The following is a 144179-nucleotide window of genomic DNA, read 5'->3' as shown; positions in this document are numbered from 1 at the left end:
CCTGAGTCTCCTGCATTGCAGGCATATTTTTATCCATCTTAGCCACCAGATAAGCCCTCTCAGGCAGAGTCCTCTACACAAATGCAAGAAGGTGGAGAGCTCTAGGGGCTGGTCTCAGGCAACGCAAAGCTTCCTTTTGGCACTCATGTCTTCCTTTTCTGTAGACCTCCTCGCATTCCAAACTCCATCCCTTACATCACTATTAACAGACAGTGGTTAAGATGCTTTTCCTTGTGGCGCATTTGATTACTTGGCATTGTCTTGATGTGTCATTTTGTAGCTTGTGGGAACAGAGGCTCCACAACAGCTGTTTATAACTGAAAGTTTTATGGCTTGATTTTAGGCTAGTAAAATGAGTATGAAACTGCATAGCATTTTCTGGTGTTGTCCAGAATTCTCTATTAGATTATTTACACTAAGTCATCCAGACCCATGAATTTTCATCAAGCAACACTGGAAAACAAATGAGACACTTTTAATTCTCTGGGGTGGGGGTGAGGGGTAGAAATGAAGAACTACAGCTAAAATGGCCAACATTAAATAACAACTACTACAGAAACCAAACACAAAAACAAACCTCTTTGGGGACTTGGTCTAGACATCTAAACAACCATTTTAAAGTGGCTGCATGCAAACAACCCCTTCAAAATATCTCACTCTGAAACACACATTTAATGATTGTGACGTAATTCTGCCAATGTATTATTTAAACACTAAGAGGAGCACCTAAACACTACTATTTGTTTTAAATATATGACATTTCATTTGTGATTATTTCTTTTAAAATAATATTTTTAGCTATAAATAACTTTGGAAGTTCCGTTACCTCTCTGTGTCTCAATTTTCTTAGATCTAAATTAGGAACAATAATATCTACCTCATGGATTAAAAATTAGATGATTATATGTGTAAAAGTACCCTGTACCTTGCTTGGGGCCTGGCACAAAGCAGGCACTAAATGTTAGTACGTCTTTGAATATAGGAGGAGGGCATGGCAACTCACTCCAGTAGTCTTGCCTGGAGAATTCCTTGGACAGAGGAGCCTGGCTGGTGGCAGTCCATGGAGTCGCAACGAGTAAAACTCATTAAATGTTAGTATCTCTCTGAATATAAGTACTTATTAAATTGTACATTTAAGTCTATAATTGCCATAGAACTCAGAGACAGAGTTTCACGGTCACCAGGACCAGCATGGTCGCTGAGTACCCATGGTACTGAAAACAGGAGTCCTGGCTGTTTGACAAAATAGCGTAGAATGTCAAAGTCAGGATCTCAGTGCTGAGTATATGGCTATTCCCTGCACATTTTTTTCAACTTTTCTGAATATTTAAAAATTGTTATAATAAAATGTTTGGAGAGAGAAGGGAGGGACACTTAGGGAGTTTGAGATTGGCGTGTACACACTGCTATGTTTAAAATGGATAACCAACAAGGACCTAGTGGATAGCACAGGGAACTCTACTCAATGTCATGTGGCAGCCTGGATGGGAGGAGAGTTTGGGGGAGAACGGATACATGTATATGTATGGCTGAGTCCCCTTGCTGTCCACCTGAAACTATTAATGTCATAACATTGTTAATCAGCTATACTCCAATATAAAATAAAAAGCTTTAAAAAACGTTGGGAGAGAAAGTCAAAAATAAAATCTGGTGGCCTCTCTGAGTTATCACGCCATAAGCAGCTTCAGTGGAGTAAATAGAGATGCACTGTTCAGATCTATAAACCCATTAAATTGGCACCAGGGAGGTAGAAATGGAGCTCCCGGCTGCAATGAGGGAAGCAGAGGATGCAGTTCTTTCCTGAAGGGTGGACCCGACGTGGGAACTCCAGCCCCCAAAGGGTCTTGCTGCCGTAGCCAGGAAAGTCTGCATCGCTTAGAACATCTGCATAGGACTTCCCCTGCCAGACAAGCTGTGATCATTTCCAGTTCTGCTTCCAGCCTGCCTGGGGGAACAGCATTACCAACAAAGACTTTGCTTTCAAAATGGAAAATTGTAGTCCCAGGATCTCAACAGGGGCTTCTGGAGTTTGTGAAAGGCATCTCCCTTCTTGAGAACTGAATTAAATGGGAAAATTTCAGAACTGCTGTAAAAGTGAGTCTCAAATGTCCCGAAAATAGCTTATATGGGAGTACTAAGCATTGTGTGGGTGATTCATTGAAACTTTAATGCCTTGTTTTGGTTTGATGGATCACTCGGGACATAGGTTAGGAGAATGGTGCAGTATTTATGCCAAACACACAGTAGAGGATTACTATCATAGTAGCAGTTCATAATGAACAGAGTTAGGGTTCCCCTAAAATTTAGCCGAATGTATCATGTATAGTTTAACTCTGGACAAAGTATTTAAATATTTTAAACATTGGCCAATAAACATCTGTTGAGCACCTACGAGCTACTAAGAAGTACAGCAAACACTCCTTTTTCTATAATGCATGAATTGTATAATTTCAGGAAAATGAGATATTCAAAGCTTTGCAGACACCATCTCTCTAGCTGTACTTCTCTGCGAGAATCATTGTTTGGATGTCTTCATAGTCATCCAAGTATCATATAAGGGAAAAATTGAGATGCCATTCAGCTGGCCAGCAATTGTCATTATTATCCAGTTGTATTGTCTGAGCGATATAATTTTTAAAATTGTTTTTAAAGAGGAAATGCTCACAGACTGGAAGGATGTAAACTGAAAAGCAAAGTCTATCTCCATGCAACATCCCAATCTCACTTCCCAGAGGTTACCCTAATAACAGATTTTTGCATCCACCTCTAGAGAATTTTTACACATACACAAATATATATGTGACCCAAATGTTGGCTGTCTACCTTATCCTTATGACTGGACCCTCTTTTGGTCCCATGCCATGATTGAGACAAAACTCAGCCTCTGGTCAAGGGGTGTTTACAAGAAACCCAGTCATACCAAATATATTTGATGAATAAAGTATTATTAAAGGTTGATGGCGTTGGGGAGAAGGGTCACATTGCCGGAGGTTGGCATCTCTTTCTTAAACATAACTATGTTTAACATGCCTCTCCTTCATAGTCTTGCCAGCCCATCCTGGGCGTTCTCCTCTTTGGCCCCTGTTCACTGACAGACACACACGTGCACACACAGTCTCAGTGATTATAGTCATGCCTTTTTCCAAGGCCTCTGCATCCCCATCCCAACCCTTTCCTTCTCCCAATCACCCCAGCGAAGTTGTAAGGATGCACTACATTTTATTTAATCAGTCCCTTTCTGACGTACATTTAGGCTGCTTCTAGTTCTCTTTTGCTTTGTTAAACGATGTGATTATTAATATCCTGAAAGATAAATCTTTGGATGCTTGTTTGTTGTAAACTCTCAGAAGTGCAATGTCCGGTTCAAGAACATGTACCTTCACAATCTGGATATATTTTGACAAATTGGTCTTTAAAATATGACATGTACATACATTCCTATCGAATCTGGGAGCAACTACTTCTCATGCCTTGGCCAACACTAAACTTTATCATTTTTACTAATCTAATGGCAAAAAATAGTACCTGATTATCATTTTAATGTGTACTTCTATATTGATGAGTGGGGTTAAACATCTTTTCAAATACTTATATGACGTATTTTTGTGTTTTTTGTAGATTCCATAGGTATTGATACCAGCAAATCCATATCCTCTTGAAATGATCTTTTTCTTTTGCTTCCAGGACACTCCTACTTTTTGAATCCTCTGTTGTCTCTTTTCTGTTGTCTGCTTCTTTACCTCCATCTGGAATGTTGCTATCCTCCAGGGTTCCAGCCTCATCCTGCTTCCTTTTCATTGTACACGCTTCCCCCCCGTGATTTCATCTACTTATCCAATAATAGTTACTATTTATTGACCACTTATTATGTTCTAATCATGCTACTAGACATTCTAAATAAATGCTTGCTATAACTCTGTGAGGTTGGTATTATCATTCCCATGTTTACAAATGAGGAAACGAGGGTCCCAGATTAACTTGCTGAAGATCACATATACTACCAGTAGATAACAGAGTTGGGACCTGTTCTCCCTAGTGCACAAGCTCTTTTTAATACTCACGTGCTGTGTCCTCATTTACCAGCTATCGGGAGAGCATCCCAAATCTGTATTTCCACTCCGAGCCTCTTTCCTGGCCTGCAAACCCAATTCCTCAAGAAATCTCTACATGGACAACTGCAGAAATCTTAGATGCAACATGCTTCCCCATGAATTTCCCTTCCAGTGATCCCTTTCATGGTTTATGGGGCCTCCCAGTCTCCCAGCCTCAGCTAATCAATCAAGTCCCATACAAACAGCTCAGACATCTGAACTTTTCTCTCTTTGCCTCTGCTGCCCCTTAGCTCAGGGCCTTGCCATTTCTCTCCTGGAATGTCACATACTTCCTAAACTATTCTCCCTGCCAACAGGTTTTATCATTCTAGTTTATCCCCTACTCTGTTACCATAAGCAGCTTTTTCCAATAAGCACAATAACCCATAAATGATGATGTTCTCTTTTATAATATAGTAATACTTCCTCTGTTACTTAAAAAAATTTTTTTTAATTTGTTTATTTTTGGCTGTGTTGGGTCTTCATTGCTGTGTGTGGGGTACTCTCCAGTTATGGTACACCAGCTTCTCATCGTGGTGTCTTCTCTTATTGAGAAGCATGGGCTCTAGAGTGTGGTCTCGATAGTTGCAGAGTTAGTTGCCTTGCCGCATGTGGAATCTTCCTGAGCCAGGGATTAAACCCATGTTGCCTGCCTTGGCATGCAGATTTTTAACCACTGGACTACCAAGGAAGTCTGGCGATAATGTTTTTTATCTTATAAGACTCTTATAAAAAAGGAGTGAAGTAATCGACGTAAGATATGTAGCTTATGTTAATTCTGTGATAAATACTATCAGAACTTACTTTTTGGGAGCAAAAAGTAAATTCTGGTAATAGAAATCCGTTTGGCCTGCATAATAAGGCCTAAAGACCCAATGGGTTCCGAGGGCCTGACTTGCCACCCTTTCTTCTGGCCTCACACCTCTGCTCTAGTCAATGAAATTTCTCACTTTTCATGTTTCTGTGCTTTTGCATAGACTATTCCCTCTATTTGGAATTCTCTTCCCTGCACTTGCTCCACTAGTGATCTCCTTTGATTAAGATCAAGGTCAAATGGTACCTTATCCATGATGCCAGCCATGAATTCCTCTGGTCAGATTCCTGGGCCCCTTCTCTGCACCCCTTTATTTACTTACAGCTTTGCACTGCAAGTGCTAGCTTATCTGCCTATCTAGTATGACAAGGCTGAGATCAAGGGTTGTTTCTTATCCATCTTCATGTCCTCAGCCTGTGGGACGCAGGAAGTGCTTTCAAAATGTATGTGGAATAAGCATGTTCCCTTGCCTGGAAATTCCATGGACAGAGGAGCCTGGTGCGCTACAGTTCAGGAGATTGCAAAGAGTCGGACATGATTGAACACACACACACACACACACACACACGTGTTAAGAAGCTCCAGTCACATTCTTGTCTCCTGGAGTTACTGCCCAGCAGGCAGCAGGCCCAGGCCCAGCCTTTAAGTCCCTGCCCTGGGGGGGAAGCTAGATGAGTCACTTAAAACCTCTGAAACCTCATGTTTAGACCGGCAACCCACTCCAGTATTCTTGCTTGGAGAATCCCAAGGACGGAGGAGCCTGGTAGGCTACCAGTCCATGGGGTCGTAAAGAGTCGGACACGACTGAGCGACTTCACTTTCACTTTCAACCAACCTCAGCAGTCTCTTGGACCATTAAGAAGATCAAAGGTCATACATGAGGCAAGCTAGAATGTGGTCAAGATGCAAGATGTTAGGACTACCAGTCAAAGCCAGGGGAGGAATGAATGTTTTAGTAAATAGAATGATTCTGGAAAGAATGCAGGTGCTGGAGGCAGATAAATGCAAAGCCACTATGTTACCCTGTGCTCACACCTCAACCTTGAAATATCATCAGCTTAATACAATAAAGAACCCAGCACAAGTCCACCATGAGAATGGGCTCCTGGACCCAGGTGGACTGGTGGCATGCGGCAGGCTGGTGTTCCTGCAAAGCAGGCTCAGATGGGAAATTAACATGCAGGGGGCATGTTAGGGAGCACTCCTGGGATCAACACCTGTGAAAAAGAGCAGAAGAAAATAGGATTGTGCAGAGGGAGGAACTGAGCTGATGCATAGGCCCAGAGGTGACCTCAGCCAAACCCACAGAGTCTGCAGCTTGAGTAGGCTTTTAGACCTGTCCCGGGATTGGACCAAGAGGGCTGGATCCTTAGAACCTCCACATCCGTCCCAGGGTGGACCCCAGGCAAGGTGGCTCTCTGCAGCTGAGGTGATCCCCTCAGTGACTGAGCATGGAAGGCTGTCTGCAGGCAGCACTCCGGCCCCCGAGGTGATGAGCCTTTCCTAGAAGGGGATGCGAACAGTGCAACCATGTAGAGCATCTGCCTCACATGGTAGCTGCATCCTCAGAACACACACCGAGGTACCCAACTTGAATTCTCTTCTAGAGGCCGATCCTCAGCCCAAGATGTGAGCACAAATAGCTTATCTGGCCATAAAGAAGTGAGATGGGGAACGAAAGGAAATCCGTGTGAAGTGCTTTAAGGAATCGGATGCTGCTAGAAGATCATGGGAGATAGACTAGAACCCGCCCTGCGTCATCCCACTCCAGGGACAAAGAAGCAGCTGTATTTATCCTCCAAATCCTGTGTGTCATTAGGCAAAGCCACTCCTGGAGGCAGTCACTCCCTGGCAGTTCCCACGCACCTGGCTCACTTGAGCAGACTTGCAGGTGGCTGTGGGAAGAAGCAATGGCATGAATGGGAACGGTCAGCACCACGGAGGGGGAGGGGGCGGGTGTGGGTCCGAGCACTAACAGAACCTACCACACTACGGAGGAGAGAGCCTGGGCAGTCTCTTGGGGATATCATGCTGCTTCAGTCCAGAAGTGACATATTCACAAGCCCAAGGGCAGAGTAAGTGGCCTGGCACTCCTATGACGGGGCTGGGAGAAGGAGGCTGCCTTGCCTCCAGAGAGGGAGGAGAGGTGGGTGTTATTGAACCCTGATAATGTTTTGGTTCATGATTACTCAGTCATGTCCAACTCTTGAGGTCCTATGGACTGTTACCCTCCAGGTTCCTTTGTCCATGGGATTCTCCAGACTAGAATGCTAGAGTGGGTTGCCATGCCTTCCTCTAGGGGATCTTCCCAACGCAGGGATTGAACCTGAGTCTCTTGTGTCTCCTGCATTGGCAAGTGGATTCTTTGCCACTGCGCTACCTGGGAAGCACAAAAAAATGACATAGCCTGAGGACACAACATAAACTGATTAGAACCATTAATCCAAGATGCTTGCTTTCCTGCTAAGTCACTTCAGTCGTGTCTGACTCTTTGTGATCCTATGGACTGTAGCCCACCAGGCTCCTCCGTCCATGGAATTCTCCAGGCAGTAATATTGGAGTGAGTTGCCATTTCCTCCTCCAGGGGATCTTCCAGACCCTGAGATCGAATCCAAGTCTCTTGTGTCTCCTGCATTGGCAGGCAGGTTCTTTACCTCCAGTGCCAGCTGATGTTTAGAAGTTGCTTTATCTCTCCGACCCTCAGTTTTCTACAGTTTCTTTACCTCTAGTGCCATCTGATAACGTTTAGTAGTTGCTTTATCTTTCTGACCCTCGGTTTACTAAACTGTATTGAGGAGAAGAACACGTATGTCATAAAAATGTGATTAGATGGGACTAAGACACATAGAGAATGTACCGCAATGTAGCAGTACTGGTAATATTCTGGGTTCCCATCTTGAATCATGTGATACTTTCATTTTTATTCATTTTATTGTTATATGTAATAACACACATATATTATCTATACTTTTTATGTATCAAATGTAATGTTAAAATAATAAAGGACACTTGCTTGACTTTACATATTATTGAAATTCCTAGATGAATTTCAAACATGTAAGAGCTGACTCACTAGAAAAGACTCTGATGCTGGGAAAGATTGAGGGAAGGAGGAGAAGGGGGCAACAGAGGATGAGACGGTTGGATGGCATCACCAAGTCAATGGATATGGGTTTGAGCAAACTCTGAGAGATAGTGCAGGACAGGGAGGGAAACCTGGCCTGCTGCTGTCCATGGAGTCGCAAAGAGTTGGACATGACTGAGCGACAGAACAACAACAAAGTATTTGACTATATAAATGTTTTAAATATGCATATTTATATATATATTTCTAAATAGTCTATCACAGTTTCTAGTACATAGTGTGCACTCAGTTAATGGTAACTATTATTGCTTGGGAAGTCCTGATACTCAATTTCATTAATCACAGGTAAACAGTGGATCTGGAATGTGAGTTTCCCAGATAAATAATCAGCTCGAGGGTCTGCTTGGAGAGGAGAGCTGAACTAGGCCTGTTGACTCACCATGTAAACACAAGTCATGGTAATTTACTAACAGCAAGACCTATTTCCTGCTGAGAATTCCAGTCCAGTCTCCAGAACTAGACACAAGGAAAGAGGTCAAATATACTAGCATGTAACCTGTTTCCCTTTCCACTAACTTCTGAGCAATGAGACGCTTTGCTTGTTGCAATGTCATCAAAATGAGACATGGAGATTTTTCACCTGCCATAAGCTAGACAGAGCTTTAGAGATGCAAACCATAGCCATTCTCAGAGGAGAGCAGTGGAATAGAAGAGAGAAGTCACTTTCAGAGAACCATCCCCCCTGCCTTTCCCCTCCATACACATGCTAAGCACACAGAGCTTTTGCAATCTGCTACGAAAACAGAATTTTAAAATAGACCCTCGTCTGCTCTCTCAAATAAGAATTTAGAAGAAGATGGATTTTTGTAGGGCGAATTTGTTCTCCCAAATTAGTTTCATTCACATACACAGGCACACACACATACACACAATGAAACATATATTAATAGGCCAAATAATGCAATGAGCGAGTTCACGCTCAGCAACAGAGACATCCGATGATTATGTGAACAGGCTTGAAGCTGTATAAAAATAAAACCCACAGAAGCCAGCAGATGGCACTTAATCATAATTTTTCCTATGATTTCTATTAATTGTTAAATATTTTTTCATTCTGTCTTCCCAGTAAGATGAATGATATGCTAATATGGCATAGTAAGTAATGTTTTCCCTTTGAGATATTCAATAGGCTTGTTACATAAAATGCCCCCACCTAGCTAACTTGCCCGAGACCCATTTTCTTCATGCATATATTTATCACCTCACAGTATGCATATGCATGCCCATGCATCTGTGTGCTTCCAAGCATGCAGAGCATTTGATAAATGTCTGAGGTAAAACCTCACACCTTCAGTTATCTCCACAGGCAAATCCAAATCAAGGAATTGTTGCTCCTGAAACAGTCACAGAAAACCATCTAAACCACATTGTCTGCCAGAAATAGAAATGTAGAAATACCTCAGGGAGGCTGCTTGGCAATTTCCTTCAAGGCTTCTATTACAAGCATTAACAAGGTGACTGACCCTTTCTAGGCTGCTCTGCCTCACCTGCCAATTCCCTTATACCCACCTCCCACCCCCCTACCCCCCTGCTGTTTTCCCCTCCTCTATGACTCTTCCTTAGCCCCACACTCCATGAAGCCTCAGCCTTTTCTGCTGCCTACCGCCCCTTCTTTATTCTGATTCTCCTGTTTCCTTTGATCTCTCCTTTCCCCTCTTGAGTGCTGGCGTCTGTCTTTTAAGTCTTGAGCGGGGACAGATGCTGTACCAGTAAGGGTTCTTGGTTTCTGACACCAGAAATTGACTCTGTTAAGTAGAAAAAAAAATACTGGAAAGCCATCAAGTCGTTAGCGGAATCGACAGGAAGCCTGGAGAATCTAACTCAGCCAAAAGGCAAGAACCAAAAGAGACTGGCACCAGAGAGGACAGCCAAGGTCACACCACTGAAAACCACTCAGCTGGGACACAGCCATCATCACTGCGGCCATCAGCCGCTAAGAGCCACGGCTGCCACTGGACTCTACTGAAAAAGCGTGCTCTCCCTCCGAGGGCTTGATTCATTTCCTCCAGATTCCCAGTTCAGGCTGGAGGACCCAGTGCCAATGCTGGAAGGACAGCCCTCGTGAGCTGCTGCCGAAAGCAGAGCTGTAGTTCTGGCTCGGGCTGGAGTGAGGTGAGGGGCGTAGAGCCCAGGCGCTGGTAGCCTATCGAGAAAGCAGGCAAAAGCAGATCTCAAGAAATACTTGAGATTAGGAAATACCAGGTGTCATAGTCATCACTCATTTCAATTCCTCCCCATTCCTGGTTTGCGGATGGCAAGGTCTGTGCTTCCAAGCTGAGTGGGCATGAGGGAAAAGGAAAGCTATTGGGTTGTTAACGTATCAATTACACCAATTCTGGAAAAACAAAGTGAAATTCAGCAGATGCTATAGCCCTGCAGAGTCAACTAAGTTATTTCATAGATGTTTTGTCCCAGACAAATGGAGGAGTTATAGTTGCTACTCTGAGCACCCTTCGCTTCCAGGATCTGTTTAGCCAACTTCAGTTCCAGCTCCTAAGCTCTATTCCTCTGACCTCCCACATCTTAACCCTTAAGGGAAGGAGATGAACTCCTTTCTAGGGATGAAATTTGTAACATGATTCCTGGCTTGGTGCAAGGGGCCTCTTCTCTCATCCTGCCAGCTGGTCCCAATTATGAGCTGGTTTGGTAATTTGAGAGTTTGGAGGGTGTCTGTGCAGTAGGAGGAGGGTTTTCTTAAGCACTTAGCTTCCCTTAGGACCCTAAACCCCAACTAGAACTAATGGATCCTTTAATAGTCTGAATTATGAGGTGATTTTCACTGGTTTTCCAAAGAAGGGAAATAAAATATATGAATAAAATCACTTGGTGGTGTGCCTGATAACCACTGCCAACGCAGAGTGAAAAATTAAGGCAGCTGTCTATATCATTCGGGCAGAGCTCCAGCTTCGCCTACAGATCTTGGGTGATTGCCTCAATTTTCCTGTGTTTTAACTGAGTGGGCCTGTGTTGCCTCAAGTATCCTTTGTGATAGGTGACACCCAGGCAAGTCTTCGGGGGAACATCAGCCTAGTTTTAAAGGGCCACATACATATTTGACTTCAAGGTTACTTTTTTTGTGTGGTAAGGTTTATTGAGCATCTATTATACCAAGGCACTACAGATTCTGGGACATCAAAACTGGATAACGTTTACTATCAAAGAAGATGAATCTCAAAATAAATAAATAAATAAATAAAAATTTTTAAAAAAGAAGAAGATGAATCTCATCCAACCAGTGGCATTCCAAGGTGGTGGAGGGTAAGAGTCAGCCCTTGGCTGGGAGGAGCATTTTGTCAATGACGTTATTTAGAATTGCCATGGTGCATGGTGATAATACAAACCAGATGGCTTTTAGTTGGTTTTATTATTATTTTTAAACTCTCTACAGACTAATACATGCTTTATTTGCCTGCACCTGGACTGACTTTTCAGTTATTATGTCAATATTCATTCAGTCATATTTTCAGCCATAATTTTCCATTATGGCCCCTCACCATAATCTGTTTCCAGTCACTCCCCTAGTTTAGGCCATCATAGGCATTCTAACCAGGGGCAAGAGGAAAAGCTTACATTTGAAGACGTGAATGTGGGTGGGAAACAAGTGCCCATAACTATGTGGGCATGAGTTCCTTTGGCAGGTCAGTGGCAATCTTAGTTGCTTAAACTTCATCTTTGAGGGCCTAAGGCACATCTCTCACTCCTACTTCTTGAGTCACATTATCAGCATTTAAAAGGCCAGCTCTTTTTATTCTCACTAAGTTATTATTTCATGTCTTTGGGCCCAAGTGTCCTCACGTGTAGAGTATGGATGAGAGTAGTCCTCCCTGGAATTATTGTAAGGATTAAATGGGAGAACACATGTGAAATAAATGTTTAGCTATTGTTTTATCATTACTTTATTAAAAGATTACAATATGATGCTTAACTCCAAGGAACCATTTTTTAAAATCTTTTCATAAAATTTAGTTCAAGCTTGTGATTTAGAAAGGTCATAAGCAATAAGGAAAGAAGCAAAGCCCAGGAGTCAGGGAAATGTGTACACCCAGGTCAGCCATGAAGGTGCAGTTCTGAGGGAACCTTGCCTGGCACTGCTACCCACACTGATCCAGGAATGCCCAGGAGATGTGGGATGCACCTTGGGCCATCTCCTCATCAGACTGTTACCCCTATTCACCACCATCCATTGATGTTTCTTACCTAAATTATTAACACTGATGATTGCCAAATGGTGTATTTCTAATGTCACTATTGCTTCTACATTTATTGGTTGACTTTTTACTGTAAGAAATTTCTTCACATTTATTTGTTAATGTCCATGACTGTATCTGGGGATTCTCTGATGGCTCAGATGGTAAAGAGTGCTGGAGCCCTGGGTTTGATCCCTTGTTGGGAAGATCCCCTGGAGAAGGAAATGACAACCCACTCCAGTTTTCTTGCCTGGGAAAGCCCACGGACAGAAGAGCCTGGCGGGCTACACTCCATGGGGTCACAAATAGTCAGACATGATTGAGGGACTAACACACATACACATGACTGTATCTACAGACTCATAGCTTCTGCTTTATTCAGTGGGTTATCATATTCATTTTGACCCTCAAATTGTCCCAGATTTGACCAACAGAAGCCCCTTCAAGATTGTTTCTGTGTTGTTTCAACATGTGCTCATCATTCTTAGAGAAATTCCTTCCATTGTGGTACAAGATGTTCTGGGTCAATCTTGTTCTTTTCCAGCCCCAACTCTGAAATCAGCCATTTGTCCAAGGAAATCAAGGTTCCTGCAAGGAGTGGTGTTGAGTAGCACTGTTCTGAGCACTAAGTGTACTTGTTGCTTCTTGCAGTGTCAGTCATCCCAGGTTCTTTCACTGGTCAGAGCTAGAAAATAAATGTATGGACATGTATACACACATTTACATCTCTTTTCATTCAGCTCTCCATCTATGTATGTCCCTAAACCGTAGTATACACGGATAAGCTCCAGTTTCAATCCAACACTGTGAGGTTTATTTTTGTCTCTCCCTTGCCGTATTTGTGCCTTCCTTCTTCAACAGTGGTAAACTTGCTCCCACCATCCCAAATTATCCCTACGTAGTCAATGTCTTACCTCACCAGGTCATGCCCCCTAGCTCACTGCTTCTCCAGCTTGCATCCTCCAAATGGGCTACCTACCTCATTCAGACTAAGTGAAGAAAGGAAGCCAGCCAATAAATAATTCCCAAAGACAAGAAGAGAAAAAGAAGATAAGGAAATGGAATCGAAATGTAAAGCAAAAGAGTTGGGTTACCTTTTGATTTGCATTTTTAAAAGAGCACTCAGGCAGATTTGTCAAGAAAGAACTGAAGGGGAACAGAATGGATTGTCCTCTTCCTCCTCTTGGCATTCCTAGTAGCATGCTTTGAGAAAGGCATTAAATAAATGTTTTGAGAAGGAAGGAAGTGGTGCAGGGGAGAAGACAAAAAGACAGGGGAAGGGAGACCAGAGGCTTCCCGACAGGGAGACACCATAGATTAAACTTGTGCTTTGCTTTTCTGCAGCAGGAGTTGCTTCTCTCTATAGCCAAGGACCGAAAATTGCATTAAAGTGTGTCTTTATTCTCTGAAGAACCTCTAAGTAGCTTCCTGCAGTTGCTTACATAACGTAGGAGTGTTGGACCTATTGAATCATCCCGAAGCAGATACTCCTTGCTCAGTGACAAGTCACTCATCATCTTAGTTGCGTAAATGTAGGACAAATAGGCCCTTTGTCCTAGGAGAACTTTTGTGTGTGTGTTGGTCGCTCATTTGTGTCCGACTCTTTGCAACACAATAGACTGTAGCCCGCCAGGCTCTTCTGTCCATGGAATTCTCCAGGCAAGAGTTCTGGAGTGGGTTGTCATTTCTTTCTCCAGGGGAATCTTCCCAACCCAGGGATTGGACCTGGGTCTTCCTCATTGCAGCCAGATTCTTTACTATCTGAGCCACCAGGGAAACCCTTTGGGAAGAAGTTTTAGTAGGTTGATTTTTTTTCCCCTCCCCCTTCTTTCACTCCTTCCTGGTGAAAACCTTCCCCAATCTTTCATATGCAGATTTAGGCCTTCTGGAAGTAGACGACCTGTTTGCCTGAGAGTTCAATGCCTCCTGGGAGGGAAAGGATTAAAGTTCAAGTCCCTGCTCCCTGAGCCTCCCTGAGCTATCTCGTGGTGGCGTGACTCAGGGTCCAGGCAATAAAATTCCCAGGAGGCAGGAGAGCAGCTGGCATTCCTAGTCCTTGATAGAAAGTTTTACCAAGTGGTCAGATCCCCAGCAAGTCAGATGATCCACCAGGTGACAAAGGCTGGCACCAGCCCTAAACTCACTGTATCTGGCCAGCTTGACACCAGGGAAGTGGGTATGTGTGTGTGTGTGTGTGTACAAAAGAGTTGGCTGGCAAGAGCTATAAACCCGTGGAATTCTGGAAGTCACTCATAATGGCTTGCAAGAACTGATGGTAAATTTTTCAGAAATGGTGCAAGCCAGTTGTTAAATATAATCATTATTAAATATTAAATTATGTAAACTTTTAATTAAATAATTATATTAAAAACAAAGACAATAAACCCTTGAAACTCATCACCTACTAATTATTTTCTCACATTTTACTCTTGTCTATGTTCTGGAGGTTATTTACATCTATTGTTGCTGTATGGGGGACATTTTGTACATAATGGTGAGCCACTATGGATTACCAACTCAGCCTTCAGTGATGTCCACATTGCTAGCTTGAAATCAATCATGGTGAGAGTGCTTATACCTTAAAAATGGACAGACTCTTAATCAATGCTTCCTCCCAACCCGCACTCCCTGGGGGAGCCAGTTGTTATTCATTTAGCAATATATCCAGGACTAGAACCCTATAACCCTGAAACCAGCTAGGGTGTAAGGTCCTCATGACTGAGCACACTTAGCATACACTGGAGGATCTGGAGCAGCTCAGGTACTACCACTATTCTCCAGGCTTGACTGATTCTGGAATTGCTATCTGTGCTGAGTCACTTCAGTCGTGTCCAACTCTGTGCAACCCTATGAACTGTAGCCTGCCAGGCTCCTCTGTCCATGGGATTCTCCAGGCAAGAATACTGGAGTGGATTGCCATTCCTTTCTCCAGAGGATCTTCCTGACCCAGGGATCAAACTGGCGTGTCTTGTATCTAACCTGCATTGGCAGGCAAGTTTTTTACCATTAGCACCACCTGGGACCTGAAATTCTTACCTTCCTTTGGAGATACTCAACCACTGATCCAACTTTTCCTCTGCCAAGCTTCTAAGTCAGCTTGTGGCAATATCACTCCTTAGTCCAAATCTCTGCTGCTGCGTGTCCATGAGATGCCTACTATTCCTTGGGGAAGCAACAGAAGGAGGGAACACCAGGGTCTTCTGAACTGTCCTGGCAGTTTGGCCAAAAGAATCCATCACTGAGCATAGCTCTGGTTGAATGGGCTAGCCCTCAGAAAGATGCTTTTGCAAGACAAGGCAGGCCATCAGAGGACCTGAGGTTGGTACTAGAGGAAAGGACTTTAAGTGGTTTCCAGATTCTAAACAGGATCCATGTTGGCCAAGCTTTACTCAGCCACCAGCATCTCTCTGCCCAGAGAGCATACTGAGAGAGGCCCAGACTGGACTGGATAATTATTTACACTATTGAGATCCTTAGACATCAAATGGTGGCTACAGATTTAGAGGAGTAAGACTGCCTTCTCCTTTTGGGCTTCCTGCTGTTGCCAATACATAGAATGAAGTGCTCTGTCTGCTGACTGGGCACACAATTTGCATCTCAGACTAGGTAGTGAGACATCCCACTTCAACAGGAAGGAAAAAAGGAAGGAAGGGAGGGAGGAAGGTCACAAACTAGGAAATTAATAAACACAAAATATTCTCCCCAAGACAGCTCCTTCTATAGTATCCTCCATCTCAATTAATAGTGTCTTCATTTTCCAGTGGCTGAGAGCTTGGTATCATGCTTGATGCCTCTCTTTCTCTCCCAACCCAAATTCAGCCCATCATCACTGATAGTTTCAAAATAAGCCAGAATTCAACCTCTTCCTCGCCATTTGCTGTGGCCACCACCTAGATCCAAGATGCCATCATGTCTCTCCTGTAAGTTTGCGTACCCCCACCCTCTTCAACCTCATCACCAGCCATTTGCGCCTGCCCCAGCTACACCTGCACTGCTCTTAGTTCATGACTCAGAAATCATTTTCTCAGTGAACCTTTCTTAGCAACCCTAATCAAACTTTTCCCATCCTCCCACACTTCATACTCCCTTTTTCTATTATAATTTATTTTCTCTTACCAGATTCATTATTATTCACATATTTATCTTTTTCATTGCCTATCTCTCCCATTAGCATGTGGGTTCATAAGGGAACAGATTTTGGTTTTGTTCACCTCCAGATTCTAAAATAGCACCTGGCTCATAGTAAATAGATGCTCATTTTATTGATCTGTGATGCACCATAAACCATCCTAAAACGTAGTGACTTTAAACAACAGTTCATTAAAATCCCACTATCCCATGGGTTGACTGGGCTCAGCTGGGTGGTTCTTTAGTGGAAATCTTTCATGCTTACAGTCAAGTGGCATATGGGACTGGTGTCATCTCAAAGTCATGACTGACATGTAAGGCTGGCTACTGGCTTGGAGTTGAGCTAAGTCTGTGGTCCTGAGTGCCTGCATAAGACCTCTCCAAGTTCATTGTGGGTAGCATCTCTGAAGATTAGCTGCCACCGGATTCACTAAGTATTTGTGAGTGAAGGAAAGCAGGAAGGGACGGGAGGTTGTGGGAGGGAAGAAATTAGAAATATTAGAAAGAAGGAAAAAAGGAAGGAAAGGAGGGGGGAGGAAAGGAGGGAGAGAAGGGAAAATGGATCTCAACTTCCTTTACTTCATGATAGAATTAAAAAAACCTGTCCTTCTCCTGCCTGACTCCCCTTTCCCATCTCTCCCTCAAGTTGCATAATGACCTGGCTTGGAAGCAGAGACTCATCTAGCACTGCCTATCAGAACCAGAGTACTCTTGGCAGAATCTTTTACAATTTATACCCCAAGTTCAAATTTGAATCCAGGCATATTTCCAAGGGAAAAACAACACAGCACTTTATCTTGATGTAGCTCTTTCCCCTTAGTAATTTCAAAGAAGTTTTATAAACAAGCACTATCATTGTACAAGAGAGGAAATGGAAGGAAACTAGTAATATTTAGGTAACCAAGAGCAAAATCATTGAATCAATGCTATACTGAAGTGATTAAGTAATGATGTGCATCAGAGGCAAGCTGCAACAGCATCAAACTAATAAGATATCATTTGGAAGAAATCAAATATTAAAATTTCCAAATAAAAACTGAAGTCAATGAGGATATTAGGAGTTAAGTAAAAATAGATTTATACCAAATTAGATGGAACAAAATTTAAATAGTTGTTGGGATATTAAGAATGGATTTACTTTTTAAGCAGTTTGGAATAGGTGAGTCATTTTCCAGAGCCATGGATATTCTTTGCCAGTTGGGCAATTTTTCCTAAACCAACTTGGCAGACAATTATCTAAAAAGGGGGCTTTGCAGACAAACTCCTTGGCCAAAACTCAGAGAAGTAAATGAATTTAATTTCTGAAGCTTCAGTGTTTCAATACAGAGGGATAGGTACTCTTGTCCCCAACTATCCAAAAGTAGAGAATTCCTAGAAACCTTTCCTAAGTCAAGGTGATGTGAAGCAAAAAGCAATTACTTTACAACACATCTTGCTAATAGATGCACAAAATAAATCGAGATCCAGCACAGATGCTCACAGTTCACATCCATGGTGGTTTGATACTGAGTGTAGATCCCCTGGAAGGAGCTTGGCAGTGCCATTCTTATTCCTACAGGTGCACACTGCTTCTAAAACAGCTCACTGTAAAATAATTGTTCAGTAAAGCAAAACTTCTCTTCAGAGTTCTGTTGGTTAGGGAAAACAGGTATTAATGCAGGTCTTTCTTAAAAGTTAACTGTTGTGAAGCAAATTTTTGAGACCAAGGGATACCTGTATTCGTGTCTCCTAGAGATACTGATGATGATATAAATTGTAGTATAACAGAATGTGAACACCCTGAGCATGGAGCCTTCCTCTAACTTATGTATCATAGGGAAAGGTGGTATCATATTTACTTCAATTCATAGCTTCTCTGAATCTTGTCTTCAGCCTCTAAAATATGCTTGTTTTGGGGAAATTGGGATAACTCAAGAAAGTAATTTCTCATGTACTAGTTAGGTTTCAGAGAAGGAGGCTTTACCCTTCTCTCCTGATCCCAAACAAACAAAAAAACAGTGGCTTAAACAACATAGAAATTGATTTCTCTTTCATATAAAGCTGGATAAGTGGTTCATAGATTGTAAAGTGCTACACAGTAGCAGGAACTTGGGTTCTTTTTCCTTAATTTTCTGCCTGGCATAAACTCCAGTTCCCAAATGATCTCGTGATCCAAAATGGATGTGTTAGCCAGCCCTTCATCCCCATTCCAGCCAGGAGAAAGAAGGTAGAAAAAGACAAAGAGAAGAGATCATCTCTCCTGGCTAAATATTAAGGGTTCTAATGCTATAAAGTTGAAGAAGACTAATGTTTTGGGACAATTAAACAGTTTCTACCATAATTTACCCCTTTGACCTCCTAAAAGTAAACTTGTACCCTTCTTCCTCCTCATAGGATCCACTCTGTCCTCAAAAGAAGGTACACTCAAATTTTATCTTGAGATTGTCTCCAGCTCAGAATCAAGATTTTGGGGGATATGTAGTCTCCCTGTTTGAGTCCAGATGTGATGTTACAGGATCTTGCAAACCACAAACTAAAAGGCTACTTATCTGCCCCCGTCACATTATGTATACAGTATTGGAGTAAGAATAGGAAAACTGTAATTAAAACTGCCATTCAGAAAATGGGAAACCCTCAGAAGTCACAGACTAAAACACTGATCAAATCCTGCTGAGCAAAAATAGAGGAGACTGTCTTCTGAAACAGTAGAGGTCAGCCAGCTGTCCTCTGGGAGGTTCTTTTGTGTTCATTACCTTCCATGGCCATGGCTGGGGCAGCAAACAGCGAGTATGCCTTTTGAGGGCTGCTCAGCTTTCAGAGTCTACTCCCTGCTGACGCAGATTTGGAAACACAAGTTTTGCTGTAGGCATTGAACAGTCACAGGCTTTTGCAGGTTAGGCTCATGGTGACTTTGGCCGTGCAATTCCCTCAAAAACTCAATAGGCATCTCCTCCGCGTGCCTTCTATCCGCTCCACGCACAAGTGACAACCAAAGGTCTCGTCTAAAATTAGCCTTTAAACCTGAAGACTTAGATCTTTGAATTGTAGACCTTTGTCCTCTTTCCATCCCTCCCCTGGTTTAATGATACTTAGTTGAGGCTATCTGAAATAGTAAATTTTGGAAAGACAGCAGCACTTCTTTTTTTAACACAGCCAAACTATCACCTATTGTCTGGCAGACAGATGTTTTTTCTTTTTCTTCCTTTTGTTCCCTTTTCTCAGTTCCGTTTTGTTCAGTCGCTCGGTTGTGTCCAACTCTCTGGGACCCCATGGACTGCAGCACTCCAGGCCTCCCTGTCCATCACCAACTCCCAGAGTTTACTCAAACTCATGTCCATTGGGTTGGTGATGCCATCCAACCATCTCATCCTCTGTTGTCCCCTTCTCCTCCCGCCTTCAATCTTTCCCAGAGTCAGGGTCTTTTCAAATGAGTCAGCTCTCCTCATCAGGTGGCCAAAGTATTGGAGTTTCAGCTTCAGCATCAGTCCTTCCAATGAAGATTTAGGACTGATTCCCTTTAGGATGGACTGGTTGGATCTCCTTGCTGTCCACAGGACTCTCAAGAGTCTTTTCCAACACCACAGTTCAAAAGCATCAATTCTTCAGCACTCAGCTTCCTTTATAGTCCAACTCTCACATCCATATACGACTACTGGAAAGACCATAGCCTTGACTAGACAGATCTTTATTGGCAAAGTAATGTCTCTGCTTTTTAATATGCTGTCTAGGTTGGTCATAACTTATCTTCCAAGGAGTAAGCGTCTTTTAATTTCATGGCTTCAGTCACCATCTGCAGTGATTTTGGAGCCCCCCAAAATAGTCTTTCACTGTTCCCACTGTTTCTCCATCTATTTGCCATGAAGTGATGGGACTGGATGCCATGATCTTAGTTTTCTGACTGTTGAGCTTTAAGTCAAGTTTTTCACTTTCCTTTTTCACTTTCATAAAGAGGCTCTTTAGTTCTTCTCTGCTTTCTGGCATAAGGGTGGTGTCATCTGTATATCTGAGGTTATTGATATTTCTCCTGGCAATCTTGATTCCAGCTTGTGCTTCCTCCAGCCGAGCATTTCTCATGATGTACTCTGCGTATAAGTTAAATAAGCATGGTAACAATATAGAGCCTTGTCCTACTTTTTTTTCCTATTTGGAACCAGTCTATTTTTCTATGTCTAGTTCTAACTGTTGCTTCCTGACCTGCATACAGATTTCTCAAGAGGCAGGTCAGATGATCTGGTATTCCCGTCTCTTTCAGAATTTTTCAGTTTATTGTGATCCACACAGTCAAAGACTTTGGCATAATCAATAAAGCAGAGGTAGATGTTTTTCTGGAACTCTCTAGCTTTTTTGATGATCCAGCAGATGTTGGCAATTTGATCTCTGGTTCCTCTGCCTTTTCTAAATCCAGCTTGAACATCTGGAAGTTTCACAGTTCACATACTGTTGAAGCCTGGCTTGGAGAATTTTAAGCATTAGTTTACTAGCGTGTGAGACGAGTGCAATTGTGGGGTAGTTTGAGCATTCTTTGGCATCGTCTTTCTTTGGGATTGGAATGAAAACTGACCTTTTCCAGTCCCACGGCCACTGCTGAGTTTTCCAAATTTGCTGGCATATTGAATGCAACACTTTGACAGGATCATCTTTTAGGATAAATCTTTCTTAATATTTATTTGTTTATTTATTTGGCTGTGCCAGGTCTTAGTTGCAGCATGCTTCAGACCACCTGAGGCTGTCTTCATAAACAAAGCAGCCATTACCGAGAGTAGGTTGGGAAATGGCAAGCCACTCCAGCATTATTGCCTGGAAAATCCCATGGACAGAAGAGCCTGGCAGGCTAGAGTCCATGGGATCGTGAAAGAATGGGACACGACTTAGAGACTGAACAAGAACCACCGATAGGATAGGACCTTCTCCTATGAAGAGTGATGGAGCCTACCTGCAATCTACAAAGCAGAAAAATACACTTTGCTAGGTAGTCAAAACTCAGAGTTTTCATTGAATGGTTCCATGTGTGTGACAGTAGGATATCTATACTAGACAATGTTCATCCCTTAACTGAGAGACTGGACCAGATGTCCAATACCCTGATTCAACCCCACAGCCCCAGGGAGCTACCAAAAGCTTTGCACAAACCTGGGTTCAAATATCCCCTACTCCAATTACTTACTACCTATGTGACTTTAGGGAAATTACTTTACCTTACTGAATCTCAGTTTTCTTAACTATAGAATATAGATTAAAAAATAAAACTACTTGTACAGATATGATTATATATACACATATACATATATGTGCATACATACATGTATAATGGGCATAATAATTTTATAATGTACATATATTAACATATATATATATATACACACACACACACAAAATGTTTGGCATTTAGTATTTACTAAATGGCAGTGGTAAAGTATCCACCTGCCTTGCAGGAGATGAAAGAGAGGCAGGTTCAACCCCTGGGTCAGGGAGATACCCTGGAAAAGGAAATGGCAACCCACTCTAGTATTCTTGCTTGAATGCTAGAGTATTCTTGGTTGTACCTTTTTCTTTCATCTCTCTGAATATATCATTTCACTCCCTCTGGCCTGAGAAATTTCTGCTGAGGAGTAACTGACAGCCTTAAGGGAGTTTCCTTATACATGACTAGCTGCTTTTCCCTTGCTGCTTTTAAGGATTCTCTCTTTATCTTTCATTTTTGCTATTTTACTTACATTGTGTCTTGGGAAGACCTCTTTGGGTTCATCTTGCTTGTAATTGTGTACTTATTGGACCTGGATGTCTGTTTCCTTTCTCAGGTTAGGGAAGTTTTCACCTATTATTCCTTTAAATAAGTTCTCTTCCCCTTTCTCTCTCTCTTCTTCTAGGACACCTATAATGTGAATGTTAGTATGCTTGATGTTGTCCCACTAGTCTTTTAAATCATCCTCATTTTAAAAAAACTCTTTCTTTTTTTTTTTTCTGTTTAGCTTGGATAACTTCCATTAGTCTGTCTTCCAGATCAGCTTGTTGATCCTTTCCTGTGTTTCATCTAATCTACCATTGATTCCTGTTAGTGTATTTTTCATTTCATTTATTGTATTCTTCGGTGTGTTTGGGTCTTCTTTATGTTTTCTCTTTGTTAAGCTTCTCGCAGTGTTCATTCATTCTTCTCCCCAGTTCACTTATCATCCTTATGATCATTGCCTTGAACTCTTTATCAGGTAGATTGCTTATTTCTATTTTACTTAGTTCTGTTTCTGTAGGTTTATCTTATTCTTTCATTTGGAGCATACTCCCTCGTCACCTCACTTTGCCTAATACTCCATGTTTACTTGCTGTATAATGTAGGTTGGTTACATTTTCTGATCTTGCTGCTTCTGTGTGTATGTGTGCTCAGCTGTGGCTGACTCTTTGCCACCTGATGGACTGGGTCCCATGGACAGGCTCCTCTCTCCGTGGAATCTCCCAGGCAAGAATACTGGAGTGGGTTGCCAATTCCTACCCCAGAGGATCTTCCCAACCAGGGATCAAACCTGTATCTCTTGTATCTCCTGCATTGGCAGGTGGATCCTTTACCATTGAGCCCCCTGGGAAGCCCTGAATCTTAGGGAAGTGGCTTAAGGTAGATGTTCTGTGGAGTCTAGTAGCACACTCCCTTCTGGTCACCAGAACTATATGCTTTAGGGGTACCCCATACGTGGGGTGCATGTGCCCTGCTATGCTGGCACGACTGACTGCTGTGAGTGTGCTGGTGGGTGGGGCTGGCCCCTGGCACTGTCGGCTGCCAGGCTTTATGCAGTGCAGAGGCTGCGGGCCCACTGGTGGGCAAGACTGGGTCCTGGCACAGCTGACTGCATAGCCTGGGGTCCTGAAGCCAGTGCCTGTCTGAGTTTATCATTTTTTAATTACTTCCTGATTAATAAGGCAGTGTATGCTCAACAAAGTTTAGAAAATACAAAAAGTTAGAAAGGAGAAAATAAGTCAACTGATCGCTCTGTACTTGGGATAACACTGTTAGTATTCTATCATGATGATTTCATTTCAGTCTTCCTTTTTCTATCAGGCTATTATATTTTTAAGACTGTGGACCACAGGGTACCCTTTGATTCTACACAGAGGCAGTTTCCCACTCTGTGCTTTGAAAGGAAAGCCAGCATTCTCTGCCAGTGTAAAAATAACTCCCCCATTAGAAACAAAAGGACTTGATATGAAACGAGTTTCAAGGAAAGAGAGGATAATCCTTCCTAAATTACTCTAGATTTATTGCCACCTCAGAAAGAACCAAACCCAAGGAAGAGGAGGCACTGACACCATCTGGGGAAGTGGGTGAGTTTAGGGCCACTGGAAATTCTGGGCCAATTCACAATCTTGCTTCAGGCTAATTCTGCTGGGGAGTGTCCAGTGCTCATTCCAGTCAATAGGGTATTCTGGTCACCAAGAGGCTGTGAAATTTGGCAAAGAGCACGAAGCAAGAAATGCAGACGAAAACACTTAAAAACTGCAATTTGGCATGGAGCAGAAATAAAACCCCAAACTCTGGATTCACATATTCTAGCATACCCTGTCAAGCTGGAATAAAGATTAAAGATTTAAATTGGACAGCTACCAATCAGGACTTATTTCTTCCTCAGTGGACTGTGTAGATTGGCACTCAAGGAATATTTTTTATAATAATCAGTGATAATCTGATAACAGAATAACAGCCCAGTTTGTCGTTTTTAATTTCTATGCCTCCCCTTACCATCATCACTTCTTAGGCATTTTGTATTAGTCTTTAAAATGTAAATTTACCTACAGCTCTTCATTCTGCCTATTCTAATGCCTGTCAAATAGAGATGAAAGGAAACTGTACTGAGGCAAGTCTGAGATCTCTGTCTCAATCAGTAAAATCTTCTGTGGAACCTTGCACTACTTGAGCAAGACAGATCTGAGCTCTTGATATGGTTAGAAAATGTGACCTACTTTAAAACCCAGCAGTGTGTGTGTGATGAAATGAAAGTGAATTGTTTTGCTGAAATATGACACTAAAAATAGGGCACCGGATCCTTCCCCTGCTGGAAAAAAAAAAAAAAAAGGCATTTAAATGAGTGTGTGTCTGTATGTCTGGGAATATGTCTCCATGGCAACCATTGTCCCACCTCCCCTATCACCAGCATTACCCCACTCTACAGAAAGAGGTCATATGAATGCCTTTCCCAGCACCCCTCCCAATCCCTTACTCCATGAAATCTAATTAAAGAGTGAAATGAATTTTAGTGATGGTCCTAGAGGCTGGGAGAAGTCCAAGGCTGGGGGTGGTGGTGAGAGAGGATCATTGAAGGGGAGAGACAGGGAGACCTGCCCTTCCACACTGGAGCAGCAGCTCGCAACCCCGTTCTCATTTTTAAAAAGAGCCACAGCTCCCACGCTGAGGAGCTGTAAGGGAGTGATAAACCTGCCATGCAACGATGTTATTACTTTAATGGATACAGGACTGCTGGAGCACTTTATTTCCACCAGGGCTTTTTACTGTTGTCTCTTCTTCCCATTTCACAACATCCCGTTTTCCTCAAACACACCCCTCCCCTTGAGTAAGGAAACTTGTCCCCATTTCTAATCCCACTCTGGTGAAGGGGAAAGAAGGCATTACTTGAATAGTAGGTCTGTCTCTAGAACAAGGTCTGTAAGACAGTCACACTAGTGAACAGCCTGCCCTCCCCCAATCTCAAACACTCTTCTTTTGTGAAGATTAGAAGCCAGAAAAGAATCAGGGGGTGTGTGGAGAGGTAAGGATTGAGGAAGATGCTCTGGGGAGATTGAAGCTGATGTGTGCAAATGAACTTGAGGGTTTTTTTTAGCATCTGCTGGGGACCTCCCTCGTTCCTTTTCAGCAGCTGCCTCTCGTTCTTCCTCCTCTCCTCACCCTTCGTGTCCAGTCAGCAGCATGCTCAGTCACTCGCCACCCACACTGACCATCCCCGCCCTTGGTCTGTCTGGGCATCTGTTCCTCATTCCCGCATCCAGATGTTTTCTCCAGGTTGGATGCCAGTCCGGTTTCATGCTGCATGGGGTCCCAGCTGGAGCAGAACTGTCCTCCCCTGAGGATACTGTCAGGTCTGGGCTTGTCCTGCCTGGAAGAGCGAGGTGGCTGGCGAGAAGACAGGTGGGGCCTCCTGGGAACGAGGGGAGAGGCAGCCACACACAGGCTGTGGCTCATCACTGACTCAGCGGTGGAAGGAGGGGCAGGGCGAAGAGTAGTGATGTCATTCAGACCTGTCCCCGTCCCCGTGGGCCGGGGCTGAGCGGGCTGCACGCACATGAAAAGTGAAAGCCACACTCTCCCCAGGACAAGGTGGCGGCGCCCAGGGGGACTAGCAGGGGCAGCCAGCCTGTGACTCTGGGCATCCCCAGGAGATGGCCCCAGCTGTGGCATCTGTAGAGGCTGCCACCCTGACTGCCAGCCCTGCAGGTTCAGCAGCGGGTGCCTCTCTGTCCTTGGAAGGGATAACCAGCCTCTCCACGGCGGGCAGCAGGACTCAGCAAGAGTGGTAGCCGGGGGCAGTGGGGAGGCTTCCTCTTTGCCAGCCAACTGAGGCAGCAAGGACCCCCCTCTCTTTCTAAATACTCATGAATCATCCTGGAAAAAAGTCAGAGAAGACCTATGAGAATGGGTTGTGGTCAAGCCAGGGAAATTCCTCTGACTTAAGCCTTCTGCCCAGGCTGATGTTTCTTGCATCCACAGTATAATCACGAGAGCTAATATTTGCTGAGTGCTCACTCCGGGCCAGGAATTTTTCTAAGCACTCTACATACACCAACTCACAGCAACTTGTAATAGCCTATGAAACAGACACCATTCTTATCTCTATTTGACAGGGCGATAAGAATATGCTCAAGGTCATGTTTTGACAAAGTGGCAAAGTCGGATCTCAACCCAGACAGTTAGAAGCCCGAGCCCAAGAACTTCCCTGGTGGTCCAGTGGCTAAAACTTCATGCTCCCAATGCAGGGGGGCTGGGTTCAATCCCTGGTCCATAACTAAGACCCCTTATGCCTCAACTAAGACCTGGTGCAGCCAAATAAGTTGATTAAATAAACAAAAAGAATTAAAAAAAGAAGAAGAAGAAGTCAGAGCCCACACTCCAGCCTGTCACACTGGGGTCTGGACATTCACTGAATGATTCCAATCTCTTGTCTTCATCAGATTGTCTTCCTTTTTTTTCAAAGTACTTAGAAATTTTTTGGGCACCAATATCATTGTATAGATAACATCGTTAAAAGCATGTTTAAATGAGAAAAAAAAAGTCACCACACCCATGCAAACAATTTTATGCATGCATGTTTCTTCTGTTCATGCACTCACATATTTCATACAGTGAACACACAGTTCTGTATTCTGGATTTAAGTGTAACATTATAAAGATATTTTCATAGGTCATTTTCTTACTTATTTTCATTGCTGAATAGCATTCCCTCAAGTTTCTGCACCATAATTGACTTAGCCAGTTCCTTGTTTTGGGTATTTAGATTGTTTCCAGCTTGTCACCATTTCAAAAGAAAGAAACAAGGCAAAAAAGACAATCTTTGCTTCCATTTTTGTCCTTTTCTTGGATACTTCAACTATTCAGACAGTGGAGAGCTGCTTAATCTGTGCATTTGGAGCCATTTTGATACCCTTTGACCAGCCATCAAAGTTGACTCAAAGGTTAGAAGTGTGTGAGCTGGAAGGATTTCATGAGATTCTATTCTTTACTGAAGGACCTGGAAGGATTGAAAGAGCAAACGGAATTACACTCAAACTATTGGTGCCAATGTGCTAGAAACAGAGCAGAGAGAGCAGCCAATTTGCAGAAGTAACATTTTTAACTCAGTAACAGATGGCCCACTGGTCAGAGCTTAAAAGGCCAGGGCTCCTTAAGCCAGCAGGATGCAGGTGAATGACTCAAATGCTCCCCACAAGCAAAGGAACTGCCACCAGCCACTTACCACGGGCCACAATGACGTATGTGTATGCAAGAGACATGAATTATTTCTCCTCCCCCAATCTCTGCAATTTCATTTTTCCTAGCCTCAGAGACTTTCAAAACTCTGAATCACCATGGGCTACATTCCCAACCCCATCTGGGCTCAGCCCCTCTGGACTAAAACCTCAGAGTCTGGTGTATACTTAGACCAGATGGGATTCAGCTTAAACCCTGGCAAAAAAAATTATCCATCGCCTCACATCTCAACAGCTCTATCCTGTGCACTAAGTCAGTCTAGCCGAAGCTCCAATACTTTGGCCTCCTGAGGCAAAGAGCTGACTCACTGGAAAAGACCCTGATGCTGGGAAAGATTGAAAGGAGAAGGAGAGGGGAGCGACAGAGGACGAGATGGTTGGATGGCATCACCAACTTGATGGACATGAGTTTGAGCAAGCTCCAGGGGATGGTAAAGGACAGAGAAGCCTGGCATTCTGCAGTCCATGGGCCTCAAAGAGTTAGACATAACTTAGTCACTGAACAATGAACAACAACAGTCAGTCTGGAGAGGAAAGGGACCCCAAGAGCAAGGCAAGATTTGAAGAGGCATCTGTCTCAGGTGCCAGCCCTGCACGTGGGTGATGCTAAGACTGATACCTCCTAAAGCTCAGCACCCTGGGCACCTCACTTGCCTCCCCCTAGTCTGGTCCCAGAACCACAGCAAGGCTGTGGCTTATTCATTGCCACCCACCTTAAGCCCACCTCCCCAAGAGACCCTGAAAAACCAGTTAAACCTGGGTTCCCAACATCAGTCAGTAAAAATGAATAAACAAATAGCCACATCCTCCAAAAGGTAGCAGTAATGACAGAGGGTAGGCAGACAGGCTTTCCAAGACTGGTTGGAAAGCGTAAGCCCATGGGCTCCAACTAACCCCCAGCCTTGGGGTTATTGACAAGGGACTTTAGGACTGACTGGTGCTTGTGTTTTAAAGCCTGCTGAGAGAATTAACATTCGACAGCTGTGCGTATTCACACTGCTGAACTCATATTACACAATATTATCAGACATTCGCCTACGCAGAACAGCGGTATTGGCCCACCGGGTGATTCACAAGGTTCCAACACAAGCCGCCAGAGGAACGGAGCTATCAAGACTTTGGTGATGAGAGAAATTGTAGCACCTGGAAGCAACGGAAGACAGACTGGGTGTCTTTTCAGGCTGGATCAAGGAAAAAACCTTGACAGAATGAGACATGATGTTCCTTTATTTGATATGTTGCAGGTCTACAGATCTCCATGCAGTTTGTTCAGTGGCTGGAACAATGCAATAAGTATTCCAACCCTGAAGATCTGGGAAAGGAGAGAGATGGAGAAAGCCAGGAGGGAGCCAGGTGAGTTCACTCTTAAATAATAGATTCTCTTTGGTAACAAAACCACGGAAGGGGCTAGGGCCCGCCGAGGTCTAGAGATAATAAGCACCATCAACCTAGATTTCCTCCTATGCCACCTTGACCTTGTCTCTTCTAGGATCAAGACCCTTCAAAGCTTTCCCATTGTCTGAGCTAGTGGCCTCTAACATTAAGTGTGTGTGCTTATCTGTTGGGATACAGAAAAAAATTAATTAGAAAAAAATTTTAAATAATTAGGATTATCTTTAATAATTATCTGGCCTCTGCCTTAATTCTCTTCTTGGAAAGGTTGTATAATGTACACCATTTATTAGTATATCCATGATGCATATTCATTTCAACAAGGGGTGCTCAAAGAAAAATGTCATATTATTGGATTATATGACCAAAACTGTTTGGAAATGACTGGTCTAAGTAAGAAGATACTAGCCTAATGTTTAGGAGCCTCTGCAATTTACCTATCTGAGCTTCTGTTACACTATTTCACTTCTCTGATCACTCGCTACAATAAAACAGATTCAGCCATCCAGTGAGTCCTGGGGTGTGTATGTGTGTGTGTAGTTACAATTTCTTGCTATTTTATCTTGGCTAGAAATCAGCAACTGAGACAATGCTTACCTGGATACATTGAGCCTCCATCCACTGTACTACCAGCAATTCCAGTTTTTTCCAGGATACTCCTTCCCAAATAGGCTCTCGAAGGGTAACCACTATGTTCGTAATTAATGAAATACAACCTACTGGGGAGAGGTAGTGACTCAGGTATCATCAACTCTCAGGGACAAACACTACAACTACTGCCCACTGTCTGCCCCCACCTCTCCATAGCCGCCCCTCACTTGCAGCTTCCCCCACTGCTTGATAGACTGGAGACCTTCACATCACTGGGTATTTCTACCTGTGCACCTAGCTACATCAGTCTTGCTAATAAGACCTTGGCAACGTAAGGTAAAAATGATCCCAGGTGGTTCAGTATGGAGATTCAGAAAACACTCCCTCCCTCGGTGATTCACCCAGGCCAGGGTCTCCCAAAACAAAACTGATAGACCCGAGGTTGCTGCATGGATTTCTATAGTTTGTGCACTGCATCATGGGCCCAGCCAGGCAGTGGGTCAAGCCCTTCCATCTGTGGACCTTTTCCCAAGGTACCCCCAGGCAGACTGCATTTTCCAAACATTGGAGCCAAAATATCTCCTACCCCTTATGCTCTTCTGACAATGTGACATTGGTTCTCCTCACATCTGGTGGTGAGGTCAAAGTCCCCTGTACTTGGGAGGGTCTTTGGGACTGCTTTGATCTGTAGAGTAAGGCAGAAATGATGGTGGAGATCATTTTAAAAAACGTCATGCACTTTTACAAAAATCTGCCTAAGTGTGTCTTCATTATCTGTGGCACCTACTATAGCACGGGCCCGATGAACAGGGTAGCTATGAGCAAGCTGCCTAAGTTCTTGGAATCTTAATTTCCTCATCCATAGAATGGGCACAGTATTTTTTAAACTATTTATTTATTTATTTGCTCCTCTGGGTCTTCATTGCTTTGCACAGGCTTTCTTTAGCTGTGGTGAGTAGGGGCTATTGCCGTGTGCAGACTTCTCGTTGTGGTGGCTTCTCCTGTTGCAGAGCACAGGCTCTAGGCATGCAGGGTCAGTAGGTGTGGTGCACAGGCTTAGCTATCCCTTGGCATGCGGAAGCTCTCCAGACCAGGGATCAAACTTGGGTTCCCTGCATTGGCAGGTGAATTTTTATCCACTGTGCCACCAGGGAAATCCCCCGGGGGTAATGCCCATTTCTTAAGGATTAAAAAAGGCAACCTTCAAAAGTGCTTAGAGACATGTCTGGCATATAGTAAGCACTCATGGTTAGCAATTATTATTATCAACACCTGGCATTTGGTAGGTGGCCAATTAACATTTGTTTGCTGATAAGTCAAATTGTGCTGTGCACAGACTGAAAAGAAGATGAAGATCCAATTGGTATCTTCTATGATATCCAACTGGTAGCTCTTGCTGTCCTGGTTCCATTAATGTCTCCAGACTCTAGCCTTCTTTGCACTCGATGCCCTGTGGTTTCATCACAGCACATCCCCCATACTGTGTGCCCCTACCCCCCACCCCCTCGGTCTTCTCTGCGTTTTCCCTCAAATTTCATAGTACGTCTGGCATTTGCTTTTGCCGTTCTCTCTTCTTGAGTGATGTTGAAGGAAATGGCAACCCACTCCAGTATTCTTGCCTGGAGAGGCCTATGGATAGAGGAACCTGGTGGGCTGCTGTCCATAGGGTCGCACAGAGTCGGACACAACTGAAGCGACTTAGCATGCATGCACATGCACTGGAGAAGGAAATGGCAACCCACTCCAGTGTTCTCGCCTAGAATCCCAGGGACAGAGGAGCCTGGTGGGCTGCCGTCTATGGGGTCGCACAGAGTCAGACATGACTGAAGTGACTTAGCGGCAGCAGCAGCTTCTTGAAAGATGCCCTTCAGTTCCTCATTCCTGCTTCAACTAAGCTTTGCTGGTACTTCAGTTTCCACCTGCAAGGGCCTTTGGAAGCCTTTCCCGACCTCCGCTCCCTGTACCCCACCAGGGTAGTATCTCACCCTACCGCAACGGCTTGTTAGCGTCTCTGTCTCCCCATCGCCTGGAAGCTCTCATAGGACAGGGTTTATGTACAGTGCGTTGGATTCCCAGGAATTAGGAATGTCTAATCAATACTAGTTACGCACAAGACATCTGTTGAACAATTGGTTGCCAATGAATAGTAACTTAAAGAAAGGCTATATTTCTGAGGTAATGCTAATTGCTTGTAGGATAGTTAAATGTCAGGATTGAAACCTAATCTTCAGCTGCTCTCTTGTAGATAAAACGGATGTTCACCAAGTATGTATTTTGTATTTTGTTGCACTGTACACTGCAACTAATAAGCCAATGAATCGACATGTATTAGGTCCTTGTACTGTTTCTAAAAACCACAAACTGAGAATGATAAATTATCAATACAGTTTAGTATTTCCTAATTTTACTGCACTCTTGTTATGTATATGTAGGGGAGTCATAGGGATTATACATTCTATTTGAGTAAACTCAAAACCAAATATTTTATGGTAAAGGGCTTTTAAGATAGCCAAAGCACTGATATGATATATTTGCTGTAAAGAGAACTGCAAGAGTTTTATTTTTTTGATGTTAAAAGTTACTTAATAAAGACTTGTTTCCAAAAAAAAAAAAAAGACTTTTTCTGTTAAAAAATAAAGACTACATCATGTTCAGTACCATAACTTTAAGAAAATAGAGGTAGAATTCAAGGCTTTTTAAGGCAGTGAATTTACACACATATGGGGGTGTGTGGTGATACAGATTTTTAAGCCTCTTTGACCATCTTCTAGTTTTTACATTTATGAAAATTGTAAATAACACCCACTGTTCTTAAACTCTTTAATGTCATGTCTTAAATGCCAGAATTTGCTGCTGAAGACAAAAGTGAAAAATAGAATGAAAATAACAGAATACACTGTACTTATTATTGGGTCAAAATGCAGACTACCTAACCCAATCACAGAGGGAACAAGAGCATGAATCTATACAGATGTGCCTTTTTGTTTTGTAGACTACTGTGTCTTTGGCTAATGAGTTGCCTATTATTTTGGAAAACAAAGCTAATGTATATATACAGTTTTGTTTATATTATAGATTTAAAGATAATGCTAATAACATAAATTTATGTGACTCGGGCCTATAATACAATCTGTTACTTTACTAATTCATAAATCTGGAGGGTAAGTTTTTTATGGCATAGGAACCAACTGCACTGCCTTCAAAACCAAGTCACTTTATAAATCTCACGTTAAAAATTTTTTTAAGTATTTTTTTTTAGATAGGCAATATTTAAACCAGCAAACACTTAAAGCTTTATTAAACTTTTAAATCAGAGAAGTGACCAAAGCTTTTTATTTGCCATTTGTACTCCTCCGTTCAAAGTGATGTAAAAGGGTGTTTTGCTGTTATGGCCGTAGAAGCAGTTACAAAAGAGCCAAAAACCATGATGTTTATTTACTGGTTTGTGGCCTTTTACTGTGCTTTGTATCAGAGTTCCTGAAAAGATTAATAAATCTCCCCAGTCTTAATTCAAAAAAGAAAAGAAAAGAAAATAGAGAGCTGTATAATACATTTTGAAAAGATTTCCATCAAAACAAATTCAAATAAATCCTTGGCACTTAATGAAGTAAGTTTCAGTTATCTGGAAAAGTAATTTGCTTGCAAGGCTTTAACAGAAGATGTTAAGTAGATGTGAATGCTCTTTAGTTTTATTCACTGGTTTTTCAAACAGATAAGCTCTTGGGAGAATGGGGGATGGGAAGAAGAGACCCTATAACTTCCATAGAGTCAGGGATAGACCTTTGGATACCTAGTTACAAATGGAGAATTTGATGACAGACTCTTAGAAATTTAGAGCTTGATGACTGATTGAAGGTTGTTTGATTGACAACTGAACTATTTAGACCCTGGGCAGTGGACCACAAAGCAGCTGTCACCGGCCAGGATAAGAAGGGAATACCTTTTTTGCTCCAAGGATCTGGCCCCAGGTGTCTGCACTGAATGGGTTTCCAGGAACCCCAGCAGTTCCTGCCAAGACTGCATTTTCTGGTTTCACTGCTGAGGCTTTCTGTGTGGAACACGGAAATATCTGCAATACTTTTTGTCCAAATGTGATTAGCACAGCATTCTGTAGTGTTCCTTCCCAAGGAAAGGACACCCTTCCTAACCTGAAAGAACACCCAAATTTTCCATTGTGATAGGATCCACTGGTGAGGCTAACAGTGGTTTCTAACATAACCAAGGCCACCTTAACTTCTTACAGAAGGTTTTCCACCATTCAAGTCACTGCTTTGGTCTGTGTGGCCCAGAGCCTGTTGGAGCACTGCATGCCATAGCCTGTACTCCTCTGTATGTACCTGTCTGTCAAAGAACCCGAGACCATGGCATAATGGCAATGACTACGGAATGCTGAGCGGGCCTCCTGCCTGCCTGGGAAAGCGCTCTTCCAGATAGGATGTGACATGCGGCTCTGCGAGATCTTCAGTTAAGCTTTTATCGGCCACCACCCAGGATAACATGTAGATAGGCATGTCCACTCAGATTTTGCCCATTGTTTATAATTCTTCCTTAGCTTCTTCCCCCCCTGCTGACAGTCAAATAAAATCCAGTTTAGTGCAGGTGATTCAAACACACAATCAAGTTTTAATGCAACACAAGGAGATGTGGGGGCCCAAAGAACCCAAGCTCTATGTCACACAATTCCAGGGGGCACCATTCACACTCAACTCCTCTGCCGAGCAGCTGGTGTTAGCTATCTCATTGGATTTTTTTGTTCCTTTAGCACAAATGTAAAATCTCTAACTTTGGGTTCCTAGGCACCGCTCTCATCTTAGTCTACAGCCTTCTCTCTCGGGTCATAAACCTTGGGGGTTGACTTTCTTCTGGTTAATACCTTACTTTTGTTTATAGTTAGCAAAACACTTTCAATTTTTTTGTTTTTGTTTTTTTTTATGGCTGTGCTGGGCCTTGGTTGCTGGGATGGGCTTTCCATAGTTGCAGTGAGCGGGGGCTACTCTCCAGTTGCAGGGCACGAGTCTCTCATTGTGGTGGCTTCCCTTGCTGTGGAGCACAGGCTCTAGAGTGTGTGGCTTCAGTAGTTGCAGCTTGTGGGCTCTAGAAAGCAGGCTTAGTTGTTGTGGTGCGCAGGGTCAGTGGATTCAGTTGCCCTGCAGCATGTGGAATCTTCCCAGACCAGGGATCGAACCCACGTCACCTGCACTGGCACGCAGATTCTTAACCACTGGACCACCAGGGAAGCCCTTCAAGTACTTTATATCACATGAAACTCAGTATTCTTGGAAAGGGATTAGGCAAGTATCAGAGTCCTGTTTTACAAAAGATGAAAGTGAGGATCAAAGAGATCACTAAATGCCAATGGTCATCTGAGTAGGAAAAAGCAGAGGTCCTGACTCCTGGTTTATTGTTTCTTTCATCAGAACAAGAGAGCATAGGAAATAAATAGACTAACCCTAATAGTGCTATAGCTGGCTCTCTGGTCCTATTCTGGGTACCCCGGGAAGGCTTACCTGTGCTCATCAACAAGTCCTTCCAACTCCCATGTGACATCCTCCATGCTCCTCCTCTCCTTCTCTGGTCTCCGTGGGTTCCCTGATGTTCTGCTGCTGGTACCCATGGTGAAGAGCACTGAGCTCACTGCCCCTCAGTGCCAGAGCCGCATTCTGGATCAGGTCTACCCTTATACAGTAAGAAGAAGAAGCGGGAGAAGCCAGGGAATATTCCAAAGGTGCCTGGGGCAAATGGAGCTGCCACTAGAAAATGGGAGGTGCTGAGACAAGTTTGTGGGTCTGACTCATCAGGATGCCTCTTTTTCCAGTAATCCTTTCTTCCACGGCCTTCCTTGGCTCTTCATGCAAATAGTCTCCTGGAAGCCTGTCCCTTTAATCTTCCAGATATGCCCAGATGCCTAGATTTCAGTTAGAGCTGGATTAATAAGATCCAGCCAAGCAACTGCCCAGGGTAACAGAACACTGCTATTATAAATTGGAACGATTGCCACTTAATTTAGATTTCCCCTGAAGTCATGTGACTATTGGTCTGCCTCCACAAAATATACAACACCCTTGAGTAGTAAATTTAAAAACAGTCTGTCAAAACAGATAAACAACAAAGTATTACTGTGTAGCACAGGGAACTTTATTTGATATCTGATGATAAACCATAATGGAAAATAATATAAAAAGGAATATACATAAATAAATATATATATAACTGAATCAGTTTACTGTATATCAGTAACTAACACAACACTGTTAATCAGCTATACTTAAAAAAAAAAACCCATTCTGCCAAATTGAGCTATCTCTGTGTATTGTACACAGAAGTACCACATACACATGCTTGATGCAACCATACCTGAAGTTAGCAGTCACAATTAGATGAATACTGAACCTGAACAGGGGCAAATAGTGCTACTTACTAAGATCAAGTAATCTAATTCTTTTTATTTAAATTGCAAACTCTTTCATAGTCCCATGATGAAGTTGTCATGTTTAGAAAATTATAAAAGAAAATGGAAGTGAGAATAAGAACATCAGAAAAGTGGAAAATATCTTACCAGGCTTTTTTGGTACGAAGACTCTGTTTTGGCCAGTAGATTAAAATTAATGATAGGATCTATTTCTGTATGCAATTTTTATTAATAGAAGATCAGTTTATCCGTGGAATACCAGATAAGTGTTGAACAAATATTTCAAAAATAACAAGTTGAAGGGCCATCAACTCATTAATCTGCCGGGTGCTCACAGCTTCAGTCTAGCCTTGATCCTAGTGGCCAAGTCAGGTCAAGCTCCTTCAGCCTCATTTGGTCTCCAGTTTGCTCTCCTGTGAAATGGAGGTATTAAAGTAGAAGCTTAAAAATTTACCTTTACAACCATATGACTCTTTGAAATTCTTCCTTGAAAGAAAAAAACAGTCAGCCGGAAAGCAGAAATGGTTACTAAGCGAGGGATTTTGCCAGTCGACTCTGCTGTGGTATTAAGACTTAACGTGAGGAGGTAGTAACTGTTCCATTATGCTGAATGGAGCCTCACCCGGGCAGGCTGGAATCCTCCGTATTACGGCTCATTCTCTTCTTCTTGTTTAAGTTCTGTTCAGTCACTGTTTGGGAAGAAAGTTGTGGTTAATCTATCTAGAGATGGGTTGAATAATTAGAGGAGATGCTTCCAGAGGCTACCAATTAGGGTCTCCTTCAGGGGGTGGTCAGATACTACAAAAAAGTGGGTGTGAACACACACACCCAAGTACATGCTCCCCACCCACCTATGTTAACCTCTACCCCGCCTCCCCCCAGGCTGCTCACATTGGAATGTATGCGCAGATCATCTGAAAGTGAAAGTGAAGTCCCTCAGTCATGCCTGACTCTTTGTGATCCCATGGACTGTAGCCTGCCAGGCTCCTCCATCCATGGGATTTTCCAGGCCAGAATACTGGAGTGGATTGCCATTTCCTTCTCCAGGGGATCTTCCTGACCCAGGGATCGAAGCCAGGTCTCCTGAATTGCAGGCAGACTCTATATCTGAGCCATCAGGGAATCTAATCAGATCATCTGGGGGCACCTATAAAAATGCAAATTCTGATTAAAGAGGTCTGAGTGGGGTCTCTGAGCCTGCGTTGCTAATAAGCTTCCAAGTGATGCTGACACAGCTGGTTCTCAGACCACATTCTCTGACACATGAATACAGCATTTCTGGTGTTAAGGGCAGGGTGACAGGGAGATCAGAGTCTAGAAGAGATAAATACACAGGCCAGTGACTACACGATGATGTTATAAGGGTTCGTAAAGACATACAGGTGTGTGTAAATATAGGGGAGAAAGGGACTAGATAGGACTAAGAGTTGAACAATTTTAAAAAAAGGTCTGGCAAAAAAAGACAGATTTCTATCTATGGATTCCTTTGACAGTGTCTAGGAAGGAAATGAGTCTAGTTTGGCTAGACTGTATTTGGCACCTTGGATGGTGACCTCTCTGGGAGCAGTAACATTTTCTACTCTCTTTGTATTCTGCCTAGTAATACAACACTGGCATATGAGTTCCCCATAAATGCTCATTTACTAAGTGAATAACTAAATTACTTAATGCGTTTCATTTAATTTTTGTAGTAAAATATACAGAAGTTTACCATCTGAACCATTTAAGTGGAAAATTCAGTGGCATTAAGCACATTCACATTGTTGGGCAATCAGCACCAATATCCATGTCTAGAACCTTTTCGTCAGCACAACTGACCCTCTCTCTGTATTAACTCTCCATTTCCTACCTCCCCTGGCCACCGCCATTCTTCTATCTCTATCACTGTGACCAATCCAGGTACCACATATAAGTAGGATCCTATTTGTCCTTTTGTGATTGTCTTATTTTACTGAGCATGATATTTTCAAGGTTCATGGATGTTGTAGCATGTCAGGTTTTCCCTTCCTTTTTAAGGCTGAATAATATTCCATTGTCTGTATGTACCAAGTTTTGTTATCCACCCACCTGGTGATGGACATGTGGGTTACTTCTGCCTTTTCACTATTGTGAATAATGAAGCTGTGAATACTGAGGCACAAACATTTCTATGAGTACCTGCTTTCAACTTTTTGGGGGATATATCTAGAAGTGGAATTGCTGGGTGGTATGATAATTTGTAAGTTTTTGAGAAACCTTCACAGTTTCATTTAATTTTAAAGTTTAAAAATTTAATTAATACAGGACATAGGCGATTTAAGCATCCAGGTTCTCCTTGCTGGGCTTAAGGGGGAGGGACCTTCAAATCCGGTAATTTGTAAAATGGGTTAGCTTGCTGAACGTCCCCTGTGAGATGCCACGAAGGTGGAGCTGGATGGCAGGCTACATGTCACATCGTTTTACCCAGGCTGGAAGGACCACTTAGCAAGGGGAGTGTCAGGCTTTCATTGATCAACCAGCCCAGGCCTTCCAGCAAGTCTCCCTTGTCCATACGGCAGTTGCGGAGAAGAGAGCTCCCCTCATCCCCATCCCTCCCCTTCCTATGGGATAGCCTGAGAAATTAAAGCCAGCAACGGTCTTCATGCCAAAGGCAGAATGCTTTCTGCAACCGGTAACATGGGCAGTAACATTTTCCAGGGAGTCGATCTAACTCTGACACAGCCAAACCTCAGGGAGCACAGACTTCCCAAAAGCAGAATGCTCTGAGGGTGTGGTCAGGGCTAAGGCCTGGGAGGGGCTGGCCCGGCAGCTGGAGGCCATTAAAATGTGGCAAAGTCTCCCTTCTTTGTTCTCAGGATCAATTTAAAGTGCTACCAGCCCCTGGGGCAGCAAGTTAAATGCCAGGACAGGGATTTAGGACTATCCAGATGAAATCCTGACTCTCAAACACAGGATGTCATTTTGAAAAAGCTATGTATTGAAGTAACAGATTTTTTAAAAAGCATCCACCGTCCCACCCTCCCCCACCAGCAAATTCACTGTTTTCACTTTTCCTTGTTCTCCTCCATAGCTAATGCAATTTTTATTGCTCTTTTTACTCAATCTGTCATGCCTTAGATGTCTCTTGTCTCCTCCCCATTTCTGAAGGCAGTTCTACCCAAATTTGTCATTTTCAGATTTCTTGGGATTGGGGAGAAAGATGAGTCCCCTTCCTTCTGTCTCTTGGCTTACTTCCCTCCAACACACACGCGCGCGCGTGCGCGCGCACCCACACACACACACACACACATGCACACACTCCCTCCATCCCTCCAGGTACCCTCCTTTCTGTTGGTGACGTGTTTTCACTGCCTTGATGACTCACTCCAGTTTATTGCCCAACCTATTCCCATTCAGTTAGGAACAGAACTGTGCTTTTTCAGCCTCATGCCCATTCTCATCTTGAGTGTGCCTAGAGTCAGTCATTGCAGAAGGATCTTTCTGCAATGATCGACTGGATCGACTGGATCCTGTGCAGTTGACCCACTGGACTCCAGCTCTGGGCTTGCTGCCCTGCATCAATATGGCTCATCTTCTTGCCTGCTCCTGAGTTTCTCCACCTTTCTCTCTTTCTCTCTCTCATATATATATATATATATATATTTTTTTTTTTTTTCCTCTCTCTCTCTCTTCTGATAGGAGTTCTCAGAAACTTCACTTATACTAAGTGACTTATAAAGAGTTTCCTAGAGGATTTACTGTTTGTATCCACCAGAATGCAGTCCATTTTTTATATCTCTCAAATTTTTAAAACTATCACTTTGGCATTCCTAGCACAAACAGAGTAAGCTTTAAGGACAGTGGCTCTTTCCCTCTTTCCAGCATCTCTAAATAAGCATCGTTCAGTTTCCTGACAGCAGGGCCATGACATGGGACTCTGGGCTTTTCCCAGCAACTTCTGTTTCCCACCTCCTGTATCCCTGACTCTGATTTGAAAACTTCCTTCAGGTTGGGTGGCTCTGACAATGCTCCCTGGTTGCTGTTTCAGCCTTGTTGCACATCTGGATCTTTTGCTGCTGGGGACCTAGCTCTGATTCCCAGATGCTTGCCTGCTTCAGGTGGTCTTTATTCTGATTGGGCCAGCTGTCCTGACTTAGCAGAAAGCACTCAAACTTTATCTTCAGAAATGGCAGGCAGGGGAATTTAGGATCCAGGACTAGATTAGAACTTTCTCTCTCCCGACTGAGCTAACATTTGGATGTCCTGGTTTCCCATCTTGAATGGTACTTTTTTTCATTGATCAGTTTTCTCCTTTTAATGAAAAGATCTATGGTCTAGATTAAGTTTAGGGACTTAAAAACCAGTCTTAGAAAGACTAAATAACAGTGTAAATTTGAAGTCAGAGAAGCCAGAGATTGGATTAAATCTGCAAGCCTGAAAACTGAGCTTTTCTCTCAGGCTCAAGTTCTGCATCTGTAAAGTGGGGTTGATACGAACTACCTACTAGGTTGACTATGACATGAAGTGAGATAGTGAAGTGAAAGTCGCTCAGTCGTGTCTGACTCTTTGCAACCCCATGGACTATACAGTCCATGCAATTCTCCAGAATACTGGAGCGAGTGGTAGCTGTTCCCTTCTCCAGGGAATCTTCCCAACCCAGGAATGGAACCAAGGTCTCCCACATTGCACGTGGATTCTTTACCAGCTGAGTCACTAGGGAGGCCCTAAGTGTGATAATATACATATAAATCTCTCAGTGCACAACCTAGATGGCACACAGGGCTCTACAACTATATACTTTTTATTACTTACTAACAAGTACTGAGCATTTGCTATTTTATTAGTACACTAATTTGTATTAATTAGGATACCTTTGACATCAAATAACAAAGCTGCAACCCAACTGGCTTAAAAATTAGAAAAAAAGTTTTTTCACATACCAATCATTCTTCGGGAGGGGAGGCAGTATAGTTTCCCCGGTTGATTAGTTCAGTGGATTGATGATGTCACCAAGGACCCAGGCATTCTCCCTTTGTCCCTGCCATTCTTTTTTTTTTTTTTTTTTAATAAATATTACTTTGTTATTTATTTTTGGCTGTGCTGTGTCTTCGTTGCTGTGCCTGGGCTTTCCCTAGCTGCAGCGAGCAGGGGCTACTCTTCATGGCACTGCATAGGCGTCTCATTGCAGTGGCTTGCTTGCTGTGTAGCATGGGCTCCAGAGCATGAACTCAGTAGCTGGAGTGCCCGGGGTTAGTTGCCCTGCAATGTGGAATCTTCCTGGACCAACGATTGAACCCATATCCCCCGCATTGGCAGGCGGGCTCTTTATCACTGGACCACCAGGGAAGTCCCTGCCATTCTTGTCATATTAGCTTTGTCTGCAAGCCAGCTTTTCTCAACTCTCTAACTTGGCTAACACAACCATCATCACAACCAAGCACAGCAGCGTCCAAGAAAGAAGACACCATGTGTGTATGTGTTTTGCTTTTTTTTTTTTTAATAAGAAAAAGGAGACTTTTCTGTTTCTGGCTATGAAGCTGTAGCTGGCATTGGAATTGATTTCTGTCACAAACAACTATCAAACTGGATATAATATATGAAAAAACTGTTTTCCATCATCATTCACAAGCAGTGCAGGGTTATCCCCAAGAGAAGGGAAAAGATAGATGAGCCCCACAATTGCTTTGACTTTCTTCCTGCAGACATTTCTGGATCACAGAGCAGGAAGGGGACCCATGCAGAGAAGGTAGCCTCTCTGAGTTCTGGAGACACAATCAGAATCTGGAATGCAGGGTTTGAAATGGGGGGCAGAGTGCTAGAGAGACAAAAGCCATAGAGAGAAAGAACCCCCAGTGATCAGCTTAAGGGGAAATTCTGAGTCTTTGGTTGAATACTAAGCTGAACAATCTCAGAGTAAAACTGTACAAAACTGGGCAATAAAACAAGTCTTGAAGCTGCACAGTTCCCAGTTCTCACACAGGAATGACAGCTCTTTGTATAGCAGCTAGATGGACTGGAGGGTCTTCTCTGGATACCTGAGCATTCAAGAGAGATTTGGAAGGATCTTGCACTAGTAGTAAGGCTAAACTAACCCTGGAGTAAAGGTTACCTGTCATAACAAAGATCTAAAAATCCTTAAAAGAATTGATCTCTTTTTTGAAAAATAAAAAATGTGTGTCTATGTGTGTGTGTATATGTGTGTGTGTGTATACATTGTCTGTTTGTCTGAGATTCAAGATTAACTAGGTGTTTCTATTTGCTAAATCTGGCTGGCAACTCAAGATAAAATGTACCGGCATATATCAGAGATATTAAATTCCAGACAGGTTAAATTCCAGACTGTCAAAATAAGGTGACTATCACAATAAAGTAAGTCACAAGAATTTTTTGGTTTCCCAGCCCATATAAAAGTTATGTTTATACTATACAGTAGTCTATTAAGTATGCAATAATGTCGTGTCTAAATATATATATACCTTATCTTCCCTGGGGGCTCAGACAGTAAAGCATCTACTTGCAACGTGGGAGACTGGGTTCGATCCCTGTATCAGGAAGATCCCCTGGAGAAGGGAATGGCAACCCACTCCAGTATTCTTGTTTGAAGAATTCCATAGACAAAGGAGCCTGGTGGGCTATAGTCCACGAGTTGCAAAGAGTTGGACATGACTGAGCGACTAAAACACACACACACATACCTTAATTTTAAAATGTTTTATTGCTAAAAAATGATAACTATTATCTGAGTCTTCAGTGAGTAGCAATCTTTTTGCTATAGTAACATAAAAGATCACTTGATCACAGATCGCTATAACGAATATAATAATTATGAAAACTTGAAAATACTGTGAGATACTGTGAGAATTACCAAAATGTGACATAGAGACATGAACTCATCAAATGCTATTGGAAAATGGCACTGAGACATTTGCTCAATGCAGAGTTGCCATAAGCCTTCCATTGTGAAAAGCTCCATGCCTGTGAAGTACAGTCAATTGAAATACAATAAAGTGAGGTATGCCTTGCTGTAGTTACAGAAGATGTTAATATCAAGGAAGGCTGAAGGAAGGAGACATAGGAACTCTGCACTCCCTTTGCAACTCTTCTGCAAATCTAAAATTATTTCAAAATAAAAGTCTAAACAAGTAAGTTTATAAAAGATTTTTAATTACATGAGAAAATGTTACGTAAAAAAAAAGCAGGAAACTTACCTGTGTGCTCATTATGGTATTATTTGTATATTTTCAAATGAAATTTATCCTTAAAGGATGAAAAACATTGAAAGGAAATATATAAATATTAACAGTGGTTATAGGTGGATGATTATATTCTCTGTTGTTTTTATTTTCTTTTTTATACTTTTTAGACTTCTAGTTTTTGTATAATAAGCGTACATTACTTTAAAGAATTAAAACAATTTAAATAGTTTTTAAAAAAATCAAGCTTATCTGCAGGTAACTTAACCACCTGCCCATATAAAGCCTATCACTCTTTTAGAGAAGATAACAAAATCTAGAATATAATGTCCACATTGCCTAATATCTAAGAGGCAGAGCAATGTTTCTCCTAACCAGAAGAAAAAGCAGTCCACAGAAATATTAAAAATGGGATCATGGTGAAATTTTCAAAAAAAGAAATTTAAGGGAATTCCTTGGCAGTCCAGTGGTTAAGACTCTGTGCTTCCATTGCTGGAGCCCAGGTTCAATCCCTGATCAGAGACCCAAGATCCTGCAAGCTGTGTGGTACAGCCAAAAAAAAAAAAAAAAAAAAAAGGAATTTAAACAGTTATAAATATATTGAAGAATTCAAAGTAAAACATGAAGATAATGAAGACATAAATGGAAACTACAAAAATAAAGAAACCTCTAGAGCTGAAAATACAAATATCTGAAGTGAAAAATTTGCTGGTTGGACTTACCAGCATAATCAATACCACAAAAGAAAAGATCAGTGAACTTGAAGACATAGCAATAAAATCCATCCAAATTGAAGCACAGACAGAAAGATGTTTTTCAAACAATGAGCAGAGTCACAGCGCCTTTTGGGATAATATTATGACTAACATACATTCAATTGGAGTTCAGAAAGACAAAAAGGGCATTTCAGTCAAAAAATATATTTGAAAAAATAGTGGCCAAATTTAAAAAAAATTTGATGAAAACTATAAGCCATGGATCTTAAAATTTTAATAAACTCAAGAGAAGATAAATATAAGGAAAATCTCAGCAAAACATGTCATAATAAAATTATTGATGGCTCCCCTGGTTGTCCAGTGGTTAAGAATCTGCCTTGCAATGCAGGGGACATGGGTTCAATCCCTGGTCCAGGAAGATCCCACATGCCATGAGGGCAACTAAGCCTTGTGCCACAGCTACTGAAGCCTGAGTGCCCTACAGCCCATGCTCTGAAACAAGATAAGCCACTGCAAACAGAAGCCCACGTACCACAAGCAGACAGTAGCTCCCTCTCTCTGCAACTAGAGAAAGGCCATGCATAGCAATGAAGACCCAATGCAGCCAAAAATAAATATATAATATATATTTTTAAACTTCTTTTAAAAAATTATTGAAAACCAATGGTAAAGTGGAACTCTTTGAGGTAGCCACAGAAAGAGATACATTGCATACAAGAAAACAAAAATAAGGCTGGTAGGGCTGACTTCTGGCCAAAAACACTGCAAACCAGAAGACAAAGAATGACATCTTTAAAGTACTGAAAGAAAATTAAAACTTACAATCTAAAATTCTACATCCAGGGGGAATAGTGTCCTTCATAAAATGAAGACAAAATAAAGACATTTTCAGGCAAACAAAAGCCGGAGAATTTATCATCTGCAGCAGTAGACATACAAGAAATGTTAAGGTAGTTTTTAGTGGCAGGAAAACAATACTAGATAGACATTGGGAACCACACAAGGGAATTAAGAGCTCTAGAATGTAAGCATGTGGATTAATATGAGACATTTTTCCTTATTTTAAGACTACTTTAAAAGGTAATTGACTGTCTAACCACAAAGTAATAATAATGTAGTCTAAGATTTATAACAAATGTAGAAAAAGTTAATGAAAGCAATAGCACAAGGGAGGAGAAAGGAAAATGGAAGTAGTTTGTAACTTCTTATATTAACATGAGGTAGACTGTGACAAGTTAAAGATGCAGACTGTAAACACAGAAACCAGTTTTAAAAAGAATAGCCAAGAAGTATACCTAAAAACAAAAAGAAGAGATAATACAGAATACGTAAAAACAAAATAAAACTCAGTCAAATAAAGGCAGAAAAAAAAAAGACCATATGGGATGAATAGAAAACACCAGGATCATAGAATTAAACTCTACCTTACTGAAATTACATTAAATGTAAATGTTTCTAACAATCCAATTACAAGGCAGAGATAGTCAGAACAGATTAAAAAGCCACAATCCAACTAGATATAACCTGTTAAAATTGCATTTTAAATAAAAAGTCACAGATAGGTAAAGATAAAAGATGAAAAAGATATACCATGCAAATATGAATCTGAGGAAAATGTCTGCAAAACATGTAGCTGATAAGGGACTTGTTTTCAAAAACAATGAAATTCTACAAGTTATTCATAAGAAGAGAAACAACCTGATTAAAAACATTCAGATGGCAAAGAAACACATGAAAAGATACTCCACATGATTAGTCTCTAGAGATATACAGACTAAGACCACATTGTAATTCTACTACAGACTCACTAGGATAGCTGAAGTTAAAAATTCCTGACAAAATCAAGTGTTGGCAAGGGTATAGGAGAACTGAAAGTCTCGTACGTTTCAGGTAAAAATGCCAAATAATATATTTCAAAATGTTATCTAAGAAACAGTTTGGGAGTGCCTTATAAATTTAAACATAAACCTAACATGTGATCTAATAATATCACTCTCAGTCATTTTCCCAAGAGAAAAAAAAATGTCCATATAAACACTTGCTTGCAAATGTTCACAGTAACTATGTTCATAATAGACAAAAAAACTGAAAAAAACATAAGTGTGCATCAGCTGATGAGTGCATAACAAATTGCATTATATCTATAATGGAATACTGCTCAGCAATTAAAAAAAAAGATGAACTGCTGACACATGTAATAACATGGATGAATCTCAAAAGCATTATGCTATGTGAAAGGATCCAGACATGTAAGACTATATCTGTATGATTCAATTTATATGACATTTTAGAAAATGTAGAACTATAGTGATAGAAAGCAGATCAGTCGTTGCCAGCGACCAGGGTGCAGAGGAAGGAGACTGACCTCAGAGGAGCATGGGAAACTTCTGGGAGAAGAAATAATTTTTATAATGATTGTGGTGGTTGTGGTTACATGACTGTCTAGATCTGCAAAAACTCATCAAACTGTGTATTTAAACTGGTCAATTTTATTGTATGTCATTTATTCAATGACATCTCACTAAATCTTAAAAATAATAAAAAGAAAATGAAAATCAAACAAAACAAACCAAAAAACCCCAAATGAGAAGAAAGCTAAAATAGCTATATTAATAGAAAAAAAAGAAAACCTTTCCAAGAACAGCTCCCCTTCAGAAGACCTCCCCTCACATCTCATTGACCAGATTTTGCTCATGTTCATGCTTAAACCACTTCCCTGGTGGCTCAGATGGTAAAGCATCTGCCTACAATGTGGAGACCTGGGTTTAATCCCTGGGTTGGGAAGATCCCCTGGAGAAGGAAATGGCGACCCACTCCAGTACTCTTGCCTGGAAAATCCCATGGACAGAGGGGCTTGGTAGGCTACAGTCCATTGGGTCGCAAAGAGTCAGGCACGACTGAGCAACCTCACTTTCACTTTCATGCTTAAACCAATCACTGACAAGGGAATGATATTTGTGAAGCTTAACCTTGGAGCTCTGGAGATCTGCTATAATAGAGCAATCAGGAATTACCTATCAGACATGAGGGGATGGAGGCAGTCTCCCATAAGGTATATGGTTCAGCAGAAGTGGGTGGGCCCCTTAACAACAGTGAGGTTCTGTTAGAAAAAGAGGAAGGGCGGTGTATTACTTATGGTAACTGTAGCAGCTGTAACAAGTAAGCCCTCAAATTTCAGTGACTAAACACCTTCAAAGCTAATTCCTACCTAGCCTGGCAGGACAATACAGATGTGCCTGGTTGCAGGCAGCCTTCCTCCATGGGGAGATTCAGGGACTCTTATTTCTTCTCCATCTTGTGGCCCTGTCACCTTAGGAATCTGCTTCCATCTAGCAGACGAGGGAAAGAGACTGTGAAGAGCCCACAGAATTACTTCAACTGCTTCCCTCAAAGTTACATGTGGAATTTCTGCTCATACTCACTCAACACATAAACACTTGGAAAGGGAGCTAGAAATATAGTCCCTGGCAGGAGAGCTGATTCCCAGTGATAACTCCACACTGTGGAATGTCACTCACATTTTGGTGGCAAGCTGGGTGTCCACTCTAGTGGGGGTGGGGGTGGGGGAATTCACTGTTGAGTGACAGATCAACAGTTTCTACCACAGAAATGTTATTTATGCTGTCTCAGTTATGCCCCATACAATATTATTTTTGTCCCCATCTTACAGATGTGGAAAAAGACCCAGAGAGGTTAAATAATTTGTGTCAGGTCAGAGAGGTTTGTAAGTGGCAGAGCGTGAATGTTCATCTATGCTGTGTGACTCCAATTTGGTTCCTACATCACCTGAAAAAACCCATCACCACTTCTTTCTTTATCATTTGCCTTCTGGTGCTTCTGGCTCAGAAGAGTGTCAGAAGGAAAACTTTTAAGAATGGACCACACAGGTGAGGAGCAGGTCTCTGCCGTACACCCACCAAGTTCTTTTTTTGTCACCGTAATTTAGACTGTGGAAATGCTACACCAGCCCCTCTTTTCTAGAGTAATGTTGACCCATGTCTGGGCAAATAAGAAAAGTTTAGTACAACCAGGGCTGTTCAAATAAATCCTAACTCTCTCATTTGTCAGCAATAAGTAGTTCTCATGACAACCCCCACTCCTTCTCCACAAAATACAATGTTTCTCTCTTTTCTTTTTCTTATACTAGCATGCAGTGCCTGAGTTTGTATGCTCAGTCCTGTCCGATTCTTTGCGACCCCACAGAGTGTAGCCCTTGAGGCTCCTCTGTCCATGGGATTTTCCTGGCAAGAATACTGGAGTGGGTTGCCATTCCCTTCTCCAGGAGATCTTCCTAACCCAGGGCTTGAACTCCAGTCTCCTGTGTCTCCTGCATTGCAGTCAGATTCTTCGGGGAAGCCCAGCCTGCAGTGAGAAGTGATCAGATCTTACTTTTGGTTTTCATCATAATCTTTGACCACGCCTGGCATTCTGTATGTCACACTCGTACCCAAGATGGCAGCAGAAGTGTGGCCTTGAAGGAGAAAGGATGTACAGGCAAAGGAGAGGGCTGAAAGGAAGCTTTCCCAATTTATTCAAATGGTAGTACCGTCCGCATCTCATTTTTTAAATTAAAAACAAACAACATTTTCCCTATGCTGCCACTGTGAGATGAACAGGGTGGAGGAAGAAAATACTAAATGAGTTCCTCCTGACTCAAAGTCCTTGGTACGTTACCTGAAAATGTGTTTACTAAGGACGAATTTCTTCTCTTCGAGGAGAGAGACTCATTCCAGCCATTCACCTCTTTAATCAGAGCTCAAGAACTTTCCAAGTTAATTTATTTTAAGCAATTTCCTCCTGGAAACCCAGCACAGAGGTGGTCATACCCTCCATTTGAAGTGCTAATAACTCACATTGTAACTCCAGTCGGCTCCCTTGTCTGCATTTGGCATATTTTGTGAAATCATTTTAATATTCCATAATCACTTTAATACACGGTGTAATCTTGAGCAAGTTACTTAGGTTCTCTGGGCCTCAAATGCCTCATCTGTAAAATGAGGGGGTTAGAGTAGATAGTGGTTTTAGATCATTTTTCCTTCAAATAAAATTTTTACGTGGTGTTCCAATAGGTAAGGGATAAAATTATACCAGCTCTAGTTGGAGCGGAAGCCTTTACTTAACAGGCCTACCAAGTGTCAAATACCGTGTTGGGTGCTGGGCGAGTAGAACACAGCTTCTTTTCTCATTCTGATGGGAAGACAGAGGTAAATACAGGACAGCTGTGCAACCACAGACACATTCAAATCCAGGGCCAGAGGGAGGCATAGGGTACGGGTGTGTGGGGGACAGTAGCCTGGGGGAACAGGGAGGGCTGTCGCCAAAGCAGATGGCCCGAGTCACAGTGCTGGGGCCCCTCCCGTGGTTTCCACACAGCCACGGGGGGCAGTTCCGTGCATGCTGCCAGTGGCCCAGCCCAAGCACACCTGCCTCTGTCCAGCTGCCTGCGTCAGGACTCCGGGCTCAGAAGCTGCAGAGGCGTCTCAGCCGTCAAGACCTGAGGATCAGAGGGTCAATGCCTGAGCCTTCTGTCCCCTAGCGGATGGTTCTAAGGCACAAGGGACACAGAGGGCCCGCAGCAGGGCATCTTTGAGGAACATACCCTTTTTCTCTCTCTCTCCTTCCCTGACTTGCCCCCCTGCTCCCGCAGCGCTGCTCTCTGAGAGCACTTCCCAAATCAGCCACTCACACCCAAGTCAACATCTCAAGTTTTGCTTTCAAGGGAACCTAACCTAAAGGGGTGGCCATGTGCTGCAGTGTGAGAGTGCAGAGCTGGGACAGGACAGCAACAAACACTGAGAAGTGAGAAGCCGCGGAGTCGATCAGGGGCTGGCTGGACCGGCACACTGGAGCTTGAGCTGTTGTCTGCATGAAATCTGGGGTCAACTACCGTCCATCTGCCCAGGACGCTCTCAGACCACTCCAACCCTCCAACCCTGTGTGCTTGGAGAGAGCAAGCTCATTCTAATATTTGCTAATCAGGGCAGATGAATCAACAGTGCACTTTTCAAGGGTTAGCAGAGGAGAGGCCACTTCCAGCTGCTCCTGAAAACGGTGTCCTTTCTCAGGAGCTCCCGAGGCTCTGATGGGTTGCCGTGCCCTCCTCATCCCACCAGTGCTCAAGTTGAAGGGCGGCTGACACAGGCAAATCACTGGCCAGCCCTTCCCTGGAAGCAGACTTCATTCCTTATGATTATTATCTCATTGTATTTAATCTGCAAATGAGGAGTTAGAATTTAAAATGTGTCTTAAAGAGCAGGAGGTGTGGAATAGAATTTTACAGTAGGGAGGATAGGAAACCACTTCCTATGTCGTGCGCCTGCCTGAACATAATAAGAGAAATGAAAATGAAAAAAGGTAAAGTGAGGGGAAGGGAGTTCCTTTCCCTTGCCAATTATAGTGGCGAGATAAGGAGGAGCTGACAGTGAGGCAATTCAAAATTCATGGTGGAAGTCCTATTCATGTCTGCTAGAGGAAGGCCACAGATTGGACCATAAGCTTTCTAGCCACTATCATGAAAAGGAAAACTGCCAGTTACAATATTTACAAAGTCCATAAGGGAAAGATGGAGGGCAGGAGGAGAAAGGCATGACAGAGGACGAGATGGCTGGATGGCATCACTGACTCAGTGGACATGAGTTTGAGCAAGCTCCAGGAGAAGGTGAAGGACAGGGAAGCCTGGCGTGTTGCAGTCCACGGGGTTGCAAAGAGTCGGACACGACTGAGCAACTGAACATCAACAACAGAGGTAGAAAGAAACCGGTCGCTGAGGTAGAGCACAGTCTTTGTAGCACTGAGACCACGTAAAATTTCTCCCTGGGTCCTAAGTAGAGGGGCTGCTGCCGGAAGTGGTGAAGCGCGTCTATAAACCTGTCCTTAGGGCTGCTCCTTAGGACGTCCCTCAATACAGACGGATGGCATCGTGACAAAACTGCAGTTCACCTCTATGGGGGTGATAGTAGGATAGGGCCAGGTGTCACACTCGCTGATGGTCTACTTAATTCATAATTCAGGGGTAGATTCTCAGGGTACCTAAAGGAACATAGAGACTGCATTCACGTCGGGCGATCTTCCGTAAATACTGTTTCATGCAGCTGAGCTCTTAAAAGTATCGGGCAGAAGAAAGTTTGAAATCATCATCTGGATGGTGGCTGGTCCAGGTGGCTGGTTAAGCACAAAAGCACCTGCTCTAGCCATCCATCAGCCCACCTGGGGCGGGTCTGACATCATCCTGTGAAATGCTGGGGCCAGCCCCAGACTCTCACTGTGACTGGGATGCAGACCTCCATGATTTCCGTGGGCAGATGGCCAAGATTCTCCTTGGAAAGTCACTTCATATTCTTTCTGACTCAGAGGCAAATGGGTGATCTAGGCCCCACAAGCTTTACGTCAAAAAGCACGGATGTAGCAATTTTAGACCACACAAAAAAATATTGAAGCAGGGACCCCAAACCGGCTTCTGCCACAGGGAAAGAAAAGTCATTCAGTAAAGTGTCCCTGAAGTGGCTTGCTGTCAAAATGCCACTCCCCACACACCTTCCAGGAGAGACAAAGTTACCAAAAAAAGTACCTCTCTACTAAATGACTTGCAGAGGGCGATTATGAGCTACGAAGTGGATGAGGATGGGAAGATGTCTACAAAAATGGTGGCTTGGTTTTAAAATCACTAATCAGAATCCCCACACAGAGTAGGTATGTAGCAGGGGTAGTAATCCTCTTGTTGTCTTAGCTGTTCAGTCGTGACCGACTCTGCGAGAGCATGGACTATAGCCCCTCAGGCTCCTCTGCCCACATGGTTTTCCAGGCAAGAATACTGGAGTGGGTTGCCATTTCCTTTTTCAGAGGCTCTTCCTGACCCAGGGTTTGAACCCAGGTCTCCTGCATTGCAGGCAGACTCTTTACCCTCTGAGCCACCAGAGGCCTAGTTTTGTCTAGTTTTGTGCAAAGCTTCCACAGACTTTGCTCTGTTCTCTAACTGCAAGGGCACACACCAGCCCAGCCCTAAGGGGTGGAAGTTCAAGAAAAGGAAACAGCAGGGACAAAGACTTAACTTTGGAAGAGGAACTAGAAAAGACAGTAGGCTGGATTGAGATAAATCACACAATCTTGAGGACTTCCTTCCAAGGCAGCTTGTCTGGGTCCCCACCCAAAACAGTAATCCCCTCACAGCCCCCCTCACAGGTAGGCACGTAACTTTTCACTGAATGGTTTTCAGAGAGAAGAGGCTAACACCGAACAATAAAGCTCCCCTCATCACTGATGACTAACTGCTAATGACAAATGATGCCAGTTCAGTCTCTAAGCAATTTTTGCCCAGTGACTCAACATAACACCCGAAGCAAGTCTATCCCTCCTTTGAAAGGCAAAACTTCCACATAATCCAAAGATAACTACTCAGAGCTCCCTGTTGCCTTCTCCAAGTCTTCCAGAAGAGCCTATTTCCATGTAAGGTAACGCCTCTCTGGATGAGGGTTGCCAGACTTAGCAAATACAAATGTGGGATGTCCAACTGAATTTGAGTCTCAGATAAATAAGGAATACTTTTTCAGTATACGTATGCTTCATGTAATATTTGGGATGTATTTACACTGAAGAAGTATTCCTTATTTATCTGAAACTCAAATTCAACCAGGCATCTTGTATTTTAGGTAGCAGCTCGACTCTGGTCACATTTTAGTTTGCAAATGTTTTTGAAAGGTAGCGCCTAGAGCTTAAGGCATTGTTCCATTTGAACCTTCAAGCAGAGCTCAAGGTGGGTGAGAAAGTCTGACGGAGGAACAGTGGTAAGGGGAAGGAATGGGGACCCCCTCACCCCTTGACCCGCTCCCCACTACCCTCACCCATGCTTCTGTGTGAAGAACAAGTGAAGGCAGAAAGCTGCTTCCCTGGCATACCATCTTGGAACCAGGGCACAAGGTCAGGCCAGGTGGGCACCTTTGGGGACCATCATGCTTGGCAGCCTTAACTTGGTAAAGCATCTCCTCCAACATCCCTAAGCCCCCTCTAGCTTTTTCCAGCTTCTGTGATGTGGTCGCACTTCCTTCCCGTAACGGACCCTGCTGTCTCTATTCATTGTTGGAGGTATTTTCAGCCCGGATGATAGCATATTGGCACAAAACTACACACAATAACTGGGGCCTCTCTCTCCACTTACCTCCCCTTCAATTTCCTTTGCTTTTCTGGCATCAATCTTCTCCCCTTCCTTTACAGCATTCCAGGTCTTTTGATACATTAAACTAGATTATAAACTCCTCTAGGGCAAGGGCTATGCATACTCTTAATATAGTAATAATGCCTCACTTTTGTAGAAAGCTTTTATTGCAAAAGCCTTGTCTCATTCCATTTTCTTATTTTTCTCCTCACACTTTCACCCCAGTGTCGCTGCAGGAGCAAATACTTGGAAGTCACTCCTGGTCTGGAATCAGGGCCAGTTCTAGACATCGAAGGACACTTTCTCTGTTATCTCCCATTTTGGTCTTTGAGGCCAGAGGTCACAAAGCACAGCCTTTGGCAGGACTATACTTAACCCATTCCAGGCAGATAAGACCCCTTTCTGTTTTTGAAACTTGTCAGATGGGCATTCCACAACTTCCCTCATGGCCTCACTGAATGACTTTCACTCATCAGGAAATGAAGGCTTCCTCTCCCCCACCCCTACCTTTTTAACTCCTAATTCCATTCTCTAATTCTATGATTAAATCTTAAAGTTCTTTTTGATTAGTAATCCCCATGTTTAACTTCAATAGGAGAAATAGACACCTGAAACCAATACAAAGGAAACGTAGTGAAAATGATTAGTGCAATGAAATGTTGCTATGGAACATACTCTTTTGCTGGCCATTCTGCTAAAGTAGCTTCAGGGTCACAGAGAGAGGCAGAGAGAAAGTGAGGGAGGGAGAGAGAGAGAAGGGGTGATGGAGGCAGCAAAGGTAACACACAGGGTCTGGGTGAATCTTAGGATAATCGGCAAATTCATTGGGACCTTTTGACATTTGCATGTTCACCTTTAAGACAGTAAGGCGATTTTACAGATCTCAGCAGGAAAACCTGTTAGAAGTGAGAGTGTAGGACCCTCAGGGGTTTTCAGGGGCAACGCCTGCAGACAGATCCCTGTAATCAAGAGACAGTAATGGTTGGCTGTTGTGACCAGAGTCTCTAAGGGTCTCTGTGATCTGGCAGGAAACCTACAGAGGGGGGACTCCCCTCCTTGGGGATGGGTGTGGATCAGAGTTGCTGCAGAGTGAGCCTTCCTGCCCCGGGCAAGCCTACAGACTAAGCAGACTGAGAACAATTGGTTGGGGCAAAAGCCTTACCTATACATGGGGTTGCTCACTCTGGAAAATATTAATAAAAGCCATTCATAATGAAAGCATCATCAGATTCCAGAGTTATGACTTAACACATTGTGTTGGTCTGTTTCAGGTGCTATGTTCCTTTAGCTCGAAACATATTTTATCTTTTGGTAGTCAGGGCTATGAAAAGGGTGTGGTGCTATGTCCAAGCACCTGTAGTTATTAATTTAGCCTCATTTTCTGCTACATAAATGGTTATCTAGGGCTGACTCTCATGACATAACACAGCTGACTACCCACTGCCAAGAGACCATCCACTTTTGTCCTCATTGTACTGGCCCTGCCTGGAAAGTCTTATTTCTTCTTTCCATTTCAACCAACTACTGCTGTTTCAATGACTGTAAGATGCACCATTAATTTAATAACATCTGGGGGTGGGGAAGGGAGGAGAGAAGAATCCCTTCCACATTGAATACACAATGTCTATTGTTGGCTCATCCGTCCACCTCACAGCTAGAGACCTGCTGGTCATTCAATACTCGGTTCACAGTCATCCCCACTGAGCTGTTTTGGACAAGCTTCCTCAGGACTGACCACTCCCTTGTGTCACAACTGCATCTGGCAGTGCTGTCACACCTTCTGAGTCAGGAGGCACAGACTGTAAGCACCTCAAGGGCAGGAGCAGTTATATTTACCTCTGTTTTCCCAGGCACCAGCCCAGTAAGTGGCATTAATTCACTCCACAAATATTTACTGAAGACCTACCATGTGCCAGGCACACTTCCTGACTTGCACTTTGTTAAACAAAAGAGTTTTTAGCAAACATCGACTCTACAGTGATGTGAGACATAAAATGAGCACATGACAGTCTCTCTCTTCCACTATTAGACAGAGATGGGAGCACTGTGTCTGCTGTCAGCTTGAGCTGATATAACAAGTATCATGAACTGGGTGGCTTAAACAACAGACAGTTATGTCTCCCACTTCTGGAGGCTGTGAAGTCTAAGATCAAGATGCTGGCCCATTCAGTACCTGGTGAGGACCCTCTCTTGGTTTGCAGACAAATGCCTTCTTGCTGTACCCTCACACGGCATAGATACAGGTATAATGCCTCTCACGTCTCTACTTATAAGGGCACTAATCCCATGCAGGAGGGCTCCATCCTCCAGACTGAATTACTCCCTGAAGTCCCCACCTCCAAATACCTTTGGAGATTAGGGCTTCAATTTATGAATTTGGTGAGGGGACACAGTATATTCAGTGCGTAGCATGGGCTAAACTCAATGTGACCAAGGGCCAGAATGTGTGCTTCAGATGTTAAGCATTGTGGGTAGTTAAGAAATGGAAAGATTTGAGCTTCCGGAGGGGTCAGGTCTTACTCTTCTCTGTAGCTTCAGCATCTCTCAAGGCCTAACAAGAGGCTTGCATTTAAGGTTGCTTGAATTAAATTGAAAGACTTCCCAGAGAAATTCTAGAGGATTCCATGGGATGGGAAATGCAAAGGAACTGCTAGGTGGGTGAACAGCATGAAGAAAGGCTTGGTGACAAAAATAAATTTAGAATTTTTTTTTTTAGTATGTTAAAACATATATAACCTTCTGTTGTTGTTTAGTTGCTAAGTATTACCTGACTCTTTGCGACCCTATGGACTGTAGCCCGCCAGGCTCCTCTGTCCATGGGATTCTCCAGGCAAGAATACTGGAGTGGGTTGCCATTTCCTTCTTCAGGGGATCTTCCCAACTCGGATTGAACTGGAGTCTCCTGCATTGGAAGGCAAATTCTTTACCACTGAGCAACTAGAAAGTCTCATATATAACACAGAATCTACCATTTTAACTGTTTTTAAAGTCTACAGTCCAATGGCATTAAGTACATTCACATTATTGGCCCATCAGGGACTAATTTTTAAGTCTCTTGCAGATGGGTTCATACCTGGCTAAAGGCACTTTTGTTAGTGGAAATAACGATGTACTGGAGTAAAAGCAATGTTCCTCTCCCAGTTGGGGCAGTTTCCCATTAACATCTGTGATTTGTTTTGCATATATTAGAGAGGCTGTGACACTGGGGGATGGGGGGGGGGCACCAGTGCTGTGTTTGAATTATCCTTGAGAAGTTTTAAACAATGAATACTAAAAATTTCCCCCTAATACTGGGTCATTTGTATTTAAATTAAAAGCACAAAGCCCCATTGTGGGGGGAAGAAAAGAATCTTTATTGGCAACCAGTTCTGTCCACTTAGAGCAATAAATAAAAAGTTTAAAGAGTACATTCCATATGAAGTACTGAAGCTATTAATACACTTGGGTTCTGAGCGTCCGCATCCCCCCCACCATGGGTCTATTTGTGGGAAGAGTTAATCAGTGCCATAGGCACCCCGGAGAAGGAAGGAAGGAGGTGGGCGAGGGGAGGCGAGGCCTAACCAACCACAGGGCAGTGAGCAGAGCCTGTGAGATCTGGGTTTTGGTCTTGACACTTCGCTGTGAATCTTCGGGCAAGGCACCCAAACACTTCGCGCCTCTGCACCTTGGAGGCTGGAATCCCCGGAGTTTACAGTCCTTTCATCTCTTTCAGTCCTATCTGGACAATATTTAGCCAAGTCCTAGCGGCTGGTTGGTGGGTGCTTAGTTCGAGACGAGTGGGTGACCGTGCGGGGAGTTAGCTGAGGGACCCGGAGGCCCACGTGGGGACTCGAGAGTGGTGGGACGCGGGGTGTCTCAGAATGGCGCTCAAGCAATGGGATTTCCAGACAAGGCTTTCCAAGGCCAACTTTTAAAGGTCGGAGGAAAGTTTGTGGCGGGGCGGGGGCCCCGAGGGGGGAGAGCTGGGTGGGCTCCGACGCCTCCTCCCCTTTAAGCGGGTGGTCCCAGCGCTGCCTCCGTTACCTGGAGCGGGGAGGGGCTTGGGAAAGTTTGTGTTTGTTGCTGGCAAAGCGCCGGATGGGAGGCGCGGGCGGGCGGGTGCTGCGGTTCTTCCCTCCCGCTTTCGGGAAGCGGTCGGGGCTGCAAGCTCAGCTCGGCGGGGCGGCCCTGGCGCCCGGCTCCCGGTGCCCGGCCGGCTGGAGGAGGCGGGCAGAGGCGGGCGGGAGCGGAGCGGAGCGAGGGGCGCACGTCCGCCCCAGCGCTGGGATTTCTCGGCTCGCGAGGAGAGCGGAGCAGGCGCGCGGCCCAGGCGGAGGAGCGCTGACTCTGGAGCAGCCGGAGCTGGAGGAGGAGGAGGAGGAGAGGCGGCGGGGAAGGAGGAGGAGGGGGAGAGTCGCTCCCGCCCGGCGAGCATGGGGCGCCTGGCGCCGAGGCCGCTGCTGCTGGCGCTCCTGTCGCTGGGTGAGTGCGCGCGGGGCCCGGTGAGGCGCAGGGGGCTCGGCCGGGCGCGGGGGGACCAGCGGGGCGCGGCTACCGCGCGCGGCCTGGAGCGCCGACGGGGCCGGAGCCGCTCCCGGGGGACCTGGCCGGGGTCCGCGGGCGGCAGGGCCCGGCTGGGGAGAGGGCGCGGGGCCGCCCGGAGCCGGGCGCGGGGTTCGAGTCGCCGTCCTGTAGGCCGAGCCTCGCCCCCATGTGCGGGGGGGAGTGGCCCGCGGCCGGCTTCCCCCGGCCCTCCCTACCTGTTAGTCGCCAGCTGCCGGCTCACCTTGAACTCCCGGCCCGGAAGGTGCCTGCTGTCCCGGCCTTAGTCCCGGGCTTGCGAGCGGAAATCTGCGGCTTTGATCTGCCCCGCCATGGCCGAGAGAGGCAGAACCGCGCTCCGCGCACACTCCCCCGCGCCCAGCTGCCTTTCCAGGGAAGCGAGAGGATCCACTAACTTCCTTCTCCGAAGGTCACCGGGTGGCCCCGAGCGCTACAGTCAGAATGGGTGTGCGGGGCCCTCCGTTGTGTTAGTTGTAACGAGCTCTTCTGCCTTAGTCTTCTCCTTCAGCGCCTGTAGAAGCTGCCTCGCTGCATATTTGCACACAAAGACCTGGGTGCCTTGGCTTCTTCAACTTTTCCTACCTGTTACTTTTCTCCCTTGCTGTCCCCTGTCTTCCACACTCTCTAAACCTCGGTGCCTCCTGATCCTTTGACCCAGCGCCCTCCATCCAACCCAAGGAATCTTTGGTGTTTCCCCCCGCCCCCATCTTCCATACACACAGACACCATCTTCACCTTGTATAATGTGATTATATTAGTATAGCCAAGTGGTTATCAGCCACAGAAATCATCTGCTTATTAAGTGCCCACCGTGGATCAGGGAGGCTGACTTAAAAACTGTTCTTGAAGCCTTTAGTCAGTGTCAACCAGAACAGAAGGAATCCTGTGACCTGCCTGGGGATTTTCTTCCTCACCCCTGGAGATGGCAGAACTGAATCTTTTATAAAGCCACACAGTGTGTGATGTCTATCCTAGCCAGACCCCAGCTGCACACAGGCTAAGTGACTACACTGCACTTATGGTCAGAGGGTCCCAGTGGAGGCCTTCCATTGCCACTGCCAGCCTGGCATCAGGTCTCACTGTCCCCACCCCTGTTACTCCTGCTGCTGGTGGAGGCCCTCCTTTCTAGCTGCTACTGTGTTTTCTTCTTTCCCCTCTGAAGGGTTTTCTGGAACTTCCTCCCTAAGAGAGCTCACCCAACTACCACATTGCTTTAGATGCCACCAGGTGCAGAAAGCTTGCACATCTTTCACTTGATTTTGTGGCATCTGTTCTGTGCTCTCAGATCCTAGTGCTTTTATTCTCTTCCTTTCACTCTGGGACCCTTGTAGGTTTTCCCTTTGTTGCACACCGCTGGTGATAGTCCACACCCATTATATAATTGGCTGATGTGTCTGGGTCAGGCAGGGCCACGGCCACTGGTTGCACTGATTGTGCACTGCATAACTCTAGGAACAACTCTAGGAGCTGCCGTCTGATTGTGCACTGCATAACTCTAGGAACAACTCTAGGAGCTGCCGTCTGATTGTGCACTGCATAACTCTAGGAACAACTCTAGGAGCTGCCGTCACTTTCTGCTTGTGTGAATGACCCTCCCTAGAGTTGTGCAATTCACAACCCTGGCACTAGTTAAGTGGGTGGGGCCAGGTGGAAACTTGAAAAGAATGTCCTCAAGTAACCACGGTAAGAGGAAAAAAGAGAAAGGTCAAAGAGACTGACAAAAGCAAAAACTGAAGTGGGGAAAGCCTGGCTTGGGATAGCTTTGAGGTGTACCAGTCCACCCTGCCTGGCTGGATGTCTCATGTCACCTATGCGCAGGGAATGTCTTTGGTGTCACCAGTCAATGTTTTGCCCCCAAACAGTTACTGAACTTCGTGTTTGCGTGATAACTCTGCCATACCGAATCTCACTTGGTGTGGCTTCAGTTTGACCTCCCAGATGCCCTCCCTGTGATACTTTACGCTGTACTGATTCTTGCCACCCAGTATGTTGATAAGCTAGATCATCTTTCCTCTTATATTGCAACGTGGGCATAGTCTTACTGTCACTTTCTTTGACCTCCACATTCACTCTGTCTCTCAACTCTGTCGCTTTTCCCATAGTGCAGACTCCAGCATCTTCTCTTCTTCCTTTATCTAAAGCTACTGTCCTCACCCCAGTTCTGACAGCTCCCCACACAGATCTGACATCTTCCTGTTTGACTTTTTCCACCGGCCTCCCTTCGGATTGTTTTTGGAGGTGCCACCTTGTTTCCGTGATCCCTTATGATTTTCTTCTGAGGATGTTCTGCCCCTTGTATTCTCTCCCCCGCTACTTCTCTCTGAGTGGGGACTGTCATTCTAAGGACCTTGTTTGCTACCCTTTACATTGAATGTATGTAAACCTTCTGGCCTTTCCATTTCTCATGACCTGGGAAAGTGTCTCCTGCTTCTCCACTCTTACCTGTCTATTTCCTTTCCCCCTTAAAACCACTTCCTCCGTAAAGCTTCTCTAAATGAGTCTACCTATCACAATCACAGCAGAACAGACTCAGCTTCAGGTTTTCACTTCCATGGCCTATGTCTGACCTGTCTTATCCATCCATTTAATACAGCACTTCTTGAATGCCCACTGTGTCAATAAGAGTGTCCCAGACAAATGACCAAGACATAGCGTCTCACTGAGTGATCAGTTGGGATGGGCGGACAGTTAATAATAAGAGCTAAATACAAGCCAGAATGACATACCTGACATAGAAACCAGGTGCTGGTAGGAAGCAAGGAAGAGGATGATTAATTTAGACTTGGGATTGAGGTTGATTTTGCTGAAGAGGTGACATTTGAGCTGAGCCTTGAGGATAATTAGTATTTTGAGAGAAAGGATGGGAGAGGCTTCCAAGCTCCGGGAAAAGGCATCCAGTGTGGATGAGTAGAAAGGACATGGTTCATTCAGAAAGGGCATGGAAATTCCATGAAACTGGAGGAGGGAGGAGGATACACTAGGAGGGCAAATTGGAAAAGTGGGTCTGGGTTGGATTCTGAGAGCTGTTCCTACAGTGCTGAAGTCCTTGCCATTTGGATGGGCTAGTTTGCCTTGTGGGTGCTGCCACACAACTGTGCTTCTCCCATCAGAGCACTTATTTATCTCACTGTGTATGATTTTTCCTGCTCTAAATCCCCACCCTGATTATATCCCATGAGGCGGTATTACATCCCAGGTCGGTATTGTTTGCTGTAGTATTCCTCATACTGAGTGTCCGGTATAGAGTAGGTGTTTGGTAAATACTGGCTGCCTGAATGAATACATGTATATATCGTTTTATCTGTGGGTTATGGTCTGCCATTGCAAATCCGCAGTGTGAGATTGATACAGCATGTTGATGTGTTTGAGGAGGTCAGTCCTGGTGTGTGGCATGAATTAGAGAGTGGGAGGTATGAAGACTGTGGAGAGGGATTAAGATACTTTCTTCATGTGCATCTTTTGGAAAAAAGTTGCAAATCCATCGAAATAGTTTCTAAACAACAAAAACATTACGTCTGTTTTAAAATCCAGATTTCATAGATGGGTACTGTATTATTCTATTGGGTAGGCTGAATTGTTCTCACAAATAGACTGAAAGCATAGTGATTCAAACAACAGAAGTGTCTTTCCTAGCCGGTCCTGGGGGGAGGGGGAGTGGGTTGGGGATGTTTCCAGTGAAATGGTTGGGTGGGATTGCTGTTCCACACGGGCATTCTGAGCTCCCAGGCTGATGGTGGTTTTGCTGTCTTCAGCCTGTAGTTTCTAAGTTCACCTGGGTTGTCGTCATCACCTTTCCAGCCCCGTAAATAGAGGGCTTCCCAGGTGGCTCAGTGGTAAAGAATCCCTCTGCCAATTCGGGAGACACTGGAGATGCATGTTTGATCCCTGGGTTGGGAAGATTCTCTGGAGTAGGAAATGGCAACCCACTCCAGTATTCTTGCCTGGAAAATCCCCTGGACAGAGGACCCTGGCAGGCTACAGTCCATAGGGTTGCAGAGAGTCAGACACAACTGAGTGACTGAGCACATAGCACAAAGGGAAAAGATCATGGAGGAGGCTATCTGGAGGCTTCCTGGGCTGAGCTCAGAAGTGGCTTCTATCACTTCTGCATACACTTCATGGCAGAAGATTTGGTCCAGGCCACACTAGCTGCCAGGGAGGCTGGGAAATCCAGAGGAAGCTGGTAGCAGTGTGCTAACCACTGTAGAAGAAGAGAAGAACAGATCTGGGGGACAGCTGGCTGTCTCTGTGTCACTTATAAAGAATATAAGGTAAATGGGTGAGCGTGCCCACCCTTCCACTGCCCAGGCATAACCACTCATATAATGTACATGTGTCCATATACTTAATATTGTGTTTGGTTTATATATACATCATTTAATTTATTTTTTTTTGTGGCTGTGCTGGCTCTTTGTTGCCATACAAGTGCTTTCTCTAGCTGTGGAGAGTGGGCGGGCTACTCCTGGTTGTGATGTACAGGCTGCTCAATGCGGTGGCTTCTCTTGTTGTGGAGCCTGGGCTATAGGGCACACGGGATCGGTAGTTAGGGCTACTGAGCACAGTCTCAATGGTAGTGGCACACGAGCTTAGTTGCTCTGTGGCGTGTGGGATCCTCCTAGATCAGGGATCAAACCTGTGTCTCCTGCATTGGTAGGTGGATTCTTTACCAGGGAGCCACCGGAGAAGCCCTGTTTGGTCTTTTTTCATAGCTTCTGCACAGAGTTCCACTCGGAACAGGCCCAGAGTAATAATAGCTGCTATTTATAGCATGCATACCTAGCATCAGACTGTTGAATTCTCTCGACAACAGTTTTAGAAAGGTACTACTATTTTCTCCATGTTACAGATGAGGAAACTGCCAGCCAGAAAAGTTAAATAACTTGTCTGGATTCATACAGCTAATCCATGGTCGAGCCAGGATTTGACCACAGGACCCAAATTTGGTCTCTGCTGAGCTAGGATTGACTGAGGTATGCCATCATCTTAGGCTGTGTACCCTGCAAGATTAGTTTAAGTGAAAAAGGATGCAAGTGGTTTGACAGCAAACGTACAGTTACAAAGAGGAAGGTCTTGGGGTGAGTGCAGCCCAGGCAAGATTCCTCAAGGGAGGGGCCATGTCAGGATGCCCCTGAGTGATGTGGCAGCTCTATAATCCCTAAGGCATCACTACCCTGCTCTGAGGACAGGGACCAAACTGCAGCTTCCTCCAGAAAGTGCTGGAGGAGGAAGGCTGGCGGGAGGAACCCTAGTCAATCCGTCCAGCTCCATGGTCTTTGAAGTGCCGTGGCCTTCAGAGAGTCCTCAGCTCTCATTTTAGCCTTGTTAACAGAATTCCTGTATCTGCCAAGCTGATGAATGCCTGCCCTGGCTATAATTATTCTTATTAGCCTGGCGAATAGGAACTCTAGTCATCGGCAGTCATTCCTTACAAGGCAGTTGGGCTAGCCGGCGTGTATAGGGCTAGTTTGTTGCTGTGTCGAGCTGCCGAGTGGATTTCTACCCCGTAGACTGAATGTACATTTCCATACTGGTGATGTGTCTCACGGTTGAAGAAGGTGTGTGCGTATCTGTCAGTGTACAGCTGTGTCTCACTTTATCAAATGAAGTTGGGGGAAGCTGTCAGGGCAGTTCATAGCTGTTCGGTTTAATTGCCTTGGTTCCTTAAAGGCAGGGTAGCAAGGCCACTTGATGCTCTGCTTTGGGAAAATAACTTGAACTGGCAGAAAATTCGTCATAATTTATTTTCTGGAAAAGGCAAAGTGCTGTAGTTGGCACACCCAGTGCTTTTTAGATGTTGGAATATTTTCCTCCATACCAACTGTAGTCTTTGTGAAGTGACAGAATTAGACCCAGTAGTTAACACTCTCATGGACCAACAGTGTGATTTCCTGGATCTAGAGATACTGGCACCGTGGGCAGATTTGTGTTCTTCGAAGTGTTGATTTCCCCCCAGCACTCACAGTGTGTTTGTATGGGATTATGTGGTCACTAAGCAGCTGGATTCAAGTTTAAATGTGATGTTCTGGGACCTCAACTGCATCCTACTTTGCACTGTTACAAGTGGCTGAATGTGAAGGCATGGACATCCCTCAGGATGTTGCAGGGCGTTGGAGAAACAGTTTTGGCTTAGAGTTGCTCTTGTCTAGGATGAAATTGCCTTAGAACCGTGAAGAACAGTATTGTGCATAAGGGTTCAGGGGACTTTTCAGAATGGGTGCTACCTTGGAATCCTAATGAAATAGAAGCAGCAATGCGGCCAGATGGGTTACTACTCAGACCTTAAAAGTGACAGCAGGACTTCCCTGGTGGTCCACTGGTTAAGAATCTGCCTGCCAATGCAGGAGAGATGAGTCCCATCCCTGGTCCAGGAAGATCCCACATGCTGTGGAGCCACAGAGTCCATGTGCCACAACTACTAAGACTGTGTTCTAGAGTCCAAAGGCCGCAATTACTGAAGCCCGTGTGCCCTAGAGCCTGCGTTCCGCAACAAGAGAAGCCACCGCAATGAGAAGCACAGGCATCACAGCTGGAGAGTAGCTCACGAGCTGCAACGAAGATCCAGCACAGCCATAAATAATAATTTTTAAAAAGTGATCCTAAGCCAAAAACATCCTTATAATGGTTCTTCCTTCTTGTTACTTAGGGTTAGACTGGACCAAACTTCCCTGCTTGTGGGTCATGGTAAGGGACCCACAAGGGGTGCTAGGGGGTTGTAAGTGTATCATGATACTGACACCCTCAGTCCCTGGAACTCACAGGTCAGAGCTGCCTCAAAACCAAAACCCCTGTCTACCCTGACAGCCATAGAGCTGGTGTACCGTTTCCTGTGTGTGCTGTGATCGGATGAGATTGGCAGTCTCCCTCTTACCTGGGGAGAGCCTTGCAGCCCCTGAGCCCCAGCCTGGCCTTAGGATGAGTAGTTTCAAGATGGAAGATGAGAAGCTAAGTGACATGGTGTGTTGCTCATTGGTTTATTTAGCGAATATTGAGTACCTACAGCTCCAGGCCAAGCATTGTTCTCAGCTCTGGGGATGCTGCGTCAGACAGAGCCAGCTCAGCTCTACCCCTCCAAGGATGGGACAGGATGGACTCAACGCGTGGTTGGTGGTGTCCCCAGAAAATGCAGCATCACCTGCACTGGATAGTAGAGGCAAGGGTCAAGGGCAAGTTCATGGGAATGCCTATAGCAAGGGGACAGGAAATGGGAGGGAGAGTTCTTAAAGGAGAAGTCCCAGGGAGGAGAACCAGGAGATCACTGTCAGAAGCCAAGCAGAGGTGGATGCTGTAGATTTGTTAAAGAACAAATGGTCAGTGGGCTTCCCTGGTGCCTCAGTGGTAAAGAATTGCCTGCCAGTGGGGGAGTCATGGGTTCGACCCCGGGTCTGGGAAGATCCCACACGCCATGGAGCAGCTAAGCCCATGTGGCACAACTGTGGAGCCTGTGCTCTCGAGTCCGGGAACGAAAACTACTGAAGCCCACGCACCCTGGAACCCACGCTTTGTAACAAAAAAAACAACCACAATGAGAAGGCTGTGCTTTGCAACGAAGAGTAGCCCCCTGCTCACTGCAGCTAGAGAGAGCCCATGCAGCAATGAAGACCCAGCACAGCCAAAAAGAAATAAATATACATGGGCTTCCCTGGTAGCTCAGCTGGTAAAGAATCCACCTGCAATGCGGGAGACCTGGGTTCAATCCCTGGGTCGGGAAGATCCCCTGGAGGATGGCAACCCACTCCAGGATTCTTGCCTGGAGAATCCCCATGGACAGAGGAGCCTGGCGGGCTACAGTCTATAGAGTCACAAAGAGTTGGACATGACTAAGCGACTGAGCATGCACAATGAATATACGGACAGAGTACTCAAGTGCTGCAGGAAACCAGAGAGAGAGAAGCCTTAGATTTGGAGACTGTGGAGAGGACGGAAATGGGGGGGGGGGCGGGGGGGGACCGGGCGGGAGCTATAAGGTGTGGGGCACCTAGTTTCTAAAGCGCTTTCAGCCTGTTTAGCCCTGAGAGTGGCAGCAGCGTCCCCAGACATGTCAGCTAGAGGTCACTATATGTTCCCTTCCATTCTCTGTGTACATTTTTAAAAGTTTGTCTCGTGTCCCACTGGGTGTCCTTGTCCATGTTGACTGGTGGGATTAACCTCTCTGACAGCTGCTTTGAGGCCTTCAGCTTTTAGTTGAAATCTCCAGCATGGGGATTTGGGGTCACTTTTATAACGCATCTTTCTCCCATCTTCATCGGCTAAGATTTCAGTAATTTGTATTACAAATAAACACATTACATGTGTTTTCTAAGCTACTTCTGCTCTTCAAAATCACTTAGGGAGAGGAAAAAACAGGGCTCAGGCTTTGGAATCAGCCTTCCGTTTGAATCCTGCCCTCCAGCAATGGTTTCTGAACCTGATTTTCTACACATGTAAAAAGGCACTAATACCTCTCTTGCAGGTTTGTCATGAAGACTAAAAAAATCTAGGAAAATATACACATTAAACTTCGTGTATGTAAATCCTTGGGCTTCCCTGGTGGTTCAGATGGTAAAGAATCTCCCAGGCAATGCAGGAGATGTGAGTTCGATCCCTGGGTGGGAAAGATCCCCTGGAAAAGAAAATGGCAACCCACTCCAGTATTCTTGCCTGGAGAATCCCATTGAGAGAGGAGCCTGGAGGGCTACAGTCCATTGCAAAAGAATCAGACCCAACTTAGGGACCAAAACAACAGCAACAACGTATTAATCCCTAGGACTTTGCTACTCAAAGTGCGGTCTGGAGACCCAGAGTGTCAGCAGCTCCTGAGAAAAATCTCAGGACCTGGTCCAATCTGCTGAATTGGAGTCTGTGGTTTAACCATATCCCCAGGGGATTCAAATGCTAAATTTTGAGATAGCCTTGTCTGGAAGAATGCTTGACACATGGGTTATTTGGTGGTCTGGACATCCCTGGTCAACTCCGAGGCAAAGGCCGTGGTCAGAGTACCAGAGCTAGAGGAGTATGGGATGGGGTGGGCTCTGTGGGAATGTAGCAGGTGGTCAGTTAGCCATGAAAGAAGGTCTGTAGGGGAGGCACTTAGCCTGGTCTCCTGACCTTCACTACCAGGTTCAGCCTCTGAGGAGCAAGGCAGGGACATGGTGTGATCTCTCCACGAGAGGAGGGTGTGGGAATCCATAAAAAGTTCTGACAGCCTCACAGAGACAGTTGGCCAAGGGGTCCAGGAGGGACTGGCAGCTGAGAGGCCGGAAGGCCTGGTGACTCACAGAAGGTTAGGGGGCCTGAAGGACAAGATGAAGGTAAAAAAGGAGGTCCGAGGTCCAAGGGAGTGAGTGGGCCAGGAAGATAGGAGGTGAGGGTTGGAAGAGGTAACTTCTGGGTCCAGGGTCTCAGAAATACAAATCTGAGGGGTAGTAGGCCTGGTGGGTAGTAGCCAAAGTCTTTACCTCTCACATCATTTTGGCCAGTTTATCTCTAACATCTCACTGGGTTGGGCTGAATACATTAAGAGACAAAGGTGTGAGGTTTTAGAAGCATTAGTCCCAAGTGTTGTAGGGACAAGGTCTTAACCTGTGACGAAGATGCATGGGGGCTGGGAGCAGGTGTGCTGGGGAGGAACTAACTTTAGGATGAGGGCTATCCCTCCTTAAGAAATTCCTTCCTTACGTGTGTATGTATGGCTGAGTCCCTTTGCTGTCCACCAGAAACTATTACAACATTGTTAATCGGCTCTGTGCTGTGCTGTACTTAATCGCTTAGTCGTGTCCGACTCTCTGTGACCCCATGGACTGTAGCCTGCCAGGCTCCTCTGTCCATGGGGATTCTCCAGGCAAGAATCCTGGAGTGGGTTGCCATGCCTTTCTCCGGGGGATCTTCCCAACCCAGGGATTGAACCCAGCTCTCCCGCATTGCAGGCGGATTCTTTATCACCTGAGCTACTAGGGAAGCCCATTAATTAGCTCTATTCCAATACAAAATTAAAAAAAAAGAAATTCCTGCCTACCGTTTATATAGCACTTATTTTGTGCCAGGCACTGTATTTTCCAATTATTAACTTATGCAGTAGGCTTCATAATCCAGTGTTGCTCAGTTGCTCAGTCGTGTTTGACTCTTATTGACCCCATGGATTGGAGCACGCCAGGCTTCCCTGTCCTTCACTATCTCCTGGTGTTTGCTCAGGCTCATGTCCACTGAGTTGATAATGCCATCCAACCATCTTATCCTCTGTTGCCCCCCTTCTCCTGCTCTCAAATCTTTCCCAATGTCAGGGTCTTTTAACCCAACGGGGTAGGTATATAACCCGATGGGGTGGGAACTATTATGACCTCCATTTGACAGAAGAGGAAACTGAGTCACAGAGAGGTGTAGTAACTTATTCAAAGTCACACAGTAAGTGGGTGAGCTGCTGTGGTTCAAGCCCAGCCGGCCTGGCTCCAGAGTCTGGGCTTATTTTATCACCACAGCACACTGTTCTGGCTCTCTGTCTTAGTCCAGATACTCAGTCAAACACATAATTTGAAAACACAGAAAGGAATTGATGCAGTTAGTTAAGACGTGATAACATTTGTGTCCTCATCTTTCAAAACAGGAGGCTGGGATTCTGGCCCTTGATCTTCCACTCGCTGGTTTTGTGACCTTGAACAAGTTGCTGAATAGCTCTCAGCTTCTGTAAAGTAAGAGGCTGGGCTAGGTGGTTGCAAGACCTCGGTTCATCTCCAGAATTCTTTGAGTTCACGCTGACCCCTGCTGTGGGCCAGATGGGCTGCTTGGTCCAGCCCTGGCTCCTTGCCCATCTTTCCCACCACTCCTGTCTGCAGCCTAGGCCTTTTATCTCTCACCTGCCTGGTACCTCTCCACAATGGGGCTTTGGTGCCTCAGAAGGCTTGGGCACTGTTAGCTGTTTTGTCACTGCTGCAGCAGCTGTGTCCTCCTAGCCCATCCCATGCCCTGAAACTGGCCTCTCTCCTCATAGTGCTCTAGGTTGCTGAGATGTCCCTGCCATGGACTATCTGCGGTTTCCAATGGACCTCTGAGAAGAGTCACCGAAACAGTAAAATTGATCGAGGTTTCTAGATGGCAGTTTGTTGTTGTTTAGTCGCTAAGTCCCCATGGACTGCAGCACACCAGGCTTCCCTGTCCTTCATCATCTCCCAGAGTTTGCTCAAACTTATGTCCATTGAGTTGGACATAACCATCTCATGGTTATGTTGGACGGTTGCCATCCAACCATCTCATCCTCTGTCGCCCTCTTTTGCCTTCATTTGCTCCCAGCAAACTGTTCCTTATTACTGATTGTGTGTATGTGTGTGTAAGTTTTGTTGAGGACCTCAGCCACAAGTAAGTTTCAGTTGAATAATATGTGTTTTTTTCCCCATTTAGAACTGACCTTGAATCAGTAGATGGCTGTGCACCACTGGTTCTCCTTTTCCTGACACCCCCAAACCACAGCAAGAAGAGACACAGACACCTTTAGCTGGGTCCAAATGTTGACACTTTTTCGGATTTTTCCACACTCCTATAGAGTAGGAGAGTTGAAATTCCAGCGCCTCCAATCCATAGCCTTAGTTGGCCGAGCAATGTGTTCTAATGTTTGTGGACTTTCTTCCTTTTCATTGCCTTAGTCTGAAAGGGGAAGGTGCAAATGATGTTGGCTACAATAGCAATGAAAAGGATACATTCTCAAAAAATCCATATTGTTGGTAGGAGCTTGTGTTATGACCTCAGTCCTCACTGCACGCTGGCTGCTGCCCCGCCCTCCTGGTACTCTGACGTGCACCTGTGGATGGTGGTGTTGACCCATGTCCTGGACGTGGGTCTTTCTGAGGCTCGTCAAGGACCCTCATCAAGCTTCCCAGGTGGTGCCAGTGGTAAAGAACCTGCCTGCCAATGCAGCAGACAGAAGAGATGCGAGTTCGATCCCTGAGTCGGGAAGATTCCCTGGAGAAGGGCATGGCAACCCACTCCAGTATTGTTGCCTGGAGAATCCCATGGACAGAGGAGCCTGGAGGGCTATAATCCATAGGGTCGCACAGAGTCGGAAACAATTGAAACAACTTAGCACGCGTGCAGGGACCCTCTGGGAGTGAGTTCTCCACTGTGTTTGAAGTGTCAGGATAGCTGTCATGTTCTATCCTGGAGGCAAAGCAGAGGACAGTGCTTTATAAATGCACTGTCCCTCTAGGATGTCCTCAGAACAGAATGTTAGCTGATTTAATGTCTGTCCTGCATGCTGCTACTTGGCTTATGCTGTGGCAAGGAGTTAAAAAAAGCAAAACCAAACCACTTTTGGCACAGCTTTTCATCTTTCCATTTTCTGAAGGCTGGCACACCCAAATGTTTTCTTATTTATTAGAAGGCATTATAGTCCATCATCTTTGATTGGGAAATCCATACAGTAAGTTCCAACTGAAGACCATAGTACCCAGTCCAGAGCCTGGCACATGGCAGGCGCTTGGTCACATTGGTCAAAGTGAACACAGTTGTGAGTAAATACATTGTGCCCAACTGTTAATATACACACTCCTGCTTTTTCTGATGGCCTTATGTTTTCCATACTTCAGCAGCATTTCGGGACCCTTTACCATGTTTCCGGTCTTCCCTGATGGCTCAGATAATAAAGAATCTGCCTGCAATGCAGGAGACCTGGGTTCAATCCCTGGGTTGGGAAGATCCCCTGGAGAAGGAAATGGCAACCCATTCTAGTATTCTAGCTTGGGCAATTCCACGGACAGAAGAGCCTGGTGGGCTGCCATTCATGGGGTTGCAAAGAACTGGACACAACTGAATGGCTAACACTATCATGTTTCTGACACTGTGAAAATGACATAGGAATTAGAACGTGGAGTCCAAAATGGAAACTGAACCAGTTACAACTGAACAGCAGGAATGGATTGTGGGTGCTTTTTTAAAATCTTGAGTGGATGGATTACTGGACAGCTGTGCATATGGGGCTGTCACAATTATAGGGATAAGACTGAGGCCGGGAGTTGCTTTATCATAAAGCTCCATGGAGCAGGTGGGTCTGGAAAGCTGCTTGAGCCTAGAGCAGGAAAAAGCATTTCAGGTGAGAAAATGACCAGCGCAGCATCTCAGATATGGGGAGTAAATCAGCGTGTGCGGGTGGTGTTCTGTTTGGGGATTAGCTGACTTAAGGTGGAACAGGAAAACAGACCTCAGGGGTTGTGGAAATTAAATTCTGGGGCCGGGAAGTTGGCGGAGGGGAAGAACGGGAGCAGAGTCCCTTTGAAAGGTGTCAGCAGCATTGTTGGCACCCACAGAGCAGCTAAGAACCCACATACATGAGGCTGGCAAAGTCCACTGGGGCCCATAGGAAGCTAGTCTGCTAAATTAAGGTGATAAGTCAGGCCATAATCTTATTTTTGGTTGTTTCTTATGAGGAAAATGGCTCACAAAACAATTGCCGATGTTCCCCTTAGGTAGTGTATCAGAGCATTTCTTCAAAGGACTATTGCCTGATAAGAGACACAGATAAGTTTCAGAGGAAGGATGGCAAGTTTTAGATGGTTTTCTCTGGGAACAAGGTTAATGCAATCATGTGGTCTATTCATCAGAGTCCCACTTTAATAACAGTTTATCCCACAAACTAATTCTTTCTGAACATCAATATGAGTCTCAGAAAGCTTAGTGTTGAACCTGGATTCTAAGTACCTGGGGATGGTGCTTCTTTTGCTGCATCTGTGACGTCCCAGAGGCACGAGGTGGTATACACTGCCCAACTGTACCTTCAGGATCCACAGACCTAACGGGAATTATCCCACAGCACTGTGGTTCTAAGAAAATGGCACTGGTAAGACAAGCTCTGTGTTCACTGACAGTGTTTTAAGTCTCAGAACAAAGAAGCACATAATCAAATTTAGAAGAAATTTTATTTGGCTGTGCTGGGTCTCAGTTGCAGCAGGCAGGATCTTTAGTTGTGGCATGTGGGATCTAGTTCCCTGACCAGGGATCGAACCCGGCCCCCTGCATTGGGATCATGGAGTCTTAGCCGCTGGACCACAAGCGAAGTCTCTGTAATCAAGTTTGATGACACCTGTTGAAGGCTTCCCAAGCATCCCTCGTTTCATGCCCTTAGAAACAGCTATATAATCTGCGCACACATTGCCCCTGTTATGTTTATATATTGTCTTGGAGTGACTGCTGTTTGTTTGATTCTTTGGAGCCCAGTTCAAGCCTCGCGCCCTGGGAGTGGTGAGCACGCATCCTGACCCGGGGGGGACTGCCTGTAACGTGAGCATGCAGCTGCCTCATTTCCAGTGTCCTGGGCTCTCACTGGCCCCGTTCCTTCAGAGCACAGCCAGAGATTTATAATGATCTGCTTACTAGACTGAGTGTCTCTCACCCCAGACTATAAGCACCATAAAAGCAGGGCCAGGTCTGTTTCTGTTTACTCTGGTGTCTTAAGACTTTGAGTCTTTGAATGATTAAATTATGTATTTAGAAAACACGTATATATCTCATATATAGTATATATATATGACATGTACATATGACATGTACAAAGCATATATGAGATACATGTATAAACTGTATTGTGGGCCTTCAGTCACAAAGGGGATGGAGCTTATCTGTGTGTCCTCAGCATCTTTATCTTTCGTTTGTGTACTTCACTGTTTTTTTTGTTGTTGTTACTACCATAGCATTTTCGAAGTAATTGCAGGTAACAGAGGTTTGTAGGGTTGGGTGGGGGAGGGAAAAAATGGAGTCCACCCATGAAGAGGAAGGAGTGAGGAGGGAAGAAAGAGGAGTCCTCTTTCTTCCTCCTGTCTTTCTCAGTTTTTCCCTTTGCAGCTCATGTGGAAGACAAATGACTCAAGTGTTCTCACTATCATCTCTCCACCCACTCTGACCTTTGTGGGATTGGCACAGCCTCTCCCATCCCCGACTGGCATCTGCTCCTTCCTAGGCTTCATCTTAGTTGCTCACAGCATGGGGAAGCACTCTTGTTCAATTCCATTACGGGTTTCAAGGGCCTGTTGGCTGGGTTAGTCCAAACCGCATACTGCCTCCTTGCCATCACTGTTCTCATAGATGGCAAGCTCCGGACATGTCTGCAGGAAGGGGCAGTGGGGCTGCTGCCTGTAGCATGGGTTGGCCTGGCTCGTCACGGCTCCTTATTATCTACCCTGTGCCAGGCATTAGACCTGAGCTCTGGGCATATAAGGACGTTGTCACAGACCCATAACTCCTGTAGCTGCCGGTCTCAATGTGGAGGCCTGACATACACAAAGAAGAGAGGTGGCCTGGAAGAAGCGTCTAAGGGGATTTCCCTGGCGGGTCCAGCAGTTAGGACTCTGTGCTTCCATTGCAGGGGGCATGGGTTTGACCCCCGGTTGGGGAACTAAGATCCTGCAAGCAGTGTAGTGCAGTCAAAATAAAAAGTGTCTAAGGGTTGTTAGGAAAAAAATGCTACAACTTCAAAGAAAATGGAGAATGTTCTGGGCTAATTTAGACAGAGGTGCTCTTGCAGAAAAGGTGGGACAGCTAACATAATCCTTTACACCTGCTTGTATCACTACCTGTATCCTCTCTACCTGTATAGAATATGCATTTTTTAGGTTTTAGCGCCATGCCTGAACTGGGAATATTTTGTCAGGATCCGGAGCATCCAGGTCATTGGCTTCTCTAGCCCCGAGGGAGCGCGATGATAAAACTGATGTGGCAAATGTGGGGGTTTGGATTATTGAGATGATATCACTTCCTGAGTGATCACTTCCTGGATTCTGAGAACTGGCTTCTTTTTTGAAATGTATTTATTTTAATTAGAGGATAATTACTTTACAATATTGTGATGGTTTTTGTCATATATCAACATGAATTGATCACAGGTATACATGTGTCCCCTCCATCTAGAACCGCCCCCCACCAATCCCTCCAGGTTGTCACAGAACACTGGCTTTGGGTGCCCTGCTTCTTACCTCAGACTCTGTTATCTATTTTACGTATGGTCATGTATATGTTTCAATGCTGTTCTTGCGTGGTGATGCTACAAGTTATGGTTGCTCTAACCGTATGCGCTTCACTTTCTGTAATCAATTTAGTGAAGAACTTTTTAAAAAATTCATCAATGAGGGGCCATTTCTGATATAAATGAGATAAAGTAACTCCTATTAACCAACCTAGATGATGATCCAAAGATCAGTTCTGGCTCTAAAATTCCAGTTTGCAGAAACTCACTGGGACCGGAGTGATCCTAGTCATTGTGTCAGCAGCCACGCTGCTGGGTTGAGAGTGTGATGATGAGCAGGGAGCCCAGGGTGATCGTTTAGTCCATGCCAAGTCCACCCTCAGCAGGCACCTTCTGAACTCTGCCTGGAGCTGGATGAGGGTCTCGAAAAGTTTCCACAAGTTGGACGCATGGTAACTCATCCAGTCTGGACCATCAATAGACTTTTGTCTGGCAGAGAAAGGGTGGGTTATTTGTTTCAGGTGAAAGGAAGATCATGAGTAAAGAAGTATACCTGTTTATAGAAGTAAGCTGGTGTTGCCTGAAGAAAACTTTTCGGTGGCTTGAGTTGGGGGTTAAGATGTAGGGGCTTCAGAAGGAAAGGGTTGAGACTGGAGAGAAAGTCGTAAGATTGGGAAGCGCCTGGAATGTCACCTGAAGGAGTTTAAGCCTGATGTTGTGAGTGAACATCTATTTTTTACTAGTTCTGCCTTCCCCGAGTCCCTTGTGTCCTTTATTTACTTGATACTTAAAAGGTTCTCATTGTTGGAGGACTCATCTCCCTTTTTTTTCTTTTTTTATTGGGGTATAGTTAATTAATACTATGTTAGTTTCTGTGTGTGCAGTTCTGTGTTTAATCGCTCAGTTGTGTCTGACTCTTTGTGACCCCATGGACTGAAGCCCACCAGGCTTCTCTGTCCATGGGGATTCTCCAGGCAAGAATACTGGAATGGGTTGCCATGCCCTCCTCCAGGGGATCTTCCCAACCCAGGGATTGAACCCAGGTCTCCCGCATGGCAGATGGATTCTTTACCATCTGAGTCACCAGGGAAACCTGTGTTAGTTTCTGGTGTACTGCAGAGTGGTTCAGTTATACATATATATGTGTGTGTATGTGTGTATGTACACGTGTGTGAGCGTGCTCAGTCACTTCAGTCCTGTCTGACTCTTTGCGACCCTAACTGACTCTAGCCCACTAGGCTCTTTTGTCCCTGGGATTCTCCAAGCAAAAATACTGGAGTGGGTTGCCATGCCCTCCTCCAAGGGATCTTCCTGACTCAGGGATCGAACCTGAGTCTCCTGTGTCTCCTACATTGCGGGCAGATTCTTTACCACTGGGCCACCAGGGAAGCCCATGTGCACATATATGTACACGTGTGTGTATGTATGTACATACATGTGGGTGTATGTATATGAAAGGGAAGTCGCTCAGTCGTGTCTGACTCTTAATGACCCCATGGACTGCAGCCTACTAGGCTCCTCCGTCCATGGGATTTTCCAGGCAAGAGTACTGGAGTGGGGTGCCATTGCCTTCTCCATATATATATATGTGTGTATATATATACAGATACACACATATACGTATATATATATTCTTTTTCAGGTTCTTTTTCACTATAGGTGCTTAGAGGATATTGAATATAGTTCCCTGTGCTATACAATAGGACCTTGTTGTTTAACTATTTTATATATAGTAGTTTGTACCTACTAATCCCAGACTCCTAAGTTATCCCTTCCCACCCCAAGATTTTCTATGAGTCTGCCACATTGTTCCAACATCCTTGATGTTGACCCTTGGCTAGGTGTTGACTCACCTGATGATGTGGTTCTGCACCCAGCAGGTGTGCAATAAAGAACTGCTGAATGAAGGAATGAGATATCAGATTGATGGAGTCAAGGCCTGTTTCTTAAAGGACATGTGAACTCAGAGTCATTTTCAAGTCAATCTACCACACTGCACCCCTCTCTGGGCCTCTCCACCACCCATGGCATCTAGTGATGTGTCTGTAAATATCAAGGGTAGGCTTAAGCCTTGCTGGGAGAAAGGATGGAAAAGGCAAAGGAGGAGCAGAAAACGGGAAAGAGTAAAATCGGGAAGGAGAGGACACAGCTGCCCAAGGAAGGGAGCAGGGGAGAATTTTACCAACAGTTGTCTCAGGTGCCTTCACGCCCAGATGCATGTTTAAACTCATGTGAATCTCCCATCCCCTATAAACTTGAGACTGCAAGGAGGGCCAGGTGTTCACACACAACTTGGCAGACTCTGTTGGCCTGTTTGAACACAGGGAGGATTGAAAATGGCTGAGTGGTAAGGGGTGCAGGGCAGTGCTGAGGCCTCTAGCAGCTGTTAATTTTACAAAACATTCTAAAATAATCCTTGTGGATAGATCTTGCCTCAGCTCTTTCTGTCTCTGGTCCTTGGATGGAGAATTGATTGAATCATGTCATGTTTTGTTATTTTGGTTACCCACCAGTAAAGATTGTCTCAAAGTGCTTTTTGTGTCTTTCTGTTCTTCTTTGGTCACCTAACTTCTTGGAACCTCAGTTTCCTGATTTAATCCTCTCAAGGTTGGGTATTAAATCATGTGGACAGGATTTGCAAGCTGTAAAGCCGTGCTATAAATGTAAGGTGGTTTCTGTCAATTACTGAGTCCTTGAGGGCAATGCTTTCTGCTCGATACTTGGCTTGTGTATCAGGGCTCCATCAGAGGAGCAGAGCCACTGTGAATATTATGGAATAAGACATTTAGTAGAGGAATTAGACTGTATGATTTGGGGAGGAACTGGGTAAATGAAGGTCTGAAAAGGGGTCAGGGAAAAGCCAGCTCTCCTGACGCACTGGAAGGGGTGGACATGCTGAAGCTGGCCGAGGAATGGAGAAGCCAGGCGGAGTGGGACCATGAAGAGGGGGAATGGTCCGGCGTAAGAGTTTATGCAAAGACGATTGCTGCTTCATAGCTGCTACCTGGTGGTCCCGGAGCCACTCTGGTCAGTAAAGATAACATTCGGGAAGAAACCCAGAGCAGAAAGAAGAGCAAGAACAAACTGGAACCCACCAACACCTGCGCATCTGTCTCTTGCTTCCTTGAACCTTGATGACCCCTATAACATTATGGCTCCTGCTCCCTTTCTACTCCCAAATCTCGCATGTACTCACCTCCCTTTTGTCCAGCTCTAACCTGGAACTGCACAGGCAGGAGGACTCTGGGAGGTGTCGTTCCATATAACCATATTGACTCAGTACAAACCTGCACAGTGTCATAATGCAGAATTAAGGATTTGGCATGACTCTGGCCTCTCAGGATCTCTCAAAGGCCACATTGCCGGAGTGATGTCATGATTTACATGATCTGGGGCTTCCCTGGTAAGAAGTTCACTTAGTTAATGACCCAGTCTTTAAGAAGTGACTTGCAGCTGTGTTCCTCATTTGCCTCTCCTGTCTTGCTTGCCTTTCCTACTTGTAGTGCTGGAGGGAATGGTTGTCTCAGCAGCAAAAGCTATGGAAAGTCGCATTGACTGAAGAGCCTATCAGTTCCCAGGGAGCGTGAAGTTCTTTTTCAAAGTTTTATTTATTTATTTTTGGCTGCTCTGGGTCTTTGTTGCTGCACATGGGCTTTCTCTAGTTGCAGAGAACAGGGGTTCTCTGTTGCTGGCTGCTCTCTACATGCAGTGCCAAGGCTTCTCATTGCGGTGATTTCTCCTGCTGTGGAGCGCAGGCTCCAGGGCATCTGTAGTTGCGGCTCAGAGACTTTGTTGCCTCTTAGCAGGTGAGATCTTCCCAGGCCAGGGATTGAACCCATGTTTCTTGCATTGGCAGGCAGATTCTTAACCACTGAACCACCAGAGAAGTCCCAAGCGTGAAGTCTTTCTACCATCAAGTTCCCGTTTGGCCTGGAGAAACACATACTTACTCTTTCTCCTCTTCCAGTACGAAGGCTAAAAGAAAATTTGCAGATATGAATGATGGCAGACTAGAGCCAGAAACTGTCGTGCGAACGCTAAGTGAGAACACAGTTTAGATCCCTGTGCCACCCTTCTTCGGGGTTTCCCAAGTGGTTCAGTGGTAAAGAATCTGCCTGTCACACAAGAGACACCGGAGATTGAGGTTTGATCCCTGAATCAGGAAGATCTGGTGAAGGAAATGGCAACCCACTCCAGTAATCTTGCCTGGGAAATACCATGGACAGAGGAGCCTGGTGGGCTAGAGTCCATGGGGTCACAAAGAGTCAGAATGATAACTCTGCCCTTATTTACTCCTGTGGTCTGTTGGTCATATGGCCCTTTCCTCATGTTTCTGCAGCCATCTCAGGTCAGTGAGGGCTAAGGAAATGCCTTCTATGGTCCCTTAGCCCCTAAGAAAATAACACACTTTATGAGATTTAATGGCCACACCTGGACCTTGTCATCATTCAGAATTCTTTCACCTTTTTGATTTTCCATTCTAATATTTCCCTCTGTGACCACAATTGCTTCTCTTTACTCCTTACAAGTTCCCTCATATGTGTTGAACCTACTCTTCATCCTCACTGTGATCCCCTCATCTTGAAAACTCCTTTTGCTCCAAGCCACTTTCAATTCGTGAGCTCTCATCGTGGCGCTCAGCATGTCAGCAGTGAGCTTGTTAACATCCTAAGGACCCTCTGCCTCATTTCTTTGCCAGTCCTCATATTGTGGTTGAGTAACCCACATCAGCCATAGTCTTTAAGTCTAAGCTTTATCATCTTGCAAAATTTTAAATCCTGCCCACCTCATTTTCTTACCAATTAGGGTATCTTTACTGCATCTCAGTGAACCTTGTAATAATTTTGAGATGGTTTGCCATTATATTCCTTCTAATTCTTATTCTAAACCTTGTCCGCAATCTCCAGGATCTAATCCCTTTTCGACCACTTCACTGTGACACTGGAGACTAGCCTAAGGCTCCTCAAGCTTTTTTTGCCTCAAAATCTTGCTGTATTTTTACCCATCCTTTTCTCCTAAATTCTGAAAAAAGTAAGGACCTTGTCTTTGGCTCTTTTCTGTACGTATGCAGTGTGTCTTTATGTGACTCCCGTGTCTCTTGTGGCTTTGAATACCATCTATGTGCTGAGGACTCTTCGATGATTGTTTCTGGTTGGACCTTCCCCCTGAGTTTCAGACATATGTACCCATTGTCTCCTCCACTGCACCCCTACTCACATGTCCAATAAGCATCTCAAGCTTAAAAGGGCTGGAAAAGAGCTCTAGTCTTGCCTGGTATGAATTCCTTCCTGCCAGTTACTTTCCCATCTCAGTAAATGGCTTCACCGTGAACCCATATGCTCCAGCCAGAGCCTGTACCACCCCTATTCCTGTCTTCATTCTCCACATTCAAAATAGCAGTGCATCTTTTCATTTTATTTCTAAAACATATTTTGGATCTGACTACTCCTGAGAGTTAGCACTACTACAAGCTGAGGCCCAGCATCCATCATCTTTTGCTTGATTTACCACAACTTCTTCCATTCCAGTGTCCTTACATCCAAATTAGCCCCACTGTTGTCTATCTTTCACAGAGCAGCCAGGGTGGACTTTCTATAATAAGGTAAACTTTATCATTCCCTAGTTTATGTGCTTCCTATTTCAACCAGAGTCCAAGGCCTCTGCCCCCTTGTTCATTATAATCCAACCACACTGGTCTTTTTTTCTGTCCCTTGAATACCCCAGGCTTGCTCCAGTCTTCATGTTTTTATTTTCGCTGGTCTCTCTGCCTGGAGTAGTCTTACCCTGGAGTTCTGCCCCTGCCTCCTCCTTATTCTGGTCTGACATCATTGGTGACCTCAGAGGAGACTTTCCTGACCACTCTGGCTAAAAGCAGCCCTTCACCATCCCCATCCCCAGTCACCAGCACATCAGCCTATTTGATCTTGATAGCATTTATCAGCCCTCCCGGCTTGTTTCCACACTCTCTCTTAACTGGAGCTCAAGCTTTTTGTGAGCAGGGACACTTGGCTGAATGTCCGCAGTGCCTAGAAGGTGCTTAGAGGACCAACTGGCTGACTTTCCAGGATAAACTGCCCACTTGTGCCCTTCATTGCCACTTGCCTACTTTGGGGTCTCTTTCGTGGCTGTACCCTCTCTCCCTCGCATCTGGATTGTCCCTTTCTCCTGGCTGTTACTCGCCAGGTTCCACACCACATTGTTGCAAATGCATTTCTGTGGTGGTTACAGTGGTTACTTGATCATCATTTCAGAAGTCTTCTCTCAGCACCCATCTTCCTTGATTTTTCTGCAGGTTTGATCGACACTTTGCTCAGGTTTGATTGACACTGTTGCTCATTTTTTTCCAAACTGAAACATAATAGGATTCTGCTCTAGATGCTGTGCAAGATGCACATAGTATAGGAGCCAGGTCCTGCCATAGGAGCTTGCAGCCTCCCAGGAGCAAGTATTGGGTTGGCCATAAAGTTTGTTCCAGGTTTTCTATAACATCTTATGGCAACATTTTGGACAGCCCATAGATGGGTATGTCCATAAGGAAAACAGTAGATGTCACTCCCAACCTTTGCTTCTTGGAATTCTTGCATCCCTTGGTGGTTGCTAGGACATAAGCCTTTTCTGGTTTTCTTCCTAACTGACTGCTGTCCCTTTCTGCTTTTTTTTTTTTTTTTTTGGTCTTTTTTCAGTCCTTTTCTTCTGTTTGTGTTTAAATAATAGAAATTTGCAATGGTTCTATGGTTTTATTCCTTTCCTCTTGTCTGTACTCTGTCCTCTGGTGACTCCATGGACTTCCATATCTCTGAGATCTCCACCCAATCCCCTCTCCAGGCATGTGACTCCACATTCTTACGGGGCTCAAATATCTTTGGAAGGGTGGGTTTCCATTCCTGGTGGACCTTTCAACTTGTCTGAGTCTCACTGACCACTTTTCTCCTCAGTATCTCCTTAGCAGCTCTCAACTTCCTTGGGACATCTCTCTCATCTCAGGTCTGTCCATGGATTCTTCTTCCAGCATGGCTCTCGGAGCTGCTGCCTTTCCACTCCCGCCCTTGTTCTTCTTTTGATTCTTATACCAGTCTCCCCACCCCCATCTCGCTGAGGATTCCTGACTGACCTCCCCTGTGTGTGTCCTGCCAGCCTGCTTGAACTGCACTCTCCACTCGCCCTACTCTTCACCACAGCCCACATGTTCCCTCTAGGCCTTTGCTTATGCTCCTCCTTTGAACACTGCTCACCTTTCTCCTCAGTGTCCCCTGCCCAAGCCCTAGCCTCCAGCCATTTTGCAGATGTTGACACTGCATGAATCTTTCCCATAATCTCTTTAGGGACACACCCTCAGTTTCTGTGGAACCCCTGGCACTTGCTAGTACCTCTCTTGGGTTACAAATATCCTTCCTCCTGTTAGTTTTTCACGTGCCCCTAAGATTCAACATGCCTCTAAAACTCAATATACCGTAAGTCTCTTAAAAGAAGGTCCAAGGCTGATTTACCTTCCTCTCTCACCTATCGTCTGGCTAGGGGGCTTCTTGCTCAATAGTTATTTGTTAAGAGTCATATTGTATTTGTCTAGTTTACCTCTGTAAGGTCTTAGCTAAATCTTTTTTTTTTTTATGATTATGAGGCTTGCTCTAGTAGAACCGTATTTGCGTTTGGATGGGGTTTTGAAGTAGTGCCATATGTGACTTCATTACACATTCTCTGCTGGCTGTAACTTGTTTAATGTGTACATTGCTGCATTTTCATCACATAGGGACTGTCTAGATGAAAGCCGGCATGTTCCCTTCTTGCCAGACCTCTCAGTGGCAGTCATGCAGAGACAAAGGTTTTGCATTTGTTAAGTCAGATGCTGCAGTGCAGGCCCTCTGAGGGTTTATAGGTTTGACCTTGTATATCCATTTTTAAATCACGTGTGGACTGGAAACTTCATGTAGAAATCCACAGGCCCCTAGTCTCTCTTAAAGGGCTTGTAAGGACTGGGGAAAGGGGATTTAGGTGTCATTTTACAAGACAAAGTGAAAATACCACAAGCTCTTCAGTTTTAGTTTTCTGTTCTACCTGTACTATTGGATTCAGTAACTTTCAATACTTACCTTAGAAATTACTTTGATTGGAAAGTCAGATTGTTTGTTTCTAGACTGCTTAGTGAGGTGATAACGTTTGAGCAATAATACAAACAATTGCAAATATCCTTTGCAGATCTTCTGTACTCTGCAGGTCTTGATGTAGAATAATGTTGATGATAACCCAGGAAATAAAATCTATTTCCCATGGCTATCATGAGGGGGTGAAAGAGGCTGGATAAATACATTTCGTCTTCATTAGCTGGTCTCTCTTAATGATTCCTCATGGTTGCCAATAACGCTTGTTGAAATAAACATTGCAGGAATGATTGCACTGAAAAAGTTGCCTGATTTTTCTTGCCTCAGTTCAGTTCAATCACTTAGTTGTGTCCAGCTCTTGGCGACTTCATGGACTGCAGCATACCAGACTTTCCTGTCCATCACCAATCCCTGGAACTTGCTCAAACTCATGTCCATCAAGTCGGTGATGCCACGCAACTGTTTCATCCTCTGTTACCCCTTCTCCTCCTGCCTTCAGTCTTTTCCAGCATCAGGGTCTTTTCTAATGAGTCAGCCCTTCACATCAGGTGACCAAAATATTGGAGCTTCAGCTTCAGCATGAATCCTTCCAATGAATATTCAGGATTGATTTCCTTTAGGATTGACTGGTTTGATCTCCTTGCAGTCCAAGGGACTCTTAAGAGTCTTCTCCAACACCATAGTTCAAAAGCATCAGTTCTTCGGCACTCAGCTTTCTTCATGGTCAACTCTCACATCCATACATGACTGCTGGAAAAACCATAGCCTTGACTAGACAGACCTTTGTTGGCAAAGTAATGTCTCTGCTTTTTAATATGCTGTCTAGGTTGGTCATAGTTTTTCTTCCAAGGAGCAAGCCTATCCCCATTCATTCTACATGATGGAAGGAAGTTGAAGGTATTTATTTTCTTGAGTACTTCAGAGGTAGGCAAATAGAAATCTGGAAACAGTTACTGCTTGCATATTAATTATCTGTACTGCAAGAAAGAGCAGTAGGCTTCCAAAAGTCCTTCCTATATGTTTTTAGAATAAAGTTCTCTTCCCCTTATTTGAATATGAAAGTGTAAGACATTGAGTTAGTATCACTTAAAACAGTCTGTCAGAAAAAAATTTTTTAAGAAACTGGATGTTATTTTTAATAATCCTGTTTTTCTCCTTTGTCTACTTTATATCAAGAATATATATTTCTTCTCTTTAGTAACTCATTTTGGTTACTTTGCTGCCTATCTGATTCACATTGTCCTTGGAGAATTTGAAATATTTTATAGGGAATGTCAAGCTGTTCCTTCTTCCCACTCAGCACAAAGTCAACATAAGGTGGTAATATCAACAATGCAGTTGAAGACAAAACCAGCCCAACCAATCTTTGTCCTGACAGGGCAGTGCATGGACCAGATAAACCTGGCTGGAGTCCCTCACTTCATAGTTCCGTGCAAGTTATCAACTTGTCTGAGTCTCAGATTCCTCGGTTCAGTGATGGGGGTGTTCTGGCATAAAAGAGAGACATAAGATGTTGTTATTCCTCCTCTTACTCTATCTCAGCCTTGTGGAGAGAAATTTGGTGATGAATCAAAGTGAACAGACTAGAAAGTAAATACTTGAAAAATGCTTATGTCGTTTTAGCTGAAATGATGGATTCTTTGATTAAGTTTTTTAAATATATGTTTTAAATTTACTTAAGAGTGGACTAGAACAGTGATTCTTTTTTAAAAATTATTTTTGTGTTTATTTCTTTTTGGCTGTGTTGGGTCTTCGTTGCTGTGCATGGGCTTTCTCTAGCTGCAGCATGTGGGATTCTCAGTTGTGTTTTCTTTTGTTGCAGAGCACAGGCTCCAGGGCATGCAGGCTCAGTATGTGTTAGGCAAGCGCTTAGTTGCCCCGAGGCATGTGGGATCTTAGTTCCTGGAACTGTGTCCCTTGCACTGGCAGGTGGATTCTTTTCTTTTTTTTTCCTTAATTTATTTATTTTTGGCTGTTCTGGGTCTTTGCTATTGTGTGCGGTCTTTTCTCTAGTTGCTGCAAGCAGGGGCTACTCTTTACTGTGGTGCACAGGCTTCTCAATGTGGTGGCTTCTCTTGAGGCTTGCAGGCTCTAGATGTGTGCATGCGTGAGTGATAAGTCACTTCAGTCGTATCTGACTCTGTGACCCTATAGACTGTATGGAGCCTGCCAGGCTCCTCTGTCCATGGGATTCTCTAAGCAGGAATACTGGAGGGGGTGGCATGGGCTTCAGTAATTGCAGCACATGGCCTAGTTGTGGCTAGAGGGCTCAGTAGTTGTGCCTGGAGGACTCTGGAGCACTGGCTCAGTAGTCATGATGCAGGTCTTTAGTTGCTCTGCAGCATGTGAGATCTTCCTGGATCAGGGATCAAACCCATGTCCTGGGCATTGACAGGTGGATTCTTAACCACTGGACCACCAAAGAAGTCCCTAATCAAGTAATTTTTATTATCCCTTTCTCTTTAGTTTATCTATTCTTTTATTTTTATGATTATTCTAGAGATTAGAACATACATTGTTGACTTATTAGTGTCTGCTGATGATCCTTTTATCATATGCAAGACCTTAGAAAACATTTAGGCTCCATTTATTTCATTCTTTCCCTCATTTTTTGTGCTGCTGTCATATATTTTAATTATGCATATATTTTAAATTTCCAAAGACATGATTAATATTGTATTATATAGTCCCCACTCAGTAGGTTTACCCACACACTTAACCTCTCTATTGCCCTTTATGTCTTCGTACATCTCCATGATTCCATCTGGGATCATTCTTCTCCTATTTGAAGAATGCCCTTTAGTATATCTTCTTGGTATTTCGTTACTATTTCTTTTTATTAATTCTTTCCCTTGTTGAGAGTTAGTTGAAAGCATATTTATTTTGCCTTCCTTTTAAAATTTATTTTGCCATTTCCGTGTAGAATTCTCAGTTGGTGGTTACTTTCTTTCATCACTTTAAAGATGTCATTACATTGTTTTAAGAGCATCAGTTCTATTCAAAGTCAGCATCACTGTATTGTTGCTCCCTTCTCTACCTTTCGGTAGTTTTGCTATCATGTACCTAGGTGTGGTTTTCATCGTGTTTGTATGCCTCTGGTATATAGTACTGCCTGAATCCATGTCATACTGTCTTTATCAGTTTAGCCATTATCTCTTCAGAAATTAATTCCGCCCGGTTCTATCACATTCTTTCTCTCTCATCCTGGGTCTCTGTTACATGTTTGACCTTTTTGCTATCTCTCATGTGTCTCTTAGACTGTTTTCTATGTTTTTCATCTTTTTTACACCCTGAGCTTCAGTTTGGATATCTTATGAGTGACTGATAGTCGCTCAGTCGTATCCTACCGTTGCGACCCCATGGGCTGTAGCCCACCTGTCTCTCTGTCCATGGAATTCTCCAGGCAGGAATTCTGGATTAGGTCGCCATCTCCTTCTCCAGGATTGGATATCTTATACTGACTTCTTTTCTCTGCATCTACTCTGATATCAAACCCATTTATTGAGCTCTTAATTCTTCAGTGTAGGTATGGAGGCTTCTGGATGGTGTCTTATTACTTAATGTTCCCTGTAGTCAGGAGTTTTCTGGTGTTCTCAGGTTTGGGGCTTAAGGCTCCTGCCTCTGGATTTCAGTTTTATTCTTCCAGTAGTCTCAAGACTTCTCCAACTATACAGCACTGGTAATAAAACTTCTAGGTTAATGGTGAAAAGATTCTCCACTATGAGGGACCCCCAGAGAGGTTCACAGAGTTACATGAAGAAGAGGCGAGGGAGGAGGGAAATATATATAGGTGAGCAGGAGGAGAAAAAGGGGGACTCAAGAGGAGAGAGACAGATCTACGCAGTTCTCTGTTCCCAAAGTGTTCTCCGTAGCCCAGATACCCACAGAGATTCACAGAATTGGATTGGGAAGAGAAGGGGGAGGGAGGAAATAGAGGTGTTCTGAGGGAGAAAACGGAGAATCAAAAGTGGGAGAGAGTGATCAACACACTCCTGAGTAAAAATGGGTACTGAATATTGGATTCTTAAATGTCCAAAATTGATATCAAATACTGAAGAACAAAGATTAAAAATCTAGAGTAGAGGTAAGACTCTTAAAAATACAATATTAAAAACAAAAACACAAAAAATTTTAGAAATATATATGAAGTTCAGTTTAAAAATATGGCTTCTCCTTTTTTTTTTTTGCGCAAGTTACAGTGAAGTGAAAATGAAAATTAAGGAGTAATAGAGGAGTAATAGAGGACTTTAAAAGAAAGTAAGAGAAAAAAAAACAAGAAAAAAATTTTTTTCTAATTAAAAAAATCGTAAAAATCTATGAAAATGAAAGTTAAGGAGTAATGGAGTAGCAGGGAATTTTAAAAGAAAATAAAAGAGAAAAAATAATAAAAAAAAAAAAGAAAAGAAAAAAGAATCATTTTAATTTTTAAAAAAGGGTAAAAATATATCTGGGAATTTCTCTGGAGCTGTTGCGGTCAGTGTGGGTTCGGCTCAGTTTCAGATCGCTCCTCGTTCCAGCTTACACTTCTCAATATCTATAGGCCCCTTCCGGTGTAGTCGGTGTTACCTACAGGGATTTTAATCTGTTGCACCGGTCCCTTCTGAAGCGGTTCCCTTTGTTTATTTGGCTTCTGTTTGCAGGTCTCTTCAGTGTCTCATTTCCGCCCTGACACAGGCGGGCGGAGGTGGTCCCTTGTTCAGGTTCGCTGGTTCAGTCCTGTTGTGGGGAGGGAGGGCGCTGCAGACAAGTGTCACTGGCCTGTGTGGGGCGCACTCGCAGTGTTCCGGCCACACTGGGTTTGCCCCCCACTCACGGGTGTGTGTGCTTTCCCCGTCTACACTGCCCAGGCTCCCGGCTGCTCTATATGGAGCAGGCCCTGCGTGGCGTGCGGTTCCAGTTTTCGGGTACTCCACAAAAGCGTGGACTCGGTTGGGCCTGCGTTTTGTGCCTTCCCCGGCCGAGCAGCTCGGGCAGCCAGGAGCTTGACGGGTGCACTTTCCCCGGGTGCGGTGCATCTTCTCCCCTCCGCAGCCCCAGCCTCAGTTTCCACACACGCCAGTCAGATGCGTGCAGCTTGTGTCTATTCTTGGGAGCTGGCCTCTAGCCGCGACCCTTCCGGCGATGTCGACCATCCAGAATCTCAGGAAGTCTTTGGTTAGAAACTGGGAGCTGGTTTGCAGTTTGGTAGTGGGTGCAGTCTCTGGGACTGAGTTTGCCCCTTTTCCCTCCCTCCTGCCTCCTGCCTCCGGCGGGGATGGGCTGGTCCGCAGCCGGTTAGCTCTTCTCTGGAATTGCTCGGTCCCTTTGTTCTGCGAACGGTCGGAAGTGTGTTCGGGCAGGTTAATTTCCTCTCTCTCTCTTGCTATCCCCCAGTTTAAGCTGCTATCTCACGTTAGCTCCCTCCGATTGCCCTCAGGGCATTCCGGCCCAGTCCTTACCCTAAGCAATGCCACCCGCTCCTCTCCCTTCCGCCCCGCTTGCTGGTGGCAGATGCGGGCGCCTGGGGTACTTTTCTGCTGGGAGTTGCTTTTAGGCATGTAATCTGTGGGTTTTATTTATTTTTCCTCCCAGTTAGGTTGCTCTCCGAGATTCGAAAACTTCCCCCAGACCCACCCATGAGAGGGTTTCCCGGTGTTTGGAAACTTCTCTATTATGACTCCCTTCCTGGGACGGGTCTCCATCCCTAGCTCTTTTGTCTCTCCCTTTATCCTCTATATTCTGTCCTACCTCCTTTCGAAGACAATGGGCTGCTTTTCTGGGTGCCTGATGTCCTCTGCTAGTGATCAGAAGTTGTTTTGTGGAGTTTGCTCAGCATTCAAATGTTCTTTCGATGAATTTGTAGGGGAGAAAGTGGTCTCCCTGTCCTATTCCTCCACCATCTTGGCTCCTCCCCCTGAGCTCTTAATTCTAGATTCTTTTTTTTTCTTGTTCTCGATTTTAATCTATTTTAATAGATTAAGTTAAGTGGAATCCTGTTGTCTATTTCTTTAGTAAATTAACTGTAGTTATTTTAACGCCCATGTCTGATAACACCAATATCTGGATCCCTGTGCATCTGTTTCTGTTGTCTGTTTTGTTGTCTTTTATTTTTGTCATTTGGTGCTGTCATATGGGGTGTCTGGTAGGTTTTGATTAAATATTGAAAAATTGTAGAGGTTCTGTATGATGCCATCTTCTTCACAAGATGTACTTTTTTTTTCCCTAGTAGGCTAAAGAGTAAGAGAAACTCACTGTCATCCAATGAGGAATTGAGATGTTTTGAGATGAGATTTCAGTATTCATAGACCAGGTTTTTTCTTCAGCTTTGCTCTTACTCCAAAGGCATTAAACTTTCCAGGGCTGTAATTCATTCTGGGGTGTCCACCTTCCTTTGTGAACTCAGAACTTCAATTTTTGTTTCCCCAGCTTCCCAGGTGGTGCAGTGGTAAAGAATCTGCCTTCTAGTGCAGGAGACGCAAAAGAAGCTATAGAGATAGAGGAAAGAGATAATTATTAGAAAGTTGTGGATGGTTTCCATATTTCACTATCATATTTAGTACTAGATTTCCTTGAAGCTAAGGTACAAAAGTGAAAGTGTTAGTTACTCATTCGTGTCTGACTCTTTGGGACCCCATGGACTATATAGCTCCCCAGGCTCCTCTGTCCAGGGAATAATCCAAACAAGAATACTGGAGTGGGTTGCCATTTCCTCCTCCAGAGGATCTTCCAGACCTAGGGATCAAACCCAGGTCTCCACCATTGTAGACAGATTCTTTACCCTCTGAGTCATCAGGGAAGCCCAAAGTACAAAAGGACATACGAATTTTATGTATGATGGGGAAAACAAGACTTGGAAGTTGGAATAGAGAAAAGAGAGATGATGAAGTTAGTAGTCACAGTTGTATTCAGGTGTGTGTGTGTGTGTGTGTGTTTGCTGGGAGGTTTAGGCAGAAATTTTAAAAACAGGAATTAGGAAGCAGTGCAGGGTTCTGATATCTATGTAAGAAGGTCTGATCTAAGTCAGGGCATTGTGATGTGGTACTGGTATATTTAGTAATTGGGATTATGAGGAAGAGCCTTAGCATCAGAGCCTTAATATACTGCACAAAATGTGCTATTAAGGTGCCCTAATTTTGTGTTGAGTATCAGAGGTACTTGGGCTGTGGTTTTTGGGCTGAGTGGTGAGAGATGCCTATGTAGTTCTTATTTTCTGGGGAAAGAACACACAGTGGGCCATCAACAGGAGTTCAGGTACTAAATTTTAAGAGACTTATCATATGTTTTCTTCTGTCACTGAACAACACAGTCGTGCCCTCAATAGTCCTTTTAAGGCTAATAAAGAAATGTATTTCATGTGAAGGTTTCTTATATTGACCTCTGAAAACAAATGAAACTACAATTTTAAATTATTTATTAGTGAAGTATTTTTATTGAATGTGAAACTAATACAGTTCAGGTGCCAGAGTGTTTGGGACTCTTCATGTGAAATTTGGTAGAATTTGGAAAACCAGAGGAGAATTTTGTTCTTTTTCCCTTAGTTATCAGCTGTTACAAAAGGTTTCAACTAACGTTGGCAATGTGTGGCTTTGCAGATATTCTTTTTGATTCTGAAAGAGCCATATGCTCTATGTTTCACAAGTTGTATTTCTTTTTAAATATTATTAACTGTTATCTAACAGTATTAAAGGAAATATGTGCTAAATACCAGCTTGCTATTAGCAAGTTGAAATTCTGTTCTCCCAACTTCAAAATCTTGCTTTGCACAGATGAGAGGACATCCCAGATCTTCATGTATGCCACTACTCAGATTTCTATCTTTTTTAGATTAGAATTTGATCTGTCAAGCATCTGTTCATATCTGCTTGGCTTTTTTTCCCAGTGGCACTGTAACATAGCCAGTATGGAAGGTACTTCTGCAGGTTGAGTTGGAATGTGGAGGCAGGAGTGCCTGAGTGACCCCTGGGGAGATGAGGAAGGCTTCACGCAGGAGATGGGGATGGAGCTGCTTCTTGCAGGAGGCTGGGAGGTTGTTGGGATGGCAATTCCAGATAAATGAGGCCCAGAAGTAGAGTCTGTGGCACACAAGGGAAGCATGGCATTTCCAGAAAACGAAGGGTCATTTGTTTTGTTGGCATCTAAGCACTAAGGGCTGGGAGAATGATAGCTGATGAAGCTGGAATGGTAGCCATGGGGCAGACTTTGAAGGATCTTGTGTATTTTTATTCATCCACTCATTTAGCAAATATTTACTGAACATATACTATGTACCAGGTCCAGTTCTAGGCACTGGCATTTAGGAGCAAAGGAAACAGATTAAAAATCACAGCTCATATAGTCCTTACATTCTAGTGGGAGGAGTTGGATAATAAATAATAGTAAAAATATATGGATACACATAAAGAGTATTATTGATAAGTGACAAGAAAATACGACAAGAATAAGGATGGGTATGTGCAATTCTAAGATGGTCAGGAAAGGGAAGGTGACATTGTAATGAAACGTGGAGCTGATGATGGAGCATGGTGAGCATCATGAGCATCCGAGAATGTTCTGGACTTAGCAATGTGCAGAAACCCTGAGATTGGAGTAGTTCTGTTTGCTCTAGAGCCTTAGGAGGTAAAGACGGCTAGAGCACAATAGGAGGAGGAGCAGGCGGGTGGAGAAGCAAAGAGGGCCGGGTCCTGTGAGGTCTTAATGGCCTCTTTGAGGACTTGCCTTTTATCTGAAGCTTTGAACAGAGTAAAGATGTCAGACAACTTGAGTTGTTAAAAGATGGCTTGGCCATGTTGAGAGTGGAGGGCAGGTGGGCAGCCAGTTGGGAGACTGTTGCAATAATTCAGGTGAGAGGGAAGGTGGCTTGAACCAGGGAGATCACAGTAGGGGACCTGGAAGATAGAGTGAATCCTGCAGGTGATGAGGAGCCATGAAGGATTTCTGAGCAGTGAGCTGACATATGATTTATACCTTAAAAGATGATTTGGGCGGCTGTGTGTGGAAGCAGGACTGGAGAGCTGAGATGAACCAGCTGTCCCCCAAGCTCTGCTCACTAAGAATAAAGACAGACTTTACAAGGAATATAGCCTCATGCCAAAGGGCCCTGTTGAGCTGGTTATTAACCTGGTCAGCCTCCTGACAAGGACTAGGAATTGCAAAGATTGACATGTTAGGAAATTCCTTTGTAAACCTGCCAGGGAAGCAGAGTGAATGAATGTGATCAGGTTTATTATAGATGCCGCCTGCAAAGCAGAGCTTTACCGAATTTCATGCAGTCATAGGGGCTCTGTGGCTCATTTAAGCCTTACAAAGCCCTAAGGGGTCATGTGTCCACTTCATAGAAGAGGACAGTGGGCACGAGGGAAAAAGCATTAGGTTGTGACCCTTCTTACAGGTCTCCACTGTAACCTTCCTTCTGAAGGGCCTCTCTGCGAGATTTGGGATTATCTGGTCATCTCTGAAATTAAATGTAAAAAAGACCGCCTGTTTCTTTTGTGAACTGTGGTGATGATGACTTCACTGCTTGGTAGGTATATTTTATTTCAATGCCCTGAGTTGCCAGTGACAGATATTAGCTTAAGGACCATAAATGTGAGTGGAATTGTAAGGAATTGAAATGTCTGGGGAAGACGTGCACATGTGTGTACACGGGCAAGAGTGTGGAATGATGTAGATAGAGGGTGTGCCCAAATCTAGTGGCTCAAGTAAGGCCATCTGTCAGGAGGACGCATTCCTTGCGCCTCTCCTGGTGTTGGCCTGAGTCTCTTTTGCCATAGACGGCTTTCTCGCCTGGTCAAGAGGGCTGCCTATGTGCTGCTTCAGAGTAAAGCATCCCTGATCCCAAAGGAGGTAAAAATGCCTTTCTGAGAAGCTTTAGCAGAAATGAGCCAGGAGGACTTGAACCTGGTTTCAGCCTCGGTGTCTGTCCCTGAGACTGGGGTACCGGGCATTCCTTGGATCGTAGACAAACCTCTTCCTTGAGCTTCACCTGGCACTCTCCCTGAGTGCATATCTATGTTCAAATCCCCGCCCCCCCACTTATAAGGATACTGGTCACTGGATCAGGGGCCCACCCTTCTCTGTGTGACCTCATCACGGTTTAGCTAATTACAACTGCAACAACCTATTCCCAAATAAGGTCATATTCTGAGGTGCCGAGGGCCTGGACTTCAGCATATGAGTGGGGAGGTGGTGGTAGGGAGACACAATTCCATCCAGAACAAATGACAAAAACACAACATTGAAAATAAATAACAGAAGATCCCTTTGGTTGAGCTCTTCTTACATGATGGAGTCTCAGCTAGACGTTTTATTTCATCAGCTCAATGACTCCTCCTTGCCTCATTTTATTGTTGAGGAAGCCAAAGCTAAAAGAAGTCTCTCAAATTTCAATCTAGGTCCCCTTGATTTCAGGGCTTCCGTGGTGGCTCAGACAGTAAAGATCTGCCTGTAATGCAGGAGACCTGGGTTCGATCCTTGGGTTGGGAAGGTCCCCTGGAGGAGGGAATGGCAATCCATTCCATATTCTTGCCTGGAGAATTGCATGGACAGAAGAAACTGGTGGGCTACAGTCCATGGGGTCACAAAGAGTCGGACACAACTGAGAGACTAGCACACACACACACACACACCTTGATTTCAGAGCCCATCCTTTCTCCTGTATATCTTAATGCCGGACAAATTCATAGAACCTCAGGAAAGAGCCATGCAAGTTCTTTTGGTCCAAATTGAAATGCTTACACAGGTAGTAAACTCACTACGAAGAATGTGCCAAAGTTCGTCACAAAGAAGCTGTCTTAAAGGGTACCATGACAGGCCCCAGGGACCTGCCCAGAGGCCTGAGGTCTGTGCTCTTGGGGCTGGAAATGCCAGTGAACTCTTGGCTTTGTCCACCCGGCCCGTCCCCAGTAAGCTGCTGCGTTCCTACCAATGCCCAGCAACAGGCCGGAGCAGGCGCTGTCTCACTTTGTGCTTCCCTAGCCTCATTCTGCATTTGGATCTGGGTAAAGAGTAGAGAGAAGGAAATGAGCCAGAAAATAGAAAATTAATACTTGGTAGAGTCGTCATATTTTAAAATTAATTTATAGGCAATGTCAGATAACCAGAGTTAAATCATTTTATCAGCAGGCTGCTTCAGGATTTAAGAAACTGGCATCCATCATTGTAAATCAGGTCTCAGGAGTCCGGGGAAATGGTCTCTAGGGAAGAGGGTTGATATAGGGTGGGCAGAAATGTAAATACTTGATTAGCTGTGTCCTTTTCTTTCACACAAAACCTAAAATATTTCCACATCACGTTGAGTGATCACAGTAGGTTAAATAGTAACGGGAGGGAGAAAGCGCTTCAAATTTATAGTTAGCCCACTTTGAGTACTTAGCTTCCTCCCTGTTGGTCCTAGGAGACTGGTGCATGAGAGGTGCTCACTGCAGGGGGCTATTCTGGGCTCGAGGTCCTTGGGCTGGGCCGAACCTCCTTCTGCACAGACACTGGCAGCATGCTGGTCAGTGTCATGTTTTCCATCATGTGCCTGGGAGCTGAAGCACGCACAGGCTTGCCACACTTATTCCGGGAAGAGCTTACTGGATTTAAGCCCTCCTCTCTCACTTCTTGTCGTTGCAGCTCTTTGCCGAGGGCGCGTGGTGAGGGTCCCTGCGGGCAGCCTGGTACGGGTAGTGGGCACCGAGCTGGTCATCCCCTGCAACGTCAGTGACTACGATGGCCCCAGCGAGCAGAACTTTGACTGGAGCTTCTCGGCCTCGGGCAGCAGCTTCGTGGAGCTTGCCAGCACCTGGGAAGCGGGCTTCCCAGCCCCACAGTACCGCGAGCGCCTGCAGAGAGGCGACATCCTGCTTCGGCGGACGGCCAACGACGCGGTGGAGCTGCACATAAAGAATGTCCAGCACTCCGACCAGGGCCACTACAAGTGTTCCACCCCCAGCACGGACGCCACCGTGCAAGGCAACTATGAGGATACAGTGCAGGTTAAAGGTACATCCTCATGGGAGGAGGGGGATTGCTGTGCCAGGGGACCATTCTTCCCTCTGCCACCCAGCCGTGAGTGACTATGCCCCTCTGCTCCCTCCTCTGTCCAAGGGAGTAATAGTATCTTACCTGATGAAAGGCAGAGAATGGGCCAGGGCGCCTCTGAGGTCCCTCTCTTGATTGCATGGGGAATGTGAACGGTCTCGTGGCTGGTGAGTCGGAGGCAGCATGGTGTGTGGTGGAGAGTCCAGCTCTGAGCCAGGTTGCCTGCGCTTAGTTCCATGGCTGGCTCTCCCGTTTGTCACCTCTCTGGCCGTTTGTATGTCCCATGACTCAGCTTCCTCCTCTGGAAAACAGTGCCTCCCAGAAAGGTCAAAATGAACCATTGTTATTTAGCCACTGAGTCTTGTCCGACTCTTTTGCGACCCCATGGACTGTAGCCCACCAAGCTCCTCTGTCTATGGGATTTCCCAGGCAAAAATAGTAGAGTGCGTTACCATTTCCTTTTTCAGGGGATCTCCCTGACCCAGGGGTCAAACCCACGTCTCCTGCATTGTCAGGCAGGGCCTTTACTACTGAGCCACCAGGAAAACCCCCAAGGTGAATTAGCACCTGTAAAGCCTCAGCAGTGCCACAGTAAGCCCTCAAGCAAGTTAGAGATGAGAGGGTGGTGGTCACGTGGACACTGTTCATGTTTATGGGAATAAGAGATACTTTGAAGCTCATGTCTTTCTCTGTGCCCTTCATGATTTAAGTACCCGTGTTTTCTAGAAGTCGTATGGGTCATATGTAGAGAAAGAATGATGTGGTCACTGCAAGCTGGTGGGCCTGGCTATGCAAGTAATCACACCTAACATAGCTGGAATGTTTGGGTTTGTTTGTTTTTTCATTTTCCAAGTTCTATTTGATTTACTCACCCATTCAGTTCTCAGTCCAATGAAGAAGAGACAGCAGTGTATTTCCCCAGTTTACACACAAGGAGATGGAAAAGCATAGGTTAATTACTTGCCTAAAATCACACAGCTAATTGGTAAATGAGCAAGAACAAGCAATTTTAATTTGAGGCTAGCAAAATAGAAACATTAGTGTTGTTATCATTATTACTTAATTATGTTTTTATTTGTATCCTGCCTTGTTCCAAAAAGAATTATGTCAGGGTAGTAGTGTATTAAATGATCAAGAAAGCAGAAAATGTCCATGATGATATAAAAAGAAGGGGTTGATTCAGGCATTCATTCCTTCTATAATGATTTCTTGACTCCTACCATATTCCAGATTCTGTTCCCTGACTAGACTCATGAGGGGATAAAAACAGTCACTTCCATTATGCAAGCATTAAAATGTCAAATCTACCTCTTCCATTACCTCTTCTCATTCCTATACAAAAATCAAATATGTCTTTTTAGAACAAAGTCTCATAAGGCATTCTTGCATTGGAGTTGAGTAATCCATTGCTTCCATCGTCATCACACACATGCTACACGTCCGTTAGATCAGATACACACTTGTCTCCATGTGTGATGCTCATCTTAAGGAGTTGGAGGCTGCAGGAGGAACCTCCTGCCCCCTGCCCCAGTATCTTTCTGTTTCTTCTCCAGTCTTGGGAAGGAGAAGCAAGGAGAGACTTTCCTCAGGGTCAGGAAAGCAGATGGATGGCCATGAACGAGCCTGGCTGGCTGCCCAGAAGGAGCCTCTGGTGGCTGCCATGCGTGATCTAGGGTCTCTCTGGCCTTCAGCTTCACAGGTCTTAAACTATATCCATGGCCTCAGAGATAACTGGTCTTGGGAACGGAGTCATGTTAGCTGGACTCACAGACTGATGTATATACTAGAAAGTCATTATATTCATTTGCAATAGAGATAGGACTTTCGGATATGTCCTTCTAAAGATGTAGCAGTTTTTCCTGTTATTTAAAGTAGTCCTTTTTCAAGGACATTGAATTCATTTCCTAGTGTGGAATGGCAGGAACACCCAAGGAGATGGTGGACAGTGGAGTTTGGGGATTCTCTCAGCCAGCCCTTAGGCAGATCTGAGAGGTGGTAGTCCCTGTAGGCTCTTTGGGAGGGGCCTCACTGCTATATCAAGTGTGGCTTCCCTTCCTCAGTAGCTCTCACCAACACTTGCACGATCTCCTGCCCCCTTTTTCTAGACTATAGAGAAGCCCGGCCTTTTCCCAATGGGTCCTAATAATTAAATAGCTGAGGCTTCAGTTTTCCTTTATGGGTTCCTACCCTGCAGATACCCTCTTCTCGATCTAGTTATTCTTAGGCATTGCCTAGACCTGGAGGTGCAGGAAATTCTCCCACGCTTTAGTGCTCTGTGGATTACACTGCTTTAACTCCTAGAAGATCCCCCAGGCTCCCTACTCCAGCCTGTGTCCCAGCAAAGATATGTTGGACAGTCATGGCTGGTTATCAGTGAGTACCAAGCCCTGTCCCGGGAACCTTCCCTTATAACTAGTTGAATTCTCAGTCAGCTTCCTGAGTTGGGTCTAGTTGGCATCCCATTTTAGGAGTGAGGAAACTGAGGCACAGAGGGGTTTAAGTGACTTGCCTAAGGGTGACAGAAGTGTAGCCCAAGGCCCAGCCTCCCAAAGGGAGTTAGCACCACCCAGTTCTAGCAGGGGGTCGTCTTAGTGCTAGCTCGTTTGTCGAGTCAGAATGTCAGCTGAGATGAGAGATGTAGTGAAATGGGCAGGTGGGCCCATCTGGGCATTAGAACGGGGGAGGGGAGGAGACCTGGAGGTTGGCAGGCATTTGCCCAGCGCTTGGGGCAGCAGTGTTCTGACCGCTCCGCCTTCTCCCCGCAGTGCTGCCCGACGCCCTGCGTGTGGCCGCCAGCCCTCAGCCCGCCCCGGGCCCCAGCCTGCGCGAGGGCGAGCCCTTCGAGCTGTGGTGCTCGGCCTCCAGCTCGTCGCCGCTGCACACGCACCTGGCGCTGCAGTGGGAGGTGCGGCGCGGCCCCGCCCGGCGGAGCATCCTCTCCCTGACCCACGAGGGCAGGTTCCGACCCGGCCCGGGCTATGAGCAGCGCTACCGCGGCGGGGACGTACGCCTGGACACTGTGGGGAGCGACGGGTACCGCCTGGCCGTGTCCCGGGCCCTGTCCTCCGACCAGGGCTCCTACAGGTGCATCGTCAGCGAGTGGATCGGAGAGCAGGGAAACTGGCAAGAAATTCAAGAAAAAGCCGTGGATGTGGCCACTGTGGTGATCCAGCCAACAGGTGAGCTTCTGAAAATTGCATGTTTTAGACCATTTGCTGCTGTTGTTTAATCACTCAGTCATGTCCGACTCTTTGCGACCCCATGGACTGTAGCCCACCATGCTCCTCTGTCCATGGAATTTTCCAGGCAAGAATACTGGAGTGAGCTGCCGTTTCCTTCTCCAGGGGATCTTTCCAACCCAGGCATCTAACCTGGGTCTCCTGCGTTGCAGACTGAATCTTTTCCGCTGAGCCATCAGGGAAGCTGGGTAAAGAACTAGGCCAGAGCCTTATTCCTCTCTGACAAGATTCCCCTCCTCCTGGGAGACCTTCTGTTGGTGGGTGAGGGTATAGGGTGGTGTTGATGGTTTGGAAAGGATGCATTTGTTTTGCGCTAAATGCCGCGTTCTGCTCTGCAGCTGCTTTTTCTCTGGATTCATACCCATGGGAAGCTGCAGGTTACATAAGACACTAAGAGAATTTTGTGACTGAAAGATTAAGTCCTTTTGAGTGCCAGGACAAGGTCCAGCCTGGTGTCCAGAGGGGCTTTGGGGTGGGGCTGTCCCCACCTTGCTCCCATGGCTTAATTTCTTTGGTGTTTCCCAGTTTCTGGATCTGCCCTTCCCTACAGCTGCTGGGGGTGTGTTTGGCTTATCCCCAAACCTCTGTCCGACTTGGGTCCTCTAGTCCTGCCTTTCAGGTCCCCTCTGATGTGACATCCCTTTGTAGGTGAGGGATCCCCTAGGGCTGGGCCTCTTATCTCCTTGGGGACACAAACCCCGGAAACATCCAACTCTGGGGTCTGTATGCAAGTTGTTTTTATCTGTGAACCATCTTTTTAAAAAACAATAACCAAAACCCTTCTTACTCATACTAGAGAAGTAATTAAAGAAATGCAAAATGCATTTCCAAAAACCCATAAAAATAAATGAAAAACAAGAAAAACAGGCCATTTTTGCCTCCAGTGTCCAGCAGACATGAGTAGAGAACCTACTGTGTGCTGAGTTCTGTCCTGGGCTCTGGGGTCAGAGATGCTTGAAGATCGTGCCCAAGCCTCACAGAGCTTCTGGCTCAGCAGAGGAAAGGTGTAAAGAGACCTCCTCAGGGGGATGTCACTGCTGCGGGTGGTTGGATGACTTGGTTTGCTGGGAGTCTGACATTGCCAGATCACAGAGTACTTTGGTGCTGTTGCTGCTGTCTCCTGTTTTGTAAACTGGGAAGACCTTGGCTGGACTCGTTTCCTGACTGTAAAGGAGAGAGCGTGGCCGCTCTGTTGCTCAGATGGGAAGGAAAGCAGGCAACAATACACATGGGGAAGTGTTTTTCCTCTGCAGGCTGTGTTGTCCTGAGCACTTGCCTCTGCATTTGCACCGCAGTACAAGAGCTGAATTCGGTGAAAGCAGGACCAGTGTTCTTGACTGTGGCAGTCAGGCAGGTCGGAGGTGTTCTCACCGATAAGAGGGGCCACAAGCTGCACTCAATCTTGACTCTCCTGGCTGCCGAAATCACTTTCCAGATGGATTCAGGTCACCTGCCTTTTCAGAAATGATCTGTCAGGAATCTGACACAAGAAACCTTGGATGTTCATCTTGCAATCAAACGACTGTTTTAATAGGCGAAAGGGTTAAGAGTTTCAGATTTAGCAAATGCAAGAATTTCAATTGTAAAGTTTTTGTGTTTTTTTAAAAAATTTCAAACAAGCCACAAAACCCAGAGTGTAGTTTTAAGACTTGAACACTCTGAGCCTATTAGGCAGGCAGTAGTATCTGGCTGTTACTCAAGCCTAAGGATTCATAGCCTTTTGTGCATGGGTGTCTTTGACAGTCCTTTGAAGTTCCCAAGCCCTTTCTCAGAGTTAATATATTTTAATTAATAAAATACATAAAGAGGATGACATAGGAAAACAATAACAGTTAAAATAGTTATCAAAATATTTAAGATAAATTTGTTGTATAACAATATAGTGTTTTATTGCCTATGTGTGTGCACGGTCGCTCAGTTGTATCCAACTTTTTGCGGTCCCATGGGCTGTAGCCCTTCTCTGTCCACGGAATTTTCCAGGCAGGAATACTGGAGTGGGTTGCCATTTCCTACTCCTGGGGATTTTCTTGACCCAGAGATCAAACTGCATCTCCTGCATTGGATTCTTTTACCATTGAACCACCTGGGAAGCCCAGTGTTTTATTAATGTGTTAAGTAATAAGATAGAGTGGCAGACCTAACAGCTACTATAATTTCTGATAAGTGATGAATATAAATAATATTTTAAGATATCTGCAACAATTGAAATCTAATGTGAAAATATCTGTGATTTCTATTGGGAGCAAGATCCTAGGGACAGATAATACTACACTGGTTTGTTGCTTAGTTTCATAATGAGAAGAGAGGCCGTCTTTCAGGTAGAGGTTAGTAAAAGAAAGACAATTTGTTTTGACATCCATGTCACAGATGCCTTAAATTCTCTTTGTGGATCCCGGATTAAGACCCACCGCACTAGAGTGATGGTCTCTCTCTCATTTTAAATACTTGCATTCTCCCTAACTAGCTTTTTTTTTTTTAATTGGAGTTTATTTGATTTACAATATCATATTAATGGTGTTGGAGAAGACTCTTGAGAGTCCCTTAGACTGCAAGGAGATCCAACCAGTCCATCCTAAAGGAAATTAGTCCTGAATATTTTTTGGAAGGACTGGTGCTGAAGCTCCAATACTTTAGCCCCCTGATGCTGTGAAAGATTGAAGGCAGGAGGAGAAGAGGATGACAGAGGATGAAATGGTTGGATGGCATCACCAACTCAATGGACATGAGTTTGAGCAAGCTCCAGGAGATGGTGATGGACAGGGAAGCCTGGCGTGCTGCAGTCCATGGGGTTGCAAGACTTGGACACGACTGAGTAACTGAACTGAACTGATTAGTTTCACAACATTGAGGTTCAATAGTTTTATAGATTTTACTCCATTCAAAGTGAAAATGTTAGTCACTCAGGCATGTCCCACCCCACGGACTGTAGCTCATCAGCTCCTCTGTCCATGGAATTCTCAAGGCAAGAATATTGGAATGGGCTGCCCGGCCCTTCTCCAGGGGATCTTCCTGACCCAGGGACTGAACCCAGGTCTGCATTGCAGGCAGATTCTTTACCATCTGAGCCACCAGGGAAGCCCCATTTACTCCATTAAAGTTATTTTAAAATATTGTCTCTATTTTCTGTGCTGGGCATTACATCCTTGAATCTTACTTACTTTCTACTTAGTAGTTAGTACTTCTTGCCTCTTGACTCCCTGCCTCTATCTTTTTTTAAAAAAAGTATTTACTAATTTGTATTATTTATTTGGCTGTGTTGGATCTTGTTGCAACATGCAGGATCTTCAATATGTCATGTAGGATCTTTCCTTGTGATGTGCAGGCTCAGTATGCAGCATGCAGGCTTAGTTGCTCTGTGTCTTGGTTGTGGAGTTTTAGTTCCTCGATCAGGGATTGAACCCAAGTCCCCTGAATTACTAGGCAGATTCTTAACCCCTGGGCCACCAGGGAAGTCCCCCTTTCCTCTATCTTGCCCCACCACCTCCCCCTCTCCCCACTGGTAACCACTAGTTTGTTCTCTGCATCTGTGAGCCTTTTTGTTTGTTTGTTTTTGTTATATTGTTTGTTTTATTTTTTAGATTCCATCCATAAGTAAAAACATATATTTGTCTTTCTCTGTCTGACTTACTTCACTAAGTGTAATCCCCTACAGGTCCATCCATACTGTTGCACATGGCTAACTTTCATTCCTTTTTATGACTGAGTAATAATCCATTGTCATCCCACTCTAGTACTCTTGCCTGGAAAATCCCATGGACAGAGGAGCCTGGTAGGCTGCAGTCCATGGGGTTGCGAAGAGTCGGACATGACTGAGCAACTTCACTTTCACTTTTCACGTTTATGCATTGGAGAAGGAAATGGCAACCCACTCCAGTGTTCTTGCCTGGAGAATCCCAGAGATGGGGTCACACAGAGTCGAACACGACCGAAGTGACTTAGCAGTAGCAATAATCCATTGTATATATATATATACCACATCTTCCTTAACCGTTCATCTGTTGATGGACGCAGGTTGCTTCCACATCTTGGCTATAGTAAATAGTGCTGCTATGAAGTTGTCCGTAGTTAACTTCTTCACTATTCTTATTGCATTCTTATGATAAATGGCACAAAGTGACTTACATGGTGGAGCTGTACCCTGTAGGTGGCAGTAAACGCCCCTGTGTTAGGAGTGGTCTGGTTAATGCTGAGCCTGGTGTCTTAATTTACAGGGTCAGTTATATCCAGGAGGAGAAAGCCTACACCATCACAGACTTTGTCTGAAGTCCCCTCTATGAGTCCCTAGAACTGATTCCTTTTTCCCTTCACCATACTTCATCCTGTCCCAGTAGTGAACTCTCCAATCCCATAGAACATGTAAAAAACTGTGCTGAGTGATGTGACGAGATATTTAGCCACTTGCAGAGAAAAAAAATTAGAAAGCGAACTATATTGTTACAGAGATGTCACTATTTCTAAACGCAAGAATCCATTTCCTCCATGCATGCTGTCCGCAGTCGCACACTGGCCACTTCTTTCTTCGGCTGGCTCCCTCCTGGGCCTTCTTTTACAACTACTGTAGTGGTGGCTGGCAGAGAGCAACTCTGGCAGTATTCCAGGGTCTCTGACCATGGTTGCACATGGAGTGGTTCAAACGGCGGCCTGGGCTCAGAACAGCAGTTTCCTGACTCCTCTCAAACGATATCTCATATTGTTTTTGGCTCCTTTAAAGGGTTGAAGGAGGAGGAAGAATTTGGAAGGAGGTGGGTGGTGATGAGAAATTAGACTTTAAATTCCTTTTTCTAATACTATGCCTACCTTGTTTTCTGTCTTCATCAAAGTGAAGCTTGAACTTGGCCTGAAACTCTTGTTTGAAATACCATCAGTCTTTGGAAAAATCTATAATGAAAGTCATTTACTTCAAAGCGCATGGGTTCGTGGGGTTGGGTCTTTTCTGAACCAAGTGCCAGCGTTTGTCGCTGAGCTGACCCAGGTCCGTAGCTGATGCTGAGTGACTCTGGCTGGAAGACCAGGCCTGTGCTCTGCTTCCACTTGAATCCCCTGGGAGGTGTCGACTCCTCATCATCTAAGCAGTTGTTCCCAGAGCATTACCACGTGTTGAATGTTTTTCTACTCTGATTACAGATGTTCAACTTCATTGCAAAAAAAGCCCTTGAATAAAATAAAATGTTTCCATGTAAAAAGCCTTGACAGGGGCATGCTGACACCAGATCTGCCTGGGGACTGTCACATCAAATCCTTCAGTGCTTCATCTAAATATAGTTTACTTTTAATTATCCACACTAATGAGAGAGGGCAGTGGCATTGTCCAGAAATCACTGTGTTTTGGTTTTAGAATATCCTTTATCCTTGACTTGAAGGTGTGGGTGTAGAGCGGAATAAAGGATACTCTAAGTACATTGCATTTGGGAGACTTTGACCTGCTAGGCATGTTGTCTGGTTTCCCTTTCCCAGTCCTTCTGTTTATATCCCTGACCCCGTTTTACCAGAGGATGGTTTTACCCTCACTTCTACCCTCCATCTTCTAGCCCCGACTGACAATATGTACCTGCCAGAGCTGAGGTATCCTTTCTCTGAAAGTCACCCGTCTATCATGCATATGGAGAAAATATAAATTTAGTTTTGTGATGTTCAACAGAGTTGTTTTCAAATGATAATGTGCGTAATGATGGTGTAACACTTAAGAGCAGAGTCCCTAGAGGCAGGCAGCCTGAATTTGAATCCTAACTCTGCCACATAGTAGCTGTGTGACATTGGACAAGTTACTTAACTTCTCTGTGGTTCAATTGCCTTATTGGTAAAGTGGAGATGATAATAGAACCACCTCATAGGGTTGTTTTGAAGATGACATTTATAAAGCACTCAGAAGAGTGCCTGGCATATAGCAGCATCTAGATAAGTGTTTGCTGCTGTTACTGTTTTAATGAAATAAAAAGAAATACATCATTCATTTATTCAGTACATTTCTCAAGCACGTAAAACTGTACAAAGTCTCCTAACTTGAATGTCGTACATAAGAAGGAAAAAGGAGGTGATCTAAGGGGATGGGGTGGAAGTGGCAAATGTAACTGAGATTGTCTCGATGTCCTTGTTTTTGGTTTTCCAGTTCTCCGAGCAGCTGTGGCCAGGAATGTGTCTGTGGCTGAAGGCAAGGACCTGGGCCTGGCTTGCAACATCACGACGGACCGAACGGACGATGTCAGACCTGAGGTGACGTGGTCCTTCAGCCGCATGCCCGATAGCACGTTGCCCGGCTCCCGTGTGCTGGCTCGGCTGGACCGTGACTCCCTGGTGCACGGCTCTCCTCACGTAGCCTTGAGTCACACGGATGCCCGCTCCTACCACCTACTGGTTCGAGATGTCAGCAAAGAAAATGTTGGCTACTATTTCTGCCACGTGGCGCTCTGGACCCCCGGATACAACAGAAGCTGGCACAAGGTGGCGGAGGCCGTGTCGGCCCCGGCTGCCGTGACGGTGACCTGGCTAGGTGAGTGGTTTTGGAGGGTGGCTCTCCACCTCGCTGGCTTAATCCTTCCCCTGGGGTCTGGAGAGGAGTCAAAGAGCTGTGTGTTTTGCATTATTGTGGCATTCTTGATATCCACAAGCATACTTTCTCCTGGATAGATCCCAAGCTGGGGAGGAGAGAAAGCAAAACTGGCTGAAATAGAATCTGGCAGTCAAGGGAAATGTTTAGATGATGTGGCCTCAGTTGTCTCAATACCCTCATTTGAGAGGATACAGTTTCCTTTTGTGGTCAGAGATTTGCAGGGTCGGGGGTCCTGCTGATTGGCTCTTTGAAATGGATCTTTGTTGGAGGGAGCATGCTGCCATTCTCCCTCTTTTCCCTAGACTCCTAGGTATTCTCTGGCAGGAACTGCTGCTTTTCTAAAGCCCAGGGAAGAAAAAGAATTCCTTCAGTTAATGGAACACAGTTTTTTCACTGAATGCCCTGGCATCCCAAAATGATTTTTTTTATTTTTTTGCAGAGAGCAATTAAACAGGTATTAAAAGAAACAGAGCCTTCCTGTACCCCCCCTTCTGGAGTGTTCTCTCCCCAAGTCCTATTCCCGGGGGAGAAGCAGAGTGGTCCTCAACTGTTGCCCACCTTGCCACTCATGCAATTGCTACTTGTCATACATATGAAGGTCATTGTCATACCCTTTTTTTTTTAACCACTGTCATCCTCGCCATCTCTTATTTTTCTGAGTGTTTTTCCTGATTTTGTTACCTTCTTGTAATTAATTGCAAGTGACCCTAGGTAGGATGGAACCAAGTGGAGTGTGGAGCGCCTTGCTTCCCACGTCCATTACTGCAAAGATGGACACAGGCCTGCGGGTCAGCCCCTTCCGTTTTGAACTTGATCTCTCTCCTGTCCTCTGACCATTCTAAGCCCACACGAAGGCATTTGCCATTGCTCTACTAGGAGGTAAAACAGATCTTTAAAGGCTGGGAAATCATTTCCTCCTTTGTGTAATGCTCTGTGAGCCCCAGCTCATTCCTCAGCTCTCTCTTGTTTCTGCATTGAAACCTCCTCCCAGGCTAGTGACACATTCACTGTCTTGTTTCTTCCTAATAAGCCATTATTTGGCAGAGATGGGGAGTTGGCAGTGGGGACAGAGGGGGGCAGGGAGAGGAAGAGTAATAAGAGAGTAAGCAGAGGGTCCGTCCAATTCAGAGGGAGACGAGGCGGGGTGTTAGTCATCCCTGGTAGCAAAGTGATTCTTTGATATCTGCAGAGTGAAAGGAGCGGGGTTTATCTGGCGAGCTTTTATTCCTGCCGCCTGAACCCTGCGCAAAGAGACTCACTATGAAGTACTGAACTGGAACAATGTTAGCCCAGCTAGAACTCTCCTTAGCAACCTTCAAAATAAAACAGATGTTGTCAGCAGCGAAAGGAGAGTTTTCATCTCTGGAGCCGAATGTGTCTCGGAGCCCCGATCCTCAGCGCGTTGTGCCCTGCTGTCAGATCCCGTCCCTGACTCCTGCCCCCCTCCCCCACTGACTTAGAATCACAGCTCCAGCCGGTTTTTTTTTCTTTTTCTCTCTCTCTCTTTTTTCTTTTTTTTTAAAGAAAGTGCTGCCTGCACTCCAATTTGAGGGCCTCTTTGAAGTCCTCCTGCATTGATCCCAGCCTACCCTGGGGGAAGATGGAGGGACTGGCAGGAAGAGGATGGGAGCTCTGAGAGGGAATGGGCTCTTTTAGCTGGGAGGGGTTTGTTGGTGGCTGTGTTCTCCGGAAAGTGGGAGGAAATAAAGAGCCTAAATTGTGGGAAAAGGTTCAGTTATTCTCCTAAGGGTCCAGCACTGCTGTTGTGAAAGCGGTCAGTGTGCTTTTCCCTGACTGACCTACCCCCCCACCTCCAGCCCAAACCTTTCCTAGTAATGGACACTCGGTAAACATTGGGCAGATGGGGCGCTAAGGCAGCACCAACACACATATATGTTAAAATATGTGCATCAGAAAAGAAGAATTGCAAAGAAAACAGTAAGTTCAGCTCAGAATATTCAGAGGCACATGGGTAAACCTGCCAGGAGTGTAAGCGATATTCTTGTCTTCCCTTAAATCTCCCTCCTTCCGTGTGCCTGCAACTCATGCCACGACGCTCCCTGGATATTTATCAGAAGGCGAGTTGGTCACGAGTATACCAGTAGACCCTCCCCCCGGACCTCCGAGAAGGATTCTCTGCCCGGCAGAGAGCAGGCATGGCTCAATACTATGTGACGTTCTCTAGATTTACAACATGTATGCATATGTATGTCGATCCCCTGCCACATGCGACTTGGGGCCTGTTGGAGGTGGCGATAAGACAGGAAGTATTCTGTTTATATAGGTCATCTTATGTTGTGTGACTGGAGTGTTGTCACAAAAGAGCTCTTGAGAAAGCCGGCTCCCTATGCAGGTATGACTCAAAATGCTCGGTTTTGCTACTTAGACCAATTAAAAATGATCACTACCATGTGTTGAACACTTACTGCATGCCAGGGACTGGGCCAGAGGCTTTACATGAATTAAATATTTGATCCTCATGTTAGTGTGAGTTAAGACACTGTCCCAGTCCCCATTTGAAAACCACTGATTTTCATTTTCCTGACAATTTTGAGGGTCAGGAATTAGGGAGCGGGTCAAGCTTCGTCTCTGGTGCACATGGTGACAGCTAGGACAGTTCGGAATGGGGATCCCCTTCCAGATGGCTTTCTCATGCATGTGTCACCACATCCTGGGGCATCTCTGTCCCGCATGGTGTCTCATCAAGGCCCTGTCCATGTGGTGCTTTTTATGGCACTATCTTCTCGGGACGGTCATGCTCCTTTTATGGCGGCTGACTGCCAAGGCACAGGAAGTGGAAGTGCCAGACCAGCTAAAAGCTATCCCTGGGACGGGCACAACACTCTTCCACTGTTTCCTATTGGCCAGGGCCACTACAGAGTTTGTCCAAGTTCAAGGGAGTAGAGAAAGAGACCCCATCCCTTAATGGGAAACTAGCAAGGTCATTTTGCAAAAAGGGCATGTGAAAAGGGAAATGTTACTGCAGCTCTCTTTGCAAAATAGCATCTATGCAGTGGTTAATGCTTGTTTCTTTTATTTCAAAAGAAATGTTTAGAGTGGCTTGGACAGAATTATGGCTGTGGGTCAAGTCTGTCCCAAGTGTTTTTATCTTAAGGGGAGTCTGTCCCAAGTATTGTCATCCTGCGTGGAAACATTTTGACTTTGGGAATCAGCTTGACTCCTGAAGCTCAAGAGCATAAAATCCTGAAACCTGGGTGGTTCTTGTTCTCATTTGCTTGGGGTTGGTGCACTAAATCGGTGACGGGTTGAAGCTGATTGGAGTCTTATGTTCACTATATTAACCAGACAGATTAGGGTAAAGACATGAATGGGTCTGTCAAGTCCAAGAGCGCTTGTAGCACCTGGGAGGACTATGATTTTTCTTAGAGGGTAAGAAAAAGCCTCTTTACTTAGGATGGATGTCCTACTTTTGAAGGGAAAAAGATATAAGTTGGCTTGCAAAATGAAGTCCAATTTAAAGCAGGAGGCACAAAAATAAAATCAAGATCAAAAGGGGTAAAAAAAAAATCAAAGAATAGATATGGCAAGATGGTTGGGATGAATTAGTTATTGCATTTGAGCACTGAATTTGCCTCTGAAGCTTTGGAGAGTTGAGGCAAAAAGAGATGTGATTACACAGTCCTCTTCTGATGAGGGAAAACAAATAAAAGAGAAACAAACTTTTTCTTGGCACTGAATATATCGCGTGCTTTTTCTTTAAGGGCATCGGATAACATAACAAGCAGTGCTTTCTTTCAACTGTTCCTTTATAAAATCTTTAGTGATTGTTTAAATAGATGTTTCTTACATCCATTCCCTATAAAACCCAAGGGCATAAACCTTAAGTGTGTGAAGGAGTTTTTGTAAGAAGCTGAGTTACTACGGAGGACAAATGTTGCCTTGTGTCTATCCCATTTAGTATATGGCTAAAACTATAGAGAATCTGGAGGAATGGCTGGTTAATCTGCATATTAAGCCATCTCACTCTGCTATCAGATGTCTTAAATGAGCCCTTGGCAAGAGTTGGATACTAATCAGTTCATGGTTGAGCTGTCTGCCCGAAGTCCCAGACTTCCGTGGTGTTAATTGGAGAGGGTTCCACCGACTTCAGATCGGAGAGCAGGAGGAGGCAGAGCCGAGTTATGCTATTCCAGCTTAAGCACTTAATTTGCATTCTTCTCCACTCGAGGTCTGTCCCCTCTTCCAGCCGAGAGCCAGTGAGGAAGGTAATTATTTTTCTTTAAAAGGAGCTGTTAATCTGCTAAGTACTTGGGAGAGATTTGAGAGTTATTTGCCGTCTGTAGATGATAAGGTTTAGATCTGCAGAATTTTACAGGCAACTACAATCTGCTATCTGTCCAGGATTACCTCTGAAGGCTGAAGAGCGATGGAGTCCTGCTCCACCACCTTCTAGGCGTGCTGTCTCAGGCTTGACACGTGTGGTTTCTAAGCTTTGGTTTTCTTGGCTTTGTGGGGTAATGCATATGAAGTGCCTTAGGGCAGTGCCTGGCACTTAAGTGCTCCATACATTTTCATGGTGGTGGTGGTTACTGATTGGTGTTTTGGAGGAAGAGTCAATATAGAACATGCTCTTCTCCATCAAGCTCTTAACTAAATAAGTCGTAGGAAAAAAATAAGCCATGGGGGTGTCTTAGGACATGGAGAGCAAGGAATGTGTGGGTCCAAAGAGGAGCTGAGTTGACACCTAGCCCTTATGCCCCCCCAAATCTGATAACTTTTTCTTCTTTCTCTGGGAAGAGTGAGTGAGGATGAAGAAAGAAAAAACAAAATGGCACAAGTGTCACTTTGGGTGTAGGGCATTGGTATCCCATTCAAATAATGTTATCTCTGTTGCCCTGAAATCCATAATGCTGAATGCAGCCTCATAATAACGATTTTCCTAAGTGGGGTAAAGCACACCCCCCCCCCCCCATTAACAACTGCTTATTTATAGTCTTCTCTGTTTAAATATTAGAGAATATTTAATTGTTGTATGGTAAAGAATCCACCTGCCATTGTAGGAGACTCAAGAGACGTGAGTTTGAGCCCTGAGTTGGGAAGATGCCCTGGAGGAGGAAATGGCAACCCACTCCAGTATTCTTGCCTGGAGAATCCCATGCAGAGAGGAGCCTGGCGGGCTACAGTCCATGGGGTTGCAAAGAGTCAGACACAGCTGAGTGACTGAACAGACATGCACATATAATAATGGTGATAGTGGCAGCTCTTTGACAGTCAACTCATTCAGCTGCCTCTAAAGTACCTGCTCATTTGTTCAGGATGATAAAATCGGCATTGGCAGAAACCAAGGCCCAGTTCCTCCCATTTCTTCTGACATGTGTGTGCAGGCTGTTCATCTAATTAGCTCTCCCAAGTTAACTAAGCTTCAAAGTGGGTATCAGAACAGTACACAGTTCAGGATTAGTGCCTCAGCTGTTATCATCACTCTTGTCTTCTGGGATGAAGCTGGCCTTGAGAAGCATTAATCATTGGATGTGTAATGATGTTGTGCATTTCGGCACTAGTGGAAGCCAGGCCATGGAGTCAGAGCCTCTCTTATGATTCTGCTCCCCTACACCAAGTCTTTGAACTTAACCTCCTTTGAGCTTTGATTTTAGCTTTGTTTTTGTTTAGGAAATGTATGTAAAAGTAGTACCTATTACATAAGGGTGTTCTGAAGATTAAACGAGATTGAAAGAAAAGTATATGGTGTGGTCCCTGGCTCACAGGAGGCCCTGCACACATTCCATTTCTTAGTATTCTTGTACCTTCCATACGGAATTGTGAGAGTAAAAGAAGGAGCGAATTCATAGAAACCCCCAACTCAGGCTCCTGCATGCAGTAGGCACAAAATACCTACTTTTACACACTAGCCAATAATCCTGAATATTTTCATTGTCTTGAAAGTAGTAACAAAGGAGTTTAATAATCCATAATCAAAAAATAAAGTCTTTCTTGGTGGTGATAGGGTTTGCACTATGGGAGGTGAAAGCTTCGGGAGGTGATGTGTAAGTGAGCAGGTTGACCTGGGAGACAGGTTAGGGAGAGATCTTTGTTTCTGGAAGGTTATTGATGTCGTGCCTTACACTGGCCTCAGTATTCTGTGAAAGGGTTTACTAGGTGGGTGGGCTGTTTATTCTAAACTTTTGGAACAGAAGTTTACACAGTAGTAGAACAAACCACCTGCTTCAACAATTACCAGTATTTTGCTAATCTTACTTCATCTCTCTTCCTTCCCTGGGATACACACACACACACACACACACACACACACACACACACACCTGTTCCACACACACACACACCCTGTTCCACATACACACACACACACACACCCTGCACACACACACACACACCCTGTTCCACACACACACACACGCGCGCACACACACACACACACACCCTGTTCCTCTCTTTCTTTCCCCTGCCGCCCTGTTTTTTTTTCTTCTGAAAGAATTTAAAACACATCCCAGACATCATGTCATTTTGCCATTAAATACTTTAGTATGCATCTTTCACTGATAAGCATTTTTTAAACATAACCACCATTACGTTCTTAGATGATTTCTTGATGAGATCAAGCAGAATATAGCAGTAATCAGTAGTGGAATGCTTATGCTGAAAATGAGCATTTTTATGCAAAGTATTAAATTTAGTCCAATTCAGCAAGTGTGTTAATGTCTTTTATGTACAAGGCACTATGTGCACAGCACACACAGATGAATCAAGTCGGGGGTCCCAGACCCCGTGAAGAGCCCTAATGAAGGTCCATGAGGCAAACAGACATGTAACTGAAATTCAAGGCGATGTTCAAGGAAAGTCCTTAGAGAGCAGGGAGCCTGGCAGGTGGTAGGGTCTCTGTGAGTGTTTGCTGAATAAGAAGTAGAAGTGGGCAGGCTAGTGAGTTCAAAGGAGGCCTTCCTGTTCAGTAGCAGGGCTGTCTCTGTCTGTTCAGAGTGAGGTCTGTGTACCTTGGACCGTGAGAAACAGGCTCAATCTCTGCCAACAGTTTTTTAAAATTGTGAAACAGCAATAAAGGAAGATTTCCACACATGCACCAAAACAAAAAGGAAATAAGAACCCACGTACACCCCTACCAGTCTGATGCAGTGAAGTCCTATCTTCTCTAGGAGTGTAAGTCTGAAAGATGATCTCCAAGGCTGGGGGATGGTTCAGAGGACCTTTGTGCATCCTTTAAACCAGGGGTCCCCAACTTCCAGGCCTGAGACTGGTATCCTGTTAGATTACCAGTGGCATTGGGTTAGAAATAAAGTGCATAATAAATGTAATGTACTTGAATCATTCTAAAACCATCTCCCCTACCTCTCCCCACAACCTCCCCCCTTTCCCAGTCCAAAGAAAAATTGTCTTTCCCAAAATTGGTCCCTGGTGCCAAAAAAGGATTAGGGGCCACTGCTTTAAAACACTGTAACTTACGCCTTGTAAGTTCACGTCCACGTGTTTGTTTGTTTTTTAGTTAGGTTCCTCCTCTTGGGACCTAAGATTTAGTTTTAACAGAGAACAAGGAGACCAGCCTGTCAACGAAGAGACTTTGCTCTTCTGCCAAGCTGGAATTCCTGCGACCAGATGCACACGTGCTGCAGCCCCGGTGCTGTCCTCTCTCCACATTTGAATACAGGCCCTCTGTGGGAGAGGAGGAGAGGAATCTGTTCAGTCATTTACTCAGCGCCTGACTGAGCAGGTGTCCCAGGTGCTCAGGCAGAGGCAACAGCAGGAAGAAGGCAGAGGAGGTGATGAAGGAGTGGCGTCTAGAGTGGATACTGAGGGAAGCGGGCAGTGGGGCTGGGCAGAGGGGTTAGACTCATGTTCTATAGGGCCTTGAATACCAGGCTGGGGGGTGTGTTCTTAACTCAGTGCATGTGTGTGTGTGCTAAGTTGCTTCAGTTGTGTCTGACTCTTTGCAACCCCATGAACTATAGCCCTTCAGGCTCCTCTGTCCATGGGATTTTCCAGGCAAGAATACTGGAGTGGATTGCCATGCCCTTCTCCAGGGGATCTTCCCGACCCAGGGATCAAACCCGTCTCCTGCATTGGCAGAGTTCTTTGCTGCTAACCCACCAGGGCAGTGGCACCCCACTCCAGTACTCTTGCCTGGAGAATCCCATGGATGGAGGAGCCTGGTAGGCTGCGGTCCATGGGGTCGCTAAGAGTCAGACATGACTGAGCAACTTCACTTTCACTTTTCACTTTCACACATTGGAGAAGGAAATGGCACCCCACTCCAGTGTTCTTGCCTGGAGAATCCCAGGGATGGGGGAGCCTAGTGGGCTGCCGTCTATGGGATCACACGGAGTCGGACACAACGGAAGTGACTTAGCAGCAGCAAGCCACCAGGGAAGCCCTAACTCAGTAGATGAGAGGCAAAGCCTTGACAACCTTCTTGAGCAGATGACCTAGCGTGTGAACCTGGAGGCAGGTTGGAAGGTTATCACGCTAGTCTTGGATGGAGGCAGAGGGCCAGGATGGGAGTGGCAGTTGTGAGGTTTTCACTTCCGTGCACAAATACCTGTCGAGCACCTACCATGTGTGAGCCCTGGACTTCGGGAAGTGGCAGAGACGCTGAGGAGGTAGAACTGTGAGACTTAGGGACCATCTGCGTGGAGAGTGGGAGTGGGCACAGGGGGGTGAAGAACGGGGTGTGGTACCAGGAGCAGTGGTTGGAAAGGTAAGGGGAGGCGCCGGCTGTGTGTGTTTGGGGAGTGGATGTGTGTTCCTTCCCCTGCTTTGGCCTCAGCTCTCTCTTAGTCTCCAGGTTCAGACGATGGCACCAAGCTTTGTCTTCGGCATCTTGACTTGTCTCCACTGCATCTCAACAATAACATGTTTGCAGCCCAATTCATCTCACTCGCCACCCGCCTCTGCCTGTACACCCTCCCTCCCCCCACCCCCAGGACTAAGCAACCAGTCTGAGCACTTTCACCTATATTTTAACTATGAATCCTCAAGATAACATTGTGAGGTGGTGAGTGTTATTCTCCCCATTTTTGCAGATGAGCCACCAGAGAGCTTGAGTAATCTGCCCAGTGTCACACATCCAATCATGGCACAGTCAGGTTGAGACCCAGTCTGTCTTCCAGACCCCTGGCTCCTCACCACTGCTCTTTACGGCTTCACGGTTTGTTGTTCAGGTTAATGTGGTGACCCATGGGAAGGGTCTTCCCACTGCGCTCAGAGCGCAGCAGGTTGCTCCTGCTCGAGAGGACTCTTGGTGATATGGTGTTCACGGTTGGTCCTGCCAGGGCTGAGGAGGGCAGTCTTACTGCATGCACAACCCGTTCAAGTCTGTCCTTTCCGCATTAAATAAACTTGTTTGACCTTGTCCTCACCCCTGCTGCCGTGCCAAACTCTGACATGAGGGAAGGACCTGAAACCCTGGATGTGGGGTCATTTGGGAATGCCTTGTCTTATGCATGTGACATTTCAGTGTCGGTTCCAGAGTCAGCAGATGCTGGAGAGGCAGTGTGTGTGTTAGCACTCTGCCCAGGGCCAGGAAACCCTCCAGTGATGCATCTTCAACACATTCACCTCTGAGACAAGGTGGCAGATGACATTCTCACGTGTTACTCTGTAACATCCATGTCGCTGAGGACATTCTTTCATCAGCAGGCTGAGCAGCATTGATTGAATTTTTTGTGGCAGGGGGTCCAGGCTCGCTTGCAGCTAAATGCTTGTGAATATGACATTTGAGGGAATTAGGATTTTGAGTTCTTTCCATTTCCTGGCCACTGAATCATTCTTGGGGAAGTCATGATGTTATACATTTTGTTAGAAGTGTAAATCACAAAAGAACAGTTCCTTGACCTCAGCAGTTTATAATTGGTATGAGTCATAAATAAAAGCAACATTAAATAAAACTAAACTGTCTGATGGAGGTGATGTGAATATCGTATAGGCAAATGGAAAATTCTGTGTAGGTAGAATTATTCGTCTCCTAACAGGCAAAGTGCTACAGGAGAAAAATGTAGCCTTTTTTTAAAAGGCTTCACACCAAGTGACTACTGCATAGAAGGCTGTGTATTTGGAGCATGGGGACAAGGCCTTCAAGCAAGGAGTAACTTGCTGCTTATGGGAGCACAGAGAAAGGGTTTCACACTCGGGGGGCCCAGGAAGGGGTCACAGAGGAGATGAAAGAATGAGAGCACATTTGTAGGGAAGTCAGGAGGAGAGGCCTCCGCAGATAGAGGTGTGAGACTGTGGTGAGCAGAGGACTTCAGATGATGAGGCGTGACACCCAGAGAGGGTGGTGGTAGAGGGAAGGAAGCGTGAAGGGGCCCCGGTAGCAGTTTCTGGGAGGCTGTGAAATGTTGAGTTGCAGAAATGGATTAGATGCCAACATGACCCCCGTAGCAGGAGGGCTTTTTATACAAGTGAAAAGGAACTGGACTGTGACAGTGGCAGTGGGGACATGAGGACAACACTGACTTCCCTCCCTCCCTCATCAGAACCTGCCTGGCGAGGAGCAGAGTGGTCATCATGAGCAGGCCAGGAACACAGTGAGCTAGCTTCAAGGTTGGCAGAATTGAATGGGAGAATTACATGTGTCAGTGGAAAAAAATACTTTCGGGGGAGTTTAAGTATGTTTATACATGGGGACTTCCCTGGTGGCTTAGAGAGTAAAGAATCTGCCTGCAATGCAGGAGACCTGGTTCAATCTCTTGGGTAGGGAAGATCCCCTGCAGAAATGAATGGCAACCCACTCCAGTATTCTTGACTAGAAAACCCCATGAACAGAGGAGCCTGGCCAGCTACAGTCCATGGGGTTGCAGAGGCGGACACGGCTGAGCAACCAGCATACATGGGGAAATGAGGACTTTACCTTTGGGCCAAAGCCAAGGATGGCAGGAACCAGAGCGGTGGGGCGTTGACTGGCCTCAAGAACAAAGTGTATTCTGAGGTCCTGAGATCTTCCAGTGGGGGCTTTGGAGGTCTCTGGGCACTGCCTGGCATGCTAGAGGACATGTTGGTAGAGCATGGATACAATTAAGAGATTCTCAAAAGACTAAGCTCCAGGGGAAACTGACAGCCGACCCCAGCCCTCTGAGAAGATGAGACTCTGATGGGAGGTATTTAGCTTCTGGCCTTGGGAGTTTTTTTTTGAGGGGCATAGTGGGGCCAGTGTTTAGCAAGTTTTGTGATAACAAAACTTGTGATATCAAGTTTTGTGACAGCCTCAGAGGATCCTTCCCGTGCAATGTAAAGACTTCTGTTTCTTTCACTGTAGCTGGTAGGATGGGCATTTAATCATCAGGGCAAGAATAGTGCTTGTCTTGTTCCTTTTGTTAGTTCTTGGGAAATTGCTGTGTCTGATTTGATTGATTGATTTTTTTTTTTTTTTTTAATCCTGGCCCCCTCTTGTTCAGAACCAGACTATCAGGTGTACCTGAATGCTTCTAAGGTCCCTGAGTTCTCAGACGACCTCACCGAGCTGGAATGCCGGATCGTGGATGTGAAGAACCCAGAGGCGAGCGTCCGTTTCACAGTGTCCTGGTACTACAGGGTGAACCGGCGCAACGACGACGTGGTGGCCAGCGAGCTCCTGGCCGTCATGAATGGGGACTGGACAGTCAAGTACGGGGAGCGGAGCAAGCAGCGGGCCCGGGAGGGAGACTTCATTTTTTCTAAGGAGCACCCGGACACGTTCAATTTCCGGATCCAAAGGACTACAGAGGAAGACAGGGGCAATTATTACTGTGTTGTGTCTGCCTGGACCAAGCAGCGTAACAGTAGCTGGGTGAAGAGCAAGGACGTCTTCTCCAAGCCCATCAACATATTTTGGGCATTGGAAGGTAGGCACTTTCTTCTCGTTCATGAACATTTTTGGTTTGTTTTGACTTCGGTCGTCCTGCTCTGCATTTTCAGATTCACAGTCACCCTGCAGGTTTCCCTTTATACTAGGAATCTAAGAAATGCAGTCAAGAGACTGTTCCTTTTATCCTCAGCATGAATCCCTTTGCAGGGCTGACACTGAGAGGATTAAGTCCTAATGAGAGGGCTGGGGCTTGGTCGGAGATAGAAGATCATCTAGTGGGAGCTCACAGGTGCCTAGAGAAGCCATCGACACTCTCACTCCATTGGCTGGTCTCAAGCCAAACTTCACACAGTCCTTGGGAGTGTTTCAGGGTCCATGACTTCCTGCTGGATGCTGGCACATTCGAGGTAATCCCAGAGTGAGTGGGCAGCCCCAGGCCATGGCATCTACCCCTGAGTGGCCAGTCACCCATCCAGAGACACCGTTCCTGTGGTGAGCTGACAAGAACTTCAGGGAAACAGTTTCTTTGATGCAGTCTCCTCCTGAATGCTCAGAGCCCTGGGTGCCTTGGGACATCAGAACTGGTCAAGGCTTTTATCCTTGGTCTAGTCCGTCACTGCAGGAAGGCCAGGCCTCCTGGGTCCTCCTTCACAGCCCTCCACATGCTTTTGTGGCCTCATTGCCAAGCCTCTGAAATCCCCAAACCCCACACTGGGCCCTCTAGAACTTGGCAAAATCTCCTGCTTCCTGACCTCATCTTTGAATATTCCTTTCTCTTCCTCCCGGTAAGCATCCCCCACCTAGCTCTCCCCGAGGACAGCATTTTCCCTGGAGTCTTCCTGAGTGGTGCTGTTTTCTTGTCACTGTGTAACCCAGTCTCGATGGGGCAGGTGCCTTGCACGTCCCTCACTGCAGCCTCCAGGCCCTTTTTCCTCCTCCCTAAAAACGTCTAACCTCAGGTCTCCAGTCATCAGATGGTTTCACCTCCTCTCATTGCTGTCACTCCTGGGTCCTCCCCATGAATGCTGTGCAGATGCTCACTCTTGTCTCACAGCCCCTCTGTCCTGCTGTCTTGCTGGCTTCATGATCCTTATAGGCACTGGGTCACATCTGGCTGCCTGTTGGAGTCACCCAAGGAGCTTTAAAAAAGTACTGAAGCTGAAGTCGCACAAGAGGTTCTGTCTAAACTGGCCTGAGGTTACTTGCAATCTGGGCACTGAAATTTTCAGATGCACCCAAGATGGTTCTCAGGTGCATCTGAGGTTGAGAAGCCTTTCATTCTTTGTCTCATGTCCCCTTCTCTAGTATCATGACCTTTGTCCTGTTTGGGTTATTCACTCCCAAGCTTACACCCTACACTAGAAATCTCACATCTGATAACTGAGAGCCCTCCATACTCTCAATTCCACTCAGCTTATCCTCTCAACACACCTATCTTTCTAGATCACTCCCATTGTTTCCCACTGGCCTATTAACATGCTGTTAGATCTTTTGTTGTGGTCTTTTTAAATTGAAGCTAAACTAATCTTGATCATAAAAGATCTTCACGACCCAAATAATCACGATGTTGTGATAACTCACCTAGAGCCAGACATCCTGGAATTCGAGGTGAAGTAGGCCTTAGGAAGCATCACTACAAACAAAGCTAGTGGAGGTGATGGAATTCCAGTTGAGCTATTTCAAATCCTGAAAGATAATGCTGTTAAAGTGCTGCACTGAATATGTGAGCAAATTTGAAAAACTCAGCAGTGGCCACAGGACTGGAAAAGGTCAGGTTTCATTCGAATTCCAAAGAAAGGCAATGCCAAAGAATGTTCAAACTACCACACAATTGCACTCATTTCAAACACGATGGTAAAGTAATGCTCAAAATTCTCCAAGCCAGGCTTCAACAGTACTTGAACCATGAACTTCCAGATGTTCAAGCTGGATTTAGAAAAGGCAGAGGAGCCAGAGATCAAATTGCCAGCATCCATTGGATCATCGAAAAAGCAAGAGAGTTCCAGAAAAACATCTATATTTGCTTTATTGACTACGCCAAAGCCTTTGACTGTGTGGATCACAATAAACTGTAGAAAATTCTTAAAGAGATGGGAATATCAGACCACCTGACCTGCCTCTGGAGAAACCTGTATGCAGGTCAGGAAGCAACAGTTAGAACTGGACATGGAACAAAAGACTGCTTCCAAATTGGAAAAGGAGTACATCAAGGCTGTATATTGTCACCCTGCTTATTTAACATATATGCAGAGTACATCATGAGAAACGCTGGGCTGGATGAAGCACAGGCTGGAATCAAGATTGCTGGGAGAAATATCAATAACCTCAGATATGCAGATGACACCACCCTTATGACAGAGAGCAGAGAAGAACTAAAGGGCCTCTTGATGAAAGTGAAAGAGGAGGGTGAAAAAGTTGGCTTAAAACTCAGCATTCAGAAAACTCAGATCATGGCATCTGGTCCCATCACTTCATGGCAAATAGATGGGGAAACAGTGGGAACAGTGACAACTGCAAATGTTGACTGCAGTCATGAAATTAAAACACTCTTACTCCTTGGAAGAAAAGTTATGACCAACCCAGACAGCATATTAAAAAGCAGGGACATTACTTTGCCGACAAAGATCCGTCTAGTCTATGGTTTTTCCAGTAGTCATGTATGGATGTGAAAGTTAGACTATAAAGAAAGCTAAGTGCCAAAGAATTGATGTTTTTGATCTGTGGTGTTGGAGAAGGTTCTTGAGAGCCCCTTAGATTGCAAGGAGATCCAACCAGTCCATCCTAAAGGAAATCAGTCCTGAATATTCATTGGAAGGACTGATGCTGAAGCTGAAACTCCAATACTTTGGCCACCTGATGTGAAGAACTAACTCATTTGAAAAGACACTGATACTGGGAAAGATTGACGGCAGAAGGAGGAGGAGAAGGAGACAACAGAGGATAGGATGGTTGGATGGCATCACACACTCAGTGGACATGAGTTTGAGTACACTCTGGGAGTTGGTGATGGACAGGGAGGCCTGGCGTGCTGTAGTCCATGGGGTCGCAAAGAGTCAGACATGACTGAGCGACTGAACTTAACTGAACTGAGTCTTGATCTTGCTTCCCCCACCTCCGTCTTTCTGTTCTCCACACCCCTTGCCTACCCCTTTCTCTTTCTTTTCTTTGATTTGTCTATTCTCAGTGTCTCCACTTTCTCTCCTCCTATTCTCTAATCTCCTCTCATCTGGCTTTTGACCCAGATGACTAGTGAGTGACATACTGCAAAATCTAATGGGTAGTCATCTTTCTTGACTTAGCAGGATTTACCACAGTGATCATTCCCTCTTCTTGGAAATATTTTGGTTTCTCCTTGGTTTGTGGGACACCATCCTCTCTGGGCTTTTTTCCAACCTTGAGCTCTTCTCAGCTTCCTTTGCTGATTTCTATTTACTTTCCTGACCCTCAAACATTAGATGCCTAAGAACACAGTCCTCAGACTCTTTTCCTGTTTAGCTTCTAGTGATCTCTTCTAATCTCACAAATTGAAGCTCCAAGAAGGAATGTGAGTGGCTCAGTGGAACCTCAAGAATCAGTAATTCTGGAGAGACCCTGTAACATACGTGTTGTCCTAATAGTTTGGTGGAACAACTATTCCCCAGAAAACCCCAGCATAAAAATTTTGTTTTGTAACTAGATGGGTTACAGAATTATATCATTAAAGGGTAAAAGGGTTGTATTTAACTCATTTATCTATCCACTCAGCAAACATTTAGGTATCTTCCAAGTGCCTGGCATTGAGCTATTAATATTATAATATAGATGAATTCTAATGTGTGTATGCTTAGAGATTAATTTTTTTTTCTGACAGAGAGACAGGAAGTAACACAGTTAAGCCTTTAAGATAGTAGCCTTGGATGCTAGTTCAGAATTAAAATTAATTAAATTTTAATTGCATCTCTGGAAATGACTATGCATCTTTGCAGTCAGATCTTCATACCCAGATCTACATGTGTATGTTGCAGTCATGTTAGTAATGACCTGTTCTATAATGTTACCATCGTATGGTGAAACAGCGGTAGAACCCATTTCTCACTTGCTCTGCTACTATCCTTGCACCCAGGGGAGCCCCAATGGGGAGAGGCAGGTGGCAATGCCTAGAGCTGCATCTTCCCCACTTCACTAGAAGCAAGTTCTGGCTCACATCCGTGGGGGCACCAACAGCTTCCCAAATTCTCACTGTGGGTGAGACTTCTCAAGGCTTCTCAAGAGAATCCTTCAAAGCAAATTCTCACCCATCGATCCTCTGTCCTCTCACACCTATTAAATTGAAGCAGATTGCTCTGCCTCCTCCAGCGTGGTGGTGTTCAGCCTGCTTCCTGACACACGCTATTTTCTTTCTGAGTTTCCAGATTTTCCTAAATGCTATTGTGTGGCAATTTACAAATAACTTTCTATTTCCTTGACATTGTGCTTTCAGATGCATATCCATTTAGCTAATCCTGTTAGAAATCACGTCTTTCTGGTACTTCATTGCAGATTCCGTGCTTGTGGTGAAGGCAAGGCAGCCCAAGCCTTTCTTCGCTGCCGGAAATACATTTGAGATGACTTGCAAAGTGTCTTCCAAAAATATTAAGTCGCCACGCTACTCTGTTCTCATCACGGCTGAGAAACCCGTTGGGGACCTCTCCAGTCCCAATGAAACGAAGTACATCATCTCCCTGGACCAGGATTCCGTGGTGAAGCTGGAGAACTGGACAGATGCCTCGCGGGTGGATGGTGTTGTGTTGGAGAAAGTGCAGGAAGATGAATTTCGCTATCGAATGTACCAGACTCAGGTCTCAGATGCAGGCCTCTACCGCTGTGTGGTGACAGCCTGGTCTCCTGTCAGGGGCAGTCTGTGGCGAGAAGCAGCAACCAGTCTCTCCAATCCTATTGAGATAGACTTCCAGACCTCAGGTGAGCAGGGAAACTTGGTACGTCATAGATTGACTGGAAGAGACCATGGGCTTTTGATCCAGTGGCCTCATTTTTTTTAAACAGCTTAATTGAGATGTAATTCACATGCCCATGCAATTTACCCATCTAAATATATAGTGTGTATTTAAATACACTATGTATGTGCTCAGTTGTGTCTGACTCTTGGTGAACCCATGGACTATAGCCCACCAGGTTCCTCTGTCCATGGGGTTTCCCAGGCAAGAATGCTAGAGTAGGTTGCCATTTCCTTCCCCAAGGCATCCTCCCAACCCAGGGATTGAACCCTAGTCTCCTACATGTGCTGCAGGATTCTTTACCACTGATCCAACAGAGAATGTACTATACTATAGTATATTTAGTATTTAAATACTATACTATAGTATTGGGTTGGCCAAAAGTCCATTCAAGTTTTTCCATAAGATGTTACAGAAAAACCCAGACAAGCTTTTTTGGCCAACCCAATGTTTATACTGCACTATAAATATAAATGTATAGTATATTCACAGAGTTGTGCAACCATCACCACTATCAATTATAGAACATTTTCATTACAATCAATAGAATCCTGCACCCTTAGCTGACACCCTTTAGTCCTCCCCCTCGCCCCCTCAACACCCCCAACTCTGCTCCCCAACCTCCTGTCCCCTGGAAACCACTTACTTCCTTTCTGTCTCTGTAAACTTGCCTATTCTGGACATTCCACATAAATGGATTGTAATATATAGCCTTGTGTCTGGCTTTTTTCATGTAGCATGTTTTCAAGAGTCATCCACACTGCAATATGTATCAGTACTTTGTTCTTTTTTTTTTTTAATTACTTTTTGTTCTTCTTTGTTCTGTATTTTTTTGGTTGTGCCTTGCAGCTTGTTGGATCCTAGTTCCCTAACCAGGAATTGAACCTTTGCCCTCAGCAGTGAAAGCACAGAATCCTAACCATTGGATCACTAGGGAATTTTATATATATATATATTGTTAAAGAGAGTTGCAGCCTTTTATTTAGTACCCAGAGAATGCCAGTAATTTAACATGCTATCTTGGTAAATGTTGCTCACAGAGTTTTAACAAGAATAAAAATAAATGTAATAATTTCTGTGTCATCTTTGGCATGTTGTAAATTCAAAATGTTAGCTGCTTTTTCTTTTTAGCAGCACTGAGAGGAAAAAGCACTATAAAAATGCAGTTCTGGATTTGGTCTTACATGAAAAATGTAGTACAGTGAAAACTTTAATGTCAAAAGGAACAGTGCTTTAAAGAAGAAAGGGAGAGTTAGTTGCTCAGTTGTGTCCGACTCGTTGTGACCCCGTGGACAGTAGCGGACCAGGCTCCTCTGTCCAGTAAATTCTCCAGGCAATAATACTGGAGTGGGTAGCCATTCCCTTCTCCAGGAGATCTTCCCAACTTAGGGTTTGAATCCAGGTCTCCTGCATTGCTGGTAGCTTCTTTACCATCTGAGCCACCATTGAAGCCTGCTTTAACTAAACCATTTGTAAAATAAATGAGATATAAACTCATAGTCAGAAAAAGAAAATATCATTGTCTGAATATTGGGGACCTTTCATTTCATTTTCAGCTTTAAAGTTTTTAAGTACCTGTGAATCAAATTTACACACAACTTTTACTTAATGTCATTTTTGTCTTGAGAAATGCAAAATAATGCCAGTAAATACCACATATTCTATATCAGAAAATAAGTTTAGGAATTTCAAAGTGCTTGGGAAGTGTTAGCAAGACTTTTTTTTTTTTGGTGGCTATAGCAAACTGTGCTCTCTCCACATAAACCTGTGTAACTCAACTACAAATACTACTGATTGATTTTAAAAAGTCAAACTCAGGAAAACCACATATTCCCTCCTTTTTTTACTTGAGCATTCAATGCAAAAGAAATTCTCATTAGCACTTCATTTCTATGACTGAATAATATTCTATTATGTGAGTACACCACATTTTGTTTATCTATTGATCAGCTAATGGACATTTGAGTGTTTCCAGTTCTTGATTATTATGAGTAATGCGGCTGTGAACATCTGGGTGCAGATTTTTGTGTGAACCTACTACCTTTACTTTGACCCTCATTTATTCCCCAAATATTTATTTGTTTACTTTTGGCTGTGCCGTGTCTTCGTTGCTGCACACGGGCTCTCTCTAGTTGCGGAGAGTGGGGGCTGTTCTCTAGTTAGTTGCGCTGTGCGGGCTTCTCTTGTGGTGGCTTCTCTTGTCGCAGAGCTCAGGGTGTAGGCACGCAAGCTTCAGTAATTGCAGCTCCCCGGCTTTAAAGCCACGATTCAGGGTTCAGGGACAGGTCAGTCGTCGTGGCACACAGGCTTAGTTGCCCTGCGGTACGTGAAATCTTCCCAGACCAGGGATTGAACCCATATCCCCTGCGCTGCAAGGCAGTTTCTTAACCACTGGCCTACCGGGGAAAGCCAGCCCTCTCATTTTTAAAACAGATCAGTTGACACACAGCTATATCAGCTCCTTCAGGGAACATGGCAGAGTATAAAGAAAGAGGGAACCGGACCTCCAGAGGCGTTAAATGACTTGCCAAGAGTGAAAGATTCAAAGCTAAGACCCACGTTTTATCCAGCCCGTGGCTTTCACTCTTGGAGGTCCCTAGGACTGAAGGTGGTAGGTGCTACTCTTGGTCTTTTCACAGCAGTGTTTCCATACACGGCTGAGCAGCCCAACCTTGGGCCTCACCTTTGCCTTTGGACTAGGAAAAGATTTCCAATTAGTCGAGTCTCCAGAGCTGTGGTGGTATGTGTGACTGTGTCTGTCGATCTGCTTTAAGAGTAATTATTTGCAGTGTTCATCTGTGAGAGGGTTAATTAAAACGGGAGCATTTTGGTGTCTGTTCTGAATGATTTATCTTTGGTAAGTCAAATGTTTTTATGCCTTAAGTTGGGAAGATCTACTTTTTTTTTTAATAGCATGTATACATATTCTCAAATGGAAATGTTTCTTATTCATCTGTGTAGTTCATTAAGCTCCTCTGACAAATCTATGTGTGTTTCAGCAGGTAGATGATTTAAAAATTTTTTATTCCCAATCTTATTGAGAATATCAAAGTGAGCGATCCTCACTGTTGAGTTTAATACTGAGTGTTTTCACTAAATCTGCCCTAGATTCCAGTTAGAAATTTCTAAATGTATAAAATCATACTCACCTATAAAGATTCAAGTGTTAATTGAATCAGTACAATGAATGCAAGATATTTGTTGAATTGCATTTATGTTAAAGGTAAGCTAAATCTTAGTAAAGTTTGTTTTATATTAGTATTTATATTGTAACTTTTTATAGTGTATAATGAAATAATCTTCTGGCATCTAATAATCTCTTTTTTGTTTTTTTAAATTTTTTAATTGGAGGATGATTGCTTTACAGTGTTGTGTTGGTTCCTGTTCTGGCATCTGATAATCTCTCAACCTTTAATAAAGAGTGAATATTGATTTTAGACCCTTGGAATTGGAAAGAACAGAGAAAATACAAGTGTCTCTTATTTATTTTCTTATAATAGCTTTATTGAAATAAGCCTTAATATACCATAAAATTCACCCATTCAAAATATCAATTTAATGGTTTTTAGTATATTCACAGATATATATTGTACAACCATTGCTAGTATCTAATTCTAGAACTTTTTAATCATTCCAAAAAAGCAAACTCTTGTACCTGTTAATAATCATTCCTAACTTTACCTCTAGCCTCTGGCAACCACTATTCTACTTTCTCTCTCTATAGATTTGCCTTTTTAAACATTTCATATGATTTGAAACATATATGTGGGCTTTTGTGACTATCTTCTTCTGCTTTAGCATTATGTTTTCAGGATCTATCATATTATGTCATGTATCAATAATTCATTCCTTTTTATCGCTGAATAATATTCCAGTGTAAGACTATACCACATTTTGTTTAGCTGTTCATCAGTTGATGGACCTTTAGATTGTTTCCATCTTGTGGCCATTATGAATAATAATATCCTGACATAAATGTTAGTGTACAAGTTTTTGTGTAGACATTAAGTTTCCATTTCTACCTAGAAGTGATGCTAGGTCATCAGGTAACTTTTTAATTCTTTGAGGAATTGCCAAATATTTTCCCAAAGCAGCTGCACCATTTTGCATTCTGACCAGCAATGTGTAAGGGTTCCAATTTGTCCTCATTCTCACTGGTTAGTTATTGTTATTCTCCATCTTTTTTTTTTTTTTAATTATAGCCAACCTAGTATATGTGAGGGCTTCCCTCGTGGCTCAGTGGTGAAGAACCTGCCTGCCAATGCAGGAGGCATAAGAGATGAGGATTGGATCCTTGGGTTGGGGAAGATCCCCTGGAGAAGAAATGGCAACCCACTCCAGTATTCTTGCCTGGGATATCCCATGGACAGAGGGCCCTGGCAGGCTGCAGTCCATGGGGTCATAAAAAGAGTCGACACGACTTAGTGATCAAACAGCAACAACAAGTGTATGTGAAGTAGTATTTCATTGTGGTTTTAATTTGTATTTCCATAATAACTGTTGATGTTGAGCATCTTTTCACATACTAATAGTTATTGGTCATATGTGTATCTTCTCTGGAAAGATGTCTATTCATACTGTTTACCTCTTTTTTAATTGTTTTTTTTTTAATTGTTGGCTAGTGGAGCTTTTCATACTTTGAATACAAAAGTCCTTTAACAAAATACGTGATTTGAAAATATCTGTTCTGTATGTTGTCTTTTCACTTTCTTAATTGTGTCCTTTGAAGCACCAGGTTTTTAATTTTGATGAAGACCAATTTATCTACAGTTTATTTTTGTTGCCTGTGGCTTTGGTGTCATATCTAAGAAACCATTGCCTAATCCATGACTGTGAGGATTTATACCTATGGTTTTAGCCCAAACATTCAGGGCTATGATCCATTTTGAGTCAATTTTTGTTTGTGGTATGAAGCTGGGATTCAGCTTTATTCTTTTGTGTGTGAACACTTAGTTGTGCTGGCACCATTTGTTGAAAAGTCTATATTCTTTCCCCCATTGAATTTGGTGCACTTGTCAAAAGTCATTTAACCATAAAAAAAAAGGATTTATTTCTGAACTTTCAGTTCTATTCTGTTGATCCTTTTATCTTTTCCTGTACCAGAATCACATTGTTTCATTACTATAGCTTTCTAGTAAGTTTTGAAATAAGTGTGACTCTTCTGGCTTTGTTCTTTTTCAAAATTGTTTTGGCTTTATGGGTCGCTTGCATTTCCAAGTGAATTTTAGGATCAGCTCATTAATATTTTCAGAAAAGATAACTGGGACTTTGATAGGGATTGTGCCAAATTTGTAAATCAGTTTGGAGAGTATTACTGTTTAACAATATAGTTTTCTAATCCATAAACATGAGATGTCTTTCCATTTATTTGGGTCTTTTAAAATTTTTCAATGGTGTTTGTAGTTTCCAGCATACAAATGTTGAACTTTTTTCATTAAATTTGTCCTAGGTATTTTATTGTTGATGCAACTGTAAATTAATTGCTTTCCTAATTTCCTTTTCAGGTTATTCATTGCGACTGTATAGAAACTGAACTGACTTTTTTATACATTGATCTTGTATCCTGCAACCTTGCTGAATTTATTAGTCCTAATAGTTTGTTGTTGTTGTTTTTGTTGATGGCTTAGGCTTTTTAAATATAGGACCATGTCATCTGCAAATAGAGATAGTTTTACTTCTTATATTCAGTTTTCCTTCAGTTCAGTTCAGTCGCTCAGCTGTGTCCGACTCTTTGCGACCCCTTGAATCGCAGCATGCCAGGCCTCCCTGTCCATCATCATCTCCCAGAGTTTACCCAAACTCATGCCCATTGAGTCGGTGATGCCATCCAGCCATCTCATCCTCTGTCGCCCCCCTTCTCCACCTTCCCCCAATCCCTCCCAGCATCAGGGTCTTTTCCTTAATGCCTTCTAATTAATTTTCTTGCTTAATTGTCCTGGCTAGAATCTCTAATAGAGCGTTGAACAGTAGTGGCACAAGAGAACATCCTTGTCTATTTCCTGATCTTGAGGGAATTTTTCCTGTTAAGTATCTTTTACCCTTAAGTATCTTGCTAGCTATAGGTATTTCATAGACAGCAAATATTGAGTTGAGGAAGTTTTCTTTCATCCCTAATCTGTTGAGTGTTTTATCACGAGTAAGTGTTGGGTGTTATCAAATGCTTTTTCTCTGACTGTTGAGATTCAGATGATTATGTGGGTTTTGTTCTTTGTGTTATCTGTTTTTATTGTCTATAGGATTTTATTCCATTTTGTTTTACATTTGTTATTTGATGTTTCTTTAAAACTATTATGAGAAAGAAGGGAGACATAAAATCTTTTATATGTATTTCTAGGTGAGGAATGGGTATTGACTCTATTACTCAGTTCTTTAAATCTCATCGTAACAGATAAAATCACTGTAGCTTACAGGTTGAATAGACTGCTTAAGGTTTTTGCTTTATTAATTCCATGGAGTTGTCATGGGTTCACAGTTTAATTAAGAGGAGCTGCATCAAATCCAACACCCAGTACATTGCAATAGCCCTGAATAGCTCCACGAGAATATTGACTTGATACTGAAGAGCTTTCACTTCCTAAAAGTCATCGGCACACAGTAAAATACATGTAACAAAAAGGTCTTTCCTGGTGTCCACCTTTTTGTCCTCTGTTTTCAGGACACTTTCCTCTTGGTATAAGGACCGTGATCCCCAAGGGGCCTTACTGAGTTGTGACATCTTCTGACTCTAAGTATCTGGGGTTTAAATGTGGTTATATGGTTTAAATGTGATGATGTTACATATTTAATATTTGATGTTAAAAGAATAATAATAACATTTTTCTTCTTAATAGAGAAGTTTGAAAATATAATAAAATACAAGGAGGAATCACCCAATCACCCTTCATCTTACCAGAGACTGTTAATTAGTGGTATTTGTTATCTTAGAATTTTTCCCTTGCATGTTTTCTTCGTGACTTTGAAATCAGGCTGTATATGCAATTTTATGACCTGCTTTCCCCCACTTTAACATTATAAGATAAGCATTTTCCATGTTATAAAAAATTATAGGTAAATACCAACTTTAATGCCTACACCTGCTAGAATTTGGCTAACTATTTCCCTACTGATGACATGCAGATGGTCTGCAGTTTTGGCCTTCACAGAAATACTGTCCTTTATAGCCTTTGCTTAGGGGCTAGAGTTGGAGCATGGTTTGTGTCAATGTTTGTATTTAAAAGTTAAGTGGTCCGTGTATTCCACAGATAGAAATCTGGGGACATGTAGTGGCCCTAGTTGTTCACTTAGATTATCTGTGCCATAATCTGTCATCTGTGACGCTAACCAGACACATCCCCTCACAAAAGCAGCATTAGCCAGAAATTGACCATAATAAAAATATTTCTAAGCCTGGGATAATGACCCGTATTAACAGTGAGTTGTTGATTTCGTCCGAAGGAGATCCACTGCTGTGAATAGTTACAATGCAGTCCTTTTCCCTGGTCCTCGTCTGTGTGCTGAGAATGGCACAGATCCTCTCTTGTTCCCACGGCCACGAGGAGAAATGAGAACTGTAACTTGTGATCCAGAAGGCATTTTGGGGTTCTTTGGGAAATGAAGAGAAAGGGAAATTTGTCCAAATTAGGTAAAGAAAATATGTCCACATTTCTTTGCTGTTTCTAATTAAGTAAAGAGGAACCGAAATCCATTATGAGGCTCTCCTTGTGTTTTATTATCTTGTGTTCTCTGAGAAGGTGCCTGGAATGCTTTAAGCAAGCCCCATAGTATAGTTCTATTTTTAACCATGAAATTTCTTGTCAGAGGAAAAAAGTTTAGTCCCCATTGCTCACCATGGTTGCTACTAACCTGTCCTCACAGATGACCATAAATGGCATGAAGTCCCCACAGTCATCACCACTGAGCCAACTCAGAGCAACTGGCTTAATCCTTTCCCACCTCACTGCTATAAACAGAGCAAATCCAGGGTGGTAAGGACCTGAGCAAACCATGGCCAAGAGCCGAGTTAATTGAGGGACACGATGCCCAGAAGTGGGTCACGTTTCCTTGTCCTTTTCCCTTTCATCCCCTTCCCTATGTCCTGGAACTGCCATTCTATTGAGTTCTCCATCCCCTAGGCCCAATCTGAGTGCTCAGCAGAACCAACCAGAGCTGTCTGACACCTCAAGGTTTCCATGTTCTACAACCATCCTTCACTTTTCTCCCAGCAAAACACACATTACTCATGAACCTAGTGTTAGAAAAGCCCTCTGTTGAATTCATCTTACTACTTATGTTGAAATAAAAGTATAGCCTTTTCCATTCTTTGCCTCATTGGTTCACATGACCTTTTAACTCTCTTTCTTACAGTCATTTCTTTTGGATGTTAAAAAGTACCTTTTCCTTCCTGATAATCTGATTTTAAAGGTAGTTACATCTGTATTAGTTTTGAATGAGTTTCAGAATCAGTGTCCAGGGCCATCTATCTTTACTTTCAAGAAAACGCAAGGGAAATCCCATTGCATTGGTATTCTGGAATCGTCTTCAGGCTTGCCTACTCCTAGATGTTAGAATTGGGATACGGTAACTATTAAACTCTTAGGCTCAGTTGGCTTAAAGCTGCTTAATAATTTCACCTCAAAAGTAAGCTGTCAAAGGGTTAAAACCAAAGAATGCAGTACCTAGTCCTTCTCTGCCTCAGGAGGGGATTGGAGCTACAGGTTTCTTCCATACAAGGCATACCTTTTTTCAATATAATAAGTCATTTATTTGTGCATAGTAATGAAACAGCACAATGATAATTATCCCTACAGCCAAATGTATCCAACTGACTCTATGGTAGATATTATTAACTTATAGCCCAAAATTATTTTTACTTTACCCTTCATATTTTCTTGCCCATACATATGCTCATTACCTTATAACTTACAAACTTGAAACAACCCTGCCTTGCAGTGAATCAGTGATACTATGAGAAGTCAGCATGGTTTGTGTAGAACCATCTTCTGGCCTTTGGGAGAAGGAAAGGGGTCGTTTATAGAAGTAAACTGGGTATTAAGGGAGGATTCCAGTAAAGCAGGCAGGACAGGTTCTGTCTGGGTAGTATTTAAAAGGAGTTTCCAAGCTGCCTCCATTTCCCCCAGCAGATTGTAATCGCCTTCAGCCATACCTCGTAGCAACATCATCATTGTTGGCTTGTCCGTCTCCCTATTGGATGTCAGCCTCGTAACAGCCTGAGCCACTCTGGCCTGGAAGTGAACTGTGTGGAGCCAGAAGCATCCCCGACTCTACCAGGATGGGAGGTGGGGTGGTCTCGAAATGAGACTGTGGTTGGAATCTTAAGGTGAAGCTTATTCATGTCTCTCTGAAGAGAAGAAAAACATCCTTAAAAAGCTATTATTTTGTGGATTTCTCGCCCAGTTCCAAGGAAAGGGACCCCACATTTAGATGCACATTTGTGCACCAAGAATGGGATTTAAACAAAAGTGTGAAAGAGGATCATGAAGTGATGTTACTTTCTTCCAGGTCCTATATTCAATGCCTCTGTGCATTCGGACACGCCGTCGGTCATCCGGGGAGATCTCATCAAATTGTTTTGTATCATCACTGTCGAAGGAGCAGCCTTGGACCCAGGTACCTCTCTCCATCCTTTCCCCTTCCTCATATTGCTTTTTTAAGTGTTTCTCATATCATCCCCACTGTGTTACAAATGTGAAGTTCAGGGATTGGATTGGCTATTTATTCCCAAAGTGCCTAGCTCGGTCCTTTGTATTCAGTAGATGTTTACTGAGGACTTGTTAAAATGGATGCCACTATCTGTTAGATGGTTTGAAAACACAGCAAGACATTTGAATGCAAGTTCTCATGGTGATCCAGTGGCCACTTCAGGGGCTAATTCCAGTTGGTTTGCAACCCACTGGCAGAGTCCAGCTCCCTTCTGTTTTGTCTTTTGTTTATTCCTTCAGATGGTTATTGAACTCCTATAAACAGATGCTGTTCTAGATACTGGGAATAGAGAGGCATGATCAAAATATTCTATGTCTACTTTCATGGAGCTTGCAGCCTAGTTTATTAAACAGACAAGAAAGAAATCGCCATATATGTAGTATCAGATAGTGATTAACACTGGAGAAATACAAAGCAGAGTAAATGAGTGGCAAGTAACCAGTGTATTCTATTGCAGTTTAAACTTTTAGAAAATCTTTGTAAATCTTTTCTTTGCAGAAAATATTAGCACTGCCAACAGGATGCCCAAGAATTTTGGGCCAGCAACCTTATACCTTTTCTGTTTGGCCCCCTTAGTATGAATTGCTGTGCTTCTCACTTAGATCCTCAGGGTTTGAAAGAATATTAAATGTATGCAGGTGTGTCTCTGCCTTCTAAAGAGCCTGTGGAGACCCTGACTCCCTGCCTAGGGGCTGCCCATGCTCTGACCTCCGATGTCTTGTACTGCCTTCTCCATCATAGGCAGAGCCATGACCTCACACAGCTTTGCACCTTGAAAAGGCCAGATTGTGCAGAGATCACTGAGTTCTTGGTGGAGACCACTGGACATGTGGCCCTAGAGTGGAAATGAAGCAGGTCTTCATTCTGTGTTAAGGGCAAGCTGTCCGTAAACAGGGTGGGCTGTAGTTGATCTTGTGTGACCAACAGGAGCAGAAGCTCCTGAGGTCTGACTCCCGCATGGCCCCCAGCTGAAGGTTCAGGTGCGTCTAGCTCAGGGTCAGCAAACCTCTTCTGTAAGGGACCCAGGTAGGGAGTATTTTCAGGGTTTTTTTTTGGCTCTGTGGGCCAGATGATCTCTGAGGCAGTTACTCTACTCTGCTGTTATAGAGGGAAAGCAGCCAAAGAGAACAAACAAATGGGCCTGGCTGTGTTCCAGTGAAACTATTTACAAAAACAGGTGGTGGGCTGGCTTGACCTGCAGGCTGCAGTTTACTGAACCCTACACACGTTGATTGATACCAAAATTGACTCTTGTCAGGGAACCTAAATATGATTGAGCTTTAGAGGTTAAAAGAAAAAAAAAGGAGAAGGGTTTATGGAAAACATAAGAAAGGGAAAAGAAAAAAAAAAACCCATCCAAAACAAAGATCAGTCAACTCTGTCCTCTGTGGTCAGGAAGGAGCCACCACTCCTATGGAGGCTGTCAGGAAAGGGGGAGCAGGGAGGTACTTTGCAAAAGTTGAAATGATTTAATACTATTTTTGCCTCTAAAATTTATTTATAAAAAATGTTTTTTAAACTTTATATTTTGTCTTGGCGTATAACCAGTTAACAAACAATGTTGTGAGGGTGTCAGGTGAGCAGTGAAGGGACTCAGCCATACATATACATGTATCCATTCTCTCCCAAAGTCGTCTTCTATCCAGGTTGCCATATAACATTGAACAGAGTTGCCTATACTATATAGTAGGTCCACTGCAATATTCTTGCCTGGAGAATCCCATGAACGAAAGAGGTTAGTGGGCTAAAGTCTTTGGGGTCGCAAAGAGTTGGGCATGATTGCACACGAGCCACCTAGATTCTTATTGGTTATTCATTTAAAATATGACACTGTGTATATGTCCTCCCTAACTATCCCTCCCCCACAATCCTTCTGTTTATAAAAAATTTTTAAGCTCATTTATAAATATACAAAAATGTAACATTTAAATGTCTTTCTCATAAATTAATGGGTCACCAATTGTGCCCTTAACATAAGTCTTTCCCTCCAATGTAATCGCAAAAGCTATAGGTAGCTGTTATCTTACACATCACAATTTTCCAGAACTTTGCACTCTTGGACTGCATGGTAGAAGACTCTGAATAATTAAACACAAGTTGTGGTTTTGTTTTTCCTCATGTTTCCTATGGGCTATGAAGGAATTCTCTTCTGGAAAGGACATGTGGCCCAACTGGGCCAAGTGCCAACACAGGGGGAGGGATGGAGAGGATCACAGCTCTTTAGAGGCAGGGTCTTAAGTCAGATTCCCTGGAAGCAAAGCCTGAGACAAGCATACCAGTGATTAATTGAAGATGTGCCCTTAGGAGGAAACTACGAGAGACTGAGGGAATCAAGGTAGAACTAGGAAAGAAGCCAAGCAGAGATCTGAATTCAGAAGAAGTGTTAAGTCCCTATGGGGCGCTCCAGAGCATGGATTATACCATAGAGTGTGACCTTGTTGAGCTAAGGCTTTTATACCTACCCTCCGCAGTTGTTAGTCATTGCCCACAGTGAATGGCTTGGGGGGGTGGGCAGCGTGTCTTCACCTCCAGGGGTGGCTCTCCTGGCAGAGAGAGCCAGCTGAGGACAATCCTCTGGAGAAGGGTTCAGGTGTGAGAGCTTAGCAGCCAACACCTAGAGCAGTTGGGGGCCCAGCACTCCAGCTGGTCAGAGCAGGGTGCCAGGAACATCTGCTGCAGGCAGGAGTGCCCTTCCTGTCAGGGCATCTCCTGGCACAGAGTGTGTATGTTGGACTGTGGAGATAAGGATGTTCATGGCGGCCACCTCTTACTGTGCACTCACTACATCCCGGGTGCTATTTTAGGCATTTTATACAGCTGACTAACCCTGGGTGCTATTGTAATTTCCTTTTAGAGAGGAGGAAACTGAGTCATTGTGAACTTAAGTGACTCACCCAGGTCGCATGGCTGATGAGAGCTAGGACTCTAGCCTGAGTAGCCTGACTCTACAGGCTGGCCACTATACTATAAGGCATGGCTGGATGGGGGTTAGAGTCCAGGCACAAGTAATATGGACACAGCTGTGACTCTCTGCCTTCAGAAACGCCCAGCGCCTGCAGGTGACAGCAGCCCTGAGCCGGTTTTCACTGAGAACCTGGGAGTGATCTGCTCTGCCCAGGCACTGGCCAGGATGTGAGGGCATTGACCACATGCCCTCTGCCCTCAGGGAGCTGGTCATTTGGCAAGAGATGGCCTGCACGCTGCACTCAAACGTTTTGCTCAAGTGCCTCGGTGGGTTGATGGGAAGGAAAAAAATGATATTTTGGTGCCTCAGAGTAGAGAGCTGACATCACATGTAGAGTTGAGATTTGTCTATGGCCATTAACATGTTAGGCTATCCACTCCAGTATTCTTGCCTGGAGAATCCCATGGACCGAGGAGCCTGGCAGGCTACAATCCACGGGATCTCGGAGTCAGACACGACTAAAGCAACTTAGCACTTCACATTTTTATTGTGAGTTGAAAAGGAATTATCATTTGAACAGCTTTGTAGAAATTCTCACTTTGGGGGAATTCCTTGGTGGTCCAGTGGTGAGGACTCCGTGCCTAACCACTGCAGGGTTCTATCCCTGGTCAGGGAACTAATATCCCACAAGCTGAGAGACGTGGCCCCCCCCAAAAAAGAAAAAAATTCTTGCTTTTAATTTTGCTTACATTCTTTTTCTCTGTGTAAGCATCTGAATATGATTTATTTGCCTTATAATGTGCTTTTTGAGGTTATTAGTGTATTTTTACTAAATGGATGTTACTTTTTGTTTAATAAAAATTGTGTCATTTAACATTTGTATAGAAAGTCTTGTCAAGTGAATTTAAGATAAAGCAGTGTCTGTGGCCTGCTTGCTTGCCTGCTGGGCGACTCTCAGACCTGACACAGCTGCTATCACTTGGTAACTGTCAGAAGAAGAGGTCAGAGGCTTAGGGTGTGCAGCCTTATTTCCACGTTCGATGAGAATTACCACTTGTGCCAAAGTCGTCTTACTCTTGTGCCCACATTAATTTATTTGAGGCTGTTAGAACCTTAATTTTGCAGAGTACTTTACGATTCCACAGCATTACTCACTGGGACTGTTAAACCGTGTTCAATTTTCTCAGCTTGACATTTTTTTCCTCTTGTTTTGAACTTAAGCACTTCAGGGGGGAAGAAAAAAATCACAGTGAACGATAAAATCTAAACTGTTTACAACTCTCCATTTTGTACGATTCACTTTATTATTTTTTTTTCCATTTTTCCTTCCAGTTTTATTAAGATAAAATTGACATACATCCCTGTACAGGTTTAGGGTACACAGCATAATGATCTCACTTATATACATCATTAAATGGTTATCACAATAAGTTTAGTGGACATCTGTCATCTCACATAGATACAAAAAAGTGGGGGTTTTTTCCCTGTAATGAAAACTCTTAGAATTTATCCTCTTAACATTCATATACATCATGGAGCAGTGTTAACTATAGTCATCATGTGTATACTACATCACTAGTATTTATTTATCTTATAACTGAAAGCTTGTATCTTTTTTTTTTTTGAGCCAATTCAACATAAATAAGATTTATACAATTTTCACGAAACAGTAGAATACAAATTCTACTCAAGTTCCCATAGACTATAAACTAGGAGACTCTGGAACATATCCAGGGACATAAAACAAGGTGCAAAAATTTCATGATCTAAAGATATTGAAATCATCCAGAGTCTTTGAACGATTCACTTTATGTCCGTGTTGTCGCTTACAACTAGTGTCCTTCCAGTCTTGGGTTCTTCTGCCTGAAATGCTGAAGGACCCTGCTTTCTTTGGGGGAGAGAGCAGTCTATGTCACCACACACTAACTTTCCATCACGTGTTCTGTAGAGGAGACATTTTGGGGCTTTGTTCCTTTAGCTGGGTGGTGGCCGTGGCCTGGTTTAAAGGGTGGATTCTGCAGTTGAACCCCTGGGTTAAGCCACATGCTCTGCAACCTCCCAGCTGTGTGATCTCAAACAAGCTTAATAGGTCCCTCCAGAGATTAGAAAATGTGACCGTACCTTCATATTTGGTTGTTGAGAGGCTTCGGGGACACCTAAGGTCCCCAGAGCCGTGCTGGCCCCCAGTCAGGCTGCATGTCTGCTAAGTCGCTTCAGTCGTGTCCGATTCTTTGCGACACTGAAGTATACTGAAGTATAGCCCGCCAGGCTCCCCTGTCCATGGGATTGTGCAAGCAAGAATACTGAAGTGGGTTGCCGTGCCCTTCTCCAGGGGATCTTCCCAACCCAGGGATCAAACCGGAGTTTCTTATGTCTCCTGCATTAGGCAGGCGGGTTCTTTACCACTCACACCACCTGAGGTGTTATCCATACTTGGAACTTCTGCCTGTGCCACTGATCCCAGGGTTTTGGCTTGGTCATCCGTAGACGACATGGCCTTTGACGTGTCCTGGTTTGCGGTGCACTCTTTCGGCCTGGACAAGGCGCCCGTCCTCCTGTCATCACTGGATCGGAAGGGGATTGTGAACACGGCCCAGAGGGACTGGAAGAGCAGCCTCAGCCTGGAGCGCATGAGCGTGCTGGAATTCTTGCTGCAAGTGCATGGCTCCGAGGACCAGGACTTTGGCAACTACTACTGCTCCGTGACTCCGTGGGTGAAGTCACCCACAGGCTCCTGGCAGAAGGAGGCAGAGATCCAGTCCAAGCCCGTCTTTATAACTGTGAAGATGGATGGTAAGAGTGACACACAGTAACCTTCTCAGTGTTTGGGGAATGTCTTCTCCGTGCATTTTGCCACCCCTGATGGGATCCAGCTTCTCACCCTTTGAGGAATGTGCCTGCTTTCTCTCTAGCCTGGCTCGGGCGTGTACCCAGAAAGAGCACACTCAGCCCTTGCTGTTTTCCCAGCTTAGGTACCGGGTGTGCTGGAGGCACCATTGGGAAGTGATTTTTTAAACTTACTGGACAGATTTTCGATGCATTCTGTAAATTCTAGGCATAGTCACTTTGTTGTATCTTAGAGTTGGCACGGATTCTGCCAGGCAGGGACAGAGAAGAGCATTGAGAGAATGGGCCAAGGTCTCTAGGAGGGGCTGTGAGCGAGTTCCTGCCCCTTTTGCCCTTCTACTGGTCCTGTGCCATGCGAGTCGCTCAGTCGTGTCCGACTCTTTGCGACCCCATGTACTGCAGCACATTGGGCTTCTCTGTCCATGGGCATTTTCAGGCAAGAATACTGGAGTGGGTTGCCATCTCCTCCTCCGGGGAGTCTTCCTGACCCAGGGATCAAAGCTGGGTCTCCTTGTCTCCTGTGTTGCAAGTGGATTCTTTACCCACTGAGCCATCCGGGAAGCCCCTTACTGGTCCTCCTTTTGGTGATAGGGGTCTCCTCCCATTCACTAGTGCAGGGAGGGTTCTTCACAGAACCCTGAGATGGGAGGGGGCGCTCCCGGCCTCATTGGCTCACACTGATGGCCAGTCAGCCTAATTAAGTGATCGGGGGGGTCCCCTCCCCACCCTTCTGCTCTCTGAGCCTCCTGGAGTGGGGGCACATTTTCCTTGGTTAATGGAAAACTTGTCTTCTCTGCAGAAAGTGTCAGAGTAAGTGTGAATTGAAAAAACTCATGGACAGAATTCAAGTCCAGGTGCCTGGAAGGATTAAGTAAGAGCCTTCGAGTGTGTTTCCCTGACGATGTGTCAGTTTGGCGGGGACTGGAATTGGAGCCCCAGCTCTTCCACAGACGACTTAGTCTTTCTAATCCTTTGTGTCCTCTCTTGTTAAATGAGATAATGATGTCTCGTGGGGCTGTTGTGCTAAATGCCAGGCAAACAACCACGGTGCCAGCCTCTACCCAAGGTTTGCTGGTAATTTTGGGGACAGGGACTTTGTGGGTGCAGGATCTGAACTGTATGCATTCCGGCAACTTGGTCAGTGATACCATACTTGCCTCTTAGAAATGTCTTGCTTGAAGTCATTCCGTATGAAAATCCAGATTTACTGAACAAGCAGGGAGTGATTATTCACTTTGCTAGATAATTTACTATAGTGTTACTTAAAATAGCTCCCCTAGTACACTTCAGTTATCTGATGCATAGAATTGATTTATGTACAGTTTTTTTTTAAGGATGCATCTGCTACTCAATGTGTGGTGCCCTTATACTGACTTTTAAAAATCAATCTCCTGCCAAAACCCTAAAAAGCAAGTTGACATTCAAAGATATCGAAGGAAATCTTTTTTTTCTGGGTTCCCCCCCAGCACCACCCCGCCTGCTGTGGAATTGGGTGGGGATATATTTGCTCATTTTTGGACGCCTTTGGCTGAGCTGCTCTTGTCTCAAACCCTGTGCTAGGTGCAAGACCCGTGAGGTCAGACTCCTGGGGGAGACCCCGGGCAGTGGAGGGGGGAGGCGATGGTCTCCCCTGAGCTTTCCCGCCCCACAATTTGCATCACTAATTCTGTCCCTCTGATCTCTCCCTCCCAGTGCTGAACGCCTTCAAGTACCCGCTGCTGATTGGTGTCGGCCTGTCCACGGTCATCGGGCTCCTGTCCTGCCTCATCGGGTACTGCAGCTCCCACTGGTGCTGTAAGAAGGAAGTCCAGGAGACCCGGCGAGAGCGCCGCCGGCTCATGTCCATGGAGATGGACTAGTTGGTGCCAGAAAGGCCGAGACTGAGGGACGGTCGAGGAGCGGTTTGGGCGAGATGAGGACAGCAATCTTTTAACGCGAAGTGTGTTACACTAAAAACCAGTCCTCTCTAATCTCAGGTGGGACTCGGCGCTCTCTCTTTTCTGCATGTCAAGTCCTGAGCGCAGACATGTTTACCAGCACACGGCTCTTCTTCCCACGGCACTTTCTGATGGAACAATTGAGTGTGTGTTTTCCTGACGGTGGCTTTTTAATGGTTAACCTCTAATTTTTTTCTCCTACTGGCTTATAGATCTCTGACTTGTGTGTGTTTCTACCTTTTGTTTTGAGGGGTTGCAGTGAGAAAGGGGTGAAGGCGTTCAGAGTTCTTTGTCTCGGGTGAGATCCGTACGGCTTCCGAGTCGGAGGCTCGTGCTAAGAGAGCTGCTAAAGGCGACCCTCTACCCCGGCCGAGGGACAACACAGACCAGTGCTGAAGGCTAATGTGTGGCTTTTACTACCCTCCCACCCCCTATTTTCCAGGGGGTTTAGGCTACATTTAAAATCTAAACCTGCAGTCCGTAACTTCCTATCAAGCCCAAATGCATTTTGTTTTTTGGTTTTCTGCTTCTCTGCCCCCTTTCCACTTCTCTCGTATTTGCTTTATGTGCGAGTGCTGAAATGGCCCTGGAATCGAGAATTTGGCTCTCCACCAAGCACCTTATCTTGCCACCTTAGCCTTAAGAATGAGTATGAAGAAAAATGCACAGCCCCCTCTGTCCAGGGCAGTGAGAAGGCCTGCAAGGAAGAAGAGGTCGGGGACAAGGAAAGGAACAGACAGTCACTCCCCATAGTTCCGAGGCTACCATGCCTCAGGGGGCCCCAGAGATTGCAGAAGGGAGATATCCTGGAAGTTTGATTTCTGCAGTTCATGCCAGAGGGTCAGTAGTGCAGGGGTGTGTCAGGTGGAAGAAGCCACCTCTCTTCCCTGTCCCGCCCTTTGTGAGAGGCTAAAGCCTTGTGGGTCTGCAGGGGGAGCCACAGACACCCCATGTCCTTCACGGGCCACTTGGGCTCTTTAATGTGAAGTCGAATTGCTGCTTGCAAGACTGACTTCACAGAATCAGAAATTACCCAGAAGAACCATGCATTTTCTGTGACCTTGTCAGTCCTTCAAGTCTTTTAAAAAATCCCCTGCAGGGGGTTAGTGAGAAAGGGTATACTTTGTGGTGTGTTTGCTTTCCTATTAGGAACACAGAGGAAACCCAGCAATTTATTGCCATGTGAACAGCCTACAAAGTAGATCTGAGAGTGGTCCACTTTGCCCGATCACTCGTACCAGGAGTAGGACAGCGGTCCCCAAAAGATCTGTGACTTGCCCCTACACAGTGCTGGCCTTTCAGAAGCATCCCAGTGGGGTTTTCCGGAGGCTCCCTCATGACTCAATCCCCACATTGCATTCTGCGTGCTTTTACCCTGGCTCTGAAGGACCTAATACCGCTTTGTCTTCCAAAAGGGAAAAAAAGATTCATTTGTTTTGAGCAATAAAGTAATACAAAATGATGGCCATTCACGTGCGGCTCTCTGTCACAATGGGCCGGACGAGCTGGACTGCTCCCAGCTCACCATCTTCCCTTCTACTTCCCTCACTCTGTTGCCCACGATTCATTCTGCACATATCACCAAGTCACCCCCAGACGGCAGATTGCCACCAAATTTTTCCTTTTGGTTTTGCCCATCGAGGGGCCCGCTCACATGATTGAAACTAGATTCTGTACTAACGGTAGCAGCACAGAGGAATTCCGGGCCTAGCATCTGTGGTGGGAAGATGTACCGCAGGTCTGCTCTACACGAAAGACCAGGGGAAGGGGAAGAGGCTGTGATAGCACTAGATTGGGGTATTTCCTCCATGCCATTTCCTAACTGTGCCATCTCAGAGGAGGTGAGTCACAGGTGATTGTGCAAATAGGAAATAAACACAGGTGCTGCATTCAGAACAGCCAGTGCCCTTTGAGCCCTCACAGTGATCAGCCTCCTAAAAGAAGGTTCAGGATTGTTGCAGTACAGGCCCTTGGAAGGAGGAAAGGATACTTGGCTTTGGATGTGACCCGGTGGCCCCAGGTGTATGTAAAAACGTGGACGGGTTGCAGCAGACAGCCTGTGGCAGTAAAGGTGACACGTGCTCACACACTGTACGTTTTCCTTTCAGACTGCTGTTGCAGTTCACGGCTGGGGCTTTTATGGCGTTTACTGTGCCCCTAGCCCCACCCTCCATCCACTGGGCTGGTACCAAGTAGGGAGAAGTCACAGGGCATTGTACCAACGACCTCCTTCCTTCCAAGGACATAAACATGGCAGGAACATGCGTCCTGGTCAGAGGGTGAGATGTACTCTTGTTATACCAAATAGGGCCCCCTGCTCAGTGCTTTTCTGGAAAAGCTTCCCGCAGAAGCACTGGAATGAAGGCAAGGACCCAGCCACGACTGACACGGATGAAAGTGCACTGCTTAACACAAAGAAACTTGATAGAAAGTTTGACTTTTTTTTTTCCTTCTAATCATAAAAATATCCCCAGAAAGAGCCTAAGCTATATTCAGATAAAAGCCTGAAAAGTACTTTCCATTGTTTACTTTATAATGTTTACATATACTTTTCACTTTTTAAAAAAAAGAAAATGCCAGCTCTGACTTTTTAACAACTTTTCAGATTTTTCATGGGACAGTGGAACTCTGACTCACCAACTGGAGTTAAAATCTTAATTTAGAAATGTATTTATTTGTGTGTTTTCTCCCCTCCTATCTATGTGGCTTCCCCTAAGATCCTGGTCAAGGTGGCTTCTCTGCCCAGACCCTTGTCTATTTTCCCTGGTGGCTCTTGCTTTGCAGACTGCCTGCAGCCATGATTTTGTCACTGACATCTGTGAGCCAAAGACTGAGCCTCTTTAGCAGGAATAATAAGCAATACTACACAACTTGCTACTTTCAGAAAACCTTTTTTTTTTTTTTTTTAAACCTTCACCGATGACAACAGAGGAAGAAGGGAACTGGGATTTGGGTAAGTTCTCCTCCAATGTTTGACCAAATTCTCAGTGATAAATATTGTGTGCAGATCACTAGGAGAAAAAAGTTGACTTTCTTTCTTTTTCAGCGTGGCACATACAGATCTGCCGAATTTTACGTAGACAAAAGAAAGGGTCTTGTGTATTTTTGTCCATATCCAATGTTATATGAACTAATTGTATTGTTTTATACTGTGACCACAAAATATTATGCAATGCACCATTTGTTTTTTATTTCATTAAAGGAAGTTTAATTTAAACTGAAGTTGTGTGGGGAACTTTTATCTCCTCCGCGTAAGGGACTGTGGCTGAATTCCCTTGCCACTTGAGAACCTTCTCATGTCTTGGAATCCCTTGAAAGTGTTGTAGATGTTCGCCAAAGATAAAAGAAGAAATGGATTTAACGGGACCACTAGTGAGATTTCCACCAAGCGGAAAAGTGAGGGCTGGGGCCCCTGCTGAGGATGATCTCTCGGTCTCTGCATGCATTTCTCACGACCTTATAGGACCCTTGTCAGGAAAGAGAGAAGTTAGAGGCTGTTCCTCTCTTCGGATGAGGAAACACACCCAAGTTCTGTGACCATGTCATGCCTGGAACAGAACAGCTTTTCTGACTCATGACCCAGTCTGGAGCCAAACAGGTTCAGAAGGTGTTAGCCGCTGTGTATTATGTAAAAACAATCCTTTCCCCATGCTGCTGGCTTCAGAGTCCAGGGCAGGAGAGAGTGCTGGGGCTCCCACCACCCTGCTGGCTCCAGGAGCAGCCGCTCAGCCTTGGCCAGCCTTCCCTCTTTGTGTCTTGGGCAAGGACCACCTCACTTGTGAGGTCTTCAGAGGCTGGATCTGTGTCCTGGTTAACTAATCTCGCCTGGGGCTTGGCCCTGGTCCAGGCGTATGGAAGGGACTTGTTTTTAGCTGCCAAGTCGTGTCCAACTCTTTTTTAACTCTGTGGACTGTAGCCCGCCAGGCTCCTCTGTCCATGGGATTTCCCAGGCAAGAATACTGGAGTGGGTTGCCATTTCCTTCTCCAGGAGATCTTCCCAGACCAGGGATTGAACCCACGTCTCCTACATTGGCAGGCAAATTCTTTACCACTGAGCCACCAGGGAAACCCCATAGAAGGCACTAGAGATTTATGAATGCACAGCGAATGCTGTCCTGTGGGAAATGGCCCAACACTGCATGCATTTCCATGAAAAGGGAGGATTCTGCTCACATCGAAACACTGACACAGTCAGAGCTGGTCTGCAGCGGTCCCACACCTCTTGCTGAGCCTGTACCTGCCTCAGTTTATATTAAAAGCAAAATAAAAACTTGCTCACACACCTCCCGTGGCCAAGGCATTGTGCTCAGCACAGAAAACCTCCCACTTGTGTCCTTTCCTAGAGGGCTTGGCAGCTGCTGTTGGCTCATCCAGAAACCTCTTTCCACCTGTTCCAACTCCTGCTTCTCTGTCAAGTCTCAGGGAGCCTTTATCTGCCCCTCTAGGCTAGAAGACAGATGCTCTGGTTGTCTGAGAGTGGCCCGAGGGCAGGGACCTCTTCCCACTGTGACAATAGCTAACTAACACTGGGATGCTCTGGTGTGCTCTGCGCCTGGGCGAGGGCACAAGGGCTTCCCAGGTGGTTCAGGCAGTAAAGAATCTGCCTGCCAATGCAGGAGATGCAGGAGACACGGGTTCAGTCCCTGGGCTGGGAAGATCCCCTGGAAGAGGAAAGGGCGCCCACTCCGGTGCTCTTGTGGCAAGGAGTCAGACTTGACTGAGCATGCATACGCATGCAGTCGCACCTGGGCAAGAACCTCAGGTCACCCGAGATGACCACTGCAGATTTCTTATGTGCTCTTCATGTAACCGGATCGTCCAGCTAACAGCCACCCCATGTCCTCTTACCCACAGACCAGTGTGTGTAGCACACCGTTTCAAAATACAGGTTTTATTATTTCGGTGAAGCAGGGCCAACCATTGAGAAGATAGCTTGTTTCACTCACATATGCCAAGAGGAGGGTCACGCCACACCCCGGGGGCCACACAGGGAAGCACCAGCGTCCCTCAGGTGGCAGAGGGAGCAAGAGAAAAGCATGGACTGCAGCCCTTGTTTTGGTTTTCACAGGAAGGAACGGGCAAGTCAGGGTAAGCTGTCTTCGGATTGACTAGTTTGGAGAATTTCAGCGGGTTCTGGGGCATAGCAAGTGTCCCTAGTTATCAGGTGTGATGAGAAAACAGCTATTTTGAGTTGCTGCCTAGGATTTTACAGGATGATGGTGCTGCTCACAGCCAAAGCCTGAACGTGTAGATAAGAACCTGAGCTTACGGTTCCTGCCCCAAGTCCCCACTTTGCTTTTCCCCGGGATCCTCTTTAAATAACCCTTGAGTTGAGCCTGCAGCCTCCACTGCAGCCACCTTATAAGTAATAGGCGCTTGTTACCCTGCTCTCTTATCTCCTGGGATAAGAGGACACCTGGGATGTCACAGGACTGCCCTTCCTCTGGCTCGCTGGTCCCCCAGCCCTGGTTTCTGGGGTCTGTAAGTAATAAATCCTATGACTTAACTTTCTTTGTGTGAGTGTATTGCAACTGCGCCTTCAATCAAAATGACCCTGGTTTTCACTTCCTCAGGGTGGGGGTTCAAATGCTGAGGGAGCAACTTGCTGACCCGATGTCGGTGGTTTGTGCCTCCTTGTTCAATAGGACATGGTCTGCATGTGCCTAATTTAATACTCCAGTTATTCCCCTTCTCTCCCCCAACACATCTGGTTCCTGGCCTTGTGGTGATCTGAGCAGGGAACAGTGGTCCTGAGTGTAAGGGCCCAGTGGAGGAGGGGTTTGCACACGGAAGGGCATGAAAGTGAGAAAATAAAAGTTGATCAGTCGTGTCTGACTCTTTGCAACCCCATGGACTGTATAGTCCATGGAATTCTCTAGGCCAGAATACTGGAGTGAGTAGCTGTTCCCTTCTCCAGGGGATCTTCCCAACCCAGGAATCAAACCAGGGTCTCCTGCACTGCAGGCGGATTCTTTACCAGCTGAGGGAAGGCATGCTCACCGACAAATCTGAATGACTTCCTTTCTCTAGGAACTGGTCAGTCCTGGGAGGAGCAGTATCTCCAGGGTCAGCAAGGCTCTGGATGTCAAAGCATCAAAACCCAGAAATAAAATGACAGGATTAATACACTCACTGCTTGGGGCTTGTACACCTGGTTGGCTCAACTCCCCTAGCGGTGGGGAGTAATGCTCACCTGAGTCCTCTGTTTATTTGCCAGTATATTTGTGCCACCAGTACTGGTTACTTTGATTATATAATTTCATTGAATAATATGTAAATCAACAAAATATATGAGTGCCAAAGAAAGATGTGTTGATGAAAGGAAGATGAATTCCCTGAAAAGGATAGAGGCAAACTGCTTTTTTTTTTTTTAATGTTGTCAATTTAAGTCCAGGCAAAACAACTATAAATGATTTATGTTTTTATAAATCATAAAGATATAGGAAGATCTGTACTCCACTGACTTTACAAATGTTGTTTTTTCGTTGTTGTTGTTGTTAATTCTTACTCCTTTTTAAAGAAATCAAACCTGAAAGTTGTAGAAGAGGAGATAGGTTTGGTTTATGCAAAAAAGAGAGGAGACTCCAGATAATAGACCTGGGCCTGTGTCAAGAGATTGTTGAGCAAATACATACTACATGATTGAAGTGAAAATAAAACTTTTAAGATACATAAATGTCTTTTGATGATTCTCATCTTTACCTGACATTTCTGTTAATTGATCAACTGATAGCTCTAATTGTGTCAGATAATGGAGTTTCTCCTATTATTGTACCCATTCTTAGAGATGAGGAAACTGAGGCTTAAGGAAACTAATTTGCTCAAGATTTGAACCTAGGTCTTTCTGGCTTCACAGTGTGTACATGTTCTAAATCACTGCACCAGCTAAGTGTCTGACTATTTTAGCCATTCAGTAATTTTTGAAGAGATAGAAAGATGAGTAAGAACTGATTCCTGCCCTTAGGAAATCCATGGACTTGTAGGAGAGGGCATGGGCATGTAAA

The 144179-nt window shown here is 44.6% G+C and overlaps 1 protein-coding gene and 1 long non-coding RNA gene across 2 annotated transcripts; one reads left to right on the top strand and one right to left on the bottom strand.

The window, feature by feature from the left end:
- Positions 1-35761: 35761 nt before the first annotated feature.
- Positions 35762-57601, bottom strand: LOC136147067 (uncharacterized). The gene is made up of 3 exons (XR_010659107.1): positions 57450-57601; positions 55478-55612; positions 35762-36108 (listed from the first exon to the last, which is right to left on the bottom strand). It is a non-coding gene; the product is annotated as an uncharacterized lncRNA (long non-coding RNA).
- Positions 56843-140397, top strand: PTGFRN (prostaglandin F2 receptor inhibitor). Its single transcript, XM_065906208.1, has 9 exons — positions 56843-57171; positions 92854-93222; positions 96027-96440; positions 102607-102987; positions 114426-114851; positions 119333-119752; positions 129286-129393; positions 134879-135184; positions 136931-140397. The coding sequence occupies exons 1-9, from the start codon at positions 57123-57125 to the stop codon at positions 137095-137097; spliced, it is 2640 nt and encodes an 879-aa protein (XP_065762280.1). The 5' UTR covers positions 56843-57122; the 3' UTR covers positions 137098-140397.
- Positions 140398-144179: the final 3782 nt, after the last annotated feature.

This window comes from Muntiacus reevesi, chromosome 1 (genome assembly GCF_963930625.1).
Source record: "Muntiacus reevesi chromosome 1, mMunRee1.1, whole genome shotgun sequence".
Classification (NCBI taxonomy): domain Eukaryota; kingdom Metazoa; phylum Chordata; class Mammalia; order Artiodactyla; family Cervidae; genus Muntiacus; species Muntiacus reevesi.
The sequence above is the reverse complement of the archived record's forward strand: the minus strand, read 5'-3'. Positions and strand labels throughout refer to the sequence as shown.

Coding starts and splice junctions, on each gene's coding strand:
- PTGFRN (XM_065906208.1), top strand. CDS start 57,123: ATGGGGCGCCTGGCGCCGAGGCCGCTGCTGCTGGCGCTCCTGTCGCTG. Junction 93,223..96,026: donor GGATACAGTGCAGGTTAAAG/GTACATCCTCAT, acceptor TTCTCCCCGCAG/TGCTGCCCGACGCCCTGCGT. Junction 96,441..102,606: donor TGTGGTGATCCAGCCAACAG/GTGAGCTTCTGA, acceptor TTGGTTTTCCAG/TTCTCCGAGCAGCTGTGGCC.